This window comes from Macrotis lagotis, chromosome X, assembly GCF_037893015.1.
Source record: "Macrotis lagotis isolate mMagLag1 chromosome X, bilby.v1.9.chrom.fasta, whole genome shotgun sequence".
In the NCBI taxonomy this organism is placed as follows: Eukaryota; Metazoa; Chordata; class Mammalia; order Peramelemorphia; family Peramelidae; genus Macrotis; species Macrotis lagotis.
The window spans coordinates 323,221,578-323,365,756 of NC_133666.1; positions in this window are offsets into that span (position 1 = coordinate 323,221,578).

Sequence of the window (144,179 nt, forward strand, 5' to 3'; positions counted from 1 at the left end):
CACTGAGACTCTGTAATATGCTTGTCACTTAATTATCATCAAAGGCAAAATTTTGACTTAGGTCTATTCCAGCAACATACACTCTTCCATGCTGATTCTCACTATTTAATTCCCATTGTGCATAAGAGCCATGAATTAAATGCATTAACAAATCAAAGACATTTTCAATAAAATTGGTAAAATGTGATAAAATACTTACAAGATTCATATTATATTCTCTTTGTTGTTGTGGGTTTTTTTAAGATCTTCTAGTATCACAGAATTACAGACTTTATTACTAAAAGATATCATCTGACCTTCTCATTTTACCTATAAAGAAACTGAGGTGCAGAAAGATGAAGCAACTTCCCTAGGGTCACATAAATATTCACTAGCCAAGTTGAGAGTGGGTATAGCTCTGAGCTTGCCTATCTGTTCCCTGATATTTTGCAGCTGTCCATAGCTAGGGCTCATGGCTTAAGGATTTAGTGAAGCACAACTTCAAAGTATTTCCTCTAACCTTCCCTTTGGCTTGCTTAAGGGATTCCTTTTCAGCTCAATTTAGGGACTCCATTTCAGCTTGTTTTCGATATCATGCTGTCATCTATTCTTTTGCACATGTCCAGCCCAGTGGGGTGGTGTTCTGATGAGCATTTCTTCAATGCAGGGAGACTGGCTACACTCCAGGAATGGGTTGTTGGTAATCTTATCCTGACATGATATTCAGGAGGTCTCAGAGACATTCTCAGGAACACTAACTGCACAGCTGGGGTGGGAGCTGGAGGGATAGAAGTGTGTCTAATAAACCTTTGATGCAAAGGAAGGAATGAGTATCTTCATTTGTATCCAACATTCTTCAGACCCCTGAACTTGGAGTTAATCCAGAGAGGTCAACCAAAAATCTTTCTGTTCTTATTTGTTCTTTTCCTGCCAGAACTGAAAGTTAAGAAGGATGGACAGTTCTTTGGGAGATGTAGTATCTATGGATGGACAGTTTGATTGCCCTGTATTGGTTTCTGAAACTGTGTTATTGACTACCTACTCTACTTACATTCATTAGATAATTTCCAGGTTTGCATTTTATGATACCTGTATGTCCAATAGGCAAGAGATCCTTGATAAAAATCTATCCAGAAATCTCAATACAAGTGGAAGAGAGAATGATCTAGAGTCAGTGAGACAAAAGGACAGGGAAACAATACATAAGATGAAGTGAAATTTTGTTTACTAACAATTTGATCATTTTTCCTGCACTTGTTCAATTTCCTTTTTCTGACTTTCTCTTCCCAATTCTGATTAATATTTATTACTCTAACACAATATATTTGTTCACTTGAACTCCTGAAATTTCCTTTCAATCTCAACCCCATACCCCTATTATGGGACAAACTTCATTCTCTTCATCTCTAAATCTAATTATTGACTGCCACTGAAATCTCTTCCTAAGAACTCACTACCTATAGAAATACTTTCAGCCTTAGTACTGAACATTACATAATGTTTTAGAGTTCAAACCACCCCTAGATAAGAGCAATTCTAACAATATCTCATATTTGAATAATAGCTGCCATTTCTTTAGAATCTTAACATTCATAGAGCTCCTTGGAAGATCTGTTTTATGTATACTTTAATAAAATTTATTGAAATAGTTTTTACTTTCATTTGCAAATACACATGTTCCTCCTACCTCTAAATTGAAAGTCATTCTGTGCAATAAAAATATAAAAAAAGAAAAAGAAAAGTTCATAAAAACTAACAAAAATACTGAGAGAGATAACATGTGATATTTCACATATGGAGTTACTCACAAAGGAAGGAGGAAAGGAAGCACATTTTATGACATCTATTCCAGGATCATGATTGTATATACTATTTTCATGATCTCACTCTTCATCAGGTCAGGTAAGTTTTCCCATGCTTCTCTTCATTTCTTAAGATTCATAATGTTTTATAGATTAATAATAATGTATTACAACCTACAAAAGTACTTCACAATACAATGTCACAATCTCATCCCACTTCAGTCCTTTGAGGTAGGAAGGTCAGACATTGATATCTTTATTTTACAGAGGAAGAAGCTCACATGAAGAAGTAATTTTTGTAGGAGTTACGAAGTTAGAAAGTAATGGAGCTAAGACTACAATCTATCTAACTCATATCTGGATGGTAAGTTTGACCCACTTTCTGTAATCAGCTTTTTTTTATTTTAACATATGTTTACATATTTTTCCCTCCCTCCCACTTCTCACCTGGATTTGCTTAGGAGTTAAATTTCCTATTCCTTTTTCACATCTTTCATATATCCAGAGTTCAGTTTTCTGGGCAATATAAAAGGGGCCATAGCCATGTGTAATATTAAGCAGGAGTTCTTTTTTTTCCCTTACTGAAAAACAGGAATAACAGGGTTTAAAAGAGATGGTTAAGAGAAGTTCAGTGTGTGCACAATTCAATGATTGTGTATTTGTGTGTGTGTGTATGTGTGTGTTCCTCATTCTGTTCCAGAAGTATGGATAACAACACACTTTTCTATGAGTGTGGAGACCACTGAGGCTCTTCTACATTATTCAGTCCAGCCCCAGTGGCTTCTGAGAGGAAAATAAATAACTCCAGTGAAGCTTCATTGGTCTGCATCTCTTGCACAAGCATGAAGAATTTCTTTACTGTCAAGCTTGTGGACAGCAGCAGAATTCTTGTTCCAAGCCCCGTTGCTCACCATGGCTTCTAAGACACAGCTTGACACACTGAGGGGTAGTTATTTCTGAGCCAGTCCCCTTCTCTTATCCATGGTCCTGTGGCTAAGGCAGCAATACTAGATGGAATTCCATGTCTTTCTATCAACAGTGGCTGCAGTAGGTTGAAGGAATGGCATAACAGCAACTCTGATAGGGTCTAGTTGTACTTCTACCAGCAAACCTCCCTTCATCATGTTAGTAGACTATTCGTTCTGCATTCTGGTCTGTAGGAGAATATATAAGTTTCAGAATTTGTCAGCATTAAAAAAGATAATTATAAGAGGCAGCTAGGTGATGCAGTGGATAGAGCACCGGCCCTAGAGTCAGGAGTACCTGAGTTCAAATCAGGCCTCAAACACTTAAGAATTACCTACCTGTGTGGTCTTGGGCAAGCCACTTAACCCTGTTTGCCTTGCAAAAAGCCTAAAAAAAAGATAATTATAGATCTTTATTGTGTAAAAGATTTCAGAAATTAATGACACTTACTACCTAGGTTGTGAATTTCAGCAATGGAATCACTCCACTTGAAAACTTCCAGTGACAGTGAACTCATTACTCACCTAAACATCTAATTCCATGTTTGGAAAACTAATTCTGAGGTGATTTCTCCCTAGAAATAGCTAAAATCTGTCTTTTTTGAAAACTATCCATTGCTCTTAGTTCTTCTGCCCTTTAGGGATACACAGGAAAAGTATAATTTTTCTTCAATTTGTTATCCTTGAGATAGATGAGGATTGTTACCATATCAGCCTTATCTTTCCTTTCTTTAGGCTAAACTTGTCTAATTCATTCAACTAATCTTTTCAAGATGACATGGCTCTTAGTCCACTCATCATGCTCATGTGTAGTAAAGATTCGGTGGTGTAACATATATTCTTTCCCCTTGGGAAATGTAATATGATGTTGGTGATATAGAATCTATACACAGGGAGAATAAGGTATGCCTATTATAATTGTTAGTTATAAGTTCTTTCTGAAAAGCAATGAATTTCTACATATTTTCTTTTCATTTTTCTTCTTTTCTTCAAAACTGTAAAGCTTTCCCAGGTTTGCCTACACAATTTATTAGAGACAAATTTTTTTTTTTACTTTGGGATCTTTGTTTTTTGTGTTGTTGTTTGTTTGTTTGTTTGCTTTTTGCTTTTTTTGCAATGAATAATAGGATACTTTGCAAATTTGCACAAGCCAGGAAAAAACAACCATCACAATGGCAATGGAATCAGGTTCAAGAAACATTTTGAAAGACAAAAAGAATGCACCAATTCTAATTAGATTAAACTTAATAGGAATTAAAAAAATCTTACATGTGGCATCAAAATCAGTTTCAAAAAAATGTAAAAGCAGGAATCATAATTAAAGAACTTTCTGTCTCAAAATAAATCAGAGTTTTAATGCACTCTAAACTCATCAACTGTGTGATATAAGAGCAAAAATCTAATGCAATATTAAAAGGGTTATAATATAGAAAGGTTATTATCTTCTTTTTCATGACCCCAGAAGGCAGGGAAGGAAAGGAGCATTGAAGAGAAAGCAAAGAAAAAAATTTAAGTTTGGTATTAAGAGGGGGGAAAAGTATCTAACAATCAGGATGATCTAAAAGTATCATGAGTTGCTTTGGAAGGTGATAGAATTTCTTCTTCCTCCCAATGTGAGGTCCTCAAGCAAAAAAATAAATGATGTTTTTTTAGTTTTTTTTTTGCAAGACAATGGGGTCAAGTGGCTTACCCAAGGCCAGCTAGGTAATTATTAAGTGTTTGAGGCTGAATTTGAGCTCGGGTATTCCTGAGGGACTGGTGCTCTGTCTACTGCACCACCTAGAGGCCCCCAAACTGGATGATTTTAAAGGAGATTATTTTGGAGTATATGTTAAACTATGTTGCATCAACTCTGATATCCTTTCCAATACTAATATTCTGTGACTCTGTAAAATAAACAGATGATGTAGAGGAAAAAGAAAAGATTCAGTAAGGAATGTTGGATACATGGATTTTAAGAAAATATCCAGCTCAACATCAACAGTCATTAAATCCATTAAAATGAATTCTATATACTATAAACAAATTTTCAAGTAATCCTTAGATATCAGACATCCATGTATTTCTTCTATAAGTGGGATGGAATTTTGATAATCTCTCCTTTATTTATGTTGTTTCCAATGGCCGAGAGAGAAAGAGATAGTGAGACAGAGAGAGAAAAAAAACAACAGAAACAGACATACAGAGAAAGACAGACAGATAGAAACAGTCAGACAGAAAGAGATACAGTAATAGAGAAAAACTGCTGCTCGTTCCTTTGATTTCAAGAGGAATATAATGAATTACATTTCTTCCTGCCTCTGGGGATCAGGGAGAAACTCTGAGGAGGAGGAAAAGAGTAATCACTATGCATATTGCTCTATATTCCAGGAAAATATCTTTTCCACTGCCCACTAACTCCTCTATCCCTTAAAATATAGTCCTCCTTTGCTCCAAATAAATACAGTCACATAAACCTTAATCATACATTTTCTTGTCTGAAAACATATCTGTCTCTGCCTCTAGAGTTCATTTCTTTGTAAAGATGTGGGAAGTATGACTAACTGGAATCCTCTTTTTTTAAGGTTTTTGCAAGGCAGTGGGGTTAAGTGGCTTGCCCAAGGCCACACAGCTAGGTAATTATTAAGTGTCTGAGGCTGGATTTGAACTCAGGTACTCCTGACTCCAGGGCTGGTGCTCTATCCACTGTGCCACCTAGGCACCCCCAGGAATCCCTATGTTTTTAAGGCACAAGATAATTTTGAATCAAGAAGGTCCTTCACTGTTCACAAAAATTCACTTCCTCAAGCTCATACATGATTAGGGGTGGGGAATTAAAAAAGAAGTTTTAACATTTTATGTTCAAAATGAATAAAGTAAACATTAACTAATTTTGGAGTGTGGAATTTAGAGGAGAAAGCACTCACTGTGTAGTTTGGAATGGAGAAAAGAGTCTTCATACAAAAGAAAGAATTTGGAATCTGCCTTGAAAGAAAAGAATTGACTTCTCAGAAAATACCAGTGAGAAAATTCTATGCAGGGATAATTAGATGTGCAAATGACAAGACTATCTTGTGACTTTATTGAACAGATGCATTTGCATAGATGGGCAGGTTTGTAAAGAGATAGTTGAAAATAAAACAGAGGGTAAGGTCAACTTTAGGCCATAGAGTTCCACCTATGTCAGGTTAAGAAGTATGGAATTTGTTCAATAGAAGATGGAATCATTTGTAAACATTTAATGTTTACAAAAAGTATTTTATGTATAATGTGACTTAATGTTTATAAAATATAACCATAGAGAAACTAGTTTGGCACTGGTGGATGAAAAGGATATTTGTTAAAATTCTGGAATGTAATATTAAAAGGATGATTTGAGAAAGTAAAAAAGTGATAAAACAAACTATCACAGGTTTATTAAGAAGTAATATCAAACTAAAATGATTTCTTTTTTAATACAATTATCATAGTTATATGTCTGGTCATAGAGTAGCCTTTCTATAAAAAATTTGACAGAATGTCTCATCATATCCTTAGGGATAGGGATGTAGAATTATACATTGAATGATGGTATACTTAGTTAATTTTGTGATTAATTAAAATCCCATATATTTAAAATGTTAATTAATGATTTTAAGAATATCTCTAGGGGAGAGCAGCAGGGCTTTGTCTTTGGTCTTATTTCATTCAAAAATGTTTATCAGTGACTTGAATAAAATCATAGATAGAATGTGTATTTTTTTTAATGTACTGAAGATAGGAGGTACAACTAATACATCAGATGACAGAATATGGATCCAAAAGGAACTTGACAGGCTGGACTTAAGCCAACTAGATGTCAATAGCAATAAATGTCATATTCTCCATATGGGTTCAAAATGTCAACTTCACAAGTTTAGAATGGAAGAGAAATGGTTGGGAAAAAGTTCATGTAAAAAAGATTTTAAGGTTTTAATGAACTTCAAGTTCAATATATCAGCAGGATGACACAGCATCCAAACATATTAATGTAATCTCAGTCTGCATTAATAGAAGCTTGGGTCTCCAGAACAAAGAATGAGAGAGCAAGTCTTTCAGTACTCTGTGCTGTTGAGCAAATTTGAGGGTTTTTGTTCATTTCTGTGTACCACACTTTTGAAAGTTCATTATATATTGCACTGAAACCAGAGGAAGGCACAATCAGAAATAGGGAACTGCATCTATGCCATAAATGATTGCAAAAAATATGTGAATTTTGACTAAAGATGAGAAAAGAACCATCTCCAAATTGAATAAACTCCTCCCAAGAGGTAATGAATCCCCAGTGACTGGAGGTTGAATGCAGTTTACATACCTACATATTGGGAAGTATTTTGATGAAGATTCTTACAAGTGTTGGGGAATTAAATGTTCTGTTTGAGATCTTTCTCTATTACGTTACATTAAAATATGATTATTTCTTGTTTCTTCTATGGCTCTAGCTCTCTAGAGTGAAAAGAAGCTAGTACAATAAGCTCAACCCTGATATTTATTTATTTACTAATATGTTCCTTCTCCCTTGTAACTATGCCTTTCTTCATTTAAAAACAGTATCTCCAGAAGACTTTTAATGATAAATACTAATGTTTGGAATTTTAGGCCTTCCCATAGGCTAGTGAGCCAGTATTTGAGATCCTCCTTCTGTCAACTAGAAGGTCTGATCACCTAGTCATATATCATAGATCACCTTCACATGAACATTAGAGACAACTTGTACATCTACGGTGTCCAATATGTCATTGCACTTGCTTTGGCATTTTTTTCTGTTGCTCTGAAGTGTCTCCTTTGTGCTGATATGTAATGATGAAAGAGTACAACTCCCAGTGCTGGATCTGTTTTATCAGCTTCTCTGAATTCTTTGTTTGGCTCTAAAATGAGAGGGTACAAAGGCCCATTGCTCCACTCTCCTTGCAAACTGTTCTGTTTGGCTCTAAGTTTATTATGAAAATTCTAGGCTAACAATAACAGTGAGAAAAGAATGGTGCTCCCACAAAAGCCAGGCCTGGTTGAATTGATAGGGGGAATCTATGGGTTTCACAATATGCAGCACGAGAGCAGGAGCTGTAGAGATGACTGATAAGTAAAGGTCTCGTTATCAAAAAAGGATGTGCACAGCGTACAGCTCCACTCACAGCCACAACAGGCACACAGGCTGCTGGCCATCTCCACATCGGGAGATGTCGATCTGACCATTCCCTTTTCCACACTTAGAGCAGCCTTTGAGTAAAATCATTCCACAACTTCAAGAAAGTAACTCAATCCTCCCGGCTATCTTTCAGTGATCGTTAAAACTCCGAGGGTGTCTCGAGCTCTTTTATGTTTTTGTTGGATTCTCAAAGCAGAGAGAATCTGCCTGTGAATCAGAGGTCCCCTCCAGATTTCCCACAAACCAAGGAGTGAAAATGCAGCTGAAACTATTCACCTGGAAACCTCAGCTGGAGTTTAGTAAGAGAGCTCTGGATCACCTTTATCCTCTGAGAAAAACTGGAAATTGTGGAAGGTGGGGAGGGAAAATAGACCAAAAGAGAAAGAAGCAAAGAGAAGAAAGCAAGAGAGGGAAAGGAGAGGAAAAAGAGAGGAAGGAAAGAAACGAGAGAGAAGGAGAGGGAGAAAGAAACATAAGAGTTATTAGAGAAATTAATGATTCTTGAGTACAGATTACTAAAAACAAACAAGAAACATAACATCAATGACAAGCAAAAAACACAAATCCATGAAAATAAAGGCAATTACTAGAATGCATTGGTTCTAAATTAACCTGCCATCAGGTCCAAGGCTGATAGCCCTAGGGAAGGACATGCACCACATAAAAAATCCCTAAAAAAAGGGACCCTACCTGGCATTTAAGAACCCTGGACCCTTGCCTTGCTCTTCCTCATATGCTCCTTCACTTCATTCTTAGTATATCCATAAAAGAAATGCTTTACATAATAGAAGAATAAAAATAAAGGACCTAAAACAGACAAAAATATAGAGATTTAGGTTGGGCAAAAGAAAGGATTGATGTCTAATAGCATTCCACATTTATGTAATACAGGTTTTCAAAGCATTTTCAGTATATAGTTCATTGATAGATGTTTAGATAAAGGGAGATGAAAGAATAGATAGATATTGATAGATGGACAGATAGATGGTAGATATGTTGATGGGCAGATGATATATAGGTAGGTAGATAGGTGATAGATAATATGAGAGAGAATGAGACAGAGACAGAGACAGAGAGAGAGAGAGAGAGAGAGAGAGACAGACAGACAGAGAGAGAGAGAGAGAGAGAGACAGTGAGAAAGAGAGAATTTCATTTGGTGAAAAAAATATAGACTATGGGAGTGATAATTAAGTAGACCAAGGAATCCTTTTCCATAGTATGGTTGAATGGAAAGAGCAATATACTTGGAAAAAGGAAAATTCTATGTTTGATTGCTGGTTCCAACCTTTATTAGCTTTGTAGCCCTGAGTGGTCACTAAGTTTTTGTGCACCTTAGTTTAAAAGGAGTTAATACATTTAGGTAAGGGAATAAGAATTTATTAAGGTTTTGCTATGTACCAAGCATTTTACATGTATCATCTCATTTCTTTTGCACAACAGCACTGTGAAATAAGTGCTACTATGCCCATTTTACAGTTGAGAAGACAGCTGAACAAAATCTAAGTCATTTATTTTACGTCACCTAGAAAGTAAGGGTCTTAGGTCAAATTTAAAATCTGGTCTTTTCAATTCCAGCCCTAGCATTTCATCCACTGAGCCACTTCCCAGGGTTACTGTCAGGGAAGCACTTTGGAAACTTGCATTTACTCTAATGAAGGATGCTATTATAAATAAGACCTCACACAAAAGAAATGAGAGCATGCTTTCATGAGTGCCTGGACTGAACTCTGTATAAGGGTAGGGAGAGATTTCCAGTTATTTCTAACTGATCAGATTCATTATTGAGAGGTATAGCTGAAGCCACACTGTTGCAGAATTAATGTCTCTCCAGTTTTAGTAGATCTCTCCATATTTGTTCCTTAAAATATGTGTGTGTTAAAACAAGGTAAAGGGAGGATTTTGCTTTCTGTGTTAGCAGAAAACCTTGAGCTTTCTAATTACTGTAGGGTCCAGGATCTGGTGGGGAGCTAACAGTTTTTTCTCTCATAGCAGAGTTAGGGTAATATCAATAGCTCCTGTAAAGCCGCTGGGCCACAGAGCATGGATGTGCATTTCATGTGCAGCTTCATTTGTGGTGTTAATTAAAGCAAAGGCAGGGAAGAAGAAACTGTTTCAGATAAAGAGCAGAGACAGGGTATGCTTGGCAGTGGGGCAGCACTTACCAAGGCAGAGATAGAAAGAGTTCTGTTTGGATGCAGTTCATTGACTCCATCTCTGATCAGCCATGTCATGCTATTTGCTTGAACAACTACTGTGGAAACCTGGGGATGAAGGTGGGTGAGAGAATGTAGTAGTTCTACAGTTCATTTTTGACAGGGAAAGGCAGAAGAAACCTATCACAGTTCATGATTAAATATCTGCAAGGTCATTTCATATTAGAATTTCAAATGAGAGAATGGAGAAGGAAAAGGGTAACTGGAAGAGTCTTAGTAGGTATTTGTCCAAAGAGGCATGGTGAATAATCTGGTGGCACAGGCCTGAGTTCATATCCAGTTCTGCCACTTTCTACCTATGTGACATTAAGGAAGTAAATTAGCCTTTCTGCACTTTTTTGTGGGATTTTTCCATCTCTGAAATTAGAAGATTGGGCCCCAAATCCCACAAAATACATCTATTGAACATGTTCAAAAAATTGAATAAGAATATAATGTAACCTATGATATTAATAAGTGATTTTCTGAGTCTAGATGTGTCTCACAGGATTCTATTTCTTTTGGAGTTTGACATCACTGGATTAGATAACCTCTAAGATGACATCTAGTTCAAAATCTATGGTCCTTTGAACTTCCTCAGCAGTGCCCTCACTCCTTTTAGCAACCATGATCACAGTTTCTTAACATTCCCACCTGATCTCTCTTTCAAATAGCTATCATCAAGGCAATATCAAATCTTATTCAATTTAGCAAAGGCTTTTTGAACATTTCATTTGTAAAGGGCTCTGTGAAGAGAGTAATATTATATCCGTTTTACAGTTGCTAGGTTTGCAACCTATGGCTCCTCATCCACCTTCGTTGGAAATCCACCTGTCACCCGACTACTCTCACCCTGACTCTAAGAAGCTGTAGCATGTGCAACAGCCACACCCTGCTAAACCATCTCAACAGATGGACTAAAACCAGGATGAGGTCAAACAACAATTGTCAACCTGTTGCTGATTTGGGGGGGGGGGGGATACTCCAAGCATGTGAAGACAAAATTTCCTGGTAGAATGGGTAAATGTGAACAATTTGCTCCAAAGAAGGCATTGTAGAATGCTTAGAGCTTGATCAGATATCTAAGACACCAAGGCCATCTGCTGCATCTTTGTCCATCACCTGTCATCTTGACTTTTGTTCTCCCACTGGGTTTAATTGACTCAAGAAGAAAGAGTGAAGCTTATGACTTTGTATAACCCTGCCTCCCCTAAATCCAATTCACAAATAAGTCACTCATTATATCATTACTCCTCTTCAAAACTGAAGGAGGAACATCAATACTGAGCATCTATTTCATGCCATGCAACATGTTGAGCGAGGTAAAAAATTAGCTAATCTCCTCAAGGAGTTTATAATCTACTAAGAAAGATTAGAAATGTACTACCACACAAGCATTTGAAAAGATAGCAATCAACTATATTTCCCTACTTTAACCACAGAGAGGCAGGTGACTTACCTAAATTCAATAAAGTAATAATGGAGTTGGAATCCAAGCTTTTCCAGCTTCAAGTTCAGTGCTCCTTTTACACCTCCCCAGTTGTCTTTATGATACAAGAACTCCTCATATCTGAATTCTCAGTATAATCTCCTAAATTCCAGATCTTTTAAGTTCACAACTCCATCCTTCATACAAATTCTAAAGTAATGTTTCTAAGGTTCAGGTCTGATCATAGTGCACACCTTATCATATCCCAATAGAAATTAATATTCTAATGAATAAAGTGGAAATTCCTTATATTTAGATTTAAACTGTTTCATCTTCTAGCTCCACCTACCTGTCCATTATTTAATGCTATTCTTCTTTGCTGAATGTATTCTACAGTCATAATCTCCTTTTATGTCTTACTAGCTCCTCCCACTTCCATAAATACTTGTTCCTTTTTTCCATAAAGCTCCACCATACCTAAGAAGAGAAGTCTCTCTCATACTTTTTAACATTTTTCCCCCTTTTCTAAAGTCTAGTTCAGGTTTTACTATTTTGAAACCATCCCTGATTTCACTAGCTAGATTCCACTATATGTGACTCTTGAATAACTCAGTCTACTTTCTTACCAATGGATCATTTCTAATGTACGGAAAAAACTGAGAACATGAGTTAATCAAGGGATCCCAATCAACAGAGACCCCGGGTCATTTGCTGAAAATTGGATATCAGAGCATATCCCTTTGAGATTTTGAGTGGCAGAATTTGCACCTTTAAGAATGCTGTTTTTAGACTTTGATTAGTTCATTTACACCTTTTAAGGGTGGCAAGTCTTTAGTGATACATTTTCATATGAACAGTCCAGAAGAATTGACAAAGACACAGATTTAAGCTGGTACCTTTTTTCTTCCCATTCACAGATATGGGTGAGTAGGGGAGGAGGACAGATTTAAAATAGAAGAGAGTCAGCTGAAAGTGAAGGTGTTTACATTTCATCTTTACAAGCTAAAGTCACTGGTAGGGGCAAGTAAGCTATCATTTTGAGGGATGTGGAAATAAAGAATACGTTGGAATGGAATAGGAGTATGTTAGCCACTTTTCAGAGGACAAGCACTATGACTGGAGAATTCCAGAGTGCTGCTGCACTGGAATAATAAAAGTCCAAAAGGACTTCTGAAATAAAACATTCCAGTTCTCTTATTTTAAAAACCAGGAAGGGAAGTTCAGATATCCAAAGAAATCAGCAGATTAGATCAATGTCACAAAAAAGCAAGAAATAGCAAAATTAAGCTTCCAACTCAGATTCTGTGCAATAATATGTTACCCACTATATTAAAAAATAACCTTCTTAATGAAAATTTATTTTGATGTAGTTTTTTTAACCTTTATACCTCCCCCCAACATTTTCACTTTATTTTTTATGATTAGAAATTATTTAAGCAGTATAAGGAACATATAATAACAGTCCCTTCACCAATAAATAAATATATAAATGAATGAATGAATTCACACTACACATACACACATATATGCCCAGTATGTGCTGCCTAAATTAAGAAATGTTTGTAAAATGTGGTGGCATAACTGAAGAGCAAATAAAGCAAAAGCAAAAGCAATGAGTGTTATAGAAGAGATATTTTTAAAAATACTATATGAGTTCAAAAGAAAACAAAAAGTAAATTTGAAGGTTGAGTACATTCCCAGCCAGGATGAGGAATGAAGATTGTACATGGCTTCATGGAGAGAGTACCATTTGAACTAAGCCCGGAATTTTGGGGTGAAACTGAAAACAAAGATTGAAAAAAAAAATATTTGACTATTGGAAGAAAGGCATTAAATAATAAAATCCAGGATGTCAGATTAGATAATCAGTGAAAACATTTGACTGAAATGAAGGGGTATGATGAAAAGAGAATGGTGGAAGAAAAATCAGTAAAGCTAGATTTTTGTCCCAAAGAAACAGTCTTTAGTGCTCTTCCGAAGAATTTCGAATTTCTTTCAGGCAATGGATACTCATTATTTGGAAAGTCAATTTGACAGATCAGAGAAGTGATTGCCTGAAAAGTAGGTATTATAGCAATCCAATCTTGGACTATCCAAGGTCGTTGGTAATGCCTTAAAGAGGACATGGATGTGGAAAATGACAAGGAAGCTAAATTTAAAGGACTATAGCAATGGTTTAGATTTTGAGCAGAGAAAGAAAGCAGAGAGTGGTAGTACAGGAGACAGCTAAGGGAAAGAACAGATAAAGAGGTGAAATGAAAGTGTCTTCCTAAAGTGGTGACTTTGCAATGTGCTTTTCATTTTATTAAGAGATGTCCAAAACTTTCAAGTTCAAGGAAAGATGTGACTAATAATAGAAAGATCAGCTCAATGAAACCTAAGTATTCGAATGGAAAACTCAGGGTAGAGGGAATGGCAAGAACTCTACTAAAATTAAGTCATTGCATGTAAGCAAACATTTATGACCTCTTTGTTTAGCGACAATTCTGATCCTGATCTGTTAGGTACTCTAGTACCTAAATCCTCAAGAACCTTATGGTTTAGATAATGACACCTATGTGTAACAATAGTAGGATAAGGACAAGACTACCCTTCTCAGGTTGTTGTACAGCAGGCATAAGACCATCTGATTATGACTCATAATTCCTATCAGGCCTCATAATCTCAAAGGTGTCCCTGTTGAGGTAGACTGAGGCATCAGGTGTTTGCCTATTAAGGTTCCTGCATATTTAGTAGGCAATAGTCACAGTGTGATGATGGAGAAGAAAGATGAAGAACCAAAGAGTCATGACAAGACTCAACCCGAAGCAGCAGTGAGCAAAATCTATTTTCTGCCTCCTGAAATAAAACTAAGAACTGAGATGGTAGAATGGTTTCCTGCTTTGAATGAGAGGATCAGTATCTATGAGATTTACCAAGCCAAGATAAATTCTATGAGGGCAGATCCCAATTTCACCCTGACCATGCAAAAGAGACCTTGACATATTCTCCCTCATATTGAAGTATGAGTCTCAGAGGAAACCGCTTGCCAACATATTATTTGTTCAGGCATGAGAACCTAATCCTGAGGCTATGAGTGGTGAGATTGTTTTCTTTGTTTATTAATAATTTAGTGTAAATATTTTACTTTTTAATGTATGTTCTTTTTACAATTTGCTTGCCTGGTGCAAACTGAGATTTTAGATGGCCTTAGATGATTTCAGCTTATTTAAAATGGAGTCTGAGGACCAGAAAACTACATGTATCAGTAATACACCTAACTTTGGTCCATTTATATTAAATTGAGCAAAATATCAAACTGTAGAACATTGTAGACAGTAACATTAATATACAGGTCACATATATAAACATATCATATAGCAGTATGTTTTACTTTATGCCCCACTATTTCTCCCAGTGTATTTCTTGGGTCTCAGTTTCTTCTTACGATATACACATATAGATGTGTACATGGATATGTATGTACACATAAAAAAGAAGGGAATTAGATACAATGATCAATAAAAATACTTTCATCTCTGAATCTAGGATCCTATGATACCTGGAATGAATACAGTTTACTTGTGAGATGAAGCATTCCAGGCCATTTATATAAAAGGGAAGGATGAAGGATTTGGTAAAGTGAGGCCTAAAGTCAAGCTAGGAAGTGTGAAATAAGAGAGCTAGAACTTGAATCCATTACTTCTGACTCCAAACCATTTTAGGTATAGATTATAAAATCACTGTGTATGTTCAAGAAAGACTAGTACCTCTGCTGTGAGAACTGCCAAATATTTTTCAGGGCTGCTTTCCACCTTTGATGTCCACCTGAGCCACCTAACTCTCCTCTGTGGCTCTAAGAAGTTGTAGCATGGATAGCAGCCCCACCCAGTAAATTGTTTCAGCACATGGACTAAACCAATTTGAGGGTAAGTGAAGGCTTTCAAACTCATTAGCATCAACTACTGTCTCTCTTAAGATTGGAATTGAGAGGCAGCTATGTGGTACAGTGGATAGTGCACCAGTCCTGGAGTCTGGAGGACCTAAGTTCAAATTTGACCTCGGACACTTGATAATGGCCTAGCTATGTGACCTTGGGCAAGTCACTTAACCCCATTGCCTTAAATAAATAAAAAGAAATACTTAAAAAGATCTTTGGAATTGGTCATGCATATGTGAGACACTGGCATGGGACTGCCCAGAATAGTATGCCCTCATCAAAGAGGGTACTGTTCTCTATGAGCAAGGCAGAATTGAAATAACTTAAAGGAAACGTGAGATATTTAAGTTTAAAGAACCCAGCCTAGGTGGTCACATGGACTATTCATACCAGACCTTCCAAGTGCATAATCTTCTGATCAGTCACAGTCAGCCACACTGCAATTCATCTTTAACATAATAATGTAATTTGGGTCTTCTTTGATAAAGAAAAACAAGAACCAACCAGTAAAATCATTGTTCATGAGGAAAAAGGGTTTCTTGTAGGCTAAGTATAATACTCTAATTTTAGAATTAAATTTAAATTAAATTAAAATTAGACCCAAGAAATTAAAATGGTTTGCCGATATGAATCAAACTCAGAACTTTGAAACCAAAGCCATCACTTTTTTTATAGATACAACTGTTGTGAGTTTTCTAATGCATGGACCTATGAGATAGAAATATTGATATTCTTTGAGTTCATGTCATACTATATTGAACTTAGATTGGACCACTACCATCATATATTTCTGCTGATTGCATCCAAATTTGCACTGATCAGAATATGTCAATATATTGTTGTCCATCGAAATTCAGAACTGAGCTCCTTACAAACTCTTAATATGTATCAGTGACAATCCACCTCAAAGTGAAGGATTCCAATTTATGGAATGGATAATGAAACTTAGTCCTACCACTTTCACTCCCTCCCTTGAAGTAGTGGGGGGCGGGGGCTATAGAAATTCTTTGGAAGGTATTCTCAGATTCTTAGAATTCTAACTCTCTCTGGCTCCACAAAATGATAACTGCAAAGCTACAATTGATTAAATCTCCAAAACATCTTTCAATGTGTCCTCTTTTCTCTATTCATATAACTACTATCTTAGGTCATGCCCTTACTATCTCAACCCCAAACTACTATAATAGCCTATTAATTGGTAGGCATCTAGCTGGTACACTGGAATTGTTTGGCAACTAGACAATGCAACTAGATGATCCTTATCATCTCTATGATGAAAAATAAAAGCAAATTCCTCTATTTGAAATTGAACATCTTTCAGGATCTGGTTTCAGCCACAGTGTTATTATGCATAATTCTCCTTCACATAATCTTTGATTCTGCAGAATTGGACTTGTTGCTATGTTTTACATGTAGCACTCCATCTCCTATTCCCATGTTTTTACTATAACCTGTGCACCAAGCCTGAAGTCAATGTACTCCTTAGCATCACCTCATATTGTCCCTCTCTAACTCAGGATTCAAAGAAGAATATAGAGAAAAGTAATATAAGAATATATATATGAACTTTAATTATATAAAATTTGCTTTGAAATATATATATGTATATGTATATACTTATATACATAAGATTAACAAGGTAATAACAAAATTATTCTATATGCATTCTATTCTAAAATTATTTCATTTTTTCCATAAATTTTAAAACATTCTTTTTGATGCTCTTTTTTTTAGGTTTTGCAAGGCAAACAGGGTTAAGTGGCTTCCCCAAGGCCACACAGCTAGGTAATTATTAAGTATCTGAGACCAGATTTGAACCCAGGTACTCCTGATTCAAGGACTGGTGCTTTATCCACTACGCCACCTAGCCGTGATGCTCTTTTTTTATGTCAATGATCACCCACTAATTTATTTCTTCCCTTCTTCTCTTACCCATTCTCTTGAGAAGCATATTCCTGTTATATATATATATATGTATATATATATATATATATATATATTTATATATATATTTATATATATATATGTATGTATATATGTGTGTGTATGTATATGAATATAAACCCATAGATATAATGTATATGTATGCATATGCATTGTAGTGATGTGCAAGACAAAACTAATCCTTGGTCATGTATGAAAATATTTGGATTGTTATGTACATCGAGTTCATTGCCAATCTACCAGGAGGTAGCAAGAATATTTGTTCCTCAGTCCTCTAAAATTATGATTGCTCACTGCATTGATAAAGTTCTGGTTATTTCCCCTCTCATTGTTGTGGTCATGATTGAAATTGTTTCAATTTTTTTTAGTTCATATAATCTTTTCCACATAGAAGATAATAGCCTACAAATATTCTCAAAAAGGTTTAGAGTCAGAGCAATGAATTATGTGCACTGTTTGCTGGGCATGGTTCCTTTGTTGTTGGCTCAGGTAGTGGGAATACATAGTTCTTTTGCTGACTTTTTCTCAGATAATCTTCCCATTTCTCAGGCAGTGGCATGTTTCCAAAGTAGATCTTCTCTGTGTCCAACTTTTCAATTGAAGGGTTTGGAGCTGCCATGATATTGTCTGCCAGCTGTGGCTTCAATCATCCAGAAAGATTCCATATAGTAGCCTTGACTGCCAGGGCATTCAGGCATTGAGCCTTAGCTCATTGCCTGCAGGAAGGATTCAGTCAGTCTTTTGAATAGGTTGGAGTTTGCCCCAATCTATGTTAAGAATCCAGCGGTGTTAGCCAGGTCTGATCATAATGGAACCATGAAATATACCTCTGAGTTCATCCCCATAGCAATCCTATGGAACTCCAATTATACAAATATAGCTATGGACAAAAAGAGGTCCAAGAAATCACCATACATGTACCTGCTGCACTTTCTTTATGAATCTCTAGAGTGTGTGTGTGTGTGTGTGTGTGTGTGTGTGTGTGTGTGTGTGTGTGTGTGCTGGTTATTCTGGCTGCTTTTTTTTAACAATACTATGAGGTAAGATGGAAAACTGCCATGATAGATAGATAGATATATAGAAAGACAGTCAGATAGGATAGTTAGATTAGTTTTACAAATGGGAAAATTGAGGGTCAGAGTGATAAAATGATTTCTCCATAGTAACACAGGTTAGTAGTTGATATTACACTTTCTAAAACAAACAAACATTTAGAAACTATGTTGCCTCTCTCAAGACTCAATTATTCCTTTTTTATGTAAAACATACTTCTTAGATACTTGGAAAAGAGTCTATACCACCCTCACTTGACTCTCTAAAGTTCTACTCCCAACCCCACCCCTGCAAGCCCCACATCCTAATCAGATTCTCAGGAACAAAAACTACTGAGAAAATAGATGGGCAGGGGATTTGTCAATCTGACTTTGACCTAGAACTAGTGGATTTGAAGTTTCAAAGGAAAACTTAGACTTTAGGTTGTAAATGTGAATAATTTGTCAGATTGAGAATTTTTTTTTCCTTTTAGATAATTCAAAGGGTCTTATTTCTAAGATCATATGTCTTCTTTGCTGTAAGTGAGGAAGGAAGAATGGGACAGTTTGCCATCTTACCACATAATGCTGTAAGAAAAAAAAAAGCCAGATCAGCTAGCAATCCCCAAGGGAAGCAGATCGGTCTTTTTAGAAGACCCAACAAATGCAGTTAGGGTAACATTAGTTAAACACTGGAAAACTCCAAGATTCATCCTCTGACTACACATATCCTATCAATCTGAAGGCATATATGAAGTACCTGCTACATGTTCAATTCTATGCTAAGCTAAGGGGAGATGCAATGATATATAAGGCATGGTTTCTGGTTACAATTTAGTCAGGGGAATAAAGACACAATGTAAGGCTGAATTTAGCCAGTCATAGGGTTATTAAACAAGAAAATAAGGGCTTCAAGAGACTAAAGATCAATGTGATTCAAGTTTGGGGCAACTAGGGAAAAACTCCATAATAACACAATATGTTACTTCTTTCATAACAAACAATTTTTTGCTTGTTTTTAATAGTATTTTTTCCTAATTACATGTCAAGATTTTGACTTTCAAATTTTTCTCCCTCCCTTCCTCTCTTCCTAAAATGATAATTCAATGTAGGTTATGCATGCGTTATTATGTAAAACATATTTCCTTATTAGTCACAGATGTGAAAGAAGAAATAGATTAAAAGAAAAAAACATGGAAAAGAATGAAGTGAACAAAGTATGCTTTGTTTTGTATTCAGATTCATCAGTTTTTAATCTGGAAGTGAATAACATTTTCTTTCAAGAATCCTTTGTTATTGTATCGGATCATTGTGCCGTTGACATAAAATTGCTGAAACTGTGTAAAATGTGTTTCTGGTTCTGTTCATTTCACTTTTCATCAGAATAAGCAGGTCTTTCCAGGTTTTTCTGAAGTCTGCCAGTTCATCATTTCTTATTGCTTAATAGTATTCCTTTACATACATATACCATAACTTGATCAGCTATTCCCCAATTGGTTGGCATGTCTTCAATTTCCAAATCTTTGCAACCACAAAAAGAGGTGCTATGAATATTTTTGTATGTATGAACCCTTTTCCCTTTTTTTATATGAACTGTTTGATTTACAGACCTAGTAGTGGTATTGCTGAATCAAATGGCATGCATTTTGGTTGGTTTGGGGGTATAATTTGGGGTATAATTCTAAATTATTCTTCAGAATGGTCAGATCAATTCAAGACTCCTCTAATAGTGCATTAGTGTTCCAATTTCCCCATCCTCTGCAACATTCACCATTTTTCTGTTCTGTCTTATTAATCAATATGATAGGTATCAGGTAGTAGCACCTCAGAGTTAATTTCAATATGAATTTTTATAATCAACAGTGATTAAGAACACTTTTTCAAATGCCTAAAGAAAACCTTAATTTCTTCATCTGAAAACTGCTTCTTCACATTCTTTAATTATTTTTCAATTAGGGAATGGACTATATTCTTAGAAATTTGACTAAGATTTGAGAAAGAGTCCTATATCAGAGATACTTGCTATAAAGACTGTTTACCATCTTTCTGCTTTCCTTCTACAATGACAACATTGGTTTTATTTCTGCAAAAGTTTGTTTTTTAATTTAATATATTCAAAATCATATATTTTAAATTTTGTAATTTTCTCTGTTTCTTCTTTGGTGATAAACCTGTTACATATTAAATTCTCCTTTATGCTATAACACTTGGTGAATATATGTTTAGTTTTGATATTATTTTATTGTCTATCAAACTATTTAGCAAGATGTAGTTTCCTTCCTTATCTCTTTTAATTATGTTTACTTTTGTTTTTGCTTTGTCTGAGATCTGGATTGCTACCCTTGCTTTTTTCTTTTCTTATCCTTAGTTTCTGCTCCAACCCCTTCCTTTTACTCAAAGTGTCTCCCTGCTTTAAATGTGCTTTGTACCTCCTTTTCCATTTGGCCAATTGTGCTTTTTAGAGAGTTGTTTTCTTCAGTGGATTTTTATATGTCTTTATCCATTTGACCAGTTTTACATTTTTTTTTTTACTTTTTAAGCAGTTGTTTTCTTACATCACTGCTTCTACCTTTTTCCATATGCTTTTAAGCTCTTTTGTGAGCTCTTTCTAGGCTTGAGACCACTTCCTATTTTTCTTTGGAATTTTATCCATTGGTATTTTGATATTGTTGTCCTCTTCTGAGTTAGTGTCTTAGTCTTTCCCTGAGGCTACACTGAAGAGTATAGTTGTCTGACTATTGGAGGATACCTTTTTCCCTGGAGGCTACACTTAAGCATGTGGTGGCTTCATCCATTTACCTGTCTATGCTGAGACATGTGAGGGGTCCTAATGTTGACTCCTGCCTGCTCTACCATGCTGGGACTCAGGGTCTACAGTTGATTTACTGGCTTTCTGGGTCGCTTCCTTCTCTGCACTGGGCTCCCATTTAACCCTAATGGCACAGATCTTTCTTTCCAATCCTCTAAATTTACTAAGCTAAAACATGTTTTCATCTTGTTTCCCTGCTGGTTTTCCTGTTACAGGTAGGTTTGTTTCAGGTCACTATTTTTTGTTTGCTTAAAGGTGATTATGGGAGAGTTACAATGATTTATTGCTTACTCCTCCATTTTGGCTCTCAGAGTTAACAAACATTTTACACACAGTATACCCAGAGTCCTGTGCTAGGAGATGGAATATGTAGTTCAACGAAAAAAAGAGGTTCAACTTAGAGTCAGGGGACCTGGGTTCAAATTCTTGTTCTGTCTATTACTTGGGTTGAGTCTTTGTTTCCTCATCCATAAAATGAGGGTGTTAGAATAATAACCTTTGTGTTTCCCTCTCTCTCAAAACCCATGGTCTTATTTGTCCAAAAATTGGAAGTGCCTACTTCTTGGTGCTTGAAATATATGGAAGATAGCAAAGTAGAGCTATAAAACACAGTATCATATGACAACAATATCGGAAAAGGGCATAACAAAATGCTTTTTGAGATCTAAGAGACATAATTATTACTAATGTGGGGAAATGATTGTAGGGAGGAGTTACCTTAAGGAGGAGTTGAGATTTGATTGGACTTTAAGGAAGGATGGATAGAAATTCAGTATATGGGAAGAAAGAAACAGAAATAGAAAGTAGATTCTATAAGGTCTGAAAAAAACTTAGAAAACTATTTTCTCTTGAAAAGTAGAAAATTTTATCTCCCTTTTATTGAGTAGGAAACAGAGATTAAATTACTTGTTCAAGGTTATATAGCTAAAAAGTATTGTATTTACAACATGCATTCAAGTCTTCTGACTCCAAAGGACCAGTACTATTTTCAATATCCATTGCCTATCATGAGGAGATTGAAATGAAATTTGATCTTTAAGATTGGGGAAGAGTTAGATAATGTGAATGGATGAGGATATTCTTTAGATAATTGGATCCTGACCTTCCGACCAAGATAGAGGAGAGAAGAAAGGCACTGTGTTAAGGTCCCCTGGCTTTCCCTTCAGAAATAATATGAAAGAAAACTGTTAGAAATTTGATTGACAAAACCCATAAAAAGAAGCTAGGAGAAGAACATCTTCCAACAAGGTCTGTCTCAGAGGAGTGTGAACTAGCCAAGGGCAGAGAGCAGAGTGTCAGCCTAGGGGGTGGCAGGGTAAAGCTAGAGGACCAACCTAAACCATGGAAGCTTTGGTTGTGGGAGCTGTGATCTGGGGAGCCCCAGTGGGGCTAGAGGGAATGCACCAGCCCAGACAGTTGCAGAGTATGGCTGGACATTGACCTCCTGGGCTTGGGTCATGAGCTCCATATTTTCAGTGGTGCTCTCTCCCAGAACAAACACAGTAACTTTCCCCCTACCACTCAGGCTCACTCATGAGCAGCAGAGCTCCCTCAGCTCAATTGGGAGATTAACTACCTGGCCCCAAGGCCTAGCCCATTGTTTAAGTATAATTCAGACCCTGCTGCTCCCTCCATCCTCTCCAGGCCTAGAAAGAGAATCCCAAATCAAGGTTACAGACACCCCAGAGAAAATATATAGCACCCCACAGTGGCCAGCCCACTTGGAGTTAGTAAGCCAGTGAGTAAAGCCTCTAGGTTTTTCAACACCAGAGGTCTGTGAACCAGTCCCATCACTTACCTCCCAACACAAGATCTTAGGAAAGTGAAGAAAGGCCAGTAGAAAGGGGTGGGGGGGGGTGCTATTGAAAACTACCTCGAAGGCAAAGCTCCTAAACCAGAGAGATCTAGACCTTCTAAGGAGAATATGAATTAGTCTCCAGTTCAGAAAGACTTCCTAGAAGAAATCAGTTTAAAAATTAATTGGAAAAATAGGGAAAGGAAACTCAAGAGAAAATTAAGACCTTGTAAGAAAGAATCAACATCTTGCAACAAGAAAAAGCATCCTTGGAAAATACTTTTGGACAAATTCAAAAAGAAAATAATTCTCTTAAAACCTCAATTGGGCAAATGCAGAAAGAAAATAATTCTCTTGATACTGCAATTGGTCAAAAATAAATTGACCAATTGGAAAAGGAGTTGCAAAAGGTAGAAAATTCTTCTCTAAAAAACAATGCAATCTGTGGAAACTAACAACTTCATGAGACAAGAAGAATCTGTTAAACAAATTCAAAACCTCAAAGAATAGAAGAAAATGTAAAATAGCTCATCAGCAAAACCACTGACCTTGAGAACAGAATAGGAGAGACAACATAAGAATAATTGGGCTTCCTGAAAACTTTAAAGAGGAAAAAAATCTAGACTTAATATTACAAGATTTGCTTATGGAAAATTGCCCTGATATCATGGAACAAGAGGGCAAAATAATTATTGAAAGAATACATCAGTCCCCTCCAGAAATGGATCCTAAAATGAAAACAATGAGTAATATTGTGACCAGATTCCAAAATTATCAGATAAAAGATAAAAATCTGGCAACAGTGAGAAAGAAGCAATTTAGATATATTATAAAGCATCAACCATCAAAACTGTCTGGTATTGGCTAAGAAAGAGTGGTGGACCAGTGGAATAGACTAGCTGCAAAAGAGGTAGCAGGAAATGATTATAGTAATCTGCTGTTGTATAAATTGAAAGGGTTCAATTTCTAGGATAAAAACTCTCTCTTCAATAAAAATTGTTGGGAAAATTGTAAGTTAGTATGGCAGAAACTTGGATTAGCCCTACATCTCACACTATATACCAAGATAAGATCCATATGGGTATGATTTAGACATAAAAAACAATATTACAGCAAAGTAGTAGATCAAAGAATAGTCCACCTGCCAGATCTATGGAAAGAAGAGCAGTTTATGACCAGGGAAGATGTGAAGAACATCATTAAAAACAAACTAGGTAGTTTAGTTTTCATTACATTACATTAAAAATCTCTTGCACAGACAAAACCACTGTAGCCAAGATCAAAAGAAGTGTAGTAATTTGGGAAATAATTTTTACAACTAGTGTTTCTGATAAAGGACTCATTTCTAAAATATAGAGAGAATTGAGTCAAACTTATAAAAAAAAAGAAACCAAGCCATTCCCCAGTTGACAAATGGTCAAGGGATATATGCCGAGGCATCTTACAGATAAGGAAATCAAAGTAATCCATAATCATATGAAAAATTGCTCTAAATCATTTCTGATTAGAGAAATACAAATTAAACACACCTCTCAGACTGGTAAATATCATCTAAAAAGACAATGATCAATGTTGGAAAGGATGTGATAAATCTGGGACACTAATGCATTGTTAGTGGAGTTTGTGAACTCATCCAACCTTTCTGGAGAAAAATTTAGAATTATGCCCAATAGCTGATAAAAATGTGCATACCCGGGGGTGGCTAGGTGGCATACTGGATAAAGCACTGGCCCTGGAGTCAGGAGTACCTGGGCTCAAATCCAGTCTCAGACATTTAATAATTACCTAGCTGTGTGGCCTTGGGCAAGCCACTTAACCCTGTTTGCCCTGCAAAAAAAAAAAAAAACCTAAAAAAATTGTGCATACCCCTTGATCCAGAAATACCATTACCAGATCTATACCCTGAAGAGATTTTTTAAAAGGTTGAAAACATCACTGGTACAAATATATTCATAGCAGCCCTGTTTGTGGTGGCAAGAATTGGAAATTGAGGGAATGACTGAACAAATTGTGGTATATGTATGTTATAGAACACTGTTGTTCTATTAGAAACCAGGAGGGATGGGAATTCAGAGAAGCCTGGAAGGATTTTCATGAGCTGATGCTGAGTAAGATGAGCAGAACCAGAAAATCATTGTACACCCTAATAGCAACATGGGGTTGATGATCATTCTTAATGGACTTGCTCATTCCATCAGGGACAATTTTAAGGTATCTGCGATGGAGAATACCATCTGTATTCAAGAAAGAATTGTGAAGTTCAAAGGAAGACCAAAGACTATTACCTTTAATTTTTTAAAAAGCTACCTTAGTATATAATTTTGCTAGATCTTATATTTTATTTGTTCCTTAAAGATATGATTTTTCTCTCTCAACACATTCAATTTTGATCCTGGAAACAGTGTAAAGACTATCAGACTGCCTTTTGTGGAAGGTGGGGGGAGACAAGTGAGATGGGGGAAAAATGTAAAATTCAAAAAAAATTTAAAAAAAAGAAAATTTGATTCTTAAAATTTTTTTAATAGAGGAAAGATTAATTAGGTTAGACAATGTTAGGTACTCACTTGAGTCTTCACTTTTCTTGAATAACTTCAGAGTAGGAAAAGGAGAGATTTCTTTTTTTTTATTTCTTGACCCATTAATCAAAACCCAGTATTAAAGTCAAAAGCTTGAAGGACTAAGTTTGTGTGTAAACAATTCTAAGGGATGGTTTCTAAATAAGTTCAAATGACTTGTGGAGTATGGGACTAATTGTCTTTCTAGACCAATAAATTGCAGCATCTTTGATGTCAAACATGTGCTTACTTACATGTTATGGACTTTTACCTGAAATATACATTCCGATGTAACATTATCCTGGAATTCAAGGACCTTCCTTCTTCTATCAAGTGATGAAAATGGGTAAAAAGGGTAACTTGACCTATCCAAACCTCTCTTATAAAAGCAAATTCTTCAACTTCACCTGAACCAATTCCATGATATTTTTCCTTCTTCATCTTTTTTCCCTATATTTCTCTCTCATGCAAGAATGTGCATACACACATCCATATGCAAAGAGACATATATACCATTCTCATTCCTACTTCAATAAATTTTGTCTGTTCCAAGACTGAGATGACTGTCCTTTAAGCCCTTTCCAACTAATCACATTCATGATCCTTTTCAAGTCTGATGCTTTCTTTTAAAAAGGTTGGAAAAACTTTGGTATATAATTATCTTTTTTTGCTGGATTTCTTATAGCACTTGAAGTCTGAACCACACACAATATAATATTTATTTATCACTATTATTATCATTACTGTTAATAATATTATTATTACTATTAGTTCTAGAAATGCAAAGAAAAGTAAAACAGTTCTTGCCTACAAGAAACTTACATGCCACTGGGGAAAATAACATATATAAATCAATACATAGATCATAGACTATATAAAACAGAAGTTAAAAACTTGATTTAGTGGGAAAGACACTGTGAGGGCCAGGTAAGGCCTCCTTGAGGTCATGACCATTTAGTTGAACATTAAAAGAAGTCAGGCATTCTAAGAGAAAGAAGTAGAGACAGAATGTGTTCTAGGGACAGAGAAATTCCATGCAGAGGTACAGAGAAAAGAAAAACAATGTCTTGTTCTGTTGGATGGCATTTGAGTGTAGAAAGATAAGAAATTATGAAGTCCAAAAAAGCAGCTTAGGTTTTGAGTATTAAGGTATTTCAAAGCTAACTTGTTCAGGTCTTTCTGACTCTTTATGACCTCATTTGGGGTTTTCTTTTTTTTAATTTTTTTTTTTATTTATCTAAAGCAATGGGGTTAAGTTGTGTCCCCAGGGTCACACAAGTAGGCAATTTTTAAATTTCTGAGGAAAGATTTGAACTCAGGTCTTCCTGACTTGAGGGCTCTATCCACTGAAACAACTAGCTGCCTCCTCCCCCAATTTGGAGTTTTCTTGACAAAGATTTTTGGCTTTTCCTTCTCAAGATCATTTTGTAGAATAGTAAACTTCAGCAAATGGGTTTAAGTCACTTTCCAAGGGTCACACAATTAACAAGTATCTGAGGTCATATTTAAATAGAGAAAGATGCAACTTACTGACTCCAGGCCCCATCTATCCACTATGCCACCTAGCTGCCCCAAAAGTTAATTAAAGGAATTTATATTTGATTCTGCCAACCAAAGGGAGTCACTAGAGTTCATTATGTATCCGTCATGATCAGATTTGAGTTTTACATATGCAGTTATCCCTTCCATGTCACAAAAATTAGGGGAGTACCCCAATGATCTGGAAAATTTGCATACAAGTTTTTGACTCTCCCTTCATACCAGAGAAAAAATTTGAATTATTATGGCATTAAAAGATAAAACATACTAATATTATACAATATTAAACTTTTCTTTGTTGTTTACTGTCCTTCATGTGTCTTCTGCAACTTCTGCAAAAAAAAAGTCCAAAAAATTTCCATTCAATCTCTTATTCTGACCCTTGATTTATTGAAGCTGATTTTTCTAGTATTATAAGTAATAGATAAATGGGAATTTTCACTGCCTAATGGAATATACAATCTATTAGAAGAGATCACACACACACACACACGTACACATACACACACACACATACATGCACACACACAAACACACATATAATATAAGATAGGTGACAGGGGTTGGGTTCTCAGTCATCTGTACACTAAGAAATGTCAAACAATAATTCATATTTGCAGAAAAATATTACAAAGAATTCACCACAGAACATTTTGAGATAGGTAGTATAAGTAATATTTTTCTTATATTACAAATTAAGAATCTGAAGCTATGAGAACTTCAATGACCTGCCCAGTGTCACCTAGCAAGGTCAACAAGTGCTAAAAGTGAAATGAACAAAGATTTTAGATACCAAAACAGTGAGATTGAAGTTCAGAGGAGGACAGGAACATTTGCAGTTAAGACTGGTGTATATATGAAGTATGAGAGAAGGCTGCATAAAGCAAGCGAGAAAAAACCAAATGTTAAAAATTGATTTTATGTGTAATTGAGAAAAATATATGAAAGTAAAATCCAAGCAATATCATTATAAATAGTTTTTTCTTAAATAATTATCAAATTTTATTTTGAATTAGTGGAATAAAGCATTTTCATAACATAGTACAATAAATAAAAATTATGGCATCTGAAACTGCAAGTCTACTATGCACAACTTGCTATTCCTTGAAAATATACATTATTATCATGTAAATTTCTTTTTTCCCCCTTCTCTTCCCCAATCCTAGAGATGGCTATAATTAGATAAAATATATATTATTTTTACTATTATAAATATCCAAATTAACTATAAAGAACATATGAAGAAAGATGCTATCTACATCCAGAGGAAAAAAAATTGATAAATAAAAATATGCACAGAAGTAGAATTTAAAGGAGGCATAAGATACAGAAAGGCATAGGTATTGGGAAAAGAACTTCAAGGTATATAGAAAAGATTGAACGAAGTGATAGACGCAGAAGCCATCTTTAAGGAATGATGAGGAGCTCAGATGGACTGTAATGTATCCCTTTTTCTCTTATATTTTGAAAAATCTATAGTTTCATTGATATGCTTCTAACATTTTAGATAATTAAGAATTTCTGTGATTCAAAATTGAGCACCTGGTAGCCAAACTTATCTCTCTACCCTGTTAGGTTTATTCACAAATAAGAAATAAATCCTCTCACCATACCCACTCAAATCTCTCCCAAATTATTAATAACTTGAACTTTTGCTCACAGAGTCTTTAAAAACCCAGTATACCCTCTACTCCAGAAGGAATGTTTAATTAGGGTTTTAATGGAAGTTTGGATGTAATTGCCTGTAATTTAGAAATACAAATTGTGTGTGTCCATGAATAGGCACATATTTAAGAGTTTCTCTCAGATATTTATATTAGAATAAACATAGATTATCAGCTACTTAAGTGCCATGAATATGCCTTTATTACTCTATATTTATATTTGGTTGCATAGAGACTGGGTCTAGGATCAGAAAGACTTGTATTCAAATCCATCCTGAAACTAACCTGTATAACCCTGTGCAAATCACTTAACCTCTGTCTGCTTCTGTTTCTTTTACCATAAAAATAGGTAATTATTGTGATTTTGCAATGAGATCATATGAGAAATCGTCCTAACATAGTAAGATACTTAATAAATGCCTTTTCTTTCATCTAGTCTAGATACTGTATAAAGCTATATAAAGACTGATTAGTGAATATTATTTTTTTAAGAAGATGCTTCTAATCTACCTCCTACTTAATTAGTGTAGAGAAAAATCAAAATTAAATTTATCATAAAGTGAATAAAGTGCCAGGCTTCGAATCAGAAAGAACCAAAATCTTGTCTCAGACACTTATCAGTTGTATGACCCTGGAAAAGTTACTTAACCCTATTTACCTCAGTTTCCTCATCTATAAAATGAGCTGGAGAAGGAAATGGCAAGCCATTCAAATATCTTTGCCACAAAAAAATAAGGATATGAAGAGTCAGACATAGCATGAAATTACTTAACATGATAAATGGTTCATCTCACTGTCATTGGAAAGCCATTAAAAGAACATGAAGAATGACTGTTGAGAACTGTTAACTGAATATAGGAAGGTTATCTGAAACTACCAGCTGAGAAGTGTCAGTTTTGCAAAGCCTTTGTCAAGTAGGTGGGCTATGTGTTATCTCAGGAAAAACTGAGTACTGATCCAGAGATTATTAAAAATGTTCATGGATTGATTACCCCCAAAGATCTTTCAAGCTGTAAGGACTTTGTAGGGGATTTGATGACTTTTATTATATAGAAAATGTAGGGGAAATGAAGGTGCTCTTGCCAAAGCCCTCATTGATCCTACTCATGGGTTGAGGACAACTAGGGAAAAAAAGAGCAAGTATGGGCATTTTGGCCCAAATCATCTCAAACAATTCGAAAAATATAAGCAAGCTTTTAAAGACCTGGTCTGTTATTGTTTCACACAGGCTCCTTTGGTCTATGATGACCTCATCACTCCTTTGATTATGTTCAATAATATCAACTTGAAAGGCAATAGAGTAAGTTCATAACAAAAGATCAATGACCATCAGAAACCAACCAATCATATTTGTTAAAAGGGGATGGTCAGATGGTAAGACATGTTATTTCCCATGTAAACAAGAATTCTTGGATTAGAAATGTGGTATCACTAAGAAGGTCAAAGATGATGTTACACAGTTAAAGTACAAGTAAATATAGGCTGCCACATATATCTAACTGATACTTTGACATTTGCCAATTTGGGTGCTTCCTGCCAGCGAGAAATAACAGAACTAGACAGCTGCAAATTCAATACCTATGCATATATATATATATATATATATATATATATATATATATATAAAATCAGTTAGGAAAAGAGTAACATCAATGTTTATGCTTTATCCTATAGGTCATATATATGTATCATATATATAATACACATATGTATATATAAATATGTAAGCATGTTTAAAATCAGTTATAAAAGAGTAACATTGATTCTTATGCTTTATCCTATAGGCCACAATTTATTGAAGCCATGCTGAATTCTTTTCTAGGAATGAGGACTGCCTGGAATGTATAAGGACCTGGTTTATAGCTAACTAAGTTGCTATGACTTCTGCCAATACATTTTCTGTCTTCATATGTATCTACACATGGAACCATCCAAATGTCCTTAGATGACTAGAAGTGAAAGTAAATAAATAATGGAAGGCCATGAGAAATGGAACAAGTCAGGAAACAAAAGATTTACTTTGGAATTATTGTCTATTTCATAGAAGTAATCTTATTTTGAGTATAATGAAAAAAGTTGTAACTATGCAAAAGATGGCTCTATCAGATTATTAAACTGATCTCATATATAATAATAGGAAGGAACTGGTGACTACCTAAGACATTTTTCGCCATTACTGTGACAGCTTTGACATCCATATGTCAAGAAAGGACCTTCAAACTTTTTTACAGACCTGAAATAAGATCTCTGATAAAGGTTAGACCTTGTGCCCAATGTCTCCACAAGGACATATCTACTAACAAAACCTTTGAGTTTGCATGTATTGATTTTGTTTCTAGAAGGAGATAAAATAAAATATGTCTCATTATATTGGTTACTGGCTGTTTCAAACAATATGAATAGAAAAATTCAAACCAGCATCAAAATATTTCTACATTGCTTAAGTTTTATTATAGATTCCTTACCCAGATTCATTCTAACCAAGCCAGAGACATTGAAAAGAAAATAATCAAGGAAGTGTTGACTTTGGCAGTACTTAAGAACAATACCTTATGTCCCTATGGTAATCCACAGCTTAAGCATTTTAACACCCACTGCTACATATGCTAGGACCCCTGAAGCCTGCTCAGAAATCTCAGTGGAATAAACATGTGGGATTCCTGTGGTATATATACAATGCTACCAGCAATGATAACCCAGGCCTTATCCTACACCAACTGATGTTTGGATGAAAATAATGTACTTGTATTTCGGTTTTTCAGAAAACTGTGAAATAGAGACTTTGATATCTCTTTCAACTAAAAGCTAAGTAGAATGTGATCTATTTAGATATGATATCATCCAAGGTAATGATGGAGGAGTGGAAGGTGCTGGTATCAAGAGGAATATGGAAGGTTGTGTATTTGTGGGACAGTACTCATCGTGTTTCTGGGGGAAACATTTTAGTGCTTCTATTCTTTTTTTTTAGGCTTTTTGTTAAGGAAAATAGGGTTAAGTGGCTTGCCCAAGGACACACAGCTAGGTAATTATTAAGTATCTGAGGCCGGATTTGAACTCAGGTACTCCTGACTCCAGGGCAGGTGTTCTATCCACTGCCACCTAGCCACCCCTCTTCTACTGTTTCCTAAAATATCTTTGGTTTGAGATAATTGTGTTACTAGGCAAAGCAAACACACAGAAATGTTATACAGCCTATAGTTATATATACCTTAAGCTCAGGCTAAACTTAGTTTGGGGACCCAATGTGTAAGTTGTGGATGGCCTCAATTGCTTAGTGAAAGAATGTCTTATTTTACTTGAGTACTGAATAAGTGAAACATAGACTCATGTGTTCCATTTTTGTTGAGGTAATAAGAACAAAAAAGTTTAAATATAAAACAGAAAGGTGCTATCTAATATGACTTCAGCAAATTGAACACTGGGCCTGGAGTCAGAAAGATATGATTTCAAATCTGTCTTCTGATACTAGTTGTGTGACCTTAAGAAAGTCTGCTTCTGGGACGGCTAGGTGGTACAGTGGATAAAGCACCGGCCCTGGAGTCAGGAGTACCTGGGTTAAAATCCGGTCTCAGACACTTAATAATTACCTAGCTGTGTGGCCTTGGGCAAGCCACTTAACCCCATTTGCCTTGCAAAAACCTAAAAAAAAGTCTGCTTCTATTTGCCTCAATTTCTTTAACTGTAAAATGAGGATAATATTATTAAATATTATTAAATTATCCAGCATTGTTGTGAAAATTAAATGAATGGACATTTGAAAAGTACTTCAAAAATATTAAGAGTATATAAATGCTTCTACTGCTACTACTATTACTACTACTACTACTACTACTACTACTACTACTACTACTACTACTACTATTCCTCTAAATATTTATATAAATTATATTTGAATTTAAGGCATTCTTAACATAAGGCCAGAATTAATAATCAATTGGATATTGTTACTTTGATGAAAAGTTATATTTCAGTTTACAACTTTATATTGTTGGACCTCCAGTAAAATGCCACTCCAATATTCTGTCAAAGCATGGTGGTAACTCTGGATTCTCAAACAATATTCCAAAAAAGTATAAATTCTAGAAAGTTCTATCAAGCTGAAAAAGCTCTCAGTATGAAACTGTATGTGGAGCATCCAAGAAATTAAATTTGTTGAAGCTCATTACTATGTTTGCTACAGTACAATGTATTTTTTTGACTAAAGCAACCATAAAAGAATGACTACCCAGTCATAGAAAGGTTATGATCTGCATCAGTGAAGTAAGTACTCAGACCCATAAAATCACAGTCTTCTTTCTATATAGAAGTTTATCTGTAGAGTTCATAATGTACTTTCACTGCACATGTGTGTGTGTATATGTGTGTATATGTGTTGAGGGGTATCTAACTAGGTCATGTGTTTCTTTGTTCTGTCTCCATTTTCTACTACTGGAGAAAGCCTATCCTTTCACTTATATACTATCTCTCAAAACCCCATGATCTACAAACTGAATGAAATAAATATCCTTATGCATTTTATCTTGTAAACCTAAGCTTTAAAGTGAAAGTAAACATCAATGATGGTGATAATAACTTCTATCCAAAAAGTGTCACAGCAAAATCCAGCGCATTTTACTCTTCAACAAATTTAAATATGTTGCTGGGCAAATCATGTCTCCAGAGAACAAAGTTACTACATATAGGTGCTATATTGCTAGGACTTAAATTTCCTAATGTGTCCTCACAGGGAACAGGAACCAAAAGAAACAGACTGTGGTTTGAGAAAAAAAATCTATCAAATATAGCTTACTTTGCAGCTCTTGTCATTCTTCAGTCAACATAGGTAAAGACCACAGAAATATCAATAATCCAAGCCACAAAATCTCACCAAAACATCACCACTCATTCATTTCTTCAATAAACGTGCATTGAATGCCTATTAAGAGCAAGCTATTGTCTTAGTTTCTATAAGGCATACTAAGATGAATAAAATGTAGCACATGCTTTAGAGTCACATATATTTTCATTGGGGAAGATGAGATAAAAAAAAAATGATTGCAATCCAAAGCAGAGTAGGGGAACTACCTGTGATCTGCCAAATATAGCAATCTGAAAAATACTATGGTAAAAATCAAGAAGAAAAGGAGAGCCCACATTTTGTTGGAAGGAAGCGGAGTGCAGCTCAAAAATAATTTCATGGAGGTGGTGGTATTTGAGCTTAGTCTTGAATGATAAAATTTTAAAAGAGAATAGAGAAATGAGACAGAAGGAACAGCATAAGCAAAAACTAGAAGGTGGTTGCTTCCTTGTCAAATTGCTTAGAAGTATCCCTTGATACTATGTTGTAGAGCTCCCTCTGAAATAGAAGTCAAGGTGACCCCCTTTTATTATTTCTTATTATTACACCTTTTGGAATTCTCTCTTCTTGAAATTCAAAATATTTGATCATCTCCACTCTAATAATACCTGCCTGATCCTGCAAGGTCTTTCAGTTATGTTCAATAGGTGTTTAGTAATCTATTTATCTGCATGTTTTTTGTTTTTTTTTAGTGGACAGTGGCATAGTGCATTGACAGCTGGTGTCATGTTTTAATTTAGGACAAATCATGTTTTTTTCCTCCAAAATTATTTTGGGTCTTAATTTCCTTTTAGCCATTTTTGTTCTATTTATACCTGGTCAAAAAAGAAATTTCCCTTAAATAGAAGAGTTAAAGTAAAATTAGAATAATTCTCTCTTACCACCATTATGTTATTATCCCACTTAGCCTAAGCAGACATTCTATTCCTTCTTCTATTATCTACCTTTTGCCCTTATCAGAGCAAAAGACATTTGAAAAGTCCTTTGTATTGTCTTTATCTTTCTTGATTAATCTCAGTTCAAGGTGGACTTCCATGAACCCCACACTATTATATAGGACTGTGTTCATCTTTTGTATTGATTTCATTCTCTTCTGCCCACTTTTGCTTCCAATAGGTTTAAATATAATAAATAAACATACTGACAGATATAATCATATATATTTATAAATGTATATGTTTGTGTATATATACATACATACAAATAGAATTATAGATAGATAGATAGATATGTGTGTAGATATATAGATATGTGTATACTCTTGCTCTTGAGATTCTCATCATCTTTACCAGCAACCATTTTGTCTTTGTTAATGAGAATCAGATCCAGAGCATTAAATCTGGATAAAAATTTAGCATTTGTTCTGTTTTTTTTAAAATGAAAATAGAAAATGAGAAAGAGTAGAAAACATGTGTACATATAGAAATATGCCAAAAGAACTTCAGGAAAGATTCACAAAGTTGCAGTTTCCTGCCCTTATTTTACATTTACATGATCAGATTCCATGTCATTCAAGTGACCTATTTCCTGAGTTTTTTATCAAAGTTCTTCCTTCAATGATCTATAATATATTATGACAACTAGAATATTGTAGATAATGCTTTGTAAGTCCTTTAATAATGGGGATTCTAAATGACCATTTAGTTCCCTTCCAATTCTTAGTTCTGATATATTATCTAAATGATAAAATAGACCAATTAATCAAAAGACCATAAGTTTATTGTGAAAAACTCTTTGAAAGACAATGAATTGAAATGAGACAAGACAAAAAGTTCTATTTCAATTGGCTGTGTATTTTCATTATATTCTCTGTCTTGAATATAAGCATTAAACTACTAGAATGAGGAGGATTCTTGAAATTGAAAAGGAGTATCTGGCCTCAAACACTTAATAATTAACTAGCAGTGTGGCCTTGGGCAAGCAACTTAACCCCATTGCCTTGCAAAAACCTAAAAAAAAAAGAAAGAAAATGAAAAGAAATATAATGCTTTCCAACATATCTTTGAGGAGAAAAGTTTAGAAAGATTGATGGTTAAAAATGGTTCTAGAGGAAGAGCAATACAGAAGACCCAGTCCAAGGATAGCCCTAAATTCAGTTCTTTTTTCATTCCTTTGATGATAAAATGATAAAACTTATTGTTCAAAAGTGAAATTTTTTCAGTTAACTTTGCTTTGCTTCAATAACAAATAATGGATTAAATAGAAGTCTGTGTTTGTGTGTGTGTGTGTGTGTGTGTGTGTGTGTGTGTGTGTGTGTGTGTAAAATTTAAATTTAGAAAGGTATCCATCTCTGCTTAAGGGACTCAGAGTCATTGTGATGAATTCATAACTTTCCAAAACAAACTGCCTAAAAACAGAGAACCAATAGTTCTTAGAAGGTATATTTTCCCCTTTGCTTAAAACAAGTTAATTATAATAACCTATCATTATAGTTACTTGGAAACCAGTTATGTAAAGTTTTGAGAATGAAAGCATAGTCACTGATGTCAAATTCTATAAAAAAAAAGTCAATGAAGAGGAAAAATTAGTTGGCTTTATTGATTAGGATATTGTTGGCAATATAGAGCTCATTTTTAATAGTAAGACTGAGTAAGGGTAGAAACCAAATTTCAAGAGTTCATAGAAAACATAGGAGGTGAAATAAATAAAACCTCAGGAGTTGGATACTCTTCCTAGATATGTGACCATTAAAAAAAGAGAAAAGTGATTTTAACTTAAAGAAACAGTAGGAAAAAGTGATTTAAATTATGAGAATGTTTATAGTCAGTCATGAATGAGACAATGAAGAGATTGAGTCATAAAATATTAGAATATTCTGGTATAAGTGATAAACAACAACCTGGAAGAGCTAATATGAATTACTATATTCCTTTTTGTATATACAAATGTACATGAGCACAAACACATATATGCATGCACAATTATGTTTATATATGTGTGTGTACACTTATGTGTACATTTCTATTTTTAATATATAAATATGTATACATGGCTATATGGATAAACATAGTATATACATGTGTGTGTATATATATATGCATAAAGATAAATACATATATATGTTGCACATACACCTTTAGAAGTCATTATTGAATCTTCTTTCCATTTCAGTTTGAGTACATCTCCTAAGGCCTGGCAAAAATGATTTCCTATCATTCACTATCTTATCCTGAAGTATAATTGTGAGCTTCTATGTGAGGAGCTATTTCCAGATGCAACTAGCCTATTTCACCTGTTAAATTACCAGACCTAGACAAGCATGTCTTTCCAGTGTTTCTATTGATTCCCCTAAGGTGAATTCTTGGTGAATAAGTCTTAAAAACTCCAACAGAAATTCTATACACAGATAGATGTCATAACTGTCTATTTAGGTGTGTCCCCAGCACTGAAAACACGAGGCCTTATCTTCTCCCACCCTTCAACATTATTACTATCAGACACTTGACATGGATTTCAGAAAGACAAAAGGCCTATTTTTGGAGAATTGTATGATCCTTCAATCTCATTTGACCTTTTCTGAATTCATTTGTGGTCTGTGCAATTTATGCTACCATATAATCAAATACTCTCTCATTCTTGAATTTTTTTTGTTCATCTTTGTATGTGTGTGTGTATGTGCATGTATGTGTATATGATCCTAATTAGAATAGAAGCATCTTGAAGATAAGGATTTGTTATCTTAAAAACCATTTCTAAAATAATTTCCTTGCACCATGATCATTGTTACCAATCTCCATTATCTCCTTCCTATGATAATCTTGGATTCTCATCATAGGATTTGGAGCTATGACAGTTGAGCTTTCCAACTTTATCTTAACAGAAGGAGTACTTTCTAACCATTGAACATCATGCCCTCTATATCATTCCCTTGATTTAAACCCACCCCCACATAACACATAACACATTTTCTAGCTCCCTTTAATATGTTATTTTCTTCAAGAGATTAAAAACTCTTTAAGTGAAGGATTATCCTGATTTATTTTTTCTCCCCAAGAGATAAGAATAGTAATCAATAAATATTTTATCATTCATGCATTCACTATCATTATGACACTCTGTGGCATTAGTCTCTACCCCTTGACCATAAATCTTTGTCATTCAAGGATCATAGATCTACAGCTATAAGTGATTTCAATGTCTGTGAAGTCCAACATCTTTCTTTTGATGAGAAAACTGAGATGTCACAAGATTACTTAAGATCAAACAGCTAGAAAGTAACAGAGGAAGAATATGAATCAAGTCATCTGCATTATTCTGCTTTGCACTGTACCATACTGACTGCTGGTCATCTTATCAGAGTTACCTGTGCTCAGGCAAACTCTTTAATCAAAGTAAAAAGACTCAAAAAGTATTGTTTAGGATATTGTTGATACCGACTCACAGTCAACATTATCCATGATCTCTGTCTCTATTTTCCCTGGCATCTCATATCACTGTCTGATGTACAGGAAAACCAAGTAAAATACAGATAAAATAGATATTAAAAAATAGGCATAATAATCCCAGCTATTCCAATTACCTAGAACACACTCCTTTGTTAAAACAAGTCTACTTAATCTAATCCTGTTGCTTTATCTTCTGTCTAACAACTAGCAACAATGTAGAATATCTATTACAGAATAATATAGAAACACAAGCCCAGAGATTCTGAGATTCCCTGATTTTATTTGCTCTCTGAAACCAACTATATGACAGGAGAGAGGGTGGTGCCATTTTATGATTATTGGCAACAGATGCTGCCCCTACAATTCTACAGAACTGCTTCCCTAATTATATAATGTATTGAAGTCTCCATCTCTACAAGGTAAAGTCTTGAAGGAACCTTGCTCATCTTTGTACTCTTCATAATAAATCAAGCACAACAAATATTTCTTCTGGAATGGAATGCTCATGCAAACAGTAAAATATGATACTGTGTTAAGTGGAAAATTGTGTCTATAGATTTTAAATGTAACAATAAGTTAAAGAGAAGATGGGTTAGAATTGTTAGGAAAGCCTTCCCATAGATGGTGGTTCTTTCACCCACGCAACTAAACTATGGTTAAGAATTGGGAAAGGAGGGGCAGCTAGGTGGTGCAGTGGATAGAGCACAGGCAGTGGACTCAGGAGTACCTGAGTTCAAATACAGCCTCAGACACTTAATAATTGCCTTGCTGTGTGGCCTTTGGCAAGCCACTTAACCCCATTTGCCTTGCAAAAAAAAAAAAAACCTTAAAAAATGAATTGGGAAAGGAAAAAGTAAAACAGGAGCTGGTCTGAGAGTTACAAATGTCTAAAATATTAGTTATTTCAGACAGAATTTTTGCAGTGTAACCAATACCAGTTTGAGCACTTCAAACTTAAATTTATCTTCTTCTGATTCAATTATCCATAGTGCTCAATCAGTGGTTCCCCTCCCTTCCAAAGTACAGAAACCAATCAGTTTTTTCATATGTTTTTCTCCCTTCTCTTTTATTTTTCCCCTATCCCATCCTGTGCTATTTAAAATATGACAGTCTGAGGTATATATTCTTAGGTTCTGACACTCCTGGAATCAAAAGTTGTACCAGGCATTGTGTTGTGTAATGTTCAGTTTCAAAAATGCCCTATGTTAACCACACGACTTTAATTATCAAAATAATGGGCTTTTTCCATGGAAACAATGCAGTTTTAAATTTATGAATAAAACTATACTTCCACCCCCACCTACTCATCCTAAGAGAGGGGATTCATTTGCCCACTATTGTAAACATACATCATTTTTTAAAAATTGCATCATTTGAAAAATATATCTAAGTATGCAACAACCAACTTCAAAAGATTTAAAGGATTCAAATGTGACATATAATCCAAAGATGACCTAAAGCACTTCTGTATGATGAGAAATCTTAAACTTTAAGCAGTATATTTAGACAGAGAGGCACCAAATCTGCAGATCATTGTGTGGAATAAGACAAATCAACCCTTACAGACATGTGTATCTGGAGGGACAGAGGATGACCAGTGGCAATTTTTTAAACCATAGTTTGAGAGCCTGAAATTGTTCCATTGTTAGTTCTCCCTTAGGATTAACTTTTCCCCCCTCTTGATTTTTCCTATCCCAGCTAAACTGGAGTTTCAGGAATGGGACCAATAAGGCCTCAGAAGCTGAGAACTTCAATGAGGTAGTACATTAATGCAAAAAAATTTATGATTTATTAAATAGTTTCAATGATGTACAGTATTATTAATATAAGTATGCCTTCCACAGACAATTTTAACATGACATAGGTTTCATTGCTTGCTCTGACTAACTGACTTATCATTTCCCCTCTCATAAAATATAACCAACTTGAGACCAAGGGATGGGTGTGTCTGGGTGTTTTTGTGTGTGTGTGTGTGTGTGTGTGTGTGTGTGTGTGTGTGTGTGTGTGTGTGTGGTAGGCAAGCTACTTGAATCTAAAAGCTCCATAAATGCTGAAAGAATGAATGAATCATCTGGTAGCTCTGCATTTGATGGGTCTTTGATATTTTTATCTGTATGACCTTAAGCATGTCATTTAACCTTTGTGGGTTGCAGTTTTCTAATCAATAAAATTAGAGGATTAGACTAGCTAATTTATAAGGTCACTTCAAGCTTCAAATATGTGATACTTTGATCTTCCCTCAGCTTAGCTAATTTAGTCTCACATCAACATACATACAGTCCATTGCTAAGCCTCTGTTTCTAGCCTTTCCAATTTAGTAGGACCCACCAGAGCCTGAACTCTATTGACACATCCTTGGAGAAGGAAGGGGCATCTTCACCTTATAAAGATGTGTTAAAGAGGATAGTAGTGGAGTTATTTATAACTATTATTTGTTTACATTTAAATATTATTATATTATTATAAATATACATATTATTTATAAATATTATTAGTTTGTCAAACATAAATAAAGATGAGAGGGGAAATTTGAAAAAATTGTTTGTACCATGTATATCTTAAGGTTTTATAATAACTTTATATTGGGTCCTCTCTCAGTTTTTCATGAGTCAGATTTTGATAACTGTAAGAAAAAATTACTTAAACAGCACCAGTCACAAAACACCTAATTGAGTTTTCATGATTTTCAGAATAGATAGTTTCCTCCTTTATTTTGATCTTGTTCTGGAACAATGTTCTGGAATGACATTCTGTTTTTCCATAGCAGCTTTCTTTTTGTATTCTTCCTGGGCAAATATGACATCATGGGGAAAAGAACATGAAGGAAAACAAAAGTCCATATCTTGTCTTCCCCTTCTTTAGCTTTTATAATTGGGGAATTAGTTTTTATAGTTGAAGCTTCTTAAATGAAAGGTGTTTTAAAGTACAGTCAATGTATATTACATATAGTTAAATGATCTTTCAAAATTATAAATTAAGCAAAACTATATTTCTTCACAAGATAACACAGGGAAATATGATTTAAAATGTGTTGATCAAAGAGTTCTGGGCTATTTAGATTGAATTCAGAAAACGGGAAATGATTTTATTTCTAGCCAAACAATTTTGGCATCATTGAAACCCAAATCTCACTCTCCTTTCTCCATTTATTATATTACCTCTTCTTTTTATTATCTCATTCTACTCCCCTGCCTCCAAAACAAAGTATTTTTTAAACATTAGATTAAATTCTAAACCTAGAACAACCATTTGTATTCTTGAAAATCTATAAAGGATATTCCCGATTGTCGATTCTAGTTCAAAAAGAAAAACAGTAAAAATTTTCTTGTGAAACTGTGACCAATGAATTCCTATTCAGTATTCAGAAGAAATATGGTTATCAAATAGTTGCTCAACTCTTCTTGTAATATATATCTCCCTATTCTTGGAAGTACTCAGGGATTAACAAACTCCCTTTACCTTTTTTTTTTTCCTCTCCCTTCTCAGATGAAATGGCTACTTCATCCCCTTTTTTAGGTGATATTGATTTTTTTCTCAAGGCTATGGGGTTAAGTGACTTGCCCAAGGTCACATAGCTAGACAATTAAGTGTCTGAAGCCAGATTTGAACTGAGGTCCCCCTGACTCCAGAGCTAGTGTTCTATCCACTGCACCACCTGGCTACCCTAATATTGACATTTTTGATAAATTTTGGTGTGATTTAGAGTTTTCACAAGTAAAATTGTGATTTGGGCCAAATCTATTTAGTTCCTGACTTCACCTCTATATGGGTTATGCACCATCAATTCATCTCTTATGAGGTCATTAATATATACACATTTAGTCACTTAAGAAAAAGTCATTAAAAGCTTAAGCATTACTCATATGTAATATAAAGTATACATTATTACATCCAAATTCTAAGTTTCATGAAACTCTATCAGAGTTGAAATCTATCTCTTCTTTCTTCTTCCCAGATCCTTGATAAAAGCCAAATCAGATATTCAGTTGATTGTTCTAAGTGTATGTGTGTATGTGAATGTGTCTGTGTTTCTGTGTACATTTCAGTCATGCATTCCAAATAAACATCACTTCAGATGCATTTCACAAACATACTGAGAGTCTTTCCTTTGACTCATTTTATTTGAGAAAGTTGAGAAACATCAGTTGTTATGAAATGGGGAACTTTTTCTCCACATTATAGCAATCTTCTCACTCATTTAACCTCAGAAGAGTGTTTATTGGGCATCACAACAGTAACCACGCACATAACTGTGTGGTTTGTTATTAGAATTCTTTCAAAGGAAAAGAGTATGAGTGTAGAGTAGCAGTAATGTGGGCCTACTCAATTGCTAATTTATTTCTAACAAAATTATACATTTGAAAAGTATTTTATGCATTTCCATTGTAGCAGAATTTGTTTTATTGATATATTATTTTTCCAAATACGTTATGAAAGTTTTTGAACATTCATCCATATTTCTATGCATATTTTTACGTTACAAAATTTCCTTCTACCCTCCCTTTCTACCCCACCTACCTTCCCACCCCACCTCCCTTCATTGATGAACAGTCAGGTTAATATTGTAAATATACATTTCTGTTAAACATGTTTACAGATCAGTCATTTTACTGTATGAGGAATTAGGATTAAGGGAAAGAAATACAAAAGAGATACTTTTTTAAAAAGAATGTAGTGTTCATCAGATTCTGAAGGGTTTATTTTATTTTTGTTTTATTTTTCTTCATCTTGATGGGGATGACATTGTCCATAGCAGGTCTAATATGGTAATCCTAGCTCTCTGAACTGCAGAGAGTAGCTGCATCCATCAGGGTTGATCATCACATAGTGTTGGTGTTGATGTTTGCATTTCTCTCTTGATTCTGCTTCTTTCACTCAGCATCAGATTCCATAATTCATTCCATGCTTCTCTAGAATTCAACCATTTATGGTTTCCTATAAAACAATAGTATTCCATAATATTTATGTACCATAACTTGTTTAGTCAATCCCCAATTGAAGCACATCCCATTATTTTCCAATTATTTGCCACTACAAAACAATCTGCAAAGAATATTTTGGAACATGTGGAACTTCTCCCATTTTTTTTATGATTTCTTCTAGGTATAGACCTAGAATTGGAATATCTGGGTTAAAGGGTTTGAACAGTTTTATTGCTCTTTAGGCATAGTTTCATATTGCTCTCCAGAATGGTTGGATCACTTTACAACTGTTCCAGTAGTGTATTAATGTCTCAATCCTCCCACAACTTCTCTAACATTGAACATTTTTCCTTTTTGTCATCTTAGCCAATCTGACAGGTTAGAAGTGATACCTCAAAGTTGTTTTAATTTGCATTTATCTAATCAACCATGATATGGAACATTTTTTTCATATGGCTATATATAGCTTTAATTTCTTCATTTTAAAACTATCTATTCATATCACTTGCATTGAAAATTATGCATCTGAAATGGTTGGCCTTTGTTACTTTTCAACTCCAGATTCATGATTCCAGTGGCACAAAAATGCTCCCATATCAATCTGGAGGCTCATAAAACTACTGAGGATTATGGCAAACCTCTGCAAAGTTATGTCTTAATCAATATTACTTAGGATATAATACAATCACAGGTAATTATTTCAAATACATTGTCCGGTGCATATGCAAGTACCTAATATATGACATTCACAGTGGAAATGCATATAGTTTATACAACTATTACACAAAACATTTATAAATCACCTCCCTTGTGTCCAACTCCTTGACAAAGCTGCTGAAAATTATGCTTGAAATTAAACATGAGACACTTGCCTTTACAGAACTTTCAATCTTACTAATAGTTGAAGGACTTCTGGCCAAGCTGACAGAGAAAAGAGAGGCACAAATGTCTCTTGGTCTTCCCTCATATATAATATGAAACAAACCTCTTAACAGAAATTCTAACAATAAAACCCAGAAAAAGAAGCTAGGAGAAAAACATCTACCAACAAGGTCTGTCTTCGGGAATTGTGGAGGACCTAGAGACAGAGAGCAGAGAGCCAGCAGGGAAGGGGTGAGAGCTGAACTAACCTAAGATCAGCCACAGAGGCACTGACTGTGGGAGCCATGATGGTATTGTGGTACGTAACCAACTAAGCAGCAGAAGCTTTGACTGTGGGAACCACAGTCTGGGGCATTCCAGCAAGGTCAGAGGGTGAGTTCAAGTGCAGAGAGTTAAGAGAGTACAGCTGGACTACAATCCACTGGGCCTGGCTAGTCTGGAGGACTGCAGAATGCTTTCATTTCAGCAGAGTGTTCTTTCCAGAACAAACACAGTAATAACCCTCCCCCATCACATCCCCACACTCAGGCATGTGCACCAGAACTCCCCCAGCTGAATAATGAGATTAACTACCTCACCCCAAGGCGAAGCCCACATTGTTCAAGGATAAAGTATCCAGCAGCACCATCCACACCCTCCAGGCCTAGGGAAAGGACCACAAACGAAGGTCACAGACAACCCAGGAAAAATAACCAGCAACCCCTACTGGCTGACAAACTTGGAGTTAATAAAACCAGTGAGTAAAGCCTATAGGGATCTCCACACCAAACCTTTGTGAACCAGCCCCTCCCCCAACACAAGATCTTAGGAAAATGAAGAAAGGCCAGTAAAAGGGGGGGGGGGGTGTCCATAGAAAACTACCTAGAATTAACATATCCTAACACAGAGAGATCAAGAACTTCTCAAGAGAATATGATTTGGTCTCCAGCCCAGAAACACTTCCTTAAAGAAATCAGGAAGAAGTTTAAAAATGAATTGGAAAATTTGGGAAAAGAAACCCAAGAGAAAATTAACAACTTGCAACAAGAAAATGAATCTTTGGAAAATACAATTGAACAAATGGAGAAAGAAAATAATTCTGTCAAAACCTCAATTGGACAAAGGGAAAACTCATTCAAAAATACAATTGACCAATTGGAAAATGAGCTGCCAAAAGTAAATGAAGAAAATGCTTTGCTAAAAAATAACAAATGGAATCTTTGGAAACTAATGACTCCACGAGACAACAAGAATCTGTCAAAAAAAACCCAAAACATCCCCCCAAAAAAGAAGAAAATGAAAAATACCTTATCAACAAAACCATTGAACTAGAGAATAGATCTAGGAGAGACAATTTAAGAATCACTGGGCTTCCTGAAAACATTGAAGAGGGAAAAAAAAAGCCTGGAATCAATATTACAGGATTTAGTAATGGAAAATTTCCCTGATATCATGGAATGAGAGGGTAAAATTGTTTTTGAAAGAATACATTGTTCCCCTCTGGAAAGGAATGCCAGGGAATATTATTGCCAAATTCCCAAATTATCAGATGAAAGAGAAAATATGAAAAAGCAGCCAGAAAGAAATAATTTAGATACCAGGGAGCCACAATAAGGATTACACAGGACTTGGCTGTATCAACATTAAAGGATCAAAGGGCCTAGAATCTGATATTCTGAAGAGCAAGGGAGTTTGTAATGCAGCCAAGAATTCACTAACCAGAAAAACTGAGCCTTCTCTTCCAGGGAAAAAGATGGACATTTAATGAAATAGGAGACTCCCTACTTTTCCTATTGCAAAGACCAGAACTAAATAGAAAATTTAGACTTCAAACAGGAGTCTCAAGAAACACATGAAAAGTCTAAAAAAAGGTAAGAAAGGGGGTAGCTAGGTGGCACAGTGGATAGAGCACCAGCCCTGGAGTCAGGAGTAACTGAGTTCAAATCTGACCTCAGACACTTAATAATTACCTAGCTGTGTGGCCACTTAACCCCATTGACTTGCCAAAAACTAAAAGGTAAGGGAAAAAACTGCTATCCAATAAGATGAAGCTGGCTATATCCCCACCTGCAAGAAAGATTCTCAAGAATTGTAACTCTATTAGAGAGAATATACTTAGCCAAAAATAATGGACACTCATGATTTATCTGTGATTCTGATAGAAAGATTTAAAAACAATATCTCCTTAAAAAGGGGAACAGTAAAGAGAGGGGAGGATGGAAGAGATTGAATGGGGCAAATCACATTACATAAAGAGATACAAAGGACCTATTGCAACAGAGGGAAGAGGTGAGGACTGCTTGAATCATACTCTCATCAAATTTGGCTTAAAGTTAACATATACATGTTCAGTTAAGTTAAGAAACTTATCTTACCTTTCAAGTATTAAAAGGGGAAAGGGGGAAGGGAGGAAGAGAAATTAACAGAAGGAAGGGAAGGATGAAAGGACAAAGGGAATGATCAGCAGTGAAACAAGGATGTCCATTATCACTACTACTATGAATATTATATTAGAAAAGTTAGCTTCAGCAATAAGAGAAGAAAAGGAAACTGAAATAATTAGAACTGGCAAGGAAGAGATAAAACTCTCACTCTTTGCAGATTACATGATGATCTACCTAAAGAATCCCAAGAAATCAACCAAAAAAAACTAATAGACATAATTAGCAACTTTAGCAAAGTAAGAGGACATAAAATAAAATAAACCCTCAAAAATCCTCAATATTTCTATATATGACTAGCAAGATACAGCAGAAAGAGCAAGAAAGAGAAATCCTATTCAAACTAACTACAGACAATATAAAATACCTGGGAGTCTACCTCTCAAGGCAGACTCAGAAACTTTATGGAAACAATTACAAAACACTTCTCACACAAATAAAATCATATTCAAATAACTGGGCAAATATCAAGTACTCATGGATAGGCCAAGCTAATACAATAAAAATGACAATTATACCTAAACTAAACTACTTATTTAGTGCCCTACCAATCAAAATTCCAAAAAATTACTTTAATGAGTTAGAAAAATTGTACATAAATTCATATGGAGAAATAAAATGTCCAGAATTTCCAGGAATTTCATGAAAAAACTGACAAAATCTACCAGATCAAAAATTATATTGTAAAACATCAGTCATCAAAACTTCCTGGCATTGGCTAAGAAACAGAGTGTGAATCAGTGGAATAGGGATAGCAGGAAATGATTATAGTAATATGCTGTTTGATAAACCAAAAGTCCAGCTTTTGGGATGAAAACTATCTCTTCAATTAAAACTGTTAGAAAAATTGGAAGTTAGTGTGGCAGAAACTTGGATTAGATCAACACCTCACATCCAATATCAAGATAAGATTACATTGGATATAGGATTGAGACATAAAAAACAATATTATAAGCAAATTAGAAGATCAAGGAATAATTTATCTGTCAGATCTATGGAAAGGGAAGCAGTTTATGACCAAGGAACAAACTAGATCATATTGATTACATTACATTAAAAAGCTTTTGCACAGACAAAACCACTGTAACCAAGATCAAAAGAAATGTAGTAAATTGGGAAATAATTTTTATATCTAGTATTTCTGACAAAGGACTCATTTCTAAAATATATAGAAACATGAGTCAAATTTAAAAAAAAACAAGCCTTTCCCCAATTGACAAATGGTCAAAGGATATGCAGAGGTAATTTACAGATGAGGAAATCAAAGTGATGCTTGGTCATATGAAAAATTGCTTTAAATCATTACTTATTAGAGAAATGCAAATTAAAGCATTTCTGAGGTACTACCTCACACCTCTCAGACTGGCCAATATGACCAGAAAGGACAATGATCAAGGTTGGAAGGGAAATGGGAAATCTGGAATATCAATACATGGTTGATGGAGCTGTGAACTCATCAAACCTTTCTGGAGTGCAATTTGGAATTATGCCCAAAGGATTATAAAAATGTGCCCACCTTTTGATCCATCAATACCACTACTGAGTTTCTACACTGATGAGATTATGAAAAAGGGTAAAAACATCACTTGTACAAAAATATTCATAGCAGCCCTGTCTGTGGTGGCAAAGAATTGGAAATTAAGTGAATGTCCTTCAATTAGGGAATGGCTTAACAAGCTGTGGTATATGTATGTCATAGAACACTATTGTTCTATTAGAAACCAGGAGGGATGGCAATTCAGAGAAGCCTGGAAGGATTTGCATGAATTGATGCAGAGTGAGATGAGCAGAACAAGAAGAACATTATATACTATAACAGCAACATGGAGCTGATGATCAATCTTAATGGACTTGCACATTCCCTCTGTGCAACAGTCAGGGTCAATTTTGTGGTATCTGTGGCAGAGAATACCATCTATATCCAGATATGGAATTGTGCAGATTGAACAAAGACCAAAGACTATTACCTTTAATTTAAAAAAAAATCTTATTATGTAATTTAGCTATCTCTTGTATTTGATTTTTTTACCTTAAGAATATGATTTCTTGGGGCAGCTAGGTAGCGCAGTGGATAAAGCACTGGCCCTGGAGTCAGGAGTACCTGGATTCAAATCTGGCCTCAGACACTTAATAATTACCTAGCTGTGTGGCCTTGGGGAAGCTACTTAGCCCCATTTGCCTTGCAAAAACCTTAAAAAAAAAGAATATGATTTCTCTCTCAACACATTCAATTTAGATCAATGTATAGCATGGAAACAATGTAAAGACTAACATTCTACCTTCTGTGGGGGATTGGGGGAGAGAAGTGAGATTGTAAAATTGTAAAATTTAAAAATAATTAAATAAAATTTAAAAATAAAATGAGACCTTTTAGTATTGGGGGAAAAAAAGAAAATAATTGAAGGATTTGTAGAAAATCAGTAGTTTGTTTGGATTGAGAAATCTGAGTATCTGAAAGTTCCAGTTAAATTCCTAAGAATGGATTCTAGAACAGAATTGCCCATTATCAGCCTCAGCCTTGCTCTCCTTTGCCTGCTTCCTTTTTGCCTCATGAATTGCAAAAGTTCACAGGTTTTTTGTTTTGTTTGTCTGAGGGCTTTTTTTTAACTTTTATTTTTTTTTTCATCAGTAACCTAACACTGCTCCAAAAAACAGCAACTTGAGATTTCGGTTTCTATATTGGGAGGTAAGGTTAAACTGAACACAGTGAGCAAAGTCTAATTCTAGGCTCTTCAACTCAGCAAAGAAGCTATACCATGTCTTTGGGGAACTTCAGGAATTTCCACAAAAAAGGAGAAAAAGGATTTCCAGAAAAAAGTGGGGGGGGGGAGTTACCTGTTTGCCACATGGAGTCTCTAACTTTGAGCACATTTTCCCCTGGACTCTGAATGTACTTTTTGGAATGTGTATCAGACTTTGGAAGAAGATATGTTTTATTAATTATTTTTCTTATACCACTTAGTTAATTAAGACTTACTAATTTCTATCAACTGATAATCATACAGAAACTTGCTGTTGAGGAATACATAAGTTATATAACATTAAAAAAATACCCTATCCTTTAGAGCTATGACTATAACCCTGGGGAGAAATGTACTAGCTTTGCTCTGGGGAGCAGATTCTATTGCAAAAATAAGTATAGAGTAAGTGCTATAAGTATCATAGGCATTTAAAATTTTTTTTTCTATTCTGTTGTTGAATTGAACTGATGCTTTAATTTCATTGCTATTTGATTTTTCAAGGGTATGTGAATAACAAAGAAGTCTGAACCTCCAAGTTAGTCCATGATGGACGACATTCTGGGGCTCTTTGTACATCTCTTTTTATATCTTTGCAGACTCATTTTAAGAAAGGCATAAATGTAACATTCATCTCCCCAAAAGTAAAATGCTCACTCAGTTTCTTTTAAAGGCAATGTCTTTCTGTGCATAATAGTTAGGGGGGAAAACCCTCCTAAATTTGTCTATTACTACAGTTTCTTGACACTCTAGAGGATCTTATAATTAGATATTTTCTTTAATTCCCTGAAATGATAAGAAAAAAAGGAAATCAAGCAAGTACCGTTGGTCTGTGGACCACAGGATCCTCATTATAAAGGCCCATTATCATTTTTGTCCAAAGACAACACAACTACATGAGCAGAAGAGAAGGGAGAATATGATGAAAATATTTGCTTTTTGCACAATTCAGCAGAAAATCCCTATATAATTCTATTTCCTTCATTGAATACACTCTTATCATTAACAGAACAAAGTTCATGTGTTCTAATAAAGAGAAAATTACACTATATTTCAGTTTTATATTTGAAGACTTTCTCCTGGCATCACCAATCAGTGTGAAACTAGTGAATTTTGAACTAAGAAAAATTTGGGTGTGGTTATTATTTTCCTTATCCCTTTAGGAACCTGAAGTGGTTAGGTATATGGTTTCTATACCTGAATATAAAAGGAGATCTTTCTTTTAAATGCTTGCAATGTTCTATCTACCCAGGAATTAGTATATGTCTCATTTTGTTCAACTAATACTTAAAACATTTTGAAACATCCCAAATTTATAAAATTTTTCTTGGTTAGATTTTCCCACCTTCATTTGGAAAACATTTTAATCTAGAGATAAATGGTCTTAACATATAAAAATGAAATCTTTAGGAAGATCAAAAATGATTGTACATAAGAGAAATGTAGTTTTTTGCCCATTACTAAAATCACACAAATTCCAAACATGCTTTAGATTGATCTGTGACTTTCCCATCACATAACCTCCCTTCTTTAGGAAGAGAAAGGATCATTTGCTCATTCACCCAAGGTGAATAATTCTACAGTGAACCTCCAACCTTCAACAGGAACAAGAAGCAGCAGGGATATTAGACTTGTGTACTATGCACTAAATTACTATAATTTTTCCCCCCATCAGTGTTTCTACAACACTAACACTACAGTGACTACCCAGGTATAATTAAGGTCACAGGCTCAAGCACCAGTAGAGGAAATGTTGAGTACAAAATTACAGCATGTAATAAGGTGCTTGGTAGAAAAGGGTTATGGTTTGGAAGGTGGAAAAAGAGAGAGAAGGGGAGGAGCCAGGGGAGTTAATTAATAGTATTGTTCAACTCCCAGGCAGTGACTTTCCCTCCCTCCATGGAAACCCTGGATTGTCTGAATCATATATACTAGTAAAAGTTATGTCATAGGAAAAGCTTAAGTACTATATGTCTGAATCCACTTTGAGCATTTCTGATCAGAAAAAAGAAAATTGGAGATAGATCCCTTTGGAAGGGCCTAATGGGAAGCTGGGAACGAGAGAGAGAGAGGGGGAGAGGGAGGGAGAGAGAGAGAGAGAGAGAGAGAGAGAGAGAGAGAGAGAGAGAGACTTGGGGTTTTCCTACCATATTCCTCTCTTGGCAATTGCTCTTAATTTATAGCTTTGTTTTGTAAGGAAGATGCAAATAAGGCTAGTGTTTGCTCCATGATTTTAGACAAGAAGTGTCAGACAAGGGGCTACAACATTTTCTAGTGCTATTGAAGGCAGAATAAAAAATAACTGGGAAATAGTAAACTAAATAACCAAAAGTACAGAGAATCACCTATGTTAATATACACTTTACTGGTCCCTTTCTATTTAAGTTCGACACCATTGTTCTAGAAAACAGAATAGGTTAAAGTTGGGTGATGAAGCCTGGATAACTTTGATTTCATAGGTTTTTCTTAATTGGGGGTAACTGAAAAGCAAATATGTATATTAGTTAACAGTCAATTAAGCCTTTTCTAATGGAAAATCTGACTGAATAGGTAACCAATATTCGATCTAATGATTCTCCTCAATCAATTTGATAAGACTATAAAGCAAGGAATTTTATCATTTCATAATAATTCCTCACTTTATGGTAACAAATTTGTGTCACTTCCCATACTCAAATCCAATTCACTTGCAAGTCAAGACATCTCCTTCCTTAAGTTACAGTTCTCTTGATGAACAAAGAACAAGAACCTATGAGTAATAATAGCTGGTCCCACTAATGAACCTCCTTCCTTCCTTCTTACCTTCTTTCCTTCCTACCTCCTTATAGTCCCTCTTCCTCTCCTGTTGTCTGCACAGGGAATCATACCTTTTTTTTGCACGTGCTTTGGCCAAATGAATACAAATTTTGAACACTGAAAACTAGTTAGAAACTATTAGGAATTTTTAATGCACCAGGCCTTAAACTCAAATCATGCAGACTCTCAAAGACTGACCAACAATTGGTCCTAGTCCAAGCCTCTCACTTGGTCATTATTTGTATTCTGATAGTTCAGAATGAATGAAAACAGCAATTGTTTCTCATTTGATCAGAAACCCTAAAGGTCTTTCCCTCCCATATTTGTATTTATTTATTTTCTGGATAAAAGATGCCATTCCTTACATCATTTTTACCTAGTACTAATCATTGAATGGAAGATGCATTAGACAAATTGAGACCTGGAAAGGACTTTTGCTCAAAAAAGGCCAAGGGCTCCCACTGTGTTGGGGTCATCTCCAGTCAACCTGATCCATATCATACAACTGGACCCATATGGTTCCAGAAGAGAGTGAAGCTGATGGCTTTGCACAGCCCTCTCACTTAAATCCAATTCATTTTCAAATTATAAAATCTCTTTCCTTATGTCATGATCCTCTTGAGAACAATGAACAAACAACAACCACCACACTTTTCAAAGAAATAGAAATGTGCCATGATCCCTCACTGATTATCAGTGAATAATTCTGTATAAAAGGCTTACTATGTGGCAATATTATAAGTTCTAGGAATATGAAGAAAGGCCAAAAAAGGGGAAAATGTTCCTTTCCTCAAGGAGTGTTCTAATGGAAGAGACAAAACAACAAGCAAGACATATCTACTGAATTGAGAGATGAAAATCACTTTGAGGGGCATGGGAAGCTCTGGATGTCCAGGACAGGTACCCTGAAGAAGGGGGGCTTTGAGTTGCATCTAGACAGATATCAGAGAAACTCAGACCAAGAGATGAGGGAACAGAACATCCCAGGCAAGGAGACAGGGAGTGCATAGTTAGGGAGATAAAAGATGGAAGACTGGATTTGAGGAAATCTAAATAGGCCAGTGTTGCAGCCCAAAGATAAGGGATGTCTTTTCTTCCCTAGCCAACCTCTTTACTGGAATGTCATCTTGCTTGTCTTCATAAATATCCTCTTCTCAACTTGCTTAATGATTTTCCAAAGAACCCTGGACTATTATCTTGGCCTATTAGATAAGATTTTCAGTGTAATACCATTTCCAGATCCTAGTATCTTTCCCAGTTAATGTAAAACTTATGACTGAAATGAGTCAATTGGGCATCTTTTCATATTATGTAAGTTGGTTTGAATGACTTAATTGTGTAAATCAATGGCAATAAAAGAAGGAGATTCTTACAGTCTAAGAATGGAATTTCAAAGAACCCTTTCTTGAATTCCAGGATCCTATATATAAGATGAAGGACTGATTCTGAATTGTCTAATTTCTGGGCAGCATGTGCTTTGAGCTTTTCCTCAGTCATAACTTTAAGTCTGGAAGTCTCATACTTTGGGAATTTTCGAGTTTTCCAGATTCCCATGGGTAAAAGATTTCCTTATCAGAATGTTTCTCACAAAAGAGGCTCAACAATATGAAGATATTGCTGCTGGAGGATTAAAAATAAGCTAAGAAGGATTAGAAAATATGGGTCAGGTCTGAAGTAAATGTGGAATATTTGTTTAGCATAAAATATAATTCATTTTTTAGAGGAGTTCGATGAGTTTAATGTTCTATTGATATTGTATATCTGTGCCTGTATGACTTTGAGTCTTATGCATTTTCTGTGGTGTAGAAAATAGAAAGTTGCCCAATACTTGATGTCCATATCAAATTTTTAGTTGGAATGGATACTTTTACCAACCTATAAGAGACAACTCTAGAGCCATACCTCAATTTTGCTTTAAAAATCTCCCTTAAGGGGCAGTTAGGTGGAGCAAGTGGATAGAGCACTGGTCCTAGAGTCAGGAGGTCCTGAGTTTAAATCTGGCCTCAGACACTTATTACCTAGCTATGTGACTTTGGATAAATCACTTAACCCCCTTGCTTTGCAAAAACAAACAAGCAAACAAGGAACAACAAAAAACAAAGAAATCTCCCTTAAGTTTCTCTGGGTATGATCAGAGTCAGGAAGTGATCAACCTCCTCTAGGATCAACACTTCATGATTCAGCTTGGTCCACATGAGCCAAGAATCTCAAGAAGATGATGATGGGCAACAGGGGATGTAGAAAAATAAAACTTTTTAAGGGAAAATTCTGTATATAAATGACAAATAATATTCTTACTTTAAAAATACAGTGTATGTGTAAGAAATATTTAAAGAAATTTTTTAAGTTTGTTTCATTTTTTTGCTAGGCAGTGGGGTTAAGTGGCTTGCCCAAGGCCACACAGCTAGGTAATTATTAGGTGTCTGAAGCTGAATTTGAACTCAGGTACTCCTGTCTACAGGGCCAGTGCACTATCCACTGAGCCACCTAGCCATCCATAAAGAAATATTGATACCTAATAATTAAATCTTTTCTATAGCCTGAGTAGTCTGGGAAAATAAATTAGAAAATAGCATCTTTGCTTATTCTAACCTTGTTCTTGGAGTTATGGGAACTGTGAATCATACATAAGGCATGACTCTAGTGTCTTGATGCTTCATGAATGAAATCTTAACACCAAAAACCACTGTTATTGTTGTTGTTGTTGTGCTTGTTCAGTGGGGTTGTTTTTAGTTGTGTAGGACTCCAAGGACACATTTAGGGTTTTTTGGACAAAGATACTGGAGTGAATTGTCATAGCCTTTTCAAGCTCATTTTACTGATGAGGAAACGGAGACAAACAGGGTTAAAGTGACATGCCCAGGATCACAGACCTAGTAAGTATCTAAGACCATATTTGAATTCAAGATTAGATTAGTCTTCCTAAGTCCAGATTCTATGTACTCTATATCCACTGTGGCACCAGGTTAACCTAAAAGGTGCTATGGGCAAATTATTTTTTTCAATATTCATTCTCTCTGCAGCAGAAAGTAACTTTTGTTCTCAACTTAGACACTCTCAGTAAAATCTCCTCTGGATTCCCTTGTTTCTTCCAATCTTCATAGTTGAACAAGATGAAAACAAAACCTCAATATGTGACAATTCTATAAAACCTGGCTAGATATTTACAGTCAGGTGTTGTCCCAAGAGCTAACTTCAGCGTTATCTCACTTTTTCCCATTCGAGTCCCACTATCTGTTAATGTTCTGCTTCTTCATGTGGTTTTCTGATCCAGTGGTTAAATAAGTTCAGCAAGTATTTTCTTTTATCAATTTTTTTCATTTATGGGTCTGGCTTTTGACAAAAGATAATTTGATATTATATAGACCATGTCCATTTTTTAAAAGGACTATATTTAAGGTGCATTTAAACAGACAAAAAAAGTTTAAAAGTATAAATATAAAGTAATTTCCACCTCAGTGTGAAGAAAGAAATCATTTCAAATAAAACAGATCTATGTAATTAAAAAAAAAAGAAACATCGTGTAAAAGACATCTTAGTGTAACCTGAACGAACAGGAGAATGAAAAATGTTTTCAGGTGATATTCTCAAAAGTATTGCCTCTATCAGTGTCAAAAGAAATAGTTGTTAGGGACTAGGAGTAGAAAAGTGAAAGGCAGGATGGATACATATTTTATAAAAAAAAATTTCAGTGATTCCATGGTAGCGTATGGAGATGTCAAAGCATATTTCACCTAACTGTATCTGCTCTCTGGCTCCACTGGCCTATTCAAAAACTTTAGTTTGCTCAGTTGCCTCTATTCATTTGACCTTATTTAACCCGCCCACTGCAATAACTTCAGGAGCTTGTTTAATTCCTTCTTAACTCTTTTTTAATTGATATTTTATTTTTATAAATACATGTTATGCAAGTTTTTCAATATTCATACATATGTATATGTATATTTTTAAGTTACAAAATTCCCTTCCACCTTCCCTTCCCGCCCCCTCCCCTCAGTGATGAACAGTCAGGTTAACATACATATTTGTGATAAAAATGTTTACAGATTAGTCATTTTTGGTATGAGGAATTAAGATTAAGAGAAAGATACATAAGAGATATTTTTATAATGTGTTTATCAGATTCTGAAGGGTTATTTTAAAAATTTTTTTTGGTTTTGCTTTGTTTTGTTTTTCTTCCTCTGGATGAGGGTAACATTGTCCATAGCATCTAATACAGCTGTTTTAGTTCCCTGAACTGCTGAGAGGAACTGCTTACATCAAGGTTGATCATCTCACAATGTTATTGTTAATGCGTTGATTGTGCTCCCTTCTCTCAGCATCAGATCCTGTAACTCATTTCATGCTTCTCTAGAGTCTGACCAACAATATTCCATAATATTCATGTTTAGACATTCCCCAATTGATGGACATCCCCTCAATTTTCAATTCTTTGCCACTACAAAAAGAACTACTATGAATATTTTGGAACATGTAGTACTTTTTCCTTTTATATTATTTCTTCAGGCTATAGAGCTAGAATTGGAATTGCTGAGTCGAAGGGAATGAACATTTTTATTGTGCTTTGGGCATAGTTCCATATTGATCTCCACAAAGGTTGTATCCATTTACAACTCCACCAACAATGCACCAATTTCTCAATCCTCCCACAACCTCTCCAGCACAAATCATTTTCCCTTTTTTTCTGATCTTAATCAATCTGATAGGTATGAGGTGACACCTCATAGTTATTTTATTTGCATTTCTCATATCAATAATTATTTGAAGCATTTTTTCATATGATTGTTTATAATTTTAATTGCACTTGAAAATCATCTATTTATATCCTTTGACCATTTATCAATTGAGGAATGAATTGTAGCCATATAAATTAGATAGAATTTTCTATGTATTTTAGAAATGAGACCTTTATCAGAACTCCGAGTTGTGAAGATTGTTTCCCAGCTTTCTCCTTTCCTTCTGATTTTGACAGCATTGATTTTATTAGCACAAAAACTTTTCAAATTTAATATCTTAACTCCATCTTAACCCCTCACTATCATTCAGATTGCCATTTTGTCTATAAACATTAAACCCCAATTAAATCAACCCTTGCTGGGTCTGGATATCATCCATCACCTGGGACCTAGACTACACAACCTTGCTCTCTCTAACTGGAGCAAAAGTCCCAGGAAGATTGCCAAAAGTCCCCCAGGATGACAAGCTGATTTCCCCCATTTCTTTTGGGTATTTTGGTGTTGCGGAGAGACTGCCAGGGTGTGACAAAGGCGATCTCTCTTGTGGCCTTGAAAGCAGAGATGATTTTGTGAAGCTCATTTATTTCAGGTGTCTTTGCAATTTATATGGCCACCATTAATGGCAACAGTCATATTGTCAATCTGATTTAGTTAGTGAGACTGATGGCTACTCTGATTCAGCTGTTTCTCAATCTTATATTCATCTTCATTGTAAAAAACACCACCATTTTTTTTTTCTGGCTTGGCAGGAAAGGGATATAATAGGATATGAAAAAGAGTGTTGAATGAGGAATAAGATGACCTGGGATCAAATACTGACTTTTCCACTTGTTATTTGTCTAACCTTTGTCAAGTCCCTTCCTTTCTCTAATTATTGGCAGAGACTAGATGGGTGTGCTAGGTAAGCTCAGAAACTTTCTGATGTGATAACAATTCCTTTCCCTATGAAGGTAATAATCACAATGATTTACCATAGCTTTTGTTTTCGGTTTCAAAATTTTATTCATTTCATATATTTATTTTATCTTCTGATTACTGAATTTACCCTTAGACTCATGAAAATATATATATATATATATAAATACTCATATATATATATTCATTTTTCCCTTATATCATTTTTAGAAAACATCTTCAATTTAAACCCTTCAATCCACATTTGTTTATTCTTTCCTGCATGCATTTTATGATGTCTTTTCCTGTGCTCTTGTGTTGTCTTTCCATTTGGATTGTACCTTAGTAGATCTATTGACATCAAGAACTTAATTTTCAGTTTATTTGGAATATCCCTATATAACTGGAATGAATCCTCAAATAGAGAGGTTAGAGAAATAGTATCAAGGAGCTGGAAGAAACTTCAAATATCATCCGGTTCAACTTCTTTTCTTCTATAAACTAAGAAACACATGTCCAGAGAGGAGAAATAACACATAGCTAATTAGCATCTAATAGAAATTCAGAACTAAAATTGACTGCTTCTTAAACTAGTGTTCTTGCCATATAAAATATGACTGATTAGAAGTCTGAGACTTATCACCTCATTGGAGATATGGAGCTTGTTGGCTGGATCATTAAATCCAATCTCAGGAAATTAAAAGAGCTGCCTTGGGAACCAATAGACATCCCACCCACACTGGACTTGAAAGATACAAACCAAAGTTCTATGACCATTTATCAGGTAAATTGCATAAGGAATTCTTCGATTTGAATAAAAGGACACTGAGATCTTTTCCAACTCTGAGATTCTGGGATCAAAATTAGACATATTGCAATACAGTCTGGGCTACAAGAGACTGGGTTTCTATAAGTTGCTGACTGTAAATGACAGAGACAAAGAGGCAAAGAACAATGAGAGAGAGAGAGAGAGAGAGAGAGAGAGAGAGAGAGAGAGAGAGAGAGAGAGAGAGAAATTGAAAAATTGAAATTCTGGTTAAAAGCATAAGAAACTGCATCCCCCCCCCCTTCTTTGCATGGCTTCCACCTTTATTGGTAAGATTCTGCAGTGCAGAAATCCATTGTACTTGTCAGAACTTTCATTCCCTGGCTGTGGCTATTTTGTATGTCTGAGTGGTTTTCATGAGGGAGGCACAAGCCACATTTTGTGAGCTAGCAGTGGTCCTAATCAGCTGAACAAGAGGCAGGTTGCTCTGGAACAACACACATACATGGTCAGCTGGGCGACCATGGCCAACAAGCTTAAGCAGTGGGGCAATGTAAATGCTTGATGATCAGAAGACAAGACAGAAAAGACATCTCTGTCCTTCATTAATCAAAATAGAACTATCCTTTTAGTGGAAAACAAAAGAAAACTACCTTTCTGCTGTATTTTATTCCTTGTATAAATGAGAAGCATATGGGAAATCAACTGCTTCTAGGAATCAGTTCTCTTCTAGAACTTACTGATAAATAATTGTGTGATTATAATTAAGTCATTTAACTTCCCTGTGTCTCAGATATTGAAACCCCCCCAAAAATATTGGGGATAACCTTCCTGAAGGTAAAAATCTGAACTTTTTCAGATCTCCCTTCTACATTCAATGTAAAAGAAAACACTTCTTTCAATTTCTAGTTAATACCACCTCAGCTTTCCACTACTTTTACTTCCTATGATGCTGCTGTTGTTCGGCCATTTTTCAGTCATATCTGACTCTTTGAGACATTATTTGAGATTTTCTTGGAAAAAATTATATAATAGTGTTACAGATCTAAAAGAAATAGAAAATTGTGTACAAGATATTTGCAGTTTCATATGCAATCATGTTTATTATACTTTGCTATGGAAATGCTTGCTTGATTCCATAAATTAAATAAATAAATGAGTGAATGAATTAATGAATAAATAAATGTTTCTTAAACTGCCTCAATATCTGTGCTCTACATTGATTTTTCTCCTTTCCCAAAGCAGGTTGGCATCAAACTAAGTAATGAGTTTGAGTCAGCTCCTGAAAACCTAGAAAACTGAATTGATGTGGACATTATCAAAAAATGTGGGTTCCATAAGAAACTTGGACATTTTTTGGACCATAGTATTTTTGAATACTTGTTGAATTAAAGGAAAACTTTACAGCTATACAGGTTATTTTGATGCCTTAAGAGGGACAGACATTCATTTGACTTAAGTTAGTCAGCATAACCAACAAGAGGGGAGTTAATTATCTGACTTATTTCCTTTCTTGATATATGCCCAGAGACACATAGTTATATTTTCAAATTTTCATGATTTTTTTTAATCACCTTTCTAGCTTTATCATTAAAAACTCTCAGGATAAGCCAGTTTAATTAGACTTCTCACCAAGGTTTCTACAAACATATTCTGGCAATATGTAAGGCATATTTGATTATTTTACAAAGTTGTGAATTTCCATCGATTTTTCCCTTATATGAAGGAAGATGATTACTGAGTTGTATTGATTCCTCCTTTTTCTGTCTACTGAAATCCTGTACCTCCTTCTAGACTCAAATTCCACCTCCATCATGATATGTTTACTGATTTATATTTCTTTTTTCTTAAAAATCAGAGTCCTTATGCCACTGTATTTGTATTCTTTCATTCATTTACTGCACTAAATGTTTGTGTTAGCCACTGGTAAGCATAATTTTCTACCTTGCTGCATGATGCAATGCTAAGAGCTGTATTTGGTCTCAGAAGACTGGTTTCAAATCCAAGCTCTTTCACATATTACCTATGTGACTTTAGGTAAGTCATTTAAGCCCTTAGATCCTCAGTTTCACATACATGTATGTTAGAGTTGCTGTGAGTTAACAATGAATTCAAATTATATTGTAAAAAATTTAAGTTTTATTGAATTAAACAAATAAAATGAGGGAATTAATTGGTCAACTTTATGAGCACTTCCAGCACTAAAACTATGAGTCTACAATACTGTATATTACAGGAAGGCAATGATAGCTTATTCCTCAATGATAAAAAGCAATAAACACTAGCGCTGTAATTAGAGACCCTGTATTCAGATCCCACCTCTTATACTTGCCTTCTCTGTCACAGTGGACAAGTTTCCTAACTTATTGTAGCTCAGATTTCTCACCTACAAAATTAAGAGTTTTGGCTCAGCCTCTGATGTGCCTTTCCATCTCTAGAGCCACAAATCTATCTACTGGTCTGTACAATGTTTTGAATATATTTTGCATTAACTCTATGTTCTTTGAGTTCATTTATAAATACCAATGACTGAACAAATAAATGTTGATCTGAAAGGCACTTCTTTTCATTCAGCACATGGAAAATATCCTCTTTGCGAATTTAATTGTGTCAGATTCTCTAGGCTGCAGGTGAGTGGAGAAGACTACCTATGTCAGTTGTTCTTCCATCATACAATATTGTTCCTTTTTGACTTGACAAAATAACCCATGTAAACAGCTGTACGTGCAAGATGTTACATAGATAGGAAAGCATTCGTCCATATCATATGTAAGGGAGTTCCTCAAATACCACATCGGTTTGTAGGACAACCACAAAGTGAGCAGAAGACAGAGATTTCAATAAGTACCATCTCCAGAGAAGCAAGGGCTCTGTGAAATTTGTCATCTTCTTATGAATCTCAAAAGGCAGAAATGTTTGAAAATGCAAGATTATCCTTGAAAAAAGTGCAGTTATTTTCATTTCAGTGGATGTGGAGCCAAAAGAACTGAATTTAATTTTTTTTTTCTTTTCACTTACTAGTGGCATGACCTTGGCTAAATTCCCTGCTCTTGGTTTGTATTTAGAGATTTAGTGATCATCTATTTAGAGATCATCTCTAAGATACCTTCATGATCTTAAAATTTATGTTATTTAAGTTAGTGATAATTTATGTTATTTAGATTATTGATATATTCCTTAGATTATAGATGAATAAAGCTAATGAGGCATGTACAATATTACTTTTCAAAGTGTCTTCATGAACATGATCTTATTTTTCCATCTACTACTCTGAGGAAATGCTATTTCTAACAAACATACATACATAACAAGGGCTTGAAGTAAACCAAAATGAATGAAATATGTAGGGGTGGGGTTGTCCTTTGTTCTATAGTGTAGAGTCTGCCCTCTCATTCCCATAGCATAAGCAATATTTTGGAATAATGATGAAAATCTATGTCAACTTATTTCTTGTACCATGTATCTAGATAACAAATTGCCAAACTCCTTGTATTCTTCACATAACTTAAAGAAGATATATATATATATATATATATATATATATATATATATATCATATCATATCATATGTCGGGCTAGATGGCGTAATGGATAGAGCACCTGCCCTAGAGTCAAGAGTACCTGAGTTCAAATCTGAACTCAGACACTTAATAATTACCTAGCTTTGTGGCCTTGGACAAGCCACTTAACCCTGTTGCCTTGCAAAAACTATAAAAAAAATGGTCATGGAGTGAAAATGTATACAAGAACTGATGCAAAAGGAAGCATGAAGAACCAGGACAACAACATATACCATAATTACAACTACATTCTGAAAAAGAATGCAATGTAATTATAATAACAGATGAATTGATAGAAGAAATATAAAAATCCCACTTACTGATATTTGGAGAAGCAGGGGACTATAGATGTGGCAGATTTCATATATTGTCAGATTTATTCAATGTGTTATTTGTTTTGTTGAATTGCTTTTGATATTTTCTCTGAGTAATGGATTTGAGAAAAATTTATTAAGGAAAGAAGATAATGTGAAAATAAGACATCAGTAAAATTAATTAAAAATGAAAACATATTCCAAAGTAATCTATTTTTTAAAAGGATTTTTTAAAATAAAATAAACCTAACATTTCCAGTGTTGAATTTGCATTTTTCTACTTCTAAGCATTTCTGTTGTTTAGGCTTGTCCCTCCATTTTGTTTACACAAAATAATGCCTTTCTATTATAACAATTCTGTCCACAACTCTGTCCTTAAGTACATCTCCTCAGAGTAACCTAACCTGCTCCAGTCACTTCAAACCCTCCTTGCCAAAAACTCCCTAGAATAATTTATCTCTGGTTCAGGTTATAAGGTTTTTTAGATTTTCCTATTTTAACTTTTCCATTTTTGTGATTTAGTAGGAGAGTGACTTTTTGGTCACATTTTGGGAACACTATTTAGATTCCTCAGGACTATTTGTATTTCTGTATAGCACCTTGACTCTGAACACAGAGTTGAATCTGTAAGATCTCCTGGCAATAAATGAGCAAAACAATTAAAAAGAAATTCTCCTTTTTTCTTTAGTTTTCTGAGTGATTTGGACAAAAACTATAGTATTGCATTTCCTTCCTCAAACCTATCTGATGTATCTTCTTTATAGCCCAAAACTATGTAGTATTTAAGAAATGACAAATTTGCAAGTCAAAATAGATCAAAGAGGCAGAATAGGGAGATGAACAACTCGACCCCTCCCCCACCCTCACTCTGTTCAGGCTGGTTCCATTCCCTGCCCTTGGAACTGCTATCTTCTCTGTTAGCCTTTTCACCTTTGTAATACAATTTGAGGTGATCATCTCCTTATCAAGTCCTGTTAATCATCACCATTCTGATATTAGCCATCTTTCTCCCACCATAGGGTGCACTGGTTTCCCTCTTCTAGCCTTCTAGGCTGTTCAAGTGGCTAATAACTTGTTAAAACTTTTTTTACTTATTAATTTTATCTGTGACAGAGTCTGATTAGCTTCTGAATTACTCCATGTCTATTTTTAGTATGCCATGCCCCTATCCTTCACAGACAGTTTAATCCCAAAGCATTAATTTGTCTCTATATAATGCTGACCTGTCTTTCTACAAGTATCCTAAATCTTCCTGTTTTCACTTGAGGTCCATCCACATTTCTTTTAACTCTTATTACCTTTCTCATTACTTTCATCCACCCCACCCTTACCAAGAGGTAAGCCTGAATTCATTGTTTAGAAGCCATTTGTAGATATCTCCTATGCATCAACTATTCTGTTCTCTTCAATTTAAAAAAAAAAGTGTTTTTACTACTTGCAAACAAATATTAATTTTTTAAAGTCTACTTCTGGTAGACTTATGGGGAAACATGATCTCTTATGATAAAAGGATTAAAATCTTTTGATGAAAGCTGAATATCACTTATCAACCAGCTTAATAGAAGAAAACAGAGGTCTGATGAAATATAATTATGGGCTCAAAAACTTAGGTTAAAATCCTATCAATATGATAGGTTTATCAAATTAGAGCTAGAAGGGAATTTAGAAAATATCCAATTTAACCTCCTCATTTTAGAAATGATGACATGAAGGACCAGAGCAGTGGTGACTTGGGCTAGATTTCACGAGTAGGAAGAATAGTATAACCCAGAATTCAAATTAGACTCTATAACTGCAATTTTAGTACTTTACCTTTTGCATAACACTTAAATGACAAAATATTCCAAAGATATTGTAACTCACAATCAGTAAGGAAAAGAGTGATCAATGTTGACTGCATTTATAGGTAAATGCAATTCAATTAAATGAAAATTTATTAAATGTCTCCTTCATGCAAGAGATTATGTTATGTGCTAGTGATGCAAAAGAAGAAAATGAAATCATCAGAACATTCTGCTGGAAGGCTATAACTTGTGTATGTATAAGTAAATCAAAGTAATTTGACAAAGAAAAGAACATTAATAATGGGGGGAGTGCGCAGAATGACTTCTTTATGCCTCTTATGTGATCCTCAAACTTGAGAAAAATATTGCACTATTATATTAATGATTAATTATTAATTGTGATCCACCTTTTTCCTTTCATTTTCTGTAAAGATTCAACTCCTGCTAAGGTCAATCAGTCTCTCAAAGTCATAATTGATAAATGAGCTTGCTCCTAGTCTTTATGTAACATGCTAGAAGGAACCTTCTATTTTGGGTGGAAACTTACCCAATCCCTAGAACTAATTTTTGATTAAAGTATAAACAAAAGACAGTCTGAGTGAACCTTTGCCCTGAGGGAAGGAATCTCCATCCTTGGTCCTCTCCCTTAGAGTTCATGGTGAGCCAGATAATGAAGGAGAAAACAAACCACAGAGGTATGGATGGAGATGGCTTCCCCCTGGCCTAGATGCTAGAAACTGCTAAGTCTCATGATCAAGGATATTTTTAACAGGGGTAGTTGAAGACTACTAGCCACCAATCTAGTTAATTTTCACTTCTCAGGGAGAATTCCTTTCAAAATGTTATTTAAGGCATTTTAGGGTCTACCTTGGGACTGTAGTTTTCAAGAGAAATGAGTAATAATCAATTTATTGACTGCTGACTAGCTTGATTATTAATTACTTAAAACTGTTTCATTGTACACCCTAACAGCATTATGGGGGTGATGACCAATCCTGATGGACTTACTCATTCCATCAGTGCAACAATCAGGGAAAATTTTAGTGCAACAATCAGGGACAATTTGAGGGTATCTGTGATGGAGAATATCTGTATCCAGAGAAAGAGTCATGGAGTTTGAACAAAGACCAAAGACTATTTACCTTTAATTTAGGGGAAAAAAAACCTGTTATCTTATTATGTAATTTTGCTATCTCTTATAATTTTTTTTCTTCCTTAAGGATATGATTTCTTTCTCATTACATTCAACTTAGATCAATGTATACCATGGAAACAATGTAAAGACTAACAAGACTGCCTTCTGCGATGAGGGGTGGGGAGGGAAGGAAGATTGGGGTGAAAATTGTAAAACTCAAAATAAATAAAATCTTAAAGAAAAAAGAACCTGTCTGTTTCTCAGGACTTTGAATCATCTCAAACTGCTTTGCCCTGTCTCCATGGGCATTCCTCAGGCTTAGAGGACACTACCTCCTTACCTTCCCTTTATCCTGGTCCAGTCTTCCTTTAAGACCCAGTTCAAGTCCTTTCTACTTTAGGAAGCCTTTCATCCAAAATGCTAGTGCTCTTTCAAACTATAAGCTTGAAAATAAGTTTCCTGTAATTTATGGATTGTTTTATTCATTGTACTTGTATCTCCATCATCTACCACAGTTTCCAGCACACAGTAGTTACTAAATAAATAAGTTTATAGCTTGTATGAATGATTAATTTATAATTGCTATCAATGAATCAACATATTTATTAAGCTATGTAAGACCACTATGCTGGATCTTGGTAATTATTTCCAGATAGTTTATTTTATTTCTTCCTTATAATGGCCTTCTGAATTTGTTCACATTATTCTTGATTTCTGTAGTACTACTTTCTTTTGATATTACTCCTGCCTCTTCTATCTCTCATATTCCTACCCCTTAAATGTGAGTGACCCTCATCCTACAGGGCTCTTCCCTCTCCTTATTCTCTAACTGCTTTCTCACTTGGTGATATTTTCAATTCCCCAAACTTCAACTATCATATCTATGGGGATAATGCCCACACCAAAATCTCCAAACTTAACTTTTTCCGTCATTTCCAACACCATATTTTTATACATAGTCTAGAAAACAAAACCCCTTAAAGCCATTCAACTGTTCAAAGCCAATATGTTCAAAATAAAATTTTTCCTCCCCACTTCAAACCCTTCTCATAATGTCTTGATGGCAACACCATGATATTTTAGCATATTACCTAAAACATCAAATACTAAATGTTTATTCATTAAATCATACATTCATTAATTTATTCATTCATTTTAACTCAGGATCAACCCCCTAGCAATTGACTATAAATTCAGAATCTTTTCTTAACGTTCCAAGTATCACTTAGGTCCACATCATGGCAACCACCACATCTCAAAATTATCTTCTTGAAAAAATATAAATATGGAAGAGTAGCAAAACACAGAATGTCACAACTGAATCCATTGCCCCTTAGTTCTTCCATGTGATAACTGCTGTTAAGGACACTCAGCAGGCAGCAAGGTGATACCATGGATAGAGCCCTAGGCCTTCAAGCAGAAATATTTGAGTTCAAATGCATCTTCAGACACATACTAGCTATGTGATGCTGGGCAAGTCACTTCACCCTGTTTTCTTCCATTTTTTATTTATAAAATGAACTGGAGTTGGAAATGGCAAATTGCTGCCATACATTTGCCAAGGAAATTCCAAATGGAATCAGACACTGCAGCAAAACCATTAATGAACAATAAAATTACATAACCAACTAGATTTTCATTACACACTCAAATAATGATGCTTCATTTCTTCCAGTCTTCGTTGCTATCTCATTGAACTCATTGTACAGTAGCAGGCTCAAACTCATATTTCCATACTCTAGTCCTGACTGAACTATCTAGTCATGGACAAGGCTTTAAGGTGGTCATGTTTTATTGTAATTAATGTGAATAATACAAGCTTCATGATTTATAGAACTCTATGCTTTTTCAAAGCATTTTCATGCCCATTATTTCATCATGACACCAATCCTATTGGATAGGTCATAAGATCAGAAAATTTAGAGCTGACAAAGATTTCTGAAATAAGAATCCAGTACAATTTTCAAGTTTAATAGAAGAGCAAACTGATGTCTAATAATATCAAGTGACTATCCCAGGGGTACTGAAGTAATAAGTAGCAGAACTTATTTTCCAACCAAAGTCCATTGATTCTTTCACTGTAATGTGCAGCTTCCTAATTGGATTAGAAGGTGTATCCCCATTTGACAAATAAAAAAGAGATGGGGGGGTAGAGAGAATAAATTATCTAATACTCACAGGAGATCAATGGAAGTACTAGAATCAGAACCCAGATAAACCCAGTCTTAATCCACATACCTTTCCACTATAGTATGGTCAGTCTCTATTCTTGAGTTGACTGAGATGTTCTCCTCATGACCTTATAGTCCTGACTTTACTGTTTCTTTATTATACCAAGATAGGAACATGTTACCTATTCTTTATATAAACCTTCAACATCTGGAAATGAGTAGGATGAAAGTAGAGAGAGGAGGAAATTATAATAATAATTTTTATTATTACAGTTATACATTTCATGGAAAGTGGGAAAAGTGTACTGATTAGAAATGACTGTTCAGACATCTTATTGACTCCTCCCTGAAATTTGAATAGATTCTTCTTAAAAATTTCTTGTCATATACAGAAAATGACAAATATGAAAATATGATGGTTTGTATGTTTAGTAACCAAAATTCATGCAAATCAAATAGAATTGGGGGAAAAAAAAGACTCCTGGTCTAGTGATCTAGGAAACTGATTACTTGAAATATGGAGATTCTGGTTCAGATAAAGCCTAATTGATTTTTATTTAGTTTCAGGGAAAATCCTCCCCTTGTGATTTTCTAGATTTTTTAAATGGATTTTCATTTCCTCATTTATTAAATGGAAGAAACATTTTTTTTCTTTTTTATATATTTGTTATACCACAAATTTAGAAGTACTATATTTTAAGATCCATAAAAGGAAAAATTACAAACAAATGTTCCAGAGTGACATGATCTGTCTCAGGAAGTGGTGAGTTTCCCCTCAATTAGAGGTTGTGCAGAAAAAACTGGATGAGAACTTGTTGGGAATGTTAAATTTCTATACAATTTTAGATTCTGAGATATTTTTGATTCTGTTTTTGCCTGAATGTTGTAGTTTGGTAAGGTTGCAGTTTGAGTTTTTGAGTGTTCAGTCCATCTTGAATCAAAATGGGGCAAACTAATTTTCAAAGGAATTTCAATGGCTTTTGATGTCCATTGTTTTAAAATGTAATTTATTTCTTCATTTATTATTTCTTGTGAAGAAAATGAAACATTCTTCTCCAGATAGAAACCCCCTTTATGTTTCATTTCCCAGTTCTTTCTCATTCTCAGTCTCTGTCTCTCCATACATATATAAATGTGTATATATAAATTAATAAATTCACATTTTAATATTAATATACAAATTTATGTGCCTATATGTTTTATGTATAACTATATATTTGTACATTTGAATATAAAATATATATTATATACAAATGTATATAATAGTCATATTGAACATACAATATAAACACATACATAATATTTTCATTTACACAAAGATTAGCTTTCTTTCAATCATCTTTACATTTACATTTATTTACTAATACTAATTGAGAATATTTTTATTTTTATTCTGTTTATTCCTCTCTGTATCAGTTCATATGATTGTATAACTGTGACTTCTTCATGAATCTATAATTCCTTTATCTATAAAATAATTCCTTCAAATCAAAATAGTTGCAATGAAGGAAAATGCTTATAATGAGAGGGCCAGAGCTAGCTCAACTTCCAAGTTCTGGCTGGCAATGAATCATTTAATAAATTTGAGAAAACAGAATAGTCAAATTAATTTCCAAATTTAATGATTAAGAACATGAGGTGGTAAGGATAGAAATTCAAACTAAGTTTAAAGATTAATTAAGTTCTTAAATGCCATCAGGTAATCCAAACTGACAGAGTTATGAATTCAGCACAAAGACCCATTTTAAAGAAGGCACAGAGAAGAATCCAATATTTAATCCTTAATTTTGAGTTCACATATAAAACAGGGGGAGTTTGGTATATTAGATTACTTTGAATAGGGTGGACACTTCATACATTTGTTGAGGTGAATTCAATCACACTATTCCATACTGAGAAAAGTGATGCACTTAGTGAAAAGACTTTCCAAATAAATACCACAAAAAGCCCAAGAGAAATGAGAGTGTTCCTTGCTCATTCAAACTATACTGGCTCCAGAGGAAAATCATGTTGATTATGAGAGAAACAGTATGTCACTTGTGGCCATATTTTTCTCATGCTCCCCAAGTTCCAGACAACTAGTCTACTAGACTTGCCTTTCTTGAACAGAAAACAAAAATCAAAATAATAGTAGAATTGCTATGGGAAACAGTGTGAAAATTAATTATATTATTCTCCCAAATCCCCACTTCCATTATGATCCACTGTCCATTCACACATCCCAAGGCCTGGAATGCCCTCTTCTGATTATTCATCTTTCCTAATATCTCAAATTGCTAATGTTCTCTTCATCCTTAAATTGTCTTCATTCCTCAATTATACCTCTAATGTGAGTGAAGAATACTTACCCCTTCCCCAATATAGCATATTCTCCTTGAGGGAAGGGACCTTTGCTTTTAATCTGGTCATTCTTCATGACTAACACTGGTATGGCCATGTTTAAATGAATTCAATAATCCAGATCAAGGTGGTAGAATTTGTCAGAAACTGGGAAATTTTGTTTCCCTAAGGTTTGAGTATGATTGCCCAAAGACACTGGATTTCCTGAGAAATTTTATCAAGAATTCTAGCCATCATTTCAGAACCAGAGCTTCTGAGATCATTTAGGTCATGAGTAAAATATGTTGAGGTATGTAGTTTAACACAGTTAAATAGATGGATTGGACAATCTTCCATCTTTTCCAGCTCCACAAAAATTGGTAAAAATTATTAAGTTCTTCAACATGATAATGAGTTCCATTTTTCTTCCTGATTAAAATTTGTAGTATTATCTACCACTTGATTTCTCTTAGGCTGGGATAATTTCTTCTGGACTCTTTCTTAAGGAATCAAAGTGATATAGATGCTTACTCCAACATACTAACTTTAACAGGGATTTTTTTTAATATAACAAGATTCTCAGATCATCATCAATTAAAAAATAAAAGCAATGAATTTGAAATCAAGACTCATGTGGAATTCAGGCTCTAATATATTTCAGCTGGGTAACTAGCGACATCCTCTCTGAACCTTAGTTCCTTGAAATGTAAAATGAGAATAATAATAAATAATAATAATAATAATAATAGTTTGGGGGATATATGCCTCACCAAATAATTGTAAACAAATGAACTTTAAACCTTAAAGTTTAAAGAAATTTGATTTATTATTAGGTTGTATACTTTTATAACTTTTAAAAAAGTAAAATAGCATACATCTTAATTTGTATAGGTTAGACATGTCCATTAAGGCATTATTCATTCTATAGTTTACTTTTTTTTCTGAGCAATAAATTCCCTAGTACAAATTCAACTTATTTTAATTAAAATATTTTCTTTTATATTTTTGAAAGGCAAATGGGGTTAAGTGGCTTGCCCAAGGCCACACAGCTAGATAATTATTAAGTGTCTGAGGCTGCATTTGAACTCAGGTACTCCTGACTCCAAGGCTGGTGCTCTATCCACTGCACCACCTAGCCACCCACGAAATATTTTTAAATAAAAGATATTGAATTGAGTGAAATCCAAAGTTTTAGAATATGGGTTTCTTTAGATTACTAATTTTTTTTTAATACCCAAAGGCAACTAACATTAAAGAATCCTGGAATTACTTGAAAGGTATAAACAAAAAGAATTCTAAATTGTGAAGCACAAGGATAAAACTAGGATTATTTCACTCAGAGAATTAATGACTTTTCCTCTTCATGTTTCATGAAATTGTTATATTTGTGTTTGGTTTGACATAGCTAGAAATTTTTCACCTGTAATATTCTGAAGTATAGGCCACAGAAAAACCCCTACACATTTTATCAAAATGACAAGACAATGATCCTCCATGTATCTTGGCTGGGGAAATATGTTATTAGATTCAATTTATCATGAAAAATTGCTGGAAATATGAGGAGGCTGAAATAGCAGCATAGCAAGAGCTACAGATCTTTGATACTAATTATCTTAAGAAGTGACCTCTCAGGTTCCCCTAAACCTTACATTCATTCCATTGGAGAACTAGGAAGTTTAAGATAAAAAAAACAAGCAGTACATTCAGTCAAAGAAATCTATAGACTTAACTCTTGCTGTGAATGTTTGATGAGATATCAAGATTTATTGGCATTCAGGATCTTCAATAATCTGGTTCCAATCTACTCTTCTCACTTTTTAGCCATTATTTCCCTTCATAAATACTGTGTTGTAGCCTCCCTTATCATAAGTGAATCAACAATGATGATAATAGAAAAATAATAATAAACAACAAAAATATTATTATTGAGATACTAAGACAAAGAAATGGAAATCTACAGGGTTTTCATCTTCATCATCATCATCATCATTAGCAGTAATAATAATAGTATTGTATTTAAATAACATTTTGAAAACCAAAATTCATGTCCACTGCTCTTACCACTATACCATTTGGTTTCTTCAGACCATTACATTCTCCTCCTGTGGTTTTGCTTATATTTCTTACCACAAATTATCCTCATTCTTCTCCATTCTTAAAAACCTACCCGCTATACTACTCTCCAATTGAGAACAAAGTGTTTTACAGCTTATTTGCAACTCAATTTAAGATGATTAATTTGAAAAATAATATTCCATATGGTTCTTGTACAAGCCAACCATTCAGTGTATTTGAAATGAGTCCTAGAATAAATGTAAAATGTCTACTTAATGGGATAGTTTGTGAAAATGTAGAAAAGGAAACAATGATCACTGAGCCAATTCAGCATCATCACAAATAAGTTGACACAATTGCTTCATTTCATTTTTGAATACTGGTGTACAATGGTATCTATGCCTAGATTTCAACAAAACATCTAGCAAATATGAATTCTGTATATCATATATATGGTGGAGCTATAAGGGTTATGTAAAATTTGAAGGATTTGGATCTAGTTAAATGACTAGACACAAAAAAAAAGTTGCTTTGTATTATCTAACAATTTTAGTGATAAGGTAGATAAAAGAAAGAATGGTATTTTATTAAGTATTGCCATGAAAAAGTTTAGAGAATAGATAACATGCAGGATGACCATTAAGGATCTTAAATAATCTACAAAGATTTGAATATTGAACTAATCTCATAAGATGAAAAATACAGTCATTAATTTTGACTTCAAAAATATATACCAAAAGTAAAATATTAGCAAAGCATTACTGGATATCAGATTATTTGGCAAAGATGAGAAGAATAACAGGTTTAAAGGACTATAAACCAAAATTAGATAATTTAAGAAGGCAGTCAAAAAATCAAACAATCATCATCTGAAGTAAGAGGGCATTAATACCCTGAAATGGGAAGACAATACTTTCACTGGACTACCCAGCTCACACATATGGAGTATGTTCAAGTTGGGTAATCATAATTAGGAAGCACATTGACAAACAGGCTCATTCAGTGAAAGAAGAGCAGAATGGCGAGCAATTAGAAGTCAAGGCATAAGAGGACCTGTTGAGAGAACTGAGGATGTTTATCCAGGAGAAGAGACAGTTTCAGGATGACACTCTTTCTCTTTTCATGGCCAAAATATAGAATGTTGACAAGACTTGATCTATTTAGTTCAGAAAGGTAGAAATAGACTCAGGTAAGTTGTGTATAGGAAGATTCTTGTTTGGCCAAAAGGAAAGTTTCTTAAACAATTAGCATGAAATGTGCCAATGGAGGCATTGGGTTGCCTCTCATAAAACAGCTTCAAGAGATGGCTAGATCAGCATTAGTCAGATATTCTGTAGTCATGTATTCCTGACAATGCAAAGATTATACTATGTGGCTTCTGACATAGTATGTTTGTTTCTCATCTTCCATAATACTATAAAGAATAGGTGAATTAAATAGAATCACAGAGTTGATGCATAGAGGGCTGGGAATCAAAAACCAATCTCTTAATACTATTTGTTTTTTGCAATCCATTATTCCCACAATGTCAAGCATACAGTCACCTCCTTCTTCCATTAGGTTAGATGAAGGAACTTGGGAGTACAAACTACCAACAACAATTTCCTCAAGGCACTACGGAAAGAACTTCTTCAAACCACCAAAGTCACGAAGATGAAAAATATAGCAAATGACATTTTTTTTTTTGCATGGGAGATAAGGGTATGGAAGCACAAATGAAACAATTCACTAATAGTTGATTTGTAAATTTGTCCAACAATTCTGGAAAGGAATTTGGCATTGTATTCAAAAAGTGACTAAACTTTGCATAGCCTCTGACTCAGTGAAACAATTACTAGATCTATACCTTGAAGAAATAAAAGTTAGAGAGAAAGCATACACATAATAAAAATATTCAATGCAATATAATTTATTGTAACAAAAACCTACTAACAAAGTAGGTACATGCCAGTTGGGGAAATGCAAAACAACTTTAGTATATGAATATAATAAATTACTGTGGCATCATATGAAATAATAAAAAATGAATTCAGAGAACAATTATAGAATTCAAGAAAATTCAAGAAAAATTATATGAACTAATACATTTTGAATAGACTCAGGATAACTAAATATGCAATAATTGAAATAATGTAAAGGAAAAAATATTAATTCAATGACTAATCATGATGCAAGAAATAATGATCAAGCATGCCTCCCATTTCTAAACAAAAGGGTCATGAAATGAAGGTGAGGAATAATACCTTGTCAGATATGTGAGTGTCAGTAATCAGTAATCAGTTAATGTGTGAATTTGTTCTGATTTATTATAAATGTTTGTTATAGGTGAGAAAAGGATATTTTGATATAAAGGGAGAAGTGATAGTTATGCAAAAATAAAGAAGCACATTCAAAAATATACAAAATATTTTAGAAGGAAGTTCCAAACAACACAGAAAAATATTATTATTATTATTATTATTATTATTATTATTGTGTTCAATTTAATGTGTACATCAAAAATTATAGACTGTGTTATATTTTCACATATAATCTTATTTCCTTATATATATGAAGTATTCAATCTTCTTGAAGTTCATTAAGTACCTAATAAAAAGAATTTTTTTAAGAAGCATGAATATGATTAAACTCTATGGCCCCTCCCTTTTTTGGTAGGCAATTGAGTTTAAGTTACTTGTCTAAGGTCACACACTATTAAATGTCTGAGACCATATTTGAATTCAGGACCTCCTGTCTTCAGAGCTAGTGTTCCAGCCATCGGGCCACCTGTTGCCTCTTTTTTGTTTTTTATATCTATGTCCTTGTTATTTTTTGTTGTTGTAGATTTCTTATAGTCTATTTTGTAAAATGATTCCCTCCATTTCAAATACTATTAGATTGATTTATAAAGTTAAAACTTCTAAACCATTAACTTTTCAATTTGTAATATCAATTTCAGTCAGAATTGAAGGAGTTAGAGTAACTAGCACAATTCCTGATAAATACATAATAGTAATTTAATTAATACTTAAAAATAAAAGCAAAACTGAGTTATGTAATGATTTTTAGGTTAAGATGAGATCCTTTAATAGCCAAGAATCCCTTCAGACTACCCCAGTTTAAATCAATAATTTAATATTGCCCTAATGATAGAGTAGTAGATTATTTGGAATTAGAGAAACTACAATCAACTTCCAAAAGTGGCACATAGTCACTTGGTGACCCTAGGTAAGTAAAGGATCACATGTCATCCTTTATGATTCTTTGTTGTTGTTTTTTTGTATTTTCCCTTGTGAAGTATAGCTTCAAACACTAATTCTATGTAGATGATCATCCCTAAATCTGTTTTATCTCTAGCCTTGACCTCATTTCTGAGATTATGTGTAATTTCCTATAGGAAATTTCCACTTGGGACATCCTTACTGGTTACCTGAAATTGTTAAAAATGGAGTTCACCTTTTTTCCCCACTTCAGCTCTTGATTTTGGCAATTTTGTCTGGGATGCCACCATTTATTTACTAGTCTCCCATAATTTTAGCTTTGGGATTATCTTTGACTAATACCTGTCCCTTACCTGTGCATTTCTCTTCCTGTTCATTACCTCTCCACAAAATCTCTCAAATCCATTCTCTCTCTCTTCTATTCCCACTGCTACTCCAAAACATGTTCTTATTATATCAACCTATATGATAATTGTTGTAATATTACCCTACATGTAATTGTTGGAGTCCATACCCCCAAAATATTGGAGTTCTGCATAAGATATCAGAATTCACAAGAGATGTGGGTTCTCTACAAGGCAAATAGATGTTTTATTGGGCAGTGTGATGGCATATTGGGCTGAGAGTAGAAAGATAATTTAGCAAAAAGGGATTTGATATATTCTCATAAAGAGAGAGAGGAAAAAGAAAAATATGATCTCAGATAAATAAATCTGTTTATGTCAAAAGTTAGAACCACAAACAGACAGGTATAGAATTTATAATAAAATTGTAAATTTGTTTATTAAGGAGGGTTTGGGGATATCAAAGAAGACACCATCTATATATATATATATGTGACTAAGTCTCTATGCAGACCATATCCCAATCTTCACATAAAAGGTAAAAGGGCAACAGTAATACTAAGTAGTGGGCATTGATAAAGGGCAACCAGAAGACAAAAAGGTGTTGGACAAAAGTTGAGATAGGGACTGCAGAACCAGTAATTAAGTCATAGCTTGAATTTCTGGTTCTAGCAAAGACCCAGAAAGAACACTCAAGATCTGAATTTTGGGGAGGGGGCTCATTAATTAGGACCCCCATCAGTAATAACCTAACATTTTAATTTTCTTTAATTTAATTTACTTAAATTAATTTAATTAATTTTCTTTAATTCTTTTCTTAACAAAAAATAAGCTCTGGTATTTAATTTAGACTCTTGAATTTTATTTAAAATTCACCACAACCTGGAAGAATTCTACTTTCCATTCTTTTTTTATTTAAGGTTTTTTGAAAGTCAAATGGAGTTAAGTGGTTTGCCCAAGGCCACACAGCTAGGTAATTATTAAGTGTCTGAGGTCAGATTTGAACTCAGGTACTCCTGACTCCAGGGATGGTGCTCTATCCACTGCTCCACCTATCTGCCCCATACTTTCCATTCTTATCTAAGATTATTTATTTCATGCATTCTATACCCTTAATACCTCTCTCCCTATTTGAATCAAATGTTTCATACATTCTCAGGTTTCTTTGCCTTTGTTTCAGTTGTCTCCTTTTGTGTGTTGCTTTTAGTGTGTCACTTTGAAGACTGGAAAATGAGCTAGGGGAAAGGGGAATGCTTAAAGACAGATGTGGACTCCTTTGTTGAAGAACTCACCAGGTCCTCAGAGCCAGGGAGTTTAAAAAAAGGCTTAAAATTTATCAGTTTACCACAAAAAGTCCAGAGATGACTACACAAAGTTCACAGGTTATATTTTAAGGAAAAGCAGCAAGATAGTGCATTTCAGTAAAATAGTGAAGGTAAGTACAAAAGAAATAACCACAAGTTGGGCCGGTGAGAACATCAAGGACAGCTCAGAGGGAGTATGAGAGATTATTTGGTAGATCATACTCTCCCAGAGCAAGAAGACAAGCAACCAGGTGATAAGTAGTAGAGAAGAGCAAAAGGGGGGCATGGTCCCCCAGAGTGAGCTCTCTAAAGCCACATGCCATACTCAAATCTCAGTTTCCTAATCTCTACGATCAGAGGACTCAATATCCTCTAAAATTTATTTTAGTTATAGATCTATACTCATGCCTAATGTGGTCCTGAATCTTGACCAGTGACACTGATTGCTTCTTTCATAAGTTATTGTACAGTAACAATATCAGTCAGTCCATAAGCAACTACTAAGGACAAGACAGGAGCAGCTAGGTGATACAATGGATAGAACACTAGGCTTGAAATTCATCTTTACGAGTACAAAATGAAGCTCAAACAATAATTGGGCAAATCACTAACTCTGTTTGCACCAGGTTTTTTTGGTCTTTAAAATCAGTTGGAGAAAGAAATGACAAACCACTCCATTGTCTTTGCCAAGAAAACCCCAAGAAAATCCCATCTTTATGGGATCATGAAGAGTTGGCCACAAAGAACACAAAAGTACCAGACACTGTCCTTAGTGCTGAAGCTATAAAAAAGCAGCAAAACAGCTCCCTGCTCATAAGAAACTCACATTCTAATGAAGAAAACAATGCAAAGAAGATATATCTACAGCATAAATGGGAAATAATCAAAAGAAGTATGGATAGCATTTATACTAAGGCAGATAAGGAAAGACTTCTTATGAATTTGAAATGTTCAGTTGAAACTCAAAGAAAGCCTGGGACTCAAGGAGAATGAGATGAGGAGGGAGAGAAGCACAAATGTTGGAGACCATCACTGAAAATTCATATTTGGGTGATATGCACCCATTGTGCAACAGAATAAAGGCCAATTGAGCAACAATATATCAACTTTAGGACAGCAGCTCTCCCTAAGTGCTTAAATTCAGAATTCAGGGGGGAGGAAAAAATACACTAACAACAAAACCCTGAATAGAAAGGTAAAATATAAGGCTGTTGGAGACACCGTCAAAGAGCGGAACACAGCAAAGTTCTTGAAGCAAATGCAGAAATAGAGTTGAGGGGCGTCTAGGTAGCACAGTGGATATAGCAGCAGCCGTTGAGTCAGGAGGTTCTCAGTTAAAATATGGCCTCAGACACTTTATACCTACATAACTATGTGACTTTGGCAAGTCATTTAACCCCACCGCCTTGCAAAAATAAAAAAGAAAGAATGATGAAGAGGGTGTAGAACAAACTTCATATTTGTTGCTGGGGATACATGACACAAATTGTGATTCCTTCACAATAACACAGAAAACCAGTTTTATAGAGTTTTAGCAGGTCAAGTAGAGCAAGATCAATTTATTGCTATTAATATTCTAATCAAATATTAACTGGATGAAAAGGATTCCATGACATTGTTGTTGTTGCTGTTCTTGGAGCAGGTGTATGAAAATGTGTTTCCTATGAAAATAGAAGTCATGCTTCAGAGAGGAAGGAGAAGTCTTCTTGGAGTAAGAAAATACCTTTCATACACCCCTGAAATCATGAAGTATAGGTGCTTCCCCCTCTCTTGGCCTAAGGCCATACTAATAACAAATGTACAATGTGCTCAAATATTTTTCCTTTGCTTTGATTGTAAAAGTTAATACTTGGAAATGCCAATTTTCATCAAGAACATTGCACATGAGTGAGGTTGTAGTTGTACTATGATTAAATGTGCACATTAGGAATCCCTAAAACATAGGACTGGATACTTGACCTTGTGGATATATCTTCTAACAATGTCTCAAACTTACAGAAGTTGAGATGTGATGGACATCTTTTTTTCCTGTCTAAGAAGTGTGTAATCAGCATCAGGATCCTGTCTCCTGCAGATATTTCGCTTAACATTACATTTAATGAAGAGGCTCCATGTAACACAAAGGCAGATGAGCTGTACATTCTCCTGCTTTGATAATCAAATCATTATTTTTGTAGCCTTAAGGGATAACTGCTTACAGTAGGATTCAACATATAGTTTAATTTCCTTATCTGATCTTTCCCTTCACTTGAATAGCTTCCATTTCCTGCCCTATTTCAAATTTCCTTACATAATTCAAACAACATCACTGAATTTCAGAAGGCCTATTATATTGACAACTCTGAATAAAGAGTGGTTAGTTTTCATTTTCTTTCTTTCTCTTCCATCCTTTTCCTTCTCCAGCCCCACTTCTCAGGGAAGCTTGATTCTCAAGTAGGCACTTCCCTACTGGATCTTAATTCTGAAGGAGTTGATTTATTGTGCATGGATAACACCATCCACTGAACTCTCTGTTGTCTTTCTCTAATTAATTACTGTTTGTAAAGAGCTTAGAAGATGAATAGTGCTATATAAGTGCTAAGTATGATGATGTCATTGTCCTGTTTTGTTTTTAGTGGAGTGAAGTATCATCCTCATAATCAGCTTTGTCCTCACTTTTGTAACTTGATACATGGAAGAAGGTGAAAACTCTGTCCTTCCCTTCAGTTTATAGGGGAGATGATTCTGTCAACTCCCTCCCCCCCAGCCCGCCAGCCTAGTTTATCAGGATAGTCATAAAAATTTATTGGCTGATCATCTGTATACAATCTCCTCCATTCATTCCCAGAATAATAGGCCTTTAAGACTTGGAAGAGATCTTAAGAGACATCTAGTCTGGTGATGCTCAAAAGGTGTACTGCAGTCTACTCCATGGCAGCTAAGTGCCACAATGGATAAAGTATAATGCCTGAAAGTCAGGAAAGCTTGTCTTCCTGAATTCAAATTTGGCCTCAGACACTTAGTAGTTAGGTGATCTTGGGCAAGTCATTTAACCCTCAGTTCCTCATCTGGAAAATGACCTGAGGAAGAAAAATGGCAGACCTCTCTAGTATCTCATTCAGGAAAATTCCAATGTCAAACACAGGCAAACACAATTGAAATGACTGAACAATAAAAATTTTACTCCATGATATTAATGAGTACAGGTAGGTTTACAAGTTAAACTGTGAAATTTTGAATATCATTATCATATTCAGAAATACAAGAATAAAATTCTGTTGTATTAAAATTTGAATTTTTATTGAATCAAAATAATAAATATTTTTATTTAACATAAATTAAATTTACCCAGTTCATGAGTGTTTCCAAAATAAGCAAAATTTTTCTGTTACACATACAATACCTTCATAATGCATCAGAATTTGAAGTTGTAAAGATCACAACAAAAGTAACTGCTCTTTCATAAAGCTGTTCATAGCCTTTGACCTAGCAATTCCAATTCTAGGACTATATGCAGAAGAAATTATAAAAAATGGTAAAAGTCCTACATGTTCCAAAATATTCATAGCAGCTCTTTTTTGTAGTGGCAACGAACTGCAAATTGAGGGAGGCTCATCAATTGGGGAATGGCTAAACAAGTTATGGTACATGAATACTATAGAATATTATTGTTCTGTAAAAAACAACAAATGGTCGGGATGACTTATGGGATCTGATGCTGAGTGAAGGGAGTAGAGCTAAGAGAACAATTTACACATCAACATTGTGAGATGGGCAACCTTGATAGAAGCAACCCCTCTTGACAGTCCAGAGATCTAGGACAACTGTATTTGACAGATTTTGGACTATATTATCCCCATCCAGAGGAAGAAAAAACAAAACAAAACAAAACACAGAAAGAAACCACCCCTACCAAATCTGATGAACACTTTATAAAAACCATCTCTTATGTATTTCTTTTGCTTAGACCTAATTTCTCATGCCAAAAATTACTAATTTGTAAGTATGTTCAACAAAATATGTGTGTGAAATGACAACCTGACTGTTACCAACTGGGCGGGCGATGGTGGAGGGAACCTTTGTAACCTGGAAATATGCATGTACAAATGGATGAAAATAAATAAATTTTAAAAAGAAAAATAATAACTGTTCTTATTAAGGGAATATGTGTATTTGCTATTTTTTCAATTTTCCTATAATATTGCCAGTTTAAATGTTCAATGTGCATCCATTCAGAATATAAAGAATACTGTATTTTGGGAGGATCATTGCTTTTAGATGAGGAATCTGTGCCAGTAACAGATGAAATTCAAATCCAATTCGTCAGTCTCTTTGTGAGCAAAATGATTCCCTAAAAAGTAAAAAGGTCCTTTAGATAAATGTATTTACATTGGTAGGAACATAAAGGTAGTTAAGTCCACAAAAAAAGTAATATGTTATATATTATTTGACAAAAATAAGAAATGCAATCCTAAAGGCAATCCAAATATCTAAAGGAATAGTTGAGTTATTGACACTGAAGAGGTTAGTGTGTTGGTTTTAGAGGTAGTGAGGAACTGACAGGAAGAAATAGTCAAGACTTGGTATGAATGAAAGTATAAATGAATGAATATGGGAAGTAAGGAAGATAGGAAGAGGAAAACATTAAAGATTAGAAAGATTAGAAATATCACCAGTTGAAATCCTGGAGTGGTTGTTATGTCCATAATAGGAAACTGAGGAGAGGGGTAAATAAATGTGGAAATCTGAATCAACACACAATGCAATTTTAAAGATTTGTTTCTGCCATTTTTAATATCACATTCATATCCATAAATAGATTCACATATACATAAATACACATACAATCTTGAATTCTCCCTTGTAACAATGAGGTATGCAGGCTCTCATTCCCTTCCTTCTTTTTTAATCCACATAATTGGTAACCTATTTCGTCTGCCCAAGATACAGGTACTGATGGATTCTTTTAGCTGAATAAATAAAATAATAGATAAATTAAATTGGATAAAAAAATTAAAATGATGATTGTGATGACAGGAAGACACTTTTCACTCCACTCTCCCCCTCCCCCTCCCCTCCTGTATATATATTGATAAATCAGACTCTTTATACTTTTGTAAACTTTACTCTGTGGTATAGATTGATGAAATTAGTAAAATATCATCTGGAAACACAAACATCTGCTGTATATCACCAACTGCAAAAAATATTGTTCATTTGGACTCCCTCTAAAGACAAAAGGAAGGAAGGAAGGAAGGAAGGAAGGAAGGAAGGAAGGAAGGAAGGAAGGAAGGAAGGAAGGAAGGAAGGAAGGAAAGGAGGGAAGGAGGGAGGGAGGGAGGGAGGAAGGGAAGGAGAAGTAAAGATTAAGTTAAATTAATCAAGTCAGAAAATATGGTAGATACAAAAATATGCTAATCTAAATATATACATATATATTTATACATATCTATTACAAATTACTTTCTAATTTTACAATATATCTTTTAAAAATAAATTATTCATATATTTTATATTCATGTTTAAAAAAATTAGAATGTTAAATTTGATTACTACATATTTCATATAAGTATTTCATATTTCAGAAGCCTACTACTTAGATTATTCTACTCTAGTATTTTTCATTATTTAAATGAATATCTAATGCTGCTTTTTCATATAGTTTGAGGTCTAACAGAGCTATTATTTTTATTCCTAACATTTTTGAGTTAAATATTTAACTTAAATTAAAATCACCATTTGAAAATTTTGAATGCTATAGATCAATTTCCTTTACTTAGTCTTCTTTTAGTTTACAAAGTATTTTATAATTGTATTTATATAAGTGATGAGTATGTCTTTATAGATAAACTCATATATACTTTATGAATTTTGTAATTAATTTAAATGAGATTTTTCTTACTATATTTTCCCTCATTATCAATCAATATCACCATCACCATAGCTGCCACCACCACTACCACCATCATCATCATCATCATTATCATCTAGAAATGAAAACTGTGAATTTGCTTTTGAATAAATCTGTTTTTTTTCATTCCTCCTATCTTGGTGAAGTGTATTTTCTCAATTAGAGCCTTTGCTGATTCTTTGAGGTTTTCTAAATAAACCATAAATTCATCTTTTAATAGGGATAATTTTAGTCTTTATCAGCATGTACAAATAGACTCCTTTAACTTTTCTAATTATCATTAGCATTTAAAACTCTGTAAATTTAATAAATAATTAGAAGGGAGAGTGGTATATTTTCTATGCTTTTATATTTATTAGGAAAGCTTCTAATATTTCTCCATTTCTCCATTTTTCACTTTTAGATAGACTCTATAATTTAAGATATCAATATTCAGCAGGTAGGCTTTTCAGCATAAATGAGTTAAACATTTTTAACATATTGATATAAATGTTGCTCTTATTGCTTTAATACAATTAATTATGCTAATTATTCTATTGCTGAATCATTCTTGGCATAAAATTAATCTGATCATAGTGATTTTAAGGAATATATTTTTATAGAAATTTTACTTGGATTTTAAAAACTTTTATATCAGAACTTATTATTTCTATTGCTCTGCTTTATAGCTTCCTGGTGTAGGAATCAATATCATAAAAGATATTTAAGAGGCGGCTAGGTGCACAGTGGATAGAGCACTAACCTTGGAGTCAGGAGTACCTGAGTTCAAATCTAGCCTCAAACATTTAATAATTACCCAGTTATGTGGCCTTGGGCAAGCCACTTAACCCCATTTGCCTTGCAAAAACAAAAAAGATATTTAAAATATAATGTATGTTTTCTCAAATATCGGAAATAATTTTTGTAATATGCAATTAATTGCATTTTGAGCAAGTACAATGTCATCTTGTAATAAACAAATAGTAGACATTATTTTCTCATTTCTATAAATGGCAATTATGGGCTGTTGATGAATCATAGATAACAGAAGAGTGTTTGGGAAAAAACTGCCTGTTATTTCTCATAGTTTTATTGAAGGCATCTTCAGCATGTAGTAAATTCACAATAGACATATGGGTTATGTCCATTAATCTACTCATTCCCCCTTTTTTCAACAATAATACTCCCTAATCCCTCCCTATTTATTCACTATATTGCTCTGTTTTAAACAGATGAAAACATCATTGCTTAGAGTTTTAAAAATCATGTCATTCCAGTATAGATATTTTTTCTACATATAGTTGCTCTATGTGTTCTTGAAAAAGATAATTGATCTTAAAAACAAGGGGAAAATGTTTTGCAAAACCTATTCTAATAGCAAGATAAGGATTGAATAATGACTAGTCACATCATTCATCATGAAATGATATGATGATGATTATAAAAGCAGATTTATCAAATTTTTGGTTGTTTCTTTTTTATATCGTTTTAAGGAAATATTTGTATACAGAAGAATAACAATAGTTCTCAGGAGACAGTATATAGTAAAATTCAATGGGATTACCAAAAGAGCAATATAGACTATACTTCTAGATATTGAGAACTAAATAATATGATCTAAGAGTTTCCAATAGTTATCTTTGAAAGTAGGTGAGAACTTATTAAGGTAACATGACTAAGAATGTCAAAAAGAAGCTGAAATAAAAAGGCACAAGGGTAAGGAGGTGGAGGATAGAGTCTATTTGGCTTATGCCTGAAAAATATTTTAAGTCATAGTGGTAAAAGGAATTTGTATAAGCATTTAGGAAAGAAAATATTAATTTCTGGAACCTAAAACACCTTTGAGGTCATAGAAGAATCTAATTTATATTTTTATCAGTTTTTTCAAGATGATTTATCAGGAGAGTTTTATAGAAATATTTGATTTCAATAATACAAAGCATTTAATGAAGTATATCATGGTATCTTTATGAATGAAATGGAAAGGTATGAATTAAAAATGGTACAAATAAGATTATTCAAACTTGTTTGTAGGACAAGGCATAGACTAGTCATAAAGAAATTAAAATCAGCTTAGTAATATATCTGATTCATTTGGCCCAGGTATCATTCTTGTTCATATGCATCTTATCTTATATAGAAATCACAAGTTAATAGAATTATATGTTGACTTTAAGCTAATAAGGATATTTAAGAGATGTAAAAAAAATGAGTGATATGTTAGAATTTTACAAGGTCAAATAAGTTTAGCCCGTGAAAAGTTCTAAATTTAGCTTAAAATCCAATCAAACAACTACAGTGTAGTAGATGAAGGAACTTGAGCATATAATATTTACTGTAAAATTATTTGGTAATAAGATCAGAATCCAAGCTTAATACAAGTCAAGATATACTATCACACTTAAAAAAACTGAATATTATTTAAGGTTTTTTAAAAAGAAGAATAGTCTAGGACAAATAAGATAGCACATTTGGAATTTTGCTTTCCATTCTGAGGATTTTTAGGAAAGACATAGATAAGTTGTTAAAGATGATGTCCAAATGATGAGAGTACTTCTAGACATCTTGGAAGACATATAGTTCAAGGATAATTAGAAGAAACTAGAAATTAGTAGCCTGTTTAAGAAAAGAACGCACACGCTTTCTGTCTCTCTTTTCATATATGTATATGTATGTATATATATTTATTTATACTTTTGCACACACATATACATATGTTTTTGTGTGTGTATGTGTGTAAATGAACATGTGTATAGAGAGGTTAAAATAGGATTTGGAAGTAGGTGATATTGTGGATTATGAACAAATACATACACATGTAGATACATGTATTTATATGTGTGTATTACATATTTATAAATATGTGCTCAAATATACATAAATATATATCTACATGGTATCTATATTAATATGAAGATATAACATTGAAAAACTTTAGAATTGATCAATAAACAACCAACCATGCTTCTTGTGTACCAATCATGAAACAAAGGTTTCCATCTCTTGACAGAGAGATGACATATTTGGGGAGTAGAATGAGAGAAATTTAAGGGTTTGAACATTGCAGAATTTTCTTTCAAATACTATAATTATTTGTTAGAAGACTTTAGTTTTCCTTTAACCCAAATAATAAATGAGAATGATGAAAATTATTATTATTATTAACAATTAAAATAAAAAAATGCACTGACTTTGGAGTTAGAAATCTTGTGTTTGAATCTTTCTTTTGAAACTTAATAGCTTTCTTGAGACAATTAACAAATTCAGCAAAGTAGCAGAATATAAACAAAACCCACGTAAGTCAAGAGCATTTCTATTCATGAACAAGACCAAAAACAAGATATAAAAAGAGGAATTCCATTTAAAATAACTACAGAGTAAAACTCAAATTAAATAAAATCTTTTAAAATAACTATAGATAGCATAGCACCAAATATTTGGGAATCTATGCCCCAAGACAAACCCAGAAACTGTATGAATTATAAAGCACTTCTCACCCAAATAAATTCAGATTTAAATAATTGGAAAAAATGTCCATTTCTCATGATTAGGTCTAGCTAATATAATAAAAATGAGAATTCTACCCAAATTAAATTACTTATTCATTACTATACCATTCAAACTATTTTACTGAGCTAGAAATATTTTACTGAGCTAGGAAAAAATAATAACAAAATTCATCTGGCAAAGGAACTGATGAAAAAAATGTAAAGGAAGGTGAACTAGTTTTACTAGATCTAAAACTATACTATAAAGCAACAGTCATCAAAATTGCCTGGTACTGGTTAAGAAATAGAGTAATGGATCAATGGATTAGGATAGGTTATATGACTACAATAATCTACTGTTTAATAAACCCAAACACATTAGCTTCTGGGATGAAAAAAACTGTTGGAAAAACTGGAAAATAGTATGGTAAAAACTAGGCATAGACCCACACCTTTTACCTTGTACCAAAATAAAGTCAAAATTGTTACAGGATTTAAACATAAAGGGTGACACCATAGATAAATTGATAGATCATGAAATTAACTATCAGATCTATGGAAAGGGGACAAATAATAAGCAGCAAAATGAATAATTCTGACTATATTAAATTAAAAATTTGTTGCACTAATAAATTCAATGCTGCCAAAATCAGAAGGAAAGCAGAAAGTTGGGAAACAATCTTCACAACTAGAAGTTCTGATAAAAGTCTAGTTTCTAAAATATATAGAAAATTACATCAAATTTATAAGGTTACAAGTCATCCCCTAATTAATAAATGGTCAAAGGATATGAATAGACAGTTTTCAAATGAAGAAATTAAAGCTATATAAATAATATATAAAGAGATAAATCATATGAAAATGCTCCATATTATTATTGATTAGAAAAAAATGTACATTAAAACAGCTCTGAATTACCACTTCACAGCTATCAGATTGGCTAAGATGAGAAAAAGGGAAAATGATCAATGTTGGAGACATTGTGGGAGGATTGGGGCATTGATGCATTGCTGGTGGAATTGTGAATGGATCCAATCATTCTGGAGAGCAACATGGAACTGTCCATAGAGTAATAAAAATGTTCATTCCCTTTGACCCAGCAATTCCTATTCTAGGTCTCTCTATCCAGAAGAAATCATAAAAAATAGGAAAAGTCCTACATGTTCCAAAAAGTCATAGCAACTATTTTTGTAGTGGCAAAGAATTGGATATTGAGGGGATGCCCCTCCATCAATTGGGGAATAACTAAACAAGTTATGGTACATGAATACTATGGAATACTATTGTTCTATTAGAAACCCATGGAATGATTTAGGGAATCTGATGCTGAGCGCAGGGAGAAGAACCAAGAGAACAATGTACACATTAACAACAACATTGTGAGATGATCATCCTTAACGGAAGTAGCTCCTCTCAGTTCAAAGAGCTAGGACAACTGTGTTAGAATAGCTATGGACATCCAGAAGAAGAAAAACAAAATAAAACAAAACAAAACCAACTATCTGATGAACACTATATAAAAAATATCTCTTATATATCTGTTTTACTTAATCCTAATTCCTCAAACTGAAAAAGATTAATCTGTAAACATGTTTATCACAAATATGTATGTACAATGTTAACCTGACTGTTTGTCTCTGCGGAGAGCAGAACAGGAGAAGGGAGCTTCTGTTCTGATGGACATCGAGTTTTAGATCTATTATGTTATGATTCTTTTATTACTATATTCACTATCTTTTGGAGTGCCATGTAAAGGAGATATTAGGCTTATGCTCATTTTATTTCAAAGGTCAAACCTAGGCTCGATAATTACAAATTACAAGGAAGCTTTGATTAGGGAGATAAAAAGAAAAAGTATAAAACAAAATTTCCTAAAATTTATAGCTGACCAAAAGTTCCTCCTCCCTTGGGATATTTTAGTAGAAGATAAATCACTATTTATTGGGAGCATTATAAAGAAGATTCTCAGGAAATTAAAATTATACTAAATATCTTCTGATGTATCTTCAATTTAAAAAATCCTAGAATTCTACTATCATTTTCACTTTGTCTAGTTTATTGAGAATAGAGATGCAGAAGTCCAAATGTTGTGTTACAAAAATAAAACAGTGACATAAATGTATAAAGGTTTCTTCTACTTTCATCCTTTGGTTATCCTTGAAATTTCATGACTATCTTGAGATTATGTATCTGAATTATAAACCATGCCATTATTCCTGCAGATTCATTTTTTCTTCCACAAATCTTCAGTGTTTAATTAGGCAAATTCATTCATGATTTTTCACCATTATCCTTTGCAAAATTTCACAAAATGACATGTTAAAAATTGATGTTGCTTTTGTTTACTATGTCTCTTCATTTAAAAAATAAATCAACTTTCAGAGAACTGCTGAAAAAATTTCTAGATGATTTAGGCATATTTGTTAGAGGATATCCTTTACATTAATTTGATTTCCATAACAAATGATGATAATCTAGGTTCATATCCTTTTTTTATTCATTTTCTATTTTCTAAGATCAATAGCTCTTCTAATAGGTCAAGTTGCCTGCTTTCCATTTTTTTAATTCTTCCATTTAGTTGGTTGTTTATTTTGATTTTTAGGCTAAAAAGGTGATACTATGATTGTACACAGATTATTTAAATACAATGACAACTTCAGGTATGAATCACTCCCTGATTAATAGACCTTAATCTTTCTCATGATATAATTATATGATCAAAATGTTCAACTTCATCTGAATCTTTTCTTGAAAAATATATTCATTTTAAAGTTGGAAAACTTCTAGAGATTCTATAAACAGGTGGTATCCTGCTTTAACCTGATGATATAACATACACACTATATTCATATTGTCAGTTTGTTTCTGCATTTCTATGTTTGTATGCATGTATGTGTATATGTAAAGGCAAGTGAGTGAATGTGTAGATACTTATTCAGGAGCAAAAAAGTACCTGAGATTCATACTGTATCCTCCTTAAGTCTTCTGATTTCATTCTACAGTCAGAATATTAATAGATATGGCTGAATTTCATCCCTTGTGGTATGCATACATTCCTCATTTGGCAAGGGTTTCACCTTTAGATTACCAAGAATCAAATTAATATTTATATACTAAAAAAAACTGCATTTTCTGCAAGTCTCTGCTCCCTTTTTACAACTCACTATATTTTCATAAAAAGATAAGGGATCTATGAGACAAAGAATAACAGAAAATTAATGAATGAAAAGGTCAAAGAAAAGGACCTGGCACAACATAAGGAAAGATAAGACTGAAAGGGAACTGAACATAAAGTACAATGGAGAAAGAAAACAGAGACAAGCCATCACATCAATGAACAAGTGAAGGGGGAAATGAATTAAAGTATATTATATTCTATATGTTACCAACTATGTAATATTTGTAGTAACTCTAATCACTTTGTCAAAAGCCAAAGACACAGCTGTAAACAGAGTAGCTTCATGAAAGTATTAACAGGAGAAAAGATGAATAATAATAATTCACATAGGAAAGACTGCTTTATGGTTTGCAAAAGCACTAATCGTAGAACACTTTAAGGTATTATAAGCATCCTATTATAGATAAGTAAACCAAATATATGAGAGCCTTTTGGGCTAAGATTATATGACTGGAAAGCATCTGTCCACTATGCCACAGTCTTGTACATGAAAGGACTAGCACCTAGGTAATAATGCTGGTCCATTGTAAGAATGAAAACTTAGAAGTGGGATTTATGTGTAACACTTAAAGTAAATGGTCAAAGCATATTCATGATCTGTGTAGGAAAAGGTAAGATAATAGACATACATTTTTAAGTAAGAACATATGAATTGAATATATCTAATATGTACTCCCTAAAAGAAAGTTGAAAGGTATGATATGATAAAATACATAAATAGAAAAGTGTATATATAAACTTGAAAGCTAAATATAATTGTAACTACAAATATCTAAATATAATAAATGACATTTGAGAATATAAATATATATGTGTAAATTGATACATGTATATAAAATCATCTATAGATATATCTATCTGAATATAAGAAAAAAGATCATTTTATAAGGAATACTAAAATTTGGAACTTGAAAAAATGTTAGGAATTAATAAGTGATTTATCCTTATTTTACTAATTATGAAATTGAAGCTTTTGGAGGCTAAGGAAGTTTCCAAGTTGATGAAGTTCTATATTCAGTGTTGGTAGATGTGGGTTAGAATTTTATATCTAGCATTCACTAGCTGTATATCCAAGTTTAAGTGAATGATCACTCTGGTCCTCAGGTTTCCACCTGTAAAATGAAGACAAACATTATTTATAGTAATTCTAACCTAAAATTCTTACTTCCATGCCTTGTCATGGAATGGGGTGATAATGTGATTATAAAGGTTATCCTAGAAGAGCATAAAATTTGGCTAGTTCTATCATGTGAACACAATGTTTGCTTTCCAAGCACTATTTTATCCATGTACCAAGAGGCTTGTAATGAGAAGCTTGGTTGATTGGCAATAAATTCTTTGGTTTGGCCAGTTTATGAAAGAAAGATAAATGTCATGTGGCTGTAAGTGGCACTAACTTCCTAGGAAGGAAGGAAGGAAGGAAGGAAGGAAGGAAGGAAGGAAGGAAGGAAGGAAGGAAGGAAGGAAGGAAGGAAGGAAGAGAGGAAGGAAGAGGGGGAGGAAATGAGGGAGGAAGGAAGGGAGGAAGGGAGAGAAGTGGAGGGAGAGAGAGAGGGAGGATGGATTTACTAACTCTAATAACAGGCACTGTTGTAGGACTTGGAGATACAAATATGATTATAGTGTTTAACTGCCTTCATGTATGAGTGTAACTCAGAGGTACCTGAGTTCAAATCCAGCCTCAGATACCTAGCTGTGTGGCCTTGGGCAAACCACTTAACCCCAATGCTCTGCAAAAACTAAAAAAAAAAAAATTAAAGCAAGGATAGATATGATTAAGGTGTCTTCCCAACATCTTCCTCAAAGAGAGACTTTAATTCATACCAGTAGTTAACAGGACATTGAGGGCAGAATTTGATCACTCTGCTCTCCTCAAAGACAGCTGATGAAAGGCTGCAATTATATAGGTATGGATGTGCTTTTTAAAATATTATTAGTTTAGGGAAAGTAACTACATATACATATACATATACACATATACACACATACACATACATCATATACATATACATAATCTATATATCTATATATCTAAATATCTATATATATGAGTGTGTGTTTATTTAAATATTATTAATCAAAGGAGAGTAACCTTAAGTTTCAAGCTAAATTCTTGATTGCTATTTGTTAAGGAAAAAATAAAGGAACCTCATTTTATGTCCAAGTCTTAACTTCCCTTCCAATAAATGACAGTTTTTAAATGAATACATATGTAGTAAAAAGTAAAGAAAAAGCACATTTTCTTTTTTTTTATTTTAACATTTTATTTGTTTTCCAATTATATAAAATAGTAATATGTACCCACAATTTTTGTCAGGGCTCTGAATTATACAATTTTTCCCCCTCCTCCCTTCTGTCCCCCCCCACAGAAGGCTGTCTGACAGTTTCTACATTGTTTCCATGCGATACACTGATGTAAATTGAATTTTATAAGAGTAAACATAAGAATAAACATACCCTCCCCAAGAAGATGGGAAACCTCAAGAATAGAGAGAGGAAAAAAAAGTTGTACTTCAGTCTGTGTTTGGATTTCAAGGGCTCTGTCTCTGGGGTGATTTGCTTTCATTATCAGAGGTCCATCAGAGAAGTTGCTTCAATATTTTTCCCTCAGTTGCTATTACTAGCTGTGCCTCTACTCTATTTCTCCCCACTCTCATTTATTCTAAACTCTCTCTCCTTTCATCCTGGCCCTGTCCAAAAGTGTGTTGCATCTTAGTACCCTCTCTCTTGATTTTCTTTCTCTTCTATTACCTATTCCCCCCTTCCCTCCCCCCCTTTACCCTCATCCTGTCCCTTTCCTCCCATCCTTCTCTAGGGCAAGACAGATTTCTTCAGCCTATTAAGTGTGCATATCATTTCCTCCCTGAGCCATTTCCAATGAGAATGAAGGCTCACTCATTCCCCCTTGCCTTCCCCGCCTCCACTCCATTGAAAAGATTTTTTCTTGACTCTTATGTGAAATCACTCAGCTTCTTCTTTATCTCCTTTTCCTTCCTCCCAGTACTTTCCCCCATTGCCCACTGACTCCATCCCTTTACCACATCATACCATTATATTCTGTTCCTTCCTATGTCTTGTCTATATATGCTCCTTCTAACAGCTCTTATAAATGAGAAAGTTCATATGAGTTTTCAATATCTTCTCCCCATGCAGGAATAAAAACAGTTCAAAATCATTAAATTCCTCATAGTTAGTCCCTCTCTTCCACTCCTTCGTTCACCAGAGACCTGTACTTGGAGATCAAACTTTCTGTTCGGCTCTTGTTGTCTCAGTAGGAAAGTTTGAAAATCCCCTGTTTCGTTGAAAGTCCATCTTTTCCCCTGAAAGAGGATGTTCAGTTTTGCCATGTAGTTGATTCTTGGTTGTAAAGCAAGGTATTTTGCTTTCCGTAATATCATATTCCAATCCCTATGAGCCCTTAATGTAGATGCTGTCAGATACTTTGTAATGCTGACTATGGAGCCTCTGTAGTTGAATTGTTTGTTTCTGGCAGCTTTTAGAATTTTCTCTTTGATTTGGGAGTTTTGTAATTTGGCTTTAATATTCCTGGCAGTTTTTCTTTTGGGATCTCTTTCAGGGGGTGACTGGTGAATTCTCTCGATTTCTATTTTACCCTCTGCTTCTAGGATCACAGGGCAATTTTACTGTATTATTTCTTGAAAAGTGAAATCTAGGCTCTTCTTCTGGTTGTGGCTTTCAGATAGCTCAATAATTTTTAAATTATTTTTTCTGGATCTGTTCTCAATGTCTGTTGTTTTTTCAATGAGATATTTCACATTTTCTTCTAATTTTTGGCTTTTTGGGCAGAGTTTTATTTTTTCCTGTGTTCTTACAAAGCCATCAGCTTCCTTTAGCTCCATTTTGCATTTGAAGGAGTTATTTTCTTCAGAGAGCTTTCTTAAATCCTTTTCCAGCTGGCCAATTCTGCATTTTAAGGCATTCTTCTCCTCATTTGCCTTTTGTTTTGGTTTTTTCCATTAGGTCTAAACTGGTTTTAACATTATTTTCTTCAGTATTTTTTTTTTGTATCTTTCACCAAGCTTTTGATTTGGTTTTCATGATTTTTCTGCATTGCTTTCATTTATCCTCCCAATTTTTCTTCCACCTCCCTTAATTGCTTTGCAAAGTCTTTTTTGAACTCATCTATAGTCTGAACCCATTTTCTATTTCTTTTGGAGGTTTTGGATATGGAAGCTTCATTTTATCATCATCTGAGTATGTGGTTTGATCTTCCATGGGACTAAAGTAATTCTCTATGGTCAGATTCTTCTTTTTCTGTTGTTTATTCATTTCCTCAGCCCAAGACTAATTTACAGTACTTCTAAGGCTTTGGGGATTTTTTTCTTTTGAGGGGGACACCCCACTGTGACCTTTATTCCTCCAAGATCTTAAGTGCTCTAGCCTGTGCTTTGATATGTAGATGACCACAGCACTACCCTCTGCCCTGGGATTATAAGGAGAGATCCGGTTAGTTATTTAGTATGGAGACCCAAACTGTAACCTGCATCTGAGTGTAGGCAAACAGCAGAGTCCTACTCTGGGGAGTACAGAGAAATCTCTTCAGACTTCCCTTGCCACTTCTGGGGGTGCAAGATGCTTTCTCCTTATACTCGCTGCAGATTCTGCAAGCCATGCTCCTCACTCCACACTCACTCTGGTGGAGCAGAGTTCTCTCACCACCCCTTCAAGATGTTGGTGGTGATCTCTGGGCTGGGCTGGGCTGGGCTGGGCTAGACTGCACTGGGCTGTGCTGCAGCTATTTTTCCAACCCACTGGTCCTAGTGAAACATACCTTTCCCACAGAACTTCTAAGTTATCTTGAACTGGGAAAATATATCACTCAGTCTTTGTGTGGGTTCTGCCCCTCCAAATATTGACTAGAGTCATCCTTTGTTTTCTGGGTGTTTGGGGGGGGGTCAGAATTCCCAGGCAATGCTGCCTTCACACCACCATCTTGGCTCCACCCCCAAAAAAGCACATTTTCAAATTAATAGCAAAACAGAAATCAGATTATAAATACATAGGAGCAGGGGAGGCTAGGTGGCACAGTGGATAAAGCACTGGAGTCAGGAGTACCTGGGTTCAAATCTGGTCTCAGACACATAATAATTACCTAGCTGTGTGGCCTTGGGCAAGCCACTTAACCCCATTTGCCTTGCAAAAAAAAATACATAAGAGCATATATAACAGAAAATATAAAGTGTAAATGAGCTAATCTACTGGGAGCAAAGTAAGTCATCTCAATAAAGATAGAGGAAAGCCAGTGACAGGGACAGAGTAGACAATCACAGATATCCTTGAAAAAGGAAAATTCCCTGTATTTTCTAGTGTAGGAAAAAATGGAGACAGAGCCATGGCAGAATTGCAGAATTGCTGGTCCCTTTCATGTTAGCTAATTCCCATAATATTTTTCTCCTTTTACTGACCTGAAGAGAAGTCTGTATTTTGGATCTCCCTGAAGACAGAAGTAGAAGAGTTCAGATCTTCCTTCTCTCCCCCTCTCACTGGTTCTGTCACTTGTCTCTGCCTTATGCAAGCAGGGTATTGATGTCTACCAATGAGGAGACAATTCTATATATAACAATGGATTTGGGGTTATGCAAAAAAAATCTATTCTTAAGGGGCTTATGTTATAATGAGGAGCCAAAACACAAAAACAAAAAAAGAACTAAAAATAAAAACAGGGGCAAGGGGAATTAGGAACCTTGCATGGGGGCATCATTTTGAAGCCCAGAATGTTAGGAACAGGGCAATTAAAAACAAAACAACAATTCACAAAAAAAAAAAAATCCATTCACTAAAGGGAAGTTTGAAGAAGAACTCATCAATGGGAGAAGGGGGATAGGCCTGTTGGAAAGTCCAGAGAGTAATGTGGCAAAGAAGTTCCAGGAGTTAAGGGAAATTTCAGGACAAAAAAACAGGAGAGAAAGTCCTTAAACATCAAGAACAGGGAGAAAGAGGAGAGAAAAGGGGACAATTTGCTAAGAATAACATTTGAAAATAATTTTTTTTGCATATTGTCTTACCCAAATTTGCATATTGTTACACTAAATGTAAAATGCTCATCCAGTCATCAATGAATAGACATACTACTGAAAGATCTGAATCATCTCCTTGTTTTATCTTTCAAGGAATTTTGAGTGATTTTGATGTTTGAAGACACCTAATTGGAAGAGTGTTTTTAAGATTGTGTCTTGCTTCTATAAATTGAATGCTTTGATTTAACAATAAAAAATAATAATAATAAACAGAGTGGGATCTTGTATTATTCCAAATATCTTTCAATGAATTAGGTGATTGTAAAGATGTGGGAAGCAGATGATATTACAGTGCATAGAGCATTAGGCCTAAAATAAGAAAATCTAAGTTCAAAAATCACTTTAGAAACATATTGGTGATGTGCATGCTGGGGGTAAGTCACTTATCTTCTGATTGTCTCAGTTTCTTTAACTATAAAATGGGTGATTATTACAATGCCTACCTTCCAGGATTGTTGTGAGAATAAAATGAGAAAATATGTGTAAATGTATTTGGGTTTTTTTGCAAGGCAATGGGACTAAGTGACTTGCCCAAGGTCATACAGCTAGATAATTACTAAGTGTCTGATCACAGATTTGAATTCAGGTCCTCCTGACTCTAGGATCAGTGCTCTGTCCACTGTGCCACCTAGCTGCCCTATAAATGTGTTTAGAACAGTAATAGCTGACACAAAGTAGATGCTACATAAATGTTTATTACATTCTTTATGTTTTGCAGTGTAATATTATTTGTGAAGACCTACTTTTTTACTACAAATATTTTATCAAGGGTTTGTGGATACATGTACAAATTATCTCAGAACAATGTGATATAGACTGAAAAGTAACTAAATAACTCTGGAGAAGCATGGAATAACTTATGGGATCTGATGCTGAGCCAAGAGAACAACGTACACATCAACAAAACAACATTATGAGATGAACAATCTGGATTGAAGCAACTGCTCTCCACAGTCTAGAAGCTGGGATAACTATAATAGATTGGTAATGGTCTATATTATCCCCAACCAGAGGAAGAAAAACAAAACAAAATAAAATACACATTACACACAAAAAACACCCCTACTGAATCTGATGAACACTTTATAAAAATTTATAAAAAATATAAAAATTTATAAAAATTATCTCTTAGATATATCCCTTAAATCCTAATTCCTCATGTAAAAAATTACTAATTTGTAAATATGTTTAAAAAAATATGTATGTAAAATGCTAACCTGACAGTTCTCTACTGAGGGGAGGGGGATGGGAAAGAAGGGTGGAGTAAAATTCTGTACTTGGAAATATGCATGTTCAAATGGATGAAAAATAAAAAGAAAAGTAACCAAATAGATAATAAATTTCTAATATTTCTTATATCATCTTTTTTTCTGTTGATCTGCTTTTTTCCATGTCTTTGGTACTTTTTTCTCTTTCAAAAACTGTGAATCCATGCCTCAATGCCTTCACAATTGTGATCTTCACCACAATTCTACTTTCTGTACACCTAGTCAATCCAACTACTTTTCCCATCTTTGCTTTCTGTACTGTCATCTTTATTTCCTTTTTGAGCAAAAACAGAAATGTAAAATCTAAGTATAGAAGCTCTTCTGTCTTTGACAGTGAACACAGTTAAAAAAAATCTTTGCAGATTTTCACTTTTCCTTTACTCTGGCCTCCCATTTTTATTCTTATATAACTTAAAATGACATTAATTAGTGGAGTCTTTCAGAAAACTCTGAAATATTTTTATCCTCTGTTGTTCCTCTATTTTATGAGTTAATACCATCCATAATCATTCATACCCTTCATAAGATATTTACACACCAATTTATAAACTGTTCTAGTGTTGTCCTTGGCTATTATCTCTTTTACTCGGCAAGTAATTAAAGTGTTTCTTTTCTAAAGTGATTTTGGGTCACTGTTGGTCAACTTTTAAGGCAATCCATAGACCTGAGCATATGTGTATGTGTTTGTGTGTGTGTTACACTTTCTGTATATTGTTATTACAAAAGTACCTTGCTCTTCAAGTACTTGTGTTAGGTTCCCTATAAAAATGATCAATATTTCATGTATAGTCTATAATTCAGCTTAGAATACTACTAAGCTTTGGTCTCATATGAACCACACTAAATCTTCAGTATACTTTTATAATTAAGATATTTTTTTTACCCATCAAGCAATGCAGAGTAATATTGTGTTCATATGGTGATGATTTAGTTACTGATAGGTGGCAAAAGATCTCAGAGCTGCCAAATCTCAGAATCTTGGCATCACGGAATTATAAAATTGAAATAGTAAAAATGACTTCAGGATCCTATATTACAGCTCTATCCAGATACAATTTTTCAATAACCCTCACCAAAATAAGATTTTGCTCTAAGCTTTGCTTAAAACTATCATAAAAAAAGAAACTATAACTGCCTCAAGCAGTTTCATTTTTTTTGGTCTCTTTTGTGAGTTGTGTTTGTTTTGGCTCTCTGAACTTCTAGTATCAACCTCAAACCCATCTCTATCCAACTTGCCCCATTTTCCCAGATATGTCCATATTAATGGCATCTTCATGCACATTATGTATGAGCAGATAGGAATTAAAATTAAATTGACAAAGGAATAAGGCAAGTTTGCTCACATAGCCCCTTTTAGTATGTGTAATCTATAGGCTTTCGTCATAAAAATTTGTACCTTACATTTGAAAGAATGTGGATGTGAAGATTAAAAGATACTGTTGTATGAAATTTGAATCTAGCTATGGGCAGCATTACATTTGTGAGTTTTTAAAAATACACAAAGATATCACAGAATCTGAAGCAAGAATCAGCACAACCAAAGTATGGTATAAAAAAATAAGATAGACAATACTACAGATGTGTAAAGGGAATCGGGATGGAAGATGGTACAACATTTCATATGAACTTGGAAGGGGAAAAGCTCATCATATAGGGAAAAAAAGGAAATAAAAAAGATAGTCAATTTAATTTTTAAAAAAGTAATAGCTTTGGAAATATTTATTTGAAAATAGGGCAATGTTAATTAAGTAGAATCTAGTCCCAACTACTAAATATGCTGTTTGCATGAGGCTTCTACCTCAGGTCTCCCTGACTCCAGACTCAGTACTCTATCCAACAAGCCACCTAACAGCCTCCAAATATCCCCTCTACCTAGGTCAAATAAATGCTCTTCCAGCTTCTTGACTGACATCAGAAATCCATCACCTCCTGAGCCACCATATTTCACCTTTAAGGAAACACTGATTTTAAAAAAACTTCCTACAAATTCTTTTTTTTTTAATTTTTATTTAAAACAATGGGGTTATAAATGACTTGACTAAGGTCACAAACACTAGGCAATTATTAAAAGTCTGTGAATGTATTTGAACCCAGGTACTCCTGACTCCTGGGCCAGTACTCTATCTACTGCACCACCTAACTCCCCCCCCCAAAAAAAATTCTGCAAATACTTATCAGTGGTTCTGGCTCTTTCTTATGTACCCCAGAAGGTCAAACTGAATTTCTTCAACATAACTCTTCAAAAACTCCAACATAATTATAATATTAGGTCTCAGTTTTCTCTTCCCAAGTTAAATAATTCAATTTTCTTCAGCAAATATGCACATGTCATTTGTCTCCAAACTCTTTACTATCTGCTTCAGCTTCCATTAAATTTGCTCCAACTTAAAAAATATTTTCCCTAAAACCTGATAACTACACCTGAACTTCATGCTGCAGATGTTGCCTTAGAAGAATAGACAACAGTAGCACACTCCTGCTCTTTTCCTAAGCACTCATATTTTTTAAAGTATCTCAAGAGTAAAATAACCTTTTTGATTACAAATTTGCACTGTTAAAGCCTCTTGATCTTGTAGTCTGTTCTAATAACTAGATCTTTATTCTTTGGTTTCCATGTCCCCAAATAAATGTTCCTATGTTTCAATGATAAAAAATGTAGTTTGAGCTTCAAATTCTAACTGCCCATTATTTTAAAGAAAAAGAGAAGTAAGTAATAATAGGATCACATAATTTACATTTAGCAAGAAACTTAAAAATCACCTATTCCAACTCCATTTCATAGATGAAGAAGCTAAAGTCTCTTGACAGATTTGTGAAAGGATAAGTGACTTATCAATGGGCACACAGCTAGCAAAAGTCAGGATCCATTGGAATGAAATAGTTTCTAACAGAAGACAAAGGTAACCTATGAAAATTAAGGAATAAAAAAGATAGTTAGGCAGAAAGACTGAAGACTTAAAAAGAGAAACTAGAAAAGCATTATAGAAAAACTAGAATAAGTTGGAACTCATGAAATAGTCATTGATGAACTTTAGCATGTGAGCATTTTAACAAGAATTTTTAAATGCTGCAGAAAATAGAACTTGGGCTAAGTAGAGATAGTACAAAGATAGAATATCTCAAAAACAAAGATCTTACCTAGAGTCATATGACTTCCACAGCAGGAGAGACAGGACCTGCCCAAAATTCAACTCTGGGAAGGAGCAGAAAGAGCCATAGTTAAAAAAAAAAATCCATTGGAAACCACATAGCCAAGAGATGGTAGGCATAAAAAAGTGAAGCACACACAGTTTTCATTTAAAGAGTTTATATAAAAGGAGTAGAGAAAGAAGACAATGACTTATAGACAGTGGATGCTTTGGATCAGTAGAAGTGATACACACCTATGCATATGTATATACATTTTTAAGGAATAATCAGAAAAAATTATAATCAAAGAAAGGCACATTATTTAAAAAAGGATGAAACAGCTAAAAAATTATGATTGGTGAGTTATTAAGTATTTATTAAATATGAGAGAAATTGTTATGCAATCAATGTCAAAATGTTAATTTTGTTCAATGGTGGGGAAATTGTTCTAATTACTTTAGTTGATCCACCTGTTTTTCCACATCTCCTCATTCTATGTCTGCCATGTTTTTTTGATCCATGTTCTTTCCCACTCTGTTACACAGAGTAAATCCACACATTGTAATGACTTGCTCTTTTTCTTTAATTTCTCAAAACTATTGAAATTATATTATTTCTCATAATACACATCTTCCTACTTCTTTCAGCTACCTCTCACCCCCATAACAAAATTATCTTGCATGTATTTTGTACAAATCCGTATATGTACATCTTATCTCTGCTGTTTTAGACCATAAAATCCTTGAGGACAGTGACTGTTTCACCTCTCTTGTTCCCTTTCTAGGAATTAGCATAGTGACTTCCACATAGTTAGCACAAAGGTCATATATTGTATAATAACAAATGTGAGTTATATGTACAAACATACAAGTATCTTTATATACATAGAGTATAAAAGCACTTGAAAGATTTTCATAATATTCAACAAATGTTGACATAAAATTCTTCCATAAAAACAGTTTATATAATAGCAACATAGTAAGATGAACATCTTATAAAGATGTAAGTATTCTAATGACTAAGCATGATTTTGAAAGATTCGTGCTAAAATATGCTCCCTACATTTAACAGAAAGGTAATGGACCCAAGGTCCGGAATGAGAAATTTTCCCAGACATGGGTAAAACACTGTTGTTTTCCTTGACTATAAATATTTATTACAAATTATTCCCTCTTTATCAAAGTGTGCAAAAAGGAAAAAACTAGGTTAGTTGCTTTTAAAGTTAAAAACAAACCTAAAAAGACTATCTCCATCTTCATAAGCACATTCTATTCTACTGCAGTTATCTAGATAATTCAGTCCATCAACATCAAAATAAGCCCCTATGAAATTCAGCTATGTCTGAAGCTATGTCTTATATATATGAAGCTATCTATACATGGAGCCACTGATTTCAAGCATTAAAGCTTGTATTAAGTCTGTATTTTAAAAAAAGCAGTTGATGAAGCTGAGTGAAATAAGCAGAACCAAGAGAACAGTGTACCCATTAACAACAACACAATGTTGATCAACTTGAAGGACTTGGCTCCTCTGGGAAGTTCAATGATCAAAGACAATTCTAAAAGACTTGTGATGAAAAATGCCATCCACATCCAGAGTAAAAGCTGTGGAGTCTGAATGTAGACCAACGCACATTGTTTTCACTTTTTAAAACTTATTTTGTGTTCTTTTTTCTTATCTTTTTCCTCTTTGGTTCTGATTCTTTATTCACAATATGACTAATATGTAAAATATGATTGTACATAAATAATCTCTATATCAGATTACTTTCAGTTGTGGGGAGGGGAAGAAAGGAAATGAGGTAGAAAAATGTAGAACTCAAAAGATAACAAGAAGAGGAATGCTGAAAACTATTACAAACCATTAGAAAAAATAAAATAAAATAAATATTGGAAGAGAATTAGTGGTGGAGTGGGTCTTAATTATGCAGCAGGAAAAACATGTGTTTCATGGCTAATGAAATCATTTAATGTCTAGGTCAAGTCTCATATATATTGGAAATGAGCATGTTGTGTCTTGGGGTGCTTTTCAGTTAGTAACTCTCCATTTGATATCCAATATATAATTGATAATTAATAACAGTTTACATTTATGTATTAAAAGTTAGGGGGGGGCGGCTAGGTGGCATAGCGGATAAAGCACTGGCCTTGGAGTCAGGAGTACCTGGGTTCAAATCCAGTCTCAGACACTTAATAATTGCCTAGCTGTGTGGCCTTGGGCAAGCCACTTAACCCCATTTGCCTTGCAAAAAAAAAGTTAGAGGAAGTTTTGTTCGTGCCACCCAGTTAGGTTAACACAAGAATTATTTCCATTTTAATTTTAGAGAAATGTAAGATTATATACCAGTCAAGAGGAAAAACAAAGGATAAAATTCTGATCTTTTGACTCCACATCGAGGGTTATTTCTAAGAAATCACATATTAAAAAAAATTAGGAATTTCCAGGGAATTTTCCATCTTTGTGGAGTGATAGTGCTCACTTGCAAATTAGATACTAAGTCATGTAGGCAAATGTATCTTGGAGTAAAATAGAAAAGTTTCTACAATTTGGTTTACTCTGAAATTTAAAATAAAAATAATTTCTATACATGGTCAGCTTATCACCACTTCAAATATAGCATTTCTTTCCTTTCTCAATTTCTTGAGTATCATGTAATTATAGACACAAATCCATACAATTAGAGACAAGATGAGAGTAGAGAACTATGATATATCTCTATTGGGTTTTTTTGGTGGTGTTGTTATTTTTGATGTTTCCACTACAGCTATCATTCTAATTTACCATTTTGGGATCAGTCTCCATTTCCTGGTCTCATAACACCATCAATCAGCCCAATCCTCATGGCATAATTAGGCTGCTGTGCTAAGAACTCTGGATTATTAAATTAGAAAATCTGGGTTAAACCTGGTTCTAACATTCCCTGTGTTTGTGATCATACAAGTCTCTTTGTATTCCAATCCTCCATTTCCTCATCTGTCATCATAGGATTAAGAGCTGGAAGAGACCTTAGAAGCCATCTAGCGGGGTGGTGCAGTGGATAAAGCACCAGCCCTGGAGTCAGGAGTAACTGGGTTCAAATCCAGTCTCAGACACTTAATAATGACCTAGCTGTGTGGCCTTGGGCAAGCCACTTAACCCCATTTGCCTTGCAAAAACCTAAAAAAAAAAGTCAACTAATCTAGCACCTTACCACTTTACAGAGAAAGAGATGGAGTCTAGAAGGTAAGTGACTTGTGTGCATCCCACAGTAAAGATTCAAATTCAGACACTGATCCAATACAACCCTATTTCCACTACATGATACTACCTACACCATGGATTATGGAAATATTTCTGATCTTAAAGGCAACCCTAACTCTAATCCATCCCACAACTCTGACCATAACCTCAATTCTGGGCAAAGGAACAAAAGGATATGGCCTCCCCTTCCTTTTCCCTGGAAATGGGAATCAGGAGACCCAATTTCTGTTTGTATACTTTGTTGTAAAATTCATGGAAATGCCTCCAGTTGCATCAAAGTGCTTAAAAAAGGGTTTCCAGATTATAGTCCTACATTTGCAGCTGATGGTGCATACTGATCATGTCCAAATTGCAGTTTTATTTGTTGCATTAGTGTAGATTTGAAATATGCTTTGTAGCAGGCAGAGCATCCCTGGATGTCTTCGACATACCAGGCAATCATGCCATTGCTCAGTAGGCTAAATTATTTTAAACCTTTCAAAAAATAGCTTCTCTCCTTTCTGCTGGTTTCCCCAAGAACAATCTCCATGAAAACGACTCCTAATTTAAAGAAAACTAAGGCATTCTTCAGTCCTGACAGGGAAAATGGCTCTTTTTGGCCAAATCATAGAAATGAGCTTCCTTAAGTACATTGCACCTTTAAAAGCTGACATTATTGCCGCGAAGCCTAGATGGTACCTTGTCAGCATGGAATAACCAGACTTGGCCAAGTTGTCATTTCTGACAGGTCAGTGTAATGAGCACAAGAATGCTGAGTTTGTCTAAAAGTTTTCACTCGAATCAGCAGGGTGTATCTGTTTGGGCCGATAAACAGCTCTATGTAGGTGACTCATTAAATGTGGCACATTATCAAAACGTTGTCCCTGCCACTATTCCTGCCAACACATTCATGCTTTGTTTTTTACCCCAAAACCTGCCCCCCACCTGAGTCTGTAGATTTCTAATTTGAGAGGCATACAGATTCCAAAGCTTTGAGGCATTGGACATAAACTAGCTGATGATTACATGAATGGTAAATGTACATACTCTCAAAACATTGAAGCTGTTATAAATGCTAATCTAACTCATTCAGGTCTCTGATCTGTACATCTCTTTCCCCACTCCCCAGAATCCTGCATAAGTATCTCTGTCCCAGTGAAAGCAGAAAAAGGAAAATAGCAAATATCAAGCTAAAAAACAAAGTACAGTTAGAATCATATATGATAACATTTCTTAATGACTCAATGGCATTACCATTTTTGGGAGTTTTCCATTCTTTCCAAATATGAAGCTTGAACCCTCTTCAGTTCTTTTCCACAATGAAGCTTGGACCTAACAAGTAAGTTTTGTCATTTGGCTGGAAAAGCAAATCTCAGCTATATGTTAAATCAACTTGGATGAGAAATCTTTTACAAGGTGGTAAGCACAGGAGTGTTCAGTCCCTTTAGACTTACTAGCCAGTTATGGAGCCCTCCCTTTAATCAGATGCACCAAACAGCAGAAAACATTTTTCCCCCGCTTCAAAAAAAAATCACTTAATGTTCGTGACTAATTAAATTCTCACTCTAGTCATGATTAATGTAACAAATAATTACAGCTTAGATCTAATATAGATACAACTAATTGTTCTGCCCACAGTGCATCGTGACTAACAATTAAACACAGCTTTTAAAGCAAAATAGAGGAGAACTGAGGGGTAACCTTTGCTTCACTTGGCTCTTGCCACTATAGGAAATGACTAAAGCTTTTATTTTCTTCTTCACTTCTGTCAGTGGCAGGAGTTTTTGTTTTGTTTTGTTTTGTTCTTGTCTTTATCTCCTTCTGTTGAGCATACATTCCCTCTTTGAGTTTCCTGCATTGTCATTTAGTTAGATATCCACTGGAAGGGAGTACAAGAGTGGAAAGGGAGGCTTTACTAATGCCATTCCCTTTCCTATGTTAAAAAAAAGAAGAGCCCTTCATGATGTCATAATGATAGGGTTGGAAGATGTCTTCATTGCTGTATCAGGAAATGATGAACCACCTAGATCCTCTGCCTAGAAGAGGCAAAGATTATAGCACTCCAGCAACCTGCCTCACATACAGTTAGCTCAAATCAGAAAATTCCACAGTCCTTCAATTTGCAGTTCAATGGAACCCATGTGCTGAGAGATTCCAAATAAAGTGCCCAGGATGACTGGAGGAAGAATTTTTAAAGTTGTAGTTAGGTAAGAACTCAAAACCTCCTCTTGAATTATTCCTTTGTCATAAACCCAAAGTTAGAACTCCATAATTTAATTTCAGAGATGGGCTAAATGAGACATTAGACAAAGAAAACTTACTTGAATTCTATGATGTAAAGCATGATGTGTATAAAACTGATTTTCTTTTATGTATGCTTATTAGGGCTGATAGTTCACTGGTAAGATTTACAATCATCATCGAATGTAATGAATTTTACTTTTTTTTCCATCTCAAACATTTTATTTATTTCATTAAATATTTCTCAATTATACATAATAAATATTCCATGGATTTTTAAAATTTAGTTTCAAATCATCTACCTCCCTGTCACCTATCTTATTGATTTATAAGGCAAATAATATGAGATTGATTATACATGTGAAGTCATGCAAAACATGTTTTCATAGTAGCCATATTGTAAAGAAAGTGCACACACACAGACACACAGAGAGAGAGAAAGAGAGAGAGAGAGAGAGAGAGAGAGAGAGAGAGAGAGAGAGAGAGAGATCAGATTTGAACTCAGGTACTCCTGACTCCAGGGCCAGTGGATAGCCACTGCACCACCTATCTGCCCCTACATTTGCTTTAAAAAAAAGTTAGCTTCTTTATTAACTTTATATCAATCACTTTTTTAATTTTAATTTTTTTTTATATTCTTTACAAAGCAATGGGGTTAAGTGGCTTGCACAAGGCCACACAGCTAGGTAATTGTTAAGTGTCTCAGGCTAGATTTGAACACAGGTAATCCTGACTCCAGGGCTGGTGGTCTATCCACTGAGCCACCTAGCTGTCCTTATCAATCACTTTCTAAAGTCTAGATTACCATCAAAACAATAAATTAAGCCCTATTTCATAGCATTTGTCCATTTTTAAAGTATAAAAGTTCATGATGAAAATTTAATAATCAGCTTTGAGAAATCAACAATAGCTACAGATCAAAGTTTGATGGAAATAATTGATTCTGACTAGGTTTAAGAACATGTAAATAATCCAGAGTAAACATAAAAGTAGATTTACACAGATTTTTTTTTCCTGGAAAGCCTGATTATTACACCTTTACCAGCATACCCCTGTTTTGCTGTGCAAATATTGCTTGAGCTTAGTGGGAGTATAGTTGAAGATTTAGGAAATGTAGTCATTACCAGGCATTTACATTATTCAAATAATTAAAACTCCATCTAGATAACAGTTCATCACTTCATCATTGGAGACCTGATTACTATAATATAATAATTACAACAACATTGAAAATAATAATAGCAATAATAATTTATAATAGCACTTAAAGTTTTCCAAAGTTATTTAAATGCACTATCTCATTTAAATATTACAACATACCTACATGAAAGAAAACTATGAATCAAATCTAAATCTTTAGCAAGTGTTCATCAGTTGGCTACATTTGGAAGATGTACACATGGAAATACAAATAAGAATATACATATATACCAATATATGCAAAAATATAGCAAAAATCTGAGGATACACCTATGGTTTTAGTTGCCTATTAGATATGGGAGACTTATATTGGCAGGTCTGTACCAAATTCAAAGTGTATATATATATATATAATGTGTGTGTATATACATATATATATATATATATATATATATACATTATATATATAATGTGTGTATATATATACATTATATATATATAAAATCACTGCTAAACTGTATCACTAAAGTACTTCTTTCATTATTAAAAAAAACCCAATAAATAGCTACTTAATAAACAAAACAAAACAAAAACTCCTGCCACTGACAGAATTGAAGAAGAAAATAAAAACTTTACTCATTTCCTATAAAATAGCTACTTAATAAATGGCATCTACTTAAAAAAATGTTAAGTTCATTTTTATGTTTACTCTGTATTATTAACATGTTCTTAACTAATGCTGCAGGAAATTAGCAGGAAAATTATCAAGAAAAAAGGGGGGAGGTGAATAAACAGTCTAAAACTATAGATAAACATATAGCTGTAAAAATATATATATATATATATATATATGTATTTCATGACTACAGATGTATAATGAATATCATATTGCATGCTTTCCATGCAGAGGGGAGACCAGAAAGGAAATTTAAACTCAAAATAATGATGAATGTTAGTCAAAAAAATGGAGTTGCTCATGCTGTTAGCATATTTATGCCTACTTCACAAGTCTGTTAGAAAATAGAAGTGAACAACCATTATCCAGAAGAACATTTAATCATTTGAATAAGTATCCACGTACCACTTGCCATCTTTCCCACATGAAAAAAACTTAAGCTCCTCTTCAATTGTTTTTTTTGAAAAAAGTATAAACTGAATTTTCAGCATTATGGTGAAACAGAGCCAACATAATCAAAATTTCATTTCTACCTAGGTTAAATTACTTATTCAGTGGCATATCAAACAACCAAAAATTATTTTATGAAACTATAAATGCTAACAAAATTCATCTGAAATAACAAAAGGTCAAGAATATAAAGGGAATAAATGAAAAAAATGTTAGGTAGGTAGACTTACAGTTACAGATTTCAAATCATATTACAAATCAGTAATCATCAAAACAATCTTGTATTGGCTGAGAGTGTTAGATCAGTAGAATGGATTAGGTACATAGTATGCAATAACAAATGATCATAATGATCTGGTGTTTGATAAACCCAAAGACTCAATCTTTGGGGGTTAAGAACTTAACATCTGACAAAATCTGCTGAGAAACCTGGGAAGCAGTATAGCTGAAATTGCATTTAGATGAACACATCACATCAAGATAAGATCAAAACAGATAAATAATTTAGACATAAAGGGTAATATAAATAAATAGGTGAAGCGTGAAAAAATGAACATGTTAGATCTAAGGATAAGGGAAGACTTTGTGAGCAAGAAACAGACAGGGCATCATGGGAAATAAAATGGGTAATTTTCATAACATGAAGTTAAAAAACTTTTCTAAAAACTAATACAGCCAAAATTAGAAGGAAAAATTGTGGGAGAGAAATATATAGCAATTATCTCTGATTTCAAAGAATCTAATTTTTAAAATATATGGGAAACTAAGGCAAATATATTTTGAAAAATGAGTCATACCTCAGTTGGTAAATGGCTAAATAATATAGACAATTTTCAGAAGAAATCAAATCTATCAATAATCATATGAGAAAATATTCTAAATAACTACAGATTAGAGAAATGCAAATTAAAACAATTTTGAGATATCACCTCTAATATGACAAATAAGGAAAATGACAAGTGCTGACCAGGATGTGGAAAAATTGAGACTCTAGTGCACTGTTGATTTAATTGTGAATTAATCCAATTACTCTAGAAAACAATTTGAAGCTACACCCAAAGGGCTATAAAACAAGTGCTTTGACCCAGCAATATCATTACTAGTTCTATATTTCAACTTGATCCAAGAAAAGGTAAAAAAAATCTCTTTGTACAAAGATAAACTTTTTGTTGTAGCAAAGAATAGGAAATTAAGGGGATTTCAATCAATTTGGGAATGGTCGAATAAATATTAGTATAGGTTTAAGGCAGAATAATCTGGTGTCATAAGTAATGACAAGTAGGATGGTTTCAGAAAAAGCCTGTAAAATCTTATATAAACTCTTGGAAAGTGAAATGAGCAAAAACAGGAGAAAATTGTACAAAGCAATATTATAAAGATGATCAACTGTGAAAGACTTGTGTACTTTGTTTAATTAACTACAATGATTAAAGACAATTCTAGAGGACACATGATGAAAAATGGTATACAACTCCAGGGAGAGAACTGATGAACTCTCAATGCAGACTGAAGCATAATTTTACAAATGGTTGTTTCATTTTATTTTGCTTGTGTTTGTTTTCTTTTGAATGTTGTTAATATGGTAATATGTTTTACATTACCTCTCATGTATAATCAAAATCAAATTACTTGATTTTTCAAAGAGAGGAGAAGGGTAGAAAGTAGGGAGAAAATTTGGAACAGTTTTTTTTTAACCGATCACTAAAACTTTCAATGAAACAAAAATAATTTGAAAAATAAATTTTAGCATTACCAGAAAATAGTGCTTATGGTCAATTGAATTTTCAGGATAAGTAAATTTTGTCAGGGGAAATTTTTTTTTTCATTTTACATGTGTATCTTTGTTGTTAAAAATCTTTCTTAAAATGCCCATGTTTATTTGTTTCCTGTTCCTGGCAAAGTGATTAAATCATACAATTTAGGGTTAGGAAGACAAGTTTAAATCCTACCTCTTTCTAGTTCTGTGACTCTGACCAACTCATTTAAACTCTTTCAGAATTAGTATTCTATATAAGGACATTATTAGTGGCATCTACCTCAAAGGGTGCTTATAACGATCAAATGAGGTCATATATTTAAATTTCTTTGTAAACCTTGATAAAACATGATATGAATGTCAACCAGGTATTAAAATTCTAGTAATAGCAAATAGTAATTAATGAATATTTTGTAATCTAAATTGATTTGGTACCATCACTGTGAACAAGAACACTCCATAGCCAAGGAAGAGGATGGAGATGGATTAGGTATGACCAGTTGAAGAACTCCATTTGCCTGTTTATACTCTGGAAGAAAGTAAACCAGGAAATTGTCACACTAAGATCTGTTATAAGAGGAAGCTTGTCCAAACAGACAGGTGTCTAACATCAACAATTATGGGATTCTAATTGACCTGATAGCATCCTCATTGTTATTATTTGTCAAAATGTTACTATTTCTATTTCAACAGATTTGATAATGGATAAGTATAACAATTAACCTATTTTATTCACTCTCCCCTTTAGTTCATAAATGCTTTCTGGTGACATGAAGATAATCCACTCAATTTTATTGGTCATATGCCTCCAGGTCCCATTGTAAGAAGGCATTTTAATAGACAATCAATTTTATCAATACTGATAGGTTTCTTGTAAGCTTCAATAACCTTTGCCAATTCCTAAAATATCTGGTTCTTTCTTTGGCCTTACCTTTAGAATAAATAGGACTTTAGATCTCTATCTTATTGTGAAATAAAATTGTTTGCTTAGCCTGAATAATCTGTTTACTCTTTTACTTCAGCAGAATGATCATCCTATCTATACAGGTTACAAGCCCTTCCACAACTAATAGACATTTGTAAGGGTTGTGATTGAAAAAAACTGAAAACAAGTAATCATTTAGTAAGCATAAGAAAGTCTCAGATAAAGGTAGAAGAGACCTAATAGGACATCTAATCAAATCTTTTCATTTTCAAAGTGATAAAACTGAGAATCTGGTCATCTCTCTGTGACTCCTTTTCCATATCTTCAAATGGGGAAATTGATCTCTGTGTTTTTTAACAATTCTAAATCTCTGAATTTCTATTCCAGAAAATCTAAAGGACAACTAATAAGTATCAGAAATGGAATTTGATTCCATTCTTCTACTTTATTAATTTCTTAGAAATAGTTATTCTGCCCCTGGGCTCCTGTTTGGCAAGATATGTCAGAATTTGCAATTCAATAGTTAGTCAACACACATTTATCAAGTGCTTAGATACAATGCTAAACAATGAGGTGATAAAAAGAAGTAAAGGATAATCCCTACCCTTAAGGAGCTGACAGTCTCATAGGAAAAACAAACAAACAAAGGAGCAAACAAGCTAAGGATTTATGAATCTATTTCTCTGAGGTTATCTGTGTTTCCCCTTTTCCTCTTCTACCTGTCTCTTATAGTCTCTGATCTGTCTTTGTCTATGTCTCTCATTCTTCTGGGAAGAGCCATAGTCACTCTAGGACTATGACTGCAAAAATGATTAGTATTGAAGTTTCAACCTATTCTATATCATTAACTTGGACAGGCCCTCACTCAACCTGATGCGCCTCCTTTATGGGAAACTTGTCATGTTCATCCTGGACCAACTGTAGTAGGATATTAGCCCTACTACAACTCAGAATTCTTAAACTCAAGTCAACCACCCAAATTCAGTCAAGAAATAGAGTTTATAGGCTTGTGTACTTCCACTCCAAGCACTTTTAAATCTCAAAAATCATTAATATTATGTAAAGAATTAAAACCTCATAACTTTCAACCCCTTTAGACTATTCAGAAAAGTTCAGTATTGCCTCTACTGACCTTCCTTCTTGGATTTGACATCCAAGGGTGTTCTCTCAGATAAGATCTATTATAATTCTAAAGCTTTCTATTCATTTACCTTACTTAAGTTTTATACTTTCAGAAAAATATAACTGTGAATTTACACGCACAAACTAACAGAGCAACAATAAAGCTGATTGGTTTGTTGTGTCTCATCTCCATGATATTAAGAATGAATAATATGTCTGGAGACAAAATTCTCAAGCTTGAGAAATTTAACTATATTTTTGATACTTAACAGGATCTTCTAGGCTGAAAAAACACTTATTCTTACTGGCTAGAGAAAGTTTCTTATATCTTCCTAAATAATCCATAGAGGAGTCTATCAGGACCTCACAAAACTGAACTTAAAAGTAATTTATGGTATGTTGTGACCTGCCAATGATATTTGTCTGTTGAGGATCTCAGGTCTTGCTGGGCTTGGGATTTTGCTGTATGACCTTACATAACACATCTTTCTGCAACTCAACTCCCTAAGGCTAAAACAAAAAGACAAATAGGTAAATAAATGGAGAGGTAGATAGATGGATGAAAGATAGCTAGATAAAATGAATGTTGGAGAGATTTTTTTTTTGCAACTATTAAATTTGAGGAATTTACAAAAGCTTTTCAAATATTTAAAAGGTTTTTATCTAGCGATTTTATTAGTGATAGTTTAATCAAATAGAGCATGAGCAGAAGGAGGCTAGGGATCTATTTATTCACTTGTTATCACAATGATGGATCAGATAAAGTCTTTAAGAAACAAGAGGACCACCACATAGATAATTCCAGGAGAGAGAGTGAGTGCAGATCTGTTATCCTCATGATTTCTAGTTAGTTTTTCCAGCTAATAATGTTTGTCCTTCATTTTCCAAGAAGACCATGACATCAGGGAGGTGATGCCATGACAAGTATGTAAATTGAATTTGAGTGAAGTGAGGTTGTGCTAAGTCACCAGCCTCAGTTTCTCCTCCAGAGCCATCTGGGTCCAGTAACCAGATTAGAATCAGGATGACTGGAGACAACCTTGGATGTGAGGCAATCAGGTTTAAGTGACTTGCCCAAGGTCACATAGTAAGTGACAAGTGTCTGAGGTCAGATTTGAACTCACATCCTCCTGACTCCAAGGCCACTGCTCTATCCACTGAGCCACCTGGCTGCCCACTTTCTCCAGTTATGAAATTGATAAGACTTATCAAGGTAACATTTGAATAATCATCAAATAACAACTGAAAGACTATTTATTGGAAATTTTGTGGTGTTGATTCTATGTAGATAGAGTTTAGTCTTAAATGTTTTCTCAATTTAGACATTGATACTATATTATATACATTTCCACTCTTTCATGGCTTCAACCTAATTTAATCAATATTATTAAGTATATACACAATCAAAGGACTGATTTGACAATTAGTCAACTCTCAATTATATATAATACTAAGGGCAAATCATAGCTCAGATATCTATTAGGGCTTTGATTTTCATTACAGTACACATATTTTCCCTTTTCTTGCCATATTAGATTCACATTCTTAATATTTTTCCTTTAACATTGAAATGATGTTTCAATTCTAAAAAGGATAAAAAATGAAGCTAGAGGAAGGAAGATAGTTAACTTCAGATTAGAAATTTACTTACAATAATTGGTTAAACTAGTTTGAGATTAAGCATTTGCTTCTGATAATCTCTAGTTAGGGTAGATGTGAACACCAATAAACATTGGCAGTGGAGTTGGATTCCATAGTACTTGATACAGTTTAGGTTAATCATATATAATTTCAAATTGCTAAGGAGAGGAAGTGTGGGGGCTATCTTTTATGTGGTTAAAGTGAAATGAAAGAGTAGCTTATAGAATTTTAAAAAGTTGAGGAATTAGGAAAATAGGGAGTCATGAGACAGTTAGTTGAAGTGGGTAGAGTGCTAGACTCAGAGTTAGGAAGACCTGAGAGCAAATCTTTCCCAAACACTTACTAATTGGGTTACTCTGAATAATTTACTTATCCCCACTCAACTTAATTTTCCTCACCCATAAAATGGAAATTTTAATGGCACCTAACTCATAGGGTTACTTGGTGGCTCAAATGAGATAACATATAGACAGTGCTTTGCAAACTTAAAGAGCTATTTTATAAGAGTTATTTTTCCATGAATATTAAATCCCCTTAGTTCTAATATGGGAAGGGATGGAAAAGAGAAGTGAGTCAGTTGCTAAAGTACTTTAGAAAAAAAGAGAATGATCTCAGGTTCAATATACTGTCACCATTCCAAGAGTGTAGACATTGCTTTCAATAACCTATTAATAGGTTCTAAGGAAATCATTATGACAAAATCATAGCAACAAAAAGGCCATTGAGAGGGTCCCTAAACTATTCTTTTTTTCATGCAAAATGAACCCTAATAATTGAGTCAGTAATATGGAAATATGTTTATTAGTGTTGTAAAATCTGTATCAGATTACTTGCTGTCAAAGGGAAGAGGGAGGGAAAGGAAGGAGCAAGAAAAATGTGGATCTCAAAATATTAAAAAAAAGATTGTTGAAAACCATCTGTAAATGTAATTGGAACCAATTATAATTTAAATTAAAAAATTAGGTACAATAAAAAATCAAGTCAGGTTTTAGCATTTTTGAACAAACATGAGCATTTTAAATTTAAAGAGTGAAAATGAAATCAGTTGTAAACACATTTAAGTAGCTAAAATTTGGCCTTCCCAGTGTCAAATCAGGTCAACATAGAAATAAAGACTGGTAATCACCTTACTTGCAAAGATTTATTATGGAAATATTACTTGACTATTCCAAGGATGAGATTCCCTATCACCTTTTCATTTTTCCTTCCACTTAAGCAGCTTTAGATGACAGAAATCCATGACAAAGAAAAATTAGATCTACTCTAATTTTAGAAATTACTGAAGAAATTCCTATAATCTTCATTTCATTGCAAGGCAAAGAAATGATGTTTGCATCTTGACATGTTGATCAGTTTCAGGCTCCCCGAGCCAGTTTTCTGGGAGAGTTTAATTTATAGCTCCTATTATTTTGTTTTTCTTTTTTAGATTTCAAAATGAATGTCGTGCTCACAAAAAAAACAGGAAACTGAAGCCCTCTGTTTATCCCAAGTCCCTAAATCAAGCATTACCTGAGGGCAGTCATCAACAGATGCCTGGGTGTAAGGAGGGCATTGAAGGAATATAACAAATCAGAGAGGTTCCCGGAGCAGAGATGTACCCTACCAGCATCACACAGACACTGGCATTTAAGGCAACAAATTTGTGGCTATAGAAGTAGGGAAAATGACTATGAACTCTACTCTCTCCTAGCTTTATTCCTTATCTCACCACTCCTTTAACTCTCATCCCCCCAAAAAACAGTTTTTGTTTTCTCTCATTTGTCCATCTTTTCCATTTTTCTCAGTGACAATCATATGTCCCCCATTATGGAGTTACCTTGACTACCCCAGATTCCATTGCTAGCTGCCTCCTCTTAGTTTTTATGAGAAATGAAATCTTAACTACTCATATGACAGCTATATTCTGCCTTAATGCATATATTTTCTCTGAATATAAGACTACAAAATTCCTAGGAAAGGGAAAGAGTTGTTATGGTTCATCAATGATTACTTTTATGAACCTCCTCATACTTGTTATCTCCCCCAATAAAAATAAGCTTGCAGAGAGCAGAGTATTTCACTTTGGACCTTTTCATGTGCAGGACCTATAAAGGGGTCACTATTTACTAAGTGCTTGTGGATGAAATGATTGTTCTTAGTTTACATTTTCATATATCTCAAGGTGTATTAAGAATAGAAAGGTGGGACTTAGCAAAATAGAAAGAAAGGCAGAAAAGAAAGTGTTTTAGGGGTTTGGAGAAGAGGGAAAAAGTTTGTCGATCATTGTAATTTAGGATAGGGGGAATAAGGGATAAATAATGTGATGGGAAGCATCACATTGCTAATCTGCTGATATCATATGTTTCAATCATCATAGTAGCATGTCCTGACTCCTGCATGTGCCAATCCTTAAATAAGCAGATTCTCCATTGCCATATAAGAGCTTCTATTGCTTTGCATTCTGTGAGGGGGGAGGAAGAGGGGGAGGGGGGAAGGGAAAGAGAAGAGGGGAAGAAAAATGTAAAAAAAATGATTCTTGAAACCTTAAAAACTACCATTATATGTAATTGGAAAAATAAATAAAGGGGATGGAAAAAAAAGAAAGAAGAGGGTGGGGGGAGAGTCTACATACAATGAAATTTCTTCTATGGTAGGAAAGTTAAGGCTTCTAGGGGACTTACCAAGTCTTTTGATAGCAGGAAGTGTTTTCATCACACATATGCTTTTGGTAATTCTCAGCTTCCATTTTAAGGGTGTGTACTATTCACTTTCCCTACTTTACTATTGATCCTGAATTCCTTAAAATCATTCACATGGGGAAACTTGAGATACCCTGGAAGGCAACAGAGCATAGTAGTCTGGAAGCTAAAAGATCTTCATTCTAGTTTAGTATTGGATACCAATTAAGAATATAACATTGATCAAGTCACCTTTTCTGGGTCTTAGTTTTTTTCTCAGTCATAAAATGAGAAAAATTAAACAAATGAAAGCCTAAGTTTTACCTAAGTCTTGAATTCTATGATTTAAGATATCACTGATGAATAAGACTTTTCAATCATCAATCAATCAACCACGATTTAATGAACTCTATTTTATATTTTATGTTTAGTTCTCTGGAGCATAGATATATGACATAATCCTGGATCTAGAGGATCTTTCAATTTAGTCCAGACTAAATTTGCACATATAAAATAATTAAGAGGGCAATCTTACACTATATGATCAAAAGGTAATTCCATATTAGGAAACTCAGTATTCACTTGAATCCATATTTTTTTTTACCTCCTTAAATCTATGTGTACAAAAAAAAAAGTCCCTTAGGCATGGGACCTAAACTAAACATTATTGAAAGAATTTTTTTAAGATCTCTTCATTTTAAAAATGACTAAAAATGATTTCCACATGATGCTCTGTTTTGGCATATTCACCACAATCAAATTGAGCTGTGGAGGGAGGAAGACAGCAGTTGTGGCTAATGGCTCTGCCAATTGCACCAGATTCTAAAACTGGTGTTTCCAAGAGTCAGCATGCAGACTCTGGGAAAAGGAGGCCTTCTATGTTGGTTTTTAAAAGCTACTTCAATCTACTGGTGAAGCACTCAATGTCTCTGATAGAATGGGAGTTAGTGGAGACCTTTGTATTTGAGCAGGGCACCTAGGGATATGATGGTCATCTGGGGAACAGCTATGTCTAAGCTGGTTTTCTCTGGTGTAATATCTGCCCCATGGGAAGACTTAAGTTTTAGGTCAAGTTGTTAATAAAAGTCCTGGGGGGAAAAAGGCCCAAAGGATATAGGGGGGATCAAATTGTGTCATAAGTTCAATAATAACTATAACTAAAACCCTCACTGTTTCCTAATCTTCCAGTTGTCTGTTTTAGGCTGGGGCATTCTTACCCTATAAATAGAGACTTTTTCCCACCAAATTCTAGTTCCAAAAACTTCTCCCTCCCATAACCTTTGACTTTCACACACCTTCAGGATAATAGGCATGCCCTTTTATTTTGCCACTGGAGAGATAAATTGAATAAATCAATGTAAATTGAACTAAACTGTGAATCATAATCTCATCCCATCTGTGATGAAATTCTTGCAGGTAACTCAATCAGGAAGTGGTGGATGGTAACAGGAGGGAGTTGTCAGGATAGACATATACCAGAGATTTACAGAGTGAATGAAAATTTACATTCTTAGCTGATGTTTTTGTTGACGATTTGTAATAATCTCCCTGGAGAGTTACCTCACACATCTAGTATCTTCAGGGAAAAAAAAATGCTTCATCTTAAACTGACCTTGATATCATTATGATATCTTTTAACAAGAGTACATCAGGAAACTAGCTAATTTATTGGATGCCAATGTGCTTAAAACAGCATCACAGAATGGGGGATCTAGGTCTTCCATAGCAGTCAGTTTACAGTATGCTGGAGATATTCCAGACCATCAAAATGGGCATGAATATGGAAATCATTTTGACTGGCAACAAGTTGGAGCCAGGGAAAGCTTGAAAATTTCCATTAATATTGGCAATAACTTGCAAATTTTGGAGAAGTAAGAAATGGAAAATGATTCAAGAATTTGAGAGCAGTGTGACTTATAAAAATACCTTCTTAAGACATGTGTTAGTTGGGAAAATACAAAATAGAGAGATGAAGAAACACTACATGTTTTCAGTGAATAAAAACATTTGCCTGGACCAAGCCCATAAGACTTGAGCTAGACCCTCTCCTCTATCACTAATTAGTTGTATAATACTGGGTAAGTCAACTTTGGAAAGTGGGCATCCATTACTTCTTTGATATAAAGGACTTAGAAGTTTTTTGTTCCTTCCATCTCTGATATTCTATGATTTTGTGAATATGATCAAAGACAACAAACAAAAATGCTAAGAGGTGATTTCACAGGAATGAGGTGATCCTTCTGAGCTTTGACAGTAACAATGAAGAAGGGCAAATAGATTTCTATTGTTGCTACATAGAAGAATCTATTTAAATCATAGCATGACAAAATAAAACACTGTTTTCAGTTGTAGAATTTATCACCTTGAAGGAGAATAATGAGAATTGGGTCTCCCTTTTCTGAAGAAAAGTCACTTTAATGTCTCCCCTCCTTTTTAGGAATTCCTAAGGCTTTATGTATATATGAAATCACTAGCCTCTATTAATTCAAAAATTAATTTCCCTACAGCAAGAAAGTACATGACACTCTTTTATTGTTCCCATATCTCATTGGCTTGCCCTGTTTATAGTTATCAGCACTTTGGGATGAAGGATCTGATGAGCATAGGCCCAGAGACTGGCTGCCCTGTGTCACATAGAAGTGATTTACGTGGCCCATGTCTCACACAGTTATCAGGGACCAGTTCTGAAATAATTTCTCAGTTTCCTTATCAAAGGGGTTGAGTTGCTTCTAAATAGGGCAATTAGAAAGCTCAGGATAATTAACAGTAGACAACGAAATCTACAAGAATCACTTGCAGAGAAAGGAGAGAAAGAGAATGAAAGAGAGAATGAAAGAAAGAAAGAAAGAAAGAAAGAAAGAAAGAAAGAAAGAAAGAAAGAAAGAGTACAGTGAAAAAGAATACTGATGCTGAAATCAGAAGATCTGAGTTCAAATCAAACAGACAGAAAACTCAAAACTAACTGAGATTTAAAGCAATAAATCAAATCAATTTCATACGGGTTTGTGAACTGTCATAACTGGAAATGTCCCAGAAATTAATTGTTCCAGTTGATTCATTTTACAAATGGAAAAAGATCAAGTAAAGGAGAATAAACATTATTAAAATCTACTATGTGCAGACATTGTGCTAAGCACTTTATATTGTCACATCTTTAATCATCATAATAATACTGGGAGGTTTAAAAATCTCCATTTTATACTTAAGGAAAAAGGCAAAAAAGAGCATAAGTAACTTGTGTGGGATCACACAACTAGGCCACCTTTGAAATCAGGTCTTATTGACTTCATGTCCAATGTTTTGTCCATTTTACTATATCTACTTTTCTATCATTGTTCAAAGATTTTTTCAGTAGTATCTGACTCTCTGTGACCCCATTTAGGATTTTCTTGGAAAAAATACTAGAGTGGATTGCCATTTCTTTCCCCAATCCATTTTAAAGATGAGAAAATTGAAACAGAGTAAAGTGACTTGCCCAGGGTCACACCGCTAGAAGATATCTGATCAGTTTTGAACTTAGGATAATGAGTTTTCCTGACTCCATCCTTAGAACTCTTTCAACTGTGCCACCTAGCTGCCCAAATCTACTTTTCTACTGCCTAGAGACATACAATGAGCAAGGACACAGTTAATTTGGGAAAGAGCTGAAATCTGACCTAGATCTCCTGACTTTTCTTTAGTAAACCTAAACCGATTTTACTGCTCTATTCAGATGTTAGGTCATCTTTCCAGATTTTCCCCTTAAGGAAAGACCATGAATGACCTTTTTAATCAGGGAAGATTTTTAATGTAAGCACAACAACATTAACAGCTAATGTTTATATTGAACTTATTATGTTTCAGGAACTTTACAATTATTATCTCATTTTATACTCAAAACAACCCAAGAGGTAGAAGCTATAATTATCATCATTTTATAGTGACCCTAAAATGGGATTTAAATTGAGGTCTTCCTGACTCCAGATATGGTGCTCTACCAAGCTATCCCTATACACAGCTGTATATATCCTCTTACTCTGCCATGTTCATGAAGCTAGAAATTCTAGATGTAGTGGAAAGACCACTTGGTTCATAGGAAGAAAAAAAAACATATTCAGTAGATTTCTAAAAGACTCAGAATTGAATGTAAATTCTAACATTTACTACTTGTGTGACCATGGGCAAGTCATTTAATCTCATTGACCCAGAGCTTCTTAATCCACAAAAGAAGAGGGATACTTATATAACTCCCTCACAGAGTTGAAAGGAAATCCTCTGGAAATTGCAAATTGTATATGCAGGGTTAACAACTGTTAATGTGACCACTTCGTGGGGGACTGGGGAAGAGGGGTTAGTGAGAGAGAGGAATGCAGTAACAGAAAATCATTTAGATTAGGGTACGTTATCCAAGGAAGACAACCATAGATGAAAAAGAACCTATCAGGCAGCAAAGCATGATGTCACTTAAGGATCTGGGTACAAAATTTCTAGAAAATAAATAAAGAATTACTCATTCCCCTAGTTACCAATTACTTGCTAACTACTAGCCCTGTTCTACAGTTCCATGAATTTGACTCCAGAAATCCGCAGTCAGCTGAGTGATATATTATTAACTCATTCATTTTCCAATTTACTTTAGAAATTATATAAAATTATTTTAAATAGTTTCCTGGTAATACAGCTTTCCAATGGGAAGCTTGTCCATACCAGCAAAGGTGTCACATGGTCAATACAAGATAACACTAGCTAGATATTCTTAATATTAAGTGGGAAAAAGTTGTATTATTAATTTTAATTTTAAATCTAGGAAAAAACAAATTAGGATTTGCATGCAATTCTGTTACAAGGACATAAGCAGTGTTAATTATCAGTAATTATTATAGCAAATAGCTCAGGATTGCCAGAAATGTTCAAAGAAAATACACATCAATTTCACATTATATCAACAACAACATAAATTTGGCAGCTTCTGGTTTTCAGAGCTTAGTCCATATCTATAAAGGAAGGAAAGTAAAATATACACATATGTACATACATATAATTTATCTTAACTATCTTAAACATATATATATATATATATACATATATTTATATTCATAAACACATCTAAAATAAATATCACAATATTGTAGTCATTTTACCCACAGGAGAGCTTGTCTTTTCAGTTTCTATTTACTCATATTTTATATACAATCTTAACAGGTTGGAAAATTTATTCATTTGAAAAGTACTTTGGAGAATTCAAAGTGATATAAAGCATAATGTACTTTCCCCAGACTTTTATAATTAACTAAATGATATCAGATTTCCATGTTAATAGCTCCAAGATAAGATAAAAATTGAGAAGAGTGAGAGACCCATTAAGGATAAGAGGAGATGATATTTGAGGTGGATCTCAATGTGTATGAGGAAGGTTCTCAATAAATACATAGATATCTACAGACATATTATATAATGGTAGAAAGAAAAGGTATTTCTAGACAAAAGCAATCTCATTTCAAGATGGAAAAAGTCCTAAGGAAATGAAAAGACCAATAACAAATTAAATAATAACTAACCTAGCTTTTTTTAATCTGTGCAAGAGTGGATCAGTCCTTTGATCTCTCTGGTTTTAAGGTTAACCATACGTTCTTTCTTTCTTTATTGGTATAGAAAAATAAATAATAAAACTAACATATTGTGTGACTATATAAATGCTATACAAATGAATAACAATTGTGAGGAGTGCCCAATTAGGCAAATTGATTTGCAGAAAATATATTTGAAGATCACTATTTCATGATTTGACTTAATAGAGTTGGTAAAATTATGTACATTTGACTCCTCCTTGCCTCTTAAACATGCTCTTCTGCCAGTAAATAACAGAGATCTCAATGCAAAAGGTATCAAGACCCCACAGATAAAGGGGGGGAGACAAAATTTTTAAAAATGATTAATAGATTTGACTTTCACTGTAACAGAGATTTGTATATTGATTGTGATAGTTCTTTCCTCCTGCATCCAGTTGATTTAACTAATTGTTACATACTATCATTCAAAGGGTCTCTCTTGACAATGGCCCATAGACTAGGTTAGAGTGATGGAAGGACAGTCAGCCAAGTTTCATCCTGAATAAGGTTTGTGCCCTAAAAGGAATAGGATCCTGGTATGCCAAAATTAGGAACCCCCTACAAGCTGGTGCAAGTTGTTAGGTTTCCATTCAGTTTCTTGCTAAAAAGATGAAGTTGCTCTTGCCTAGAGAATCAAAAAACTTGAATCAAAAAACATTCATCAGCACTGATGGGCCCAATTAGGTCTTTCTACTCTGGAGGGTAGAGGGTGAGGGGTAAGGGATATTTCTGCAATCAACCCATAAAAGTTCCCTATCATATTGATGGGTTATCTCAATATGTATATGTGAGGGCATAATAGACAAAAAGTAGTCATCTTGGGGTGGGGTGGGGTGGGGTGGGGTCAAAGATAATTCAAGGTCTTATAGGTATGCATTGCCAAATCCTTCCAATTTGTGTTGAACCACACACGCGCGCGCACACACACACACACACACAGACACACACACACAGACACAAAAAGAACATGTGGTCAAAAACAATGTCAGAAAACCGTAGATGTCAAACTGAAAGGGATGTCAGAAGTTATTTAATACAACCCCCACCTTTTGTAGATGAAGAAATTGAATCTCAGAGCCTACCCAAGATCACATAGGTTCTAGGTGTTTGAGGTAAAATTTGAACTCAGGTTCTTTTACTCCATAGCAGTGCTTTTTTACATTGTTATTAGTCTCCTTGCTGTAGCTGGACGCTATTCATTTCTTCCTGCTCACCTTGTCTCACAGTGTTCATCCAAGTGCCAATAACAATGCAAGCACTTTACAAATATACTCTCTGAAATTAGGCACATTCACTCCATGAAGACATCTCTGTTTAATTCATCCTTCAATATATCTCTCACTCTCTGAATCTGTATATCATTTGACATTTAACATTTATATAATGTAACCATTATATAAAAATATAAGCCTTTTAAGGAAAGGGTCTCTTTTTGTCTTTTAATTCTAATTAAAGAAGCTGGTACAGAATAAATTCTTAAATACATATTTTTAAAAATCCTTTATATTGTTTCCCTTGGATTGTTATCTATTATTCAACTTTTAAAACTGTTTTCCCACAACCAGACTGTAATGATCTTGAAAACATGGTCTGGGCCATCTCCTTAAGTCCCTAGTAAAAGTGTTTTGCATTTAATACTTACTAAATACTACTTTCCATTATCTACCACAGCCTATCTGCTACAATATCTGGCTCCTTTCAAAGGGATTGTCTAAAGGGGTATAGAGAGATTCATTTTGGTGAAGAGGGAAGGAATGATGAGAACTTGCCCAAGGTCATATAGTTAGTAATATCTAATGCTGCATTTGAACTCGGGTCCTATTGACTCCAGGTCTGTATTCTATCCACTGCCCTTACATGGAGAGATCCAATGGTTTAGATTCATGCCTAAGAAGCTGGCAGTTTGGGGTGAAATACACATTAGATATCTTCAGTTTAGAATTTTCCCTCATTTGGCTCCTGATCTCATATACACATTATGAACGTCCCCAAATGGATCCTAAATTGACATTTACAAATGGCCTATTCATTTATTATTACCATCTTTAAGGAGGGCAGGGGATAGGGGAAGGTCTTTGTTTAGGTCTTTGCCTTGCTCTGGTTGTACTGATTCTGCAATCGTTTTTGCTAGACTTCTTTCCAGTGCCAGCTTCTGCTTTCTGCCTTCTTCTTTAGATCTAACTATTTGAGGACTGATTCAAACCCCTGGTCATGCCTCTGGATTACAACTGAACCTGGTTGAAGTCTTCTAGTCCTAGTTCTTAGACTCTGAACTCAACCTACAAAACTAGCCTTAGACTCTGCCCTACAGGCTTGATAAAAAAAAAAAAAAAATTAAAACAAAATTTGTCTTTAGCTGTCCACTACTTCATTTTTTCCATCCTCCTTTCATTTTCCCCACTTCAGGTCTTCTATTTTCTCTAGCCTCTTATTATGAGAATCCACCAAGTCCCTTTTTCTTGGTGTGTATTTGCAAAACTCTGTTCTTCCTCCAGGACTATATTTTTTGGGAAAGGGAATTTACTTACTCAGGGTCACACAGGTGGTAAGTGTCAAGTAACTGAGGGAGGTTTTGAACACAGATCCTCTCATCTCTAGGGCTGCACTCTATCCACTGCCACACCTAGCTGCCCTGGACTATTTCTTTTTAAAGATTTTTTTATATTTATATTTGTTCTATAAGGAAAAATCTTTTCCCTGTACAAATAGGAATTTAACCATCAGAAAGCAGAAGGGGGATCTATTTTTATTAGGACTTTTCTTTAGCACCCCTAAAATAATACCACAGTTTGTCAGTAAAGGTAAGCCATCCCCCAAATCCTGTTGAATGTCAAAATCAAATGTCATTTGCTTACTTTCTACTTGATGAAAAAAATCAAAAACAACACTTTCTATGTGCTTGAAGATTGTCAATGCATTATTTTTTGCAAGGCAATGGGGTTAAGTGGCTTGCCCAAGCCCACACAACTAGGTAATTATTGTGTCTGAGGCCAGATTTGAACTCAGTTAGTCCTGACTCCAGGGCCAGTGCACTATCCACTGCACCACCTAGCTGCCCCTTCAATGCATTTTAAACTTATTAACATCTGATTTCAAAAACCCCACTGAACAGTTGTTAATATCTTCATTTTACAGTTGAGGAAACTGAGGCTGACTCAGGTTAAATGACTTGCCAGGAGTCACGACTATAAATGACTGAATCAAAGTTCCATGTCAGTTGTTCTTGGTGCCAAGTCAAGCATGAGCTCAGTTTCCCCAGCCTCAGATTCCCCATTTATAACATGAAATTAGACTAAATTGCAGATTTCTAAAGACCCTTAAATTTCATTATCTAGCCCTATCCAATATAATGCCTTAACCAATTTCCTTCTAAAAGCTTATTTCCTTGAATTTTAAAGTTTTTCCAGATATCAGAGTATTCTTAATAAATATTAATATACATGGAATTTATATGTTAATACAGAACCTAAATAATCAGTTGACCCTTAATTGATAGATCCATTAGCTGTTATAACACTAAAAGTACAATGAAACTTAGACAAGATCTCAAATAATCTCTCTTTTTTGCAAATGAGGAAACTGAGAGAAAAGGGTGAAATAATTTCTCCAAATCACATAGTTGAAGGAAAAAACCCTGTAGAATATGAACAGGAGATTAATACCTGGACAGTGTCCAAGCACCAGGAAGGAAAGAGTGTTATTCCTGTAAGGACAGAGGAATGGCTCCAACCCATTTATCATTTTGTCTGAGTCTACCCTTTAGTATAAACATGGTTTCCAAACATTTTGTACAACCAAAACCATGTGCAATAATGAAAGTTCTCAATGTAAACAGATACTTCCCCTTCTGGTGGCTACTATTTATTATTTGAGCTATCAGGGTAGCCAAAATTATTCTTTGAAGGGAAGTTTTGTAGAGAATATATGAAAAATATATGAAATATATGAATATATGAAAAGTGTTGTATGTATTAGGTAAGGAGAAAATCAGCTATGTTCCAAAGATCGCAATTACAAATATAATTCAAGATGATAACATTAGAAAATAATAATAATAAATGTTGTGCCATTTTAGTCCTTGCTGCATTGCCCTCTTGGCATCTGAATCACTCTAGTAAAACAGCAAATGGCTTATTTGCTTTTTGGTGTGTGGAGGTACTGGGTGAGTTGACACACTCTTGAATTTCATCTATTTTCAATCAAATGCTCTACATAAACTTTGCTGCTCTCAGCTGCCTGGGCCCATTACTAAGTTATATATTCCCTTTTCATTGCTCCATCACAGGGCTATAGCTTTGAATGACATGAGTCATCTGTGGTTTCACTTATGAAAGGCTATATAGCAACTTAAGATATTGTTTTCAGATTTGACTGCATTGTGCAACTCATATCCTGGATTTTCCTTGACTCCCAACAGCTCTCCTTAGGCAGATAGTAATATATTTGAATAGGAGACATCCAATCCAAAATATTTGCACACAAAGTAATTGAACGACTGCAAGTAGAAGATAATTTTCTTATTATTAATCCTGAACAGTTTAGCTCAACAGAATACCTGTACATTTCCAATATGCATTCAGTTTCATTGAATTTTTTTTTCCTCTCTGACATCTGGTTATTTAATCTTCTGCCAACATTGTGTCTGCAGAGCATATTTTTTCCCCAGCTATGCCCACTCAGCTTTTAGACTATTGATGTTTTCATAGAAAACGGTGCATGTGTGTCAAATTATAGCTATTGATCTATGTTTGTTTGTTAATGTGCACAGTTGTTTAGATAGTGTTATGGTGGGTCTGATTGTGGATATATAAATAAAAAAGAGGGAAAAGGAAAAAAAACTGTCACTCCTATTCCTTATTCGAATTTTATTGTTGAGTGAAGGCTGTTTATTTGAATTGAAAATGCTCAGGAATCAATGTTTCTTTAGATATAAGATATCTTTTTCCATTTTTCAATAACAAATGGAAGTAATAGGACATGGAACTAGAATAGAAAGAGAATGTTTAGATTTTTTTTGAGAAAATAAATCTTTTTAAACTATGTTATGACAAATTTTCTTTGTTTTAAAACATGATTTGCAGTTACTACCAATAAGTCCCCACTATGAAATGAAAGATGTTAGACAAGCTTTAATTTTTAAAAAATGTTTCTAAAATAACAATCTCTTATTTAAGATAAAGCCTTGTTTCAAGTTTGCAAATAAAACATCTTGCCAACTAATCTGGCTCATCATGTCTTTGGAATTTCAGAATTGAAAGAAAATTTTAACATTTTGAGAAGGATGGGAAGGAAGAAAGGAGATTCTATATCTTCAAGAGAATCAATTAACATTATCAAAACACAAATCTTCCCAAAACATCTCACTATCCAAATGAAACACTGATAGTAGGAGCAAAAGAGTTTTCTGTGATGTTTTTTAACCTAGGGAAACAAGGAATTGAAAGGCTTAAGGGAGCCCACTGTTCCTCCTTTAAAATACATAATGGTGGAACTACAAATTTATAAAATGAATAAATAGATAAGAGATCATAGAAATTACCTAGGTGAAATCTTGACTAGTTTTGGAGTCAAAAATCATTGTCTTAATCCCAACTCTATCAAATTTCCTTAGATGTTACTCTAAGTAAGTTGTTCCACCAATTTAGGCCTGTTTCTTCAATCTGTAAAATGAAAGGGTCTGACTATATGATTTCCAAGTTCTTTCTAAGTCTAGATGCTGAATCTATAATTCTAATTACATCTAGTCCAAACCACTCTTTGTAGCCACACTGGCCCTAATATGCTATGTTACATGAGACTCTCTTCCTGTCTCTGCATTTTATATTCCCCCTCTCAATCTCTATGACTTAGTTTTCTACTTTCTTTCAATCTCTAGCTTAAATACCTCCTTCTTATAAGACCTTTCTTGACCTCCTGACCTAGAGGTGGTAATAACTTCCTGTATTCGAAGTGTTTATTATATGCCTCTACATGAACATTTAGAATGTAAATTCCATAAGGCAATGAACTATTTTCACTTTTTGCTTTTCATTCCTAGATCTGAGCAAATTTCCAGGAACAAAGTAAACTCTTAATAAATTATTTTCAGATATATAAAATATTTTAAAATTTTTCAAAATATTTTTAAATTGCTTTTTTCAATTTGTTTCCAATAAAAACCCTTTGGGTCAGCAGAGCAAATATTATTCCTACTTAGGAAAGAAAGAAACATATAACTAGTTATGTGGAAGAGGCTAGAATTTATGTCTCCTAATTTCTAGTTAACAGCCTCCTAACCATTATTCATATTATAAACTGATGTTAAATTTTAGAATATGTTCACATAGAGTGTGATTTTGTAATTTGGTGTTGAGATAAGAGACTTGGTGTATTAACTTTCTTACTGTCATTCATTCAAGAGAAACAGTTTACATAAATAGTCTGATACTACAGAATTCAAACTGAGACATCAAACTCTAGCTCAGGTGTTAAATGGTTAGTTTGGAAATTCTAGCCAAACCCTCAGTGTTTACTGGCTAGGTTTCTGTTTTATTTGATACAAATCTTCCCTTTCTGTTGCATATTCTTTGATGTGGAAATGATTTCCTTCTTCTTTTAGTTTATATGACTCTCTTATGCCCATCCTACCTATGTTACTAAAACCTATGTAAGATTGTTAAAACCATCGCTCAGATAGCACTGATTTTTTAAATATAAGTTCATGCTCTGATTATAATAAACTAGATTTTAGTGTATCTCTGCATCACTGATAATGGATACTTGACAATAATACCTATCAGTGGGTGCTTGGATTTTTAAAAAAATTTTTCTTACAGTAAAGTGAATAGGATTTTAGGTGAAGGCAGGATCACCTCAGTTCACACACTTCAGACACTTAATAGTTCTGTATTTTTGAGCAAATCATCTAACTTCTCTATGCCTGTTTCCTCATTTGCCAAATAAGGGAATTGTACTTGACTATTTCTAAGGTTCTTAGGTAATCAAAATCTATTAAGATTACAGATATTGCTTAAGTGACCAAAATCTATTGAAATCATAGATATTGTATGAGATGTACCTAAAAATGATGCACCTGTTGTTGGGACATTTACTCTTTCAGGTCCATTTGTATTTATCTTTCAAATTCTGAAAGGGATTCTATAATATGAAAGTTAGTAAAACAATAAAAAATATGAGATATTTATATGTGTTTATGTTTCCTTTTGTCTACTTCTGCTATTTTCTCTTTGATTTGGAAGATTGAGAATTTGGTTATAACATTTCTGGGGAATTTTTCAGGAGGAGCTTGGTAGATTCTTCCAATTTCTAGTTTACTCTCAAAATCTAAGATATGGGGAGAAGTTTTCCCTTATAATTACTTTTTTATATAATTTCTTTAAATGGAATTCTTTAAGTATGATTTTGGGTACTTAAATTATTCTTTTTTAATTAATTTTGAGGGGTTTTGCAAGGCAATGGGGTTAAGTGACTTGACCAAGGTCACCCAGTTAAGTGTCTGAGGTGGGATTTGAATTCAGGTCCAACTCCAGGGTGGGTGCTCTACCCACTGTACCACCTAGCCACTCTAAATTATTTCTTCTTCATGTATTTTCCAGTTCAATTGTTTTCCCAATGAGATATTTAACATTTTATTCTATTTTTCTTTTATTTTACTTTGTTTTGTTGGTTCCTGATTTCTCACTAGCTTTCACTTACTGAATTCTAAATTTTAAGAAATTATTTTCTTCAATGAATTTATATTTTTCCTTTACTATTAGGTCAATCTTGATTTTTAATGTATAATTTTTCAACATTTGGCCACTCTTATCACGATTTTAATATTCTTTTCATAGTTTCTTATATCACTCTCATTTCTTTTCCTAATTTTTATCTAAACCACTCATGTCTTTCTTTTTCTCTTTCTTTTTGTTTTTTGTTTTTTTGCAAGGCAATGGATTTGCCTAGGTTCACACAGCTATGTAATTATTAAGTGTCTGGGGCTGATTTGAACTCAGGTCCTCTTGAATCCAGGGCCTAGGCTCTATCCATGGTGCCACCTAGCTGTCCCTACTTATCTATTTCTTTAGCTTTCTTGTTTGGTTCATGTAAAATTTCCTTTTTTGTTTCATTCTTAGAGACTATGTAGGTGTTTTCACATTGTTGATCTTCCCTGTCACCATAGCAGCTTTTTAATGGTCACATTCTTTTGTTTTTGCCCCCCCCCCCATTTTTTCCCATATTATTTCTTTAATTTAAACTTTATGTTAAGGTAGTTGGGCTCTGTTTATCTGGGTTGGGGAGGCATTATCCTATGTTTCAGATTTTTTTTTTGGACCTCTGTTTTAAGAGTTAGTGGGTCCACATTTTTCAGTCCTTGTTCACTGCAGCTGCAACCACTTTTCCTAGTCCTGGTACTGTGACCAGATCCTCCACTGTCCTACAGTCACAAGTATTAGTGTTCCTCTCTGCTCTGGACCTACAACCAGGGTCCTTGTTCTCTTATCACTGACCACAATCACTCCTCTCCACTCTGGAGTTGGGACCCAGAACTGTATATGGACTATGGAGCTGCCAAGCAAGCACCCATTCCTTCTCCCAGGATCAGCTCCCATCCCAGTCCCCTGGTAATCTCTTTCTGACCAGTTGTCTATCCCTTATTTTAGCCATTTTTGGACAAAGAGGCCCTAAGCTGTTGCTACTTTGTCACCACTTCCAAGATCCACTACTGATGTTGCTTCTATATACGCCCCCCACTGATTGTACAGATCTCTCCTACTTACCTTCTAAATTGTCTTGGACTGGGAATCTCATGTTGACCTTGTATTGGCGATGCTGCTCCAGAATTTTATTTGATGTGCTATTTTGAAGTTGGAGGAGAATGTTGGGAGAGATTGGCTGAGTTATTGATGCTATGCCAAAATCTCCAACATTACACTTGTTTAATTAGAAAACATTTTCCACGTTATCCCGTATAAAGGACACTGGGCTAATCTCTGGTGATAACAGATATGAGCCATAAGGCATATGTAACATAGAAGCTCCTTTAGAGAAGGTCAGTTCTCATTTTAAAATTTGTATGTAAAATGTATGACTGGCATACTGTAAGCTATCAAGAAAGACTTATGGATTAAATAATTGATGTTTCCTACATTTAAGTGCTAGTTCAAATACTTGAAAATACAAAAAATATCATCCTCAAAAACATGGTAGAGATATTAAATGGTATAGTTCAGGTATAGTATAGGTATAGTTCAGTGATAAATGAAGAAAGGTTTAGTCAAAAGAATAATAATTAATTTATATTTTCATTGATTATGTTTCCATGCTTTTCATTTTAGATGGTAGTAATTACGTTTTCTTCTCTTTGAAATCAAATTTTTATCAGTGATTAATCTTTTTTTTTCATAAAACCACCTCCTAGTTTTATTTTTTTACTTTGGATTTCATTAATCTCTCCTTTGATTTCCTGGATTTCATTTTGGTATTTAATTGTGCATTTCAAAATTTTTATTATTGATCTAGGTTTTTTAAGTTGCATGTCCAATATGTTGATGGATTCTTTCCCCCTTTTATTAATATAAACATTTAGAGATATAAATTTTTCCCTCAATAGTGCTTTAGATACTTTGCACAAATTTTGGCATGGCTATTTCATTGCTATCATTCTCTTTCATGAAATTATTGATTATTTCTATGATTTCTACTTTGATCTACTCATTCTTTTGGACTGGATTAGGTAATTTGGTTTCCAAATAATTTTAATCTGTGCTTCAAGGTTGATTATCGATTATGATTTCTATTAGATTATTGTCAGAAAAACAAGCATTTAGTATTTCTGTTTTTCTTCATTTATATTTAAGATTTTTATGCTCTTAGGCCTGGTCATTTTTTATATGTCAAGGCACTATGCAAAACTGAGAAATAGAAATATTCCTTCTATTTTTATGCAGTAATCTGAATTAATTCAGTAAAATGTGTTTATATATATTATATATTATATTGTATATATAGTATATATCATAAATCTTATCAATATATGTATTATATAATATGATATATTATAAATTGTATAAATATTGTATATATATTATATATCCTATTATATATATAAACATAATTTTCTTAAATATTTTCTATTTATTTTATGATCAAGTTTATGCAAGTTCAAGTGGGGTAAACTGAGGTTCTTTAGCACCATATTTTTACTTTGGATTTCATTAATCTCTCCGTCGATTTTCTGGATTTCATTTTGGTATTTAATTTTGTGTTTCAAATGTCTATTTCTTCCATTTAAATTTTCCTTTAAGAATTCAGAGGTGCAATTTTATGCATATATATTCAATATTTATATTAATCTATTGTCTATGATGCTTTTTCTGGAGAAGGAAGTGGCAAACTGCTAATTATCTCATTTAATTAGTTTAGTTTTCCTTTTGTTTTGTATGAGATCATAATTGCTACCCCTGCCTCTTTTTTTTTTAACTTCAGCTGGTGTTTAAAAGATTCTATCCCAGCCCCTTATTTTAAGTTTGCATGTATTTTTCTGTTTAAAGTATGTTTCTTGGGGTGGCTAGGTGGCACAGTGAATAGACCACTGGCCTTGGAGTCAGGAGTACCTGGGTTAAAATCCGACCTCAGACACTTAATAATTACCTAGCCATGTGGCCTTGGGCCACTTAACCCTACTGCCTTGAAAAAAAAATAAAGTATGTTTCTTATAAACAACATATTTTTGGATTCTGATTTTTGATGCATTCTGTGGTCCTCTTCCTTTTTAACGATGACCTTATATAACTTGCATTTACATTTATAATTGCTATGTGTGTATTTTCCTCCATTCAGCTCTCTTTTATTAGTTCTATTTTTTTTTTTTACTCAGGCCCCTCCTTTACAGTCTCTTATGCTTCTTATGCTAATACCCTAAATCTGTTCTTCCTATTATCCATCTTCCCCCTTGCTTAGTCTTTTCCCCTCCTACTTTTCTATTGGGTAAAATCAATTTCTAAAACCAGCTGTGTGTATGTATATTCTCTCTTTGAACCAGTTCAGATGAGAGTAAGGTTTAAATATTGTTCCCTCCCCTCCTCCATTTTCCCCTCCAGTGTATAAAATTTTCCTTTCAAGTCTAATTTATGTGAGATTTTTCAAAATCTTCTTTTCCCTTCCCTCTTCTCCCAGTAAATTCCAGTTTCTCATTGCTGTATTTTAGCTTTGAGATTATTAAAAAATAATAGACTTGCATCTATGACCTATGTCTAATAAATTGTTTCTTTGTAAACTTCCCATTATGAAGTTCTTAGGGGCTACATGTGTTATCTTCATAAAGGAAAAAACACAGTGGAAACTAGTTAAGTCTTTCATGATTTCACTCTCAAATTTACCTGCTTATGATTCTCTTGTGTCAGGTGTTTAAGTATAAAATTTTCTACTCATCAATTTGTTGTTTTTTGTTTTTTGTTTTTATTTTTTTGTTCCTTCAATAAGGAATGCTTTAAAGTCCTCACTTTCATTAAATATCCATTTCTTAACTGAATTGTTACACTCAGTTTTGTTGGTATATTATTCTTGGTTGTAGTCCTAGCTCCTATGCCTTTGGAGATATATTCCTAGAGCTCTGTTTCTTTATTGTGGTGACTACTAAATCTTGGGTGATCATGTGTACAATATTTGAATTATTTCTTTTTGACTTCTTGTATCATCCTCTGGTTCAAAAATATGAGGACAGATTTATTTGATAATGTCTTGAAATATGTTGTCTAGATAATCTCTCTTTTTTTCCTAATGATGGGTTAATAATTATATCTCCTGGAGCTATTTTCCAGGTAAAATTTTTTTTTTGAGATCTCACATTTAATGCTACTCCCCCCCTCCCCCAGCTTTTGGCTTTGTTTTATTTCTTCTTAATGTCTCATGGATTTAATAGCTTCCACTTTAAAAATTCTCATTTTAAGGAATTATTTTCTTCAATGAGGTTTTTTCACCATTTAGACAATTCCAGTTTTTAAAAAGCTATTTATTCAGTATTATTTTTGTGCTTCTTTATCTAAGCTGTTAATTTTCTTTTCATAATTTTTGCCCTCACACTCTCTTCTCTTTCCCTATTTTTTCCTTTACTACTCTCATTTGATTTTATTATATTTTTACTTAATTTTTCCCAATTAGATGTGAAGATAGTTTTCTTTCTTTCTTTCTTTCTTTCTTTCTTTCTTTCTTTCTTTCTTTCTTTCTTTCTTTCTTTCTTCTTTCTTTCTTTTTTTTTCAGCCATAAGCACATGCATATTTCCAAGTTACAAAATTTCCCTCCATCCTCCCTCTTCCTACCCCCTTTCCCTCAGTGAGGAACAGTCAGGATAGTATTTGGATAAACATTTTTACAAATTAGTAATTTTTGGCATGAGGAATTAGGATTAAGGGAAAGAGATACATAAGAGATAATTTTTATAAAGTGTTCAACAGATTTGGAAGGGCTGCTTTGTGTGTGTGTGTGTGTGTGTGTGTGTGTGTGTGTGTGTGTGTGTGTGTGTATGTGTGTGTGTTTGTGTGTGTGTGTGTGTTTTGTTTTGTTTTGTTTTTCTTCCTCTGGATGGGGATAATATAGTCCATAGCCAGTCAAATACAATTGTCCTAGCACTCTGGACTGCCCAGAGGAGCTGCATCCATCAGGGTTGTTCTCACAATGTTGTTGTTAATGTATATATTGTTCTCTTGGTTCTGCTCCCTTCTCTCAGCATCAGTTTCTTTAAGTCATTCCATGATTCTTTGGAATGTGATCATTTATGGTTTCTTATAGAACAATCATATTCCATAGTATTTATGTACCATACCTTGTTTAGCCATATCCCAACTGATGAGTATCCCCTCAACTTGCAGTTCTTTGCCACTACTAAAAGAGCTGCTATGAATATATTGGAATACATAGGATTTTTCCCATTTTTAAAAAATAATTTCTTCTGAATATACATCTAGAATCGGAATTGCTGGGTCAAAGGGTATGAACAGTTTTGTTGCTCATTGGAAAATGTTTTTCAATATTCATCCTTTTGCAAGCTTTTGAGTACCATTTTTTTAAGTTTTTGCAAGGCAAATGGGGTTAAGTGGCTTGCCCAAGGCCACACAGCTAGGTAATTATTAAATGTCTGAGACTGGATTTGAACCCAGGTACTCCTGACTTCAGGGCTGGTGCTTTATCCACTGCACCACCTAGCCACACCTTGAGTAGCACTTTTTGCTACCACTTTCCTTCCCCATGGCTGTGAATAATTCAATATAAGTTGCACAGGTACTATTATTTTTAAAATATTTTCTTGTTAGTCATGTTGTAAAGGAGAAATTTCAACTAAGGGAAAAATGAAAAAGAAAGGAAAAAATATAAAAGAAGTTTTAAAAGTGAACACGGTATGCTCTGTTCTTCATTAAGACTCCACAGTTTTGTTTTGTTTTGTTTTGTTTTGATGTGGATAGCATTTTCCACAACAGTTTTTCAGAACTATCCTTGATCACTGAACTTTTGAGAGGAGCTGTGTTCATCTTAGTTGATCACCTAACAATGTTGCTATTAATGTTTACAGTATTTTCCTGGTTGTACTCACTTCACCAGGATCAATTCATACATATCTTCCTAGTCTTTTTAAAGTCTGGCTGCTCATGATTCTTTACAGAACAGTAGTATTCCATTTCATTTGTTTAACACAACTTATTCTGTCATTATTCGATTGATGAGCATTCCCTGAGTTTTCAGATATTTGCCACCACATAAAAAGTAAAAGAGTAAGGGAGAAGAAAAGGGAAGGGGGATGACAGAAAGGAGGGAGAACTGAAGGAGACAATAGTCAGAATCAAAACATTGATAAGGAGGGAAAAGGGGAAAGGAAAGAGAAAAAATATAAATGGGAGACAATAGGAAAGAGGGAAAAGAACAAACAGGGGGAGGGAGATAGCATAGAAGGAGTTAGTTATCATAACTGTGAAGGGGATGAACTCTCCCATAAAATGGAATTGTATAGCAGAGTGGATTAAAAAACCAACATCCTATAGTATGTTTACAAGAAACTTATTTGAAGCAGGGAGATAAACAAAAATGGCAAAGGATAAAGGTTAGAGCAGAATATATTATGCTTCAGTGGAAGAAAAAGCAAGTATAGTAATTTTGATCTCAGACAAAGCAAAAACAGATCACATTAAAGGGATAAAGAAGGAAGCTAAATCTTCTTACAATGAAGTAATAACATTCTTAAACATATATGCACCAAGCAATATAATTCTTAGAAAAGTAGCTAAAACATTACAGGAAGACATAGACAGCAAAACTATTTTAGTGGGGGAACTTCAACCTCCAGTCTCAGACTTAGATAAATCTAACCCCAAAATAGGATTTTAGAAAATTTAGATACAATAGATCTCTGGAGCAAATTAAATGGGGATAGAAAGGAATAAAACTTCTCTTCAATATATGGTACCTACACAAAAATTGACCAGGTATTAGAGCATAAAATCTCATAATCAAATGTAGAAATGGAGAAATATTAAATGCATACTTTTCAGATTGTGATGCAATAAAAATTACATGTTATGAAAGGTCATGGAAAGATAAAAAAATTGATTGGAAATTAAATAACAATTTTAAAGGAGGAGCGCATCAAACAGCAAATTATAGAAATTATCAACAATTTCATCCAAGATAATAACAATGATGAAACTTCATAACAAAACACAGGGGATGCAGCCAAAGCAATAATTAGGGAAAATTTTGTATCCCTAAATGCTTATTTGAATAAAAGAGAGAAGGATGAGATCAATGAATTGGGCATGCATCTAAAAACAGTTTTAAAAATACCAAACTAAACGTCCCCAATTAAATAACACATAAGAAATTATGAATCAAAGGAAAATTGATAAGATTTAAAGTAATAAAACTATTGAACTAATAAATGAAACTAATATTTTTATGAAAATAAAATACAATATGGTTTCATAAAAAATAAAATAAATCATATAAACTTTTGGGTAATCTAATTTTAAAAAAGAAAGTAGAAAACCAAATAAGCATTATCAAAAATGAAAAAGGTAAACTCACCACCAATGAGGAGGAAATTAAATTAATAATTCAGAGTTATTTTGCCTAACTGTATGCCAACAAATCTGACAAAATAAAGGAAATGGATCAAAATTTACAAAAATATATAAACTTCTCAGGTTAACAGAGGAGAAAATAAAGTACTTAACCCCATTCAGAAAAAGAAATTGAACAAGCTATCAATAAACTTCCTAAGAAAAAATCTCCAGGCCCAGATGGATTTAAAAGTAACTTCTACCAAACATTTAAAGAACAATTTCTTCTAATTCTGCATAAACTATTTGAAAAAATTTGTGAAGTTCTGCCAGATTCCTTTTATGATACCAACATGGTGCTCTTACCTAAACCAGGAAGAGCCAAAAAAAGAAAATTATACACAATCTCCCTTCCAAATATTGATACAAATTTTTTCAATAAAATTCAATGAGATTACAGCAGGTATTCAGGGATGGTTCAATATTAGGAAAACAACCAGCATAATCAACTTTATCAATAGCAAAATTAAAATAAATCCTTTTATATCAATAGATGCTGAAAAAGTCATTGAAAAAATAAAGCACTCCTTCCTATTAAAAACACTAGAAAGGGGGCAGCTAGGTGGCTCAGTGGATAGAGAACCAGCCCTGGAGTCAGGAATACCTGAGTTCAAATCCGGCCTCAGACACTTAATAATTATGTAGCTATGTGGCCTTGAGCAAGCCACTTAACCCCATTGCATTGCACAAAAAACAAAACTTAAAAAAACACCAGAGAGCCTAGTAATAAATGGAATTTTATAAAACCGTCAACAAACATTATATGTAATGGGGATAAGCTAAAAGCCTTCCCATTAAGATCAGGAATGAAATAAGAATATTATCATCATTAGTATTCAATATTTTAATAGAAATGCTAGCTTTAGCAAGCCTTCCCATTAAGATCAGGAATGAAGTAAGAATATTAACACCATTTTTATTCAATATTGTATTAGAAATATTAGCTTTAGCAACAAGAGAAGAAAAACAGTAACAATAGGCAATGAGAAACAAAACTGTCACTCTTTGTGATATAATAGCATAGCTAGAGAACCCTAGAAAATCAACTAAAAGCTATTTGAAACAATTAACAACTTAAGCAAAGTAGCAGGATATAAAATAAGCCCAAATGAATCAGCAGCAAAAACAAAGTCCAACAGCAAGGGATAGGAAATTAAATATCATTTAAAGTAATTATAGACAAGATAAAATACTTGGGAATCTACCTCCCAAGATAAACCCAGAAACACATTACAACATACTTTTCACACAAATAAAAGATCATCAAAAAAAGTGAAAAATGTCAAATGCTTAGGGGGAAGGCCAAGCTAATATAATAAAAATGAAAATTCTACCCAAATTAATTTATTCAGTGTCATACCAATTAGATGACCAAATAATTATTCTACAGAGTTAGAAAAAAATAGCAACACAGTTCATTTGGAACAAAAAAGGGTCAATGATATCAAGGGAATTAATGAAAAAAATGCAAAGTACCAGAAATAAAGGTACTATGAAATAAAGAAGCAGATCATTAGACTCCATTAGGTACAAAAGAAACAGTATAAATGATATTTGATAAATCCAAAGACTCAAGCTTTTAGGACAAAACTTCTGGGAAAATTGAAAAATAGTTTGGCAAGAATTAGGTATAGACCAGTAACTCAGACTATATAACAAGATAAGGTCATAATGGATATGGTATTTAGACATAAAGAATGAAACCATAAGCCAATTAGGAAAACAAGGAAAAATCTATCTGTCAGATTTATTGAACAGGGGGAGTTTACAACCAAACAGGAGATAGAGAACATTACAAATTACAAAATGGATGATTTTGTCTTCATTAAATTAAAATGTTTTTGTACAAATAAAATCAATGCAACCAAAATTAGAAGGAATGCAAAAAAAAGTTGGGAAACTAATGTTTCTTATAAAAGACTCAATTCTAAAACATATAAAGAACTTAGTCAAATTTTTCAGAATATAATTTATTCTTCAGTTCATACATAATCAAAAGATATGAACAAGCATTCTTCAGATGGAGAAATTAAAGCTAACTATAATCATATGAAAAGATGTTCTAAATCATTATTGATTGGATAAATGCAAATTAAAACAATTCTGTGATACCTATCAGACTGATTAAAATGACAAACAAGGAAAATTATAAATGCTGGAAGGGATGTGGGAAACATGGTGCACTAATACACTGTTGGTGGACTGATTGATGATACAACCATTCTGGAGAGCAATTTGGAACTATGTCCAAAGGGCAATAAAACCGTGCATACCCTTTGAACCAGCTATTGCTGTAATATAATCTAATATGTCTATATCCCAAAGAGATGCAATAAAGGGGGGAAAGACCAATGTGGTTCTTATAAAAATATGGTTCTTTTCTTGTTCCTTTTTAATCTCTTTCTTAACTCTTTGTTGGGTTTGTGTCCATTCCATTTTTTTCCCTTTTCCTGCTTATCTAGATATTTTCAAGTTAATGTCTTGTTCTGAGTTTATCTTCCATGTAATCACAGTAGCTTATATAAAGTTATATATAAAATAACTTATATAAAGTTCCTTTTTTGCTATTTGTTTATCTTTTTTCAGCTTGTTCTCTTGCACTCTGATCATCTCTCTGCGTAGGATGGATTCCTGGCCTTTGCTGCTGTCTTTTCTATTTTTCAGTTCTTTTCACACTTAAGTCTGGGGTCTTGTAAGTTTATGGTGCTTTCAGTGCATTGTTTTGCATAGACATTTCCCTCCTGGTTTTTGCTCTTATCCTTACTCATTCAGAGTCCTTGCTTCTTCACAACTGGGACCATTCTCCTCTGTCCTAGAATTGTGACCCTGTACTGGTAATGGTCATCAGAGGTATCAGCACCATTTTTACTCTTCTGGCATGCCTCACTTTGGGCCATTGGCCACTCCATTGTTCATAATCATCTCTTTCTGTTTTCCTAAGCTTCCCTGAGCCACAAAAATGATTCACTATGAGTGTCTTTTTGACTATCTTGCTCAAAATTTGGTTTGATGCACTTTTTCAGGTGTTGTTTCAGTTGTTCAGTTATTTCAGCTGTTCAGTTGTTCAGTTGTTTCAGGGAAGACTTGAAATAGTTCAAGGAAATTATTGTCTTCCATTCTTCCATCTTGACTCTTCCATGCTTTAGCTGCCTTTTAAAAAAACACAGTATGTTAAACTATTTGAACTAGAATCCCTTCTTCAAGAGATAAGTATACTGAACCCCAGAAAGGTTATATGACTTGTCTAAAGTCATTTTGTTGGCTTCAGAGCTAGGACTAGATCTTCTCAGTACACACATTCTAATTGTTAGTCCCTAATTGTTGCCAGCCCTAATCCCCACTAAGCTATTAACTGATAAAGGCTTATTCTGTTATCCCTCCCGGGGGTATTTATTTTTTAATGAGAAACTCTGGGAGGCCCCCAAAGCTTTCAGAGCAGAGGATTCAATGTAATGGTAATATTTCAGACAATATATCAGGCAGTGTTAGATATATTTGGAGGAAAGTACTTCTTCCTGGAACCCCCCAAATTATGCCACACAAATCACTACCATTCTCACATGATATTAACCTTATTTTTTCATCACATGTCACAGTTTGATCCTTACTTTAATTATTGTTCAGAGGGCAAATATTCCAAAGTGACTCTGGAGTCTAACTTATACAGAAAATTCTGTCCAAAAGAGACAAACTCAGGACTGAATGCCTGGCTACTAGCATATAGGGTTATTTACTAAAAGCACTTATATTTATTCAGCAGTGTCCAAGCAACTTAGCACAGTTATAGCTAGAATAATAGATAAATTAGAAAACTACCTAATGGTGTACTTTAACCTAACTCCCTTCCATGCTTTTCTCTATCTCTTTACAAGTCTCATTAGCATGAAGACAGAGCTGTCAGATCTCAAACATACTGCATGTTCTAAAATCTTTGTCACTTGCTGACCCCTCCTTCCCCAATGCCTCAAAACAAACAAAAATTCATGATTAATTTGTTTAAAAGATCTGTTTAAAGGTTTGTTTATTTATTTTCCTTAGGTGTTTGTAGAAACCTTGGAAGCTAAAATTAGTAGTATTTTAATAACTCCATATGCATGAGTAGGGAGGGTAAGCTCCAACATGCTCCCTATATCCAGATAGTAAGACTCTGCTTTGCATTTGGGATCACACTGGTCCAGGCTCCTTCCTTTGTCGATTTTTTGTTTTTATGGAGAAAACACTGGATTTATAGCAGGATGACAGAGGTTTGATTCTATGTCTCCTACTTCTGAAACTGTTGAGTTACTTCTTAGTTTGGGGGCCTTAGTTTCTTCACCTTTAAAATGAGGGGTATGCAGTCTAAGCTTCCTTCCAGGCCTAAAACTCGTGGACAATTCCAATAAGGCTTAAAGCAGGGTCTTTTCCTGGGAATCAAACAATCTTTCTAAGAGTGTGACTCCCAAGCTCTTGTACCCTTTAGCTTGTTTCAATCATTGACCTATTGAAGGAGCTGTCCAACAAGAATACAACTTGCCTTTGTTTTTGTTCATCTTATTTCTGACTCACAGGCAGCTTTACAGCAAGATGTACAACTTGTTTCTTCTCTCTGTGGACAGCAACAAACCACCTTTTGTCAAATTGAAAGAACCACCCAGCCAAGGAATGATTGCAATACTTTCCAATCTTTGTGTCAAACCAGAAATCCACGAGTGAAAACCTTTTAAGAGTTCTCTTGTAGGTATCACTCCTGAACAAATAAACTCCTAGAAGTTAGATGGAGAAAGAATTCTTATTTTCCCTTCACCACAAGTTGTCTTTGAATATCCCTCATCTATAATAATAACATCTCTCATTTCTAGGTTGCTTTACAGTCTTCAAAGTGTTTTCTTCACAGTCACTATGATACAGAGAACTTAAGCTTTACAATTCCCATTTTTGAGATGAGGAAACTAGTTTTGAGGTTATTAACTGTGCCTCTCATGTCATAGTTAAATATCTGGGAGAGTCGAGACTGATCTCCAAGTCTTCTGATGTGGACTTAAGAGTGGGATTTTCTCTCTGTCTCCAATTGCCTTTTTCCTTTTTGCACTCCATCCCTCCTTCCCTCCCTTCCTCCCTCTCCAACCCTTCCTCCCTCTTTTATTTCTTTTATTTCTCCCTTCCTCCTTCTCTCCCTTGTCTCTCAAATTTCCAGCATCTGGGAGATAGAAAAAGCTTATTGATTCATTGATTCAAGTCAATAAAACCTCCCACTCATTGAATCATATAGATATATAAATACATAGATATAATTAAAATTAATTGTCTATATGATATCATTTGAAGTACTGGGCTTCAATACTTCTACTTGAATCCCATCAATTTTCTCTCTTAGTCAGAACTATGACTTCATTAGCATGGAGAAGTCTAGAAAAGGAAGCCCTCTTCTTGTAGAAATCATCAAATGTTCTGCAAATTAAGGACTTAAGAGAATTACCTGGTAAGCACTGAGAGTTTAAGTGACTTCCAGTAGTCTCACAGTCACTATTTGTCAAAAAAGAAATTTGAAAGAAAACCATGGAATAGGAAGGAAAAAACACAAGCAAAATTTTTTAAAAGTAAATATAGTACTCATTCACATTCTGTGTTTAATTTTTTTTCTCATCTGGATGTGAATGACTTTGTCCATCCATCCTTTTCCCTGAGTCTTAATTTCTCATACGCAAAAATGACTAATATAAACATGTTAAACACAAATGTATATTTACAACATTCATTAGACTGTTCACTGATGAGGGGAGGGGTGTTGGTAAAAGAGGGTGGAAGAAAAGTGTGCAACTTATAAATATGCAAGAGGATGAATGTTGAAAAACATTCATAACATGTAATTGGAAAAATAAAATAAAATATCAATTAAAAAGAAACTTGAAACAGAATGCTTTTGACTCTAGGGTACATTGTCTATCACAAGTTTTAAAATTTCTTGGGGTTATAGGGTATAGATTAGATAACACTTTTTCTTGGTCATGGGCACAGCATCAAGGAACAAAACATTTACAAAAATAACCAAAGATGAACAAGGAAGGGAACAACAGTTTAGGAGAAGAATATGGAAGAGCAAGAAATAAGTTGGCAGTGTAAAAATAACAAACTTACAACCCCAATTGTTCTTTTTTTTTTGGAAGACAGGTCTTGAGAGTACCCTCAATCTAGAGTAAGGTCTAGGTGAGCAAAATCCTACGGAAAATTATGGCTAAGCATATATATATATATATATATATATATATATATATATATATATATATATATATATATACACACGCACAATTGAGCAGAAATTTTAATATACAACTACCACATAATGATAGTGGTTTTGTCTTTGCAAACCATTGTCATTCCACTTCATAATAGGTTCTTCCTGGTCCCTTGCTGTCCTGTCCAGCTTTAGGTCAAGGCTTTTGGATTCTTTTTAATATTTATCTACATAATCTTCCTGTAATACCAGTCTCACAATATCATTCCCATGGTCAACAATCTTGAGTGGCCCTTATTATCTCTAGGATGAAATAAGAACTCCTCAGCTTGACATTTGCAGCCCTCATTCCAGGTTACATTTTTTTAGTTTTATTAATCGTTATTATTCTCTTTCATGATCTCTATGTCTCTATCAAACTGACCAACTCATTATTTTCCTAATCTGGAATTTCATCTTCTGCCTCCATGATTTTCCCGAGGCTATCTTCTCAGCCTAGAATGCATTTCCTCCTCACCCCAAACTACTTAGAATTCTGAGTTCCCTTCAAGGATCATTCCATAAACTATCACCCATGGGGAAAATTTCCATATTGTTAGTCTTCAAATTATCTGAGTAGAATTGTAAGAACAATGAGGGTAGTGAATATTTTTCAATTAATTCTTTCAGTACCTATGAAAGGACTTGCATATATGCTTAATGCTTAATAAATGTGTGTTGAATTAAATTTAATGCCTTAAGATTTGATTTTGTATGAACTCTGGCTTGACTAACTTCATCAATCTAATGGTAGGAACTTCAACATATATTAGGCATTTGTTGGTGCTTATCAAATATTCCCTTGTATTTTTAGTTTTCAATTCATGAAATCCTTCTCCCTTTTTCCAAGCCAAGCTACTCCAGACTGAGGCGTGTCTTTTACCACTTTGTATCTCCCACAGCAGCTGGTACATAATAGACACTCAATAAGTGTTCAAGTATTGATTGACTGTTTGAGAGCAAGATGGAGACTATCATCCAATTAATCTTCCTGATTAATGAAGAAGGAGGGGAAAAGCCCAAACTCATTAAAACAGAGAGAGCCAGTGGTTTCCCAGTGTCAGATAAAGTTGGAGGGTTTGGGAAGGCAAACCCTCCCCTGTTCCTCCCGTCCTCTTCTTGTTCAAGAAAGCTTTGTGTGATTTTCCCAGACTTCTCTTCACTGTCCTTTGGCCCCCCTCATCCTCCCTAAGACCCTCTTCTCTTGCCCCAAGGAGGCAGCTTCTCAGGGTTTAAATTCTTAAAAGAAATGGTGTAAACATCCTCTAGCAGCCTGCTGCCAGCCGGGAGCCCCGAAGGCGTCCGCCACGAGCAGGCAGCAACCCAGTGCCGGCCTGTGTTTTTGCAAGTACAAGACAGAAAATCCATGTAATTACCTCTGAAGCCGAAGAAGCTATGCAGGCTGACAGAACAGCATGTGTAGGAAGCACTTTGTCGGGCCTCTGCTGACTAATTTCCCTCTCTACACGGATTGTGTGTTGGTGTGTGTGCGCGTGTGTGTGTAAGTGTGAGTGTGCTAGCAACTTTTCCCCCATTAACCCCTGAGACTCCAATCCCTTACTTATTAAGCCTCCAAGATACAACTCTGGCATCAAAGAATCCCAGACTCTGAGTCTAGTTGACTTTCTGAAGGCTCTCACCAGAATTTCAAAATGATGATAGCTAGCAATCATAGATTTTCTTTAACAAATATTAGTTCATTTGATCCTCACAGCAACCAGAGGAGGTAGATACTCTTTTACAGATGGAGAAACTGAGGTTCAGTGATATGAATTGCCCAGGGTCACATAATAAGTAACTAAGGCAAGATTCAAATTCAGATCTTGCTGATCTGAATTCATCATTCTGTACTCTGATGCTCCTGGCTACCTAGACTACACACAAACACACACACACACACACACACACACACAAACACACACCCTATATATATATATATATACACACATATATGAAACCTCTACCTATGTGTTCATGTGTGTGTGTGTATATATATATATATATGTATATATATATATATATGTATGCCCTTGTATATAAATAAAATGGAAATTGAGGCAATTTTGGGGCCTATAGCCAGAATAACCTTGTAAATAAATAAAGTGGAGATTGAGGCAATTTTAGAACCT